The sequence below is a fragment of the Dryobates pubescens genome, chromosome 24 (assembly GCF_014839835.1).
Source record: "Dryobates pubescens isolate bDryPub1 chromosome 24, bDryPub1.pri, whole genome shotgun sequence".
NCBI classification, from domain to species: domain Eukaryota; kingdom Metazoa; phylum Chordata; class Aves; order Piciformes; family Picidae; genus Dryobates; species Dryobates pubescens.
Genome location: NC_071635.1, coordinates 4,232,835 through 4,377,013, shown reverse-complemented (window position 1 = coordinate 4,377,013; position 144,179 = coordinate 4,232,835). Strand labels below are relative to the sequence as shown.

The following is a 144,179-nucleotide window of genomic DNA, read 5'->3' as shown; positions in this document are numbered from 1 at the left end:
AAAAGCCAGAAAGACTGGAAACACATGTATTGACAAAAGCCAAAATGAGGATGAGTGAAGAGGAGAACATTATACAGCAGGGAAAAATTGCTGGTCTTCATTTTCAGTTTGGAGACCTGATTTTTAAACTTTTTCTGTGGAAACACGACCCTGAGGTTGCACATATGCGATCTGTGCCGTTTTAGTGACCCAAGGAACACCAATTTCATCAAGCAGGAAGGTAGAGGTATCTGTAGTAGATACTGTGACCTCCAAGCCACTTGGCACACAGTGCAGTCTACTGCTTCCTGGACTGTGATTGATGGTTGCACATGCTGCTTTTTGATTTGTGCCCAGTCTAATTTATGTACCAACCAACCTGTCCTTTTTTTTTACCAAGGTACTTCTTAACTTGTGTATTGGCCTTGAAAAATTAAAAAGCCTATTAAATAGTTTAAATAATTTAAATAGAGCAAACCAAAGGGCCAGAACTTCCTCTAATCCTACTGAAATGAGAATAAAATACCCAAGTAAAGGACATTTCAGCTCCCCAGCATTTCATCCTGACAAGGTTCTAGTGCACAATGATAAAATTTTCCATTCTCAATTATTAAAATCCACTTAAGCAGCAATTCATAAGCATTATGAACCGCTTACCTACTTCTAATCATTTGTTTCCAAGAGCATGTTATAAGAATTCAGTATTGAAGGAAATGTAGCCAATTCTGATTGGTTTTTAATTCATATTTTTAAAGGCAGGATTGAAGTCTTTTTCTTATTGACATTGTTAGTGTGGCTGCCTCTGTTTTGATTTAGAGTTATTGTTCAGTGTAGCTGAGAGAGTGAACTGAGACACTGACAGTGTGGGAGTGTGTCTCAGAGACAGAGATATCAAGTGAGCTATTTGAGCTGGTTATCAATTGTTAATTGTCTACTGATCCTTAAACTAGATACCTAAACTGAAAAGACCACTATCAGCAACAGATGCAAATTATATGGATCCTGTAGGTGTGCAGGCCCTACAATATAAGTGGGATACTAAATTTTTCATGCCTAGTTGAGCTTTCATATCTAGGCAGTTCTCTTAGTGTGTGCCTCCAAAGCCAGTGTCGTTCTAAATTCACTTGTAACTAGAACATTTGAAGTGAAACTCCATGAACAGCTGCATATCGACCAATTTTCCATATTTACTGATGGATCTGCTGTGTTAAATAAATTTCCTCTAGAATAGACCAGTACAAAAACTCGACTTACTCAGTGTTTACTGGGAGAACAATCTCTGTGCTTTTAGATGTCTCTCTGTAACCACCTGCCTGTTGGATTTTAAAATTTTTAGCCTGACAGTTTGAATGTTGTGGTGAGTTTAGAGCTTGTTGCTGGTACTTCTCCATCCACCATTTTTTCTGACAGCATTTGACTTCCCAGGAGGTGGTTTAGACTTTTCAAATGGTAGAAAGAAACAAAATAAATAGATCCCATCTGATATTGTTCTCTCCCAGAAACAGCAATTGCAAGCCCAAAAGCTGAAAATGTTTTGTCTTTGGAGGTTCTGTGACTGTTCAGTGTCAAATGCCAGAGCATGAGACTTGTACAAGCTGAACAGTCATTTGGGATGTCCTCCAGCACCCAGACCAGCACTGCTTGCCTTGTCTCTATGGGGGTAGCAACAGAAGTTTTCTTTGGTTGCAGCTGAATGAAATAGCTGCAAATCTTCAAGAAACTTGCAAATCAGCCATAATGTCACAATTTTGTTATTGTTGCTTGTGGTGATATGGATTGGGATAGGGATACAGACTGGGCACCTGGAGAGTTCTGTCAGATCGGGGCTTTAAGGTGAAGTGAAGCATATCTGGAGGGGGCTTCTTGGCAATAATTAGGTGGCGGTCCCTGCAGTGTGTGGAGCACAGAAACCATTGTTTAGAAATGCCAAAACCACCTTCACTTTAGCTATCCCCTCAGAGGCATCTACAGCAAAACTTCCCAAGTAACAGTGAAAACCATTGAGAATCCCAGTGAACTGAAGAGCTGGAGATCTTGTAGGTCTTCTCCCTAATCTGGAAGTTCTGGGTGCCATTTCAGCTATGCTATCGCTAATACTCCAAGGCAATACAACACTGTTGTCATTCATGAAGGTCACCAGAACTGTTGTGGCTAAGGTTGTTATTGTTTGGAAAAGGACTCCTTTGTGTTTTATATTATACAGATCCTGTAGTTAATGACCAATCTCTTCAGAATGTCACCTGTTTGTGTGCTTGTGTTGGAAGTTCATAGTGCCAGCCTGGAGCAGCCTTTAGTTTATGTCCATCTATGCTTCCTATGACTACTGTGGATGCCAGAGGGGAGAATTACTGCTGGAAACACACTACATGATGCTGTTTGGTGACAGGTTATACTATTCCCCTTTAAATGAGCCCTTTTTTTATTTTTTTTTAATTTTATTTCAAATTAAAAAGAAATGTTTGGCCATTTGTACATCAGATTTTTTTAATTATTTGGGTTTTGGATGGAACTGGAACTGGGTGGAGTAAACCAGTAGACTGAGTCTCCATATCAGACAGCAATGAGTGGACCACTTCCCACCCTTGGACATAATTTTGTGGCTGCAAAGGGTGGTGGCTATTCCTGAGATGATGACATCAAATTATATGTCCAAACATTTTGCACTGACACCTTGCCTGTCAAAGTGTCTGTCACATGAGAGCCAAAATGGTTTGCAATACACAGCTGATGACAGAAAGTTAAATCTGTGATCCTGCTGTGTGCAGCACTGCTTTTTGTCAAAGCTGCCCTTCCTCACAGTACATGAAAACTCAATACAAATAAATAAGGACATAGCATTCCCTGAATGACAACTTGATGACTAAAGCAGCAACGTAAAACCATGAGGATTTCTTTTGGCTGGCTTTGGGTGTTTTGATTTAGTTTGTTTGTTTGGGGTTTTTTGTTGGGTTTTTTACTAGGTAAATTTCATGGGGTTTTTATTGTGTGTTTTGGGGGTTTGTTTGGTTTGGTTTGGGTGGGGCTATTTGTTTATTTTTTTGCTTGTTTTGAGAAGCCCTGGGTGAAACACTTGCAGCACATCTTCCACAACCCTGGTGGTCACTTTTTCTGAGGCTTGGGTATACACGTATTCAGCACTCTGGAAGTTAGTAGCTGACATCCCTTAACTAGAGCTTTATGTTGCCAATGTGTTCAGTACTCAATACACTAACATACAAAATAATCAGTTTATCCTTCTTAATATCATCAAGTTCTATTCCTAGTATCATCTTTCTTTTTCTGTTTCAAAGTGTAGTTCTTGCTTAATGAAGAACATCTTCTGTAATATGTGATGTTATTCAGTGCCTGAGATTGCAAATGCTAGCCTCATCTTTGTTCTGTATTGTCTTTTCTACTCTTGCATAATGGGACTGCAGCAATTTCACCCATTTCCTTATTATTTTTTGATCCAGGCTATCCACAAGTCCCCTTTCGGAGACAAAACTCAATAGGATAATTAGAGGCATTTAGCTAGTAAGGGGTAGTGGCATTTCTGCTCCAGTTGCATGTTTTGTCTTACTGAATCAGCTGTATTTTAGCTTTGCTCAAGACGTGCTTGAATCCTTTGAGAATAAACCAGAACTCACACAATATTACCTCCTGTCTATGTTGTTATTCCTAGAAGAGTGCTGAGGAGAAATTTCACCAAAACCAAGAGCAATACTCTAATGTTCTGTTCCTGATTACATCCTCTTTCATGCTTCCACAAAGAACATCCTTTATGGGGTACCAAATAGTGCCTTGATTTGGTTTACACCTCTTAAGCATTGTCTCATTGTCTGCAGCTTGATGCTTGATGTCCCACAGGAGAGTTTCCATTGACTGTTTCTGGCTGTGTATCTGTGCCTGGTTTATCATTCTGTAACACTGGTATTTAATCGATGTGTGACTTTGCAGCCTCTTCTCTTTTTAAGTGATAGAATTTGTGAAATCAGGTAAGCTCTTCTTGTCTGTCTCCTAGCTATTTGTATCTTTGGTTGGAAGCAGGACCCTCAATATGAAAATTCCTTATCTGTCCTGCAAGGGGGATTCTTCTGGGTGTAGGGTTCATTGTTTTCTTGAACTTCACTGAAAAGCAGTAGTTGCTATCTAAGGTGTCCCTTCTTTAAGTGTCAGCTTTCCAAACTTTTCCTCTATGCAGTCTGCACTGTCCATTCTCTTATGGGTTTGTTTTGGTTTTCCCTTTATCTCTAACTGTTAATGAGAATATTGAACTCCTTCCCTCACCATAATGGGAAAATACTTCTTGCCTACTGGGATTTTTAAAAATCAGACATTTTCCACAAGCTTTAAACTGATGCCCCTGTGATTTATACTAGTTTAAGACCCCCTTAAAACATGGTGGTAGTCTGCTCTTATCAACTAAAGCTGCAAAACTGTTTCTTTTGAAGGGGGATAAGTGCCAATCTGCTAATTGCCTTCTCTTCTCCTTTGATCTTTCAGACCAATTTTTCTTAACATTGCAAGACTTCTCTGAAATCAGAAATGAAAGGAGGCATCTTCTAATCAGTCTTAATGCTCTGCATAATTGTTTTTCCCCAAAGAAGCCAGTTCATAACTCAGATGAGCAAATGTGTTTAAAAACATCATCTGGGACATCAAAACAAAGCAGCTGGATGTCAGCTTCTAGTTTTCTTTCAAAGGCAAAACTTATGAAATTAAGGGAGACTTCAGGAAGTATGTTTAGGTACATATCAGAGATTTTGTAGCCCATTATGTTGTGCATCCTGTTCTGCTTCCACCCTGGTGGTGAGGATATGGGCCATTGATGGGTTCCACTAAGACCCTGTTGACCTCCCTTCCTCATAGGAGTATGAAATAAAATGGCCTTGCAAAGTTGCTGAGAGATGCACTTCCCATCATTCATCTGAAGAGACACTGAATCAACAGAATGAAGATCTCAGGGCTACTTCTCTGCAAACAGCTACGCCCTTCAGAATGATACCTTTGTCCTTCAGTGTTCATTCAAGTGCTTTTGGAAAGTGATAGCCTGAGCACTAAAATAGCACAGAGCATCCTAGTCCTCCAGAGTGGGGAAAAATACACATTTAACATCAAATGATACAGTATTGTTTTCTTATCCTTTTGCATTTTGTGTTAAAATCACTATTTTGTTTAATTATTTTTATTGATAAAGCTATTCCATCTCTGGCTGCATTTTTATTGATAAAGCTATTCCTTCTCTGGCTGCATCATTGTTTTAATTGCTTATGCTCTGGTTTCTGTGTTCCATGTAAAATTTAATCCTAGGCATGTGCAACTGCCTTCCCAACTGCATAACACACAGGTCAGATGTCATCAGGTATTGCAAATAGAAGCATGACAGGTTACATCTCAGAAGGTGATCCTGTTAAATCTCTGTCTGGTCCAAGACCAGACACTGAATTTCATCTACAGTTTGTTGTCCAGCTGACTGTGGTTGAAAGCTTTTTAATCTGTCACTTACCGCAAATCCCAAGTTATAACTGCAAACAGGACAGAAACTAAGACAGTCTTTCATGAATGCCCCTTCTTGTAGGTGAAAGGCTATTTTGGGTTCAATGTTTTGCAACCTAATGAGAGGTAACACAGCTTACAGCATGTCTTCTCTAGAAACAAGGACTGCAAGCTTGACAGGTAAATATTTGTTTTGCACAATTCCTGAGTGATGGGCAATGAATGTTCCATATGCAGCAGAGCAAAACTGGGTGCAACTTCCTTTCTAAATAATTATCATGTCTTTTAACAGACTCTAGTTATCCAGTGCAGTAACAGTTTCCACTCAGTAGGTATTGCTGAGTGATAAGTAACAATGATGTTCTTGTACCATCATGTCACCTATGTATTGTACCCATGAAATCAATATTAGATGGAATAGGAAACACTTCAGGCACAGCACTTGGCAGTTTATTGTGTGGAATTGGAGATACCAGTTTGACATTTCTATGAAATATAAAAAGGAGCACTACTGAGATTGGAGATGTGCAGTGGGGAGTGCACCTGCTGTACATCAGCCAGGCAGGGATTTGATACTGTGCAGATTCACGTACTTCTCACGCTGGGCCCTTACACTGAGCATTCTCAAATATTAAGTGTTAACAACAGTAAGTCATCACCAAAAAGTCTCACAGAATGGCTTGGGCTGGAAGGGATTGCTACAGATCATGCAGTCCAACCCCCCTGCAATAGGCATCCTCCATTTTATAGAGCTTTTGATACCTAGTATATGGAACAGGAGATGCAAGATGATGGTAGGTTGCAAATTCTGCTTGCAGAACGACTTTCCAGAAAGGCTGTGCTTTTTGTGAGTGTTTCAGTGTAAGTTAGTGGCTTAGAAATATAACTCTGACTGATGATGTAATTTGGGGATGGAGTTTAATTTAACTGTCCTGGCTGCTTCTTTTGTTCTTACTGGGTTAGTTTTTCATTAATCTTGCTGACATTTAGTTGAAGACGAATCTGTTAATCAGAGTAGGTTTCCTTGCCCTCTTTTGCACCAGATAATGCACTAGACATGCGCGCCATGGCCAGTGTTGGGGGAAAGCTTGAAGGGGCAGATCAGAGGAGCAAGAGCAACATTCAGCTTAGAAAATGGAAGTGGTGGGAAATGTTAAAGGTCACTGGTGGCTGTTGATTTGATAGAGAAAGAAAATAAACTTTTAATCTGTGAGTCTCTGGAACCTGTTTTGAGGGCAGGAATGAGAAGGAAGGGTATTAAGTGGTGAGGAGACAAAGTCACTTTGATCCATACAGTCTGGCAGCAGGCAGACTACTTAAAGAGAAGAGGGCTAAAATACATACAACTTCTTTCTCCACATAACTGCAAATAGAGCACACAGCACTACCTTACACAGCTCCCTGTAGCAGCACTTCCAAGCTGGCTGCTGACCTTCCTTCACAGCAGTTCTACAACTAGTGGAAACAGTGATGGAAGCCCTTTTGAAATCTTCTGTTTAGACACAATGGCATGAAAGGGTTTCTTGATAGATGTGGATTTTTGCTGTTACCTTGACTGTTGTGTGAATTACTGACCCTTGCAGCTTTCTGCCGCTTCACGGTGGCACTGATCACAAAACTACAATGCTAGAAAAGATCCTCTTAGCTTCTTGACCTCTGCTGTTGCTGTTAGAGCTCCTTTCATTGACTTGTCATTAGAGGCAGTTTAGAGGTGCCTCCTTTTTGTCTGCTGAACATTACCTTGGAAATACCTGCATTCCAGACAGTCCTCTATGCCTGGGATTGAACTGGCAGGACTCCAGTAAGAGCAGCCAAATTGGGAGTTGTTTTCATTACTGAATGGGAAGAACAGGAGGAGAAGAGGGGTGGCTTTAGTGAGCAGGCAAAAATTACTGTGGCTTCTCATCACAGGTGATATGATACCTGGCTGGAATGATCCCAAAGTAGTGGAGAGCATAAATGTACAAAGGTGGATCGGTTTACTTATAAAGCAATACTGAACTGATTGAAAGAGTAGTTGTAGGCATTTTCCTGTGAGTTTTGAAGCAAAGAATCTGAGTGAATCTGAGACTCCTTTAGGAATAAGCATATTTTCATCAATGTAAGACATATCTTTGTTTCAAAAGGTGTTTGTGCTGTGGGTATGGTCTGCTGCCAGACTTGCCAACTAGCTCCTAAAACGCAACATACCTCTGGAGAGAAAATGTACAATGATAGAGCTTTGGTGCTGTAACTTTACAATAGTTAAAGGCATGCTTGAAAGTGAATTTATCCTGATGACACCTGTGGTGTCTTGGAGGAAAAAAACCCCCACCAACCAACCAAATAATAACAACCATTAACCAGTGACAGGATACATGAGGTAATGCTAAAAATGCATGAGCAGGAGGAATACAAGAAATCATCCAGTGAAATAGTATCAGGAAAACAGAGAGAGTATCAAAGTGGATGAGGAGTGTGTGATTATTTTATGTAAAGGACCAATGGAGAAAGAAATGTGACTCAGGGCATTGTGGAAATATTGATAAATTTCACAAGTTTGACCTGAAGTCAAACATCAATGGTATTTCTTTGACTCCTAGTGCTATTGTCACAATACCCATTGCAAACCTACTGTAAATATGAGGTCTGTTTTCTCTCATGCCATTCCATACTACCTCTGGGAAGTGCTCTCCAGAACTTTATTGCCTAAAAACTTTTGCAACTTGCAATTCCTCCATACTTCTTCAATGTGTCTGTTAGGTTTGTATATTTAGATATACTCACCAAAGTGTCGTGACTGCTGTCTCCAACTTCAGCACTGAGGACTACACTTCAGGGTGCTGCTTTCAGTAGAACAGGAAATGTGAGTCTTGAAGGAGAGGCACAGCCTTCCAGCCTCACATCAGGTGGTTCTTCCTTCAGTCTGGGCTTGTGCCAGGCAGATTGCTTCATCACTGGGTGAATGCTGTAACTTAAGACAAACACCTTTTCAGTCCAATATCAGTCAAACATTAAATGTTTTTGCTGTCTTTTTGCATTCTGTTTGCTTTGCTGGTCTGTCCGCTTCTGGTTTATGCCGGTCAGTACTGACTTGGTTTAAACCAAACTATCAGAAAACTGGTTTTTTCCTTCTTTTAAGCTATGCTTAAATAAATTCTGTGTAATCCTTTATTGAAGATGGTGCATTTATTCTGTGTAGTAAGAAAAAATGCTGTGCATGAAAAATCTAGATCTTTGTCCTGCACAGTGTAATCATAAATATACATAGATCGTAATATTAATTACAGAGAAAAACTGACACTGCCATCTATTGTTACAACCACTTGGTGTTTCGCCTCTTATAAATCCTGGCTTGCAGCACATGACAGTATTTCCTCTTTTCAACAGCTTGATCTGAAGTTTTCCAGGTATTTTTGCCTGCTGTGGCAAATGATGTTGCAATTCTGGCTACGATATGTAGGGTATGATGTCAGTAGATCATTATTCTGCAATGTTAAAGAACAAAAGGATCCATAAAGTTCTACAAGCTCTCTTCTGAAAAGGCAGAATTTGGTATATAGTAGAGGAATGGTTTATTGAAATATATATTTCAGAAACTTGACAAATCATTGCATGTTTTGTTCTGCCGTGTTAGGGTCTGGCAGCTAAATTCTGCTAAGATTGTGTGCTGTGTAGAGCACAGCCCAGCACTGCAGTCAGTAAGACTTTTTCCTGCAATATAATCTCCTGATAGGTAGAGGTGATTGTGGCACTGATTGTCTCTGGAACTGAGAACCCCAGGAATCAGTTTCTGCCTGTAAATGAAGACTGTGCTGTGGTGTGTACATACAAGGGAGCAAAATGATTCATCTTTTCTTTGGAACGTTACCATTCCTTTAACTACTTTTTGGTAGTGAAGCATGTCTGTTCTTAGGTGTCTACCTATTCCACTCTCCCACGAGTATGCTATGGAAAGTGACTGCAAGAAAATGCGGGAGTTCATGAAAACCAGCAGGAAGTCCAAAAGTAGGAGGAAAACTTGATGGCACTGAGATCTTTCCTTGTTATTTTCAGTGTCATTCATTTGCTGATACCTCGACACGATTAGTATCAGGAACCTAGTGCCAAAGGCTCTCTTCCAAATTGAGAAATGGAAAGGAAATGGAATGAGCATGTCACAGGGATTTGTCATAGTTTCTGAGGTAGGATTATCTTTCACAAGCTTTTGCTAAGGAAAATTTTCTTAATGGGATGTGCCCAAACATAATGGGTGATACTTAGTGATTGTTCTTCTCCCTGTCCTGCCACTGCTTCTACTACTGTTCCCTACAGGCTTGTGTGCTGGGTGACATTCCAAATCCCAACTAATCCGGTAAAATTGTTAAATACACAAAGAGCACGACTAAAGGCTTTTCTTTTATAGGCAGGGATTTGAGTGATGACTCTGTTCCAAAGTTTGTACATACACAGAACAGATGCTCAGAACAGGTTCATCTCCCTTAGAGTTTAGAGCATCCTCTAAATACTTGCTGTGAAAGTACAGGAATCGTATCCCAATGTGGTTTATCTGCAGAGAACAAAAGATAAACTACTACCAATAATCCATTCATAATGTTAGAGACTGCAAGTATAAGTGAAGTGCTGTATTTTAACTGCAGCTGAATTTTGGCACTGAAACAGTGCTAGAGATATTTTTTTTTCCCCCCCTCTCTTATCTTTGGAATTTGCAGATTGTGATGTGTTTGAACTACAAATATAGTGGGATGTTCTGTGAAACTCTGTATCTTGTGCTATTTGGGAGGTCATGCTGTTCCTTTTTCTCCTCCTGACCCAGAAATAAGGCTGGGAAGGAATACAAATGACAATTATGTCCAATAATCTCCAAGATGCTAAGAGGTAATGAGCTTGAAGGAGTTGGTCACATTCACTTATGCAAGCACTTCCCATGGCTAACCAGAGCTTATATATGTGTTTATCTGGTAAGATATTACAGTACAGGAACTGTATCATTCACCTCTCAATTTGCTTTGATTCTCTTTGCATTAAATACCATTTGATTTAAATAATATGGTTCAATGACTTAAGGAAATAGACATGATGCTGCAAGTCATTCAAGAGAAAACATGAACAGAAGTGGGAAGTCAGAAGTGTGTCTCAGTGGATGAATGTAACACAGGGCACATCTACACCAGCAGCAGAGGAACAAAAGCTGGTCTTGCATGGCAGCTGTATACAAGCAGGCTTCAGTCTGAAGCTGAGTCAGTTGCACTGGTAAGCTCATCCTGATGTCAGGATAATATCAAGTGGGGGAACTGACAAACTGACCTGTTCTGATTTGAACCCAGTGACTGCACAGGGAGAGCACCTTTCCTTAGACTACCTCCCTCCAGTGTCACAAGGAAAGAATGAATGCAGAAACCTTGGTTTTCCTCATCAGCCACATACCTAGATGAGACTATTGGGGTAAAACTGTGGCAGAGTCAAACTGAGGTTTTGAGGGGTTTTTATTTGTGCACTAAATATTGGAAACATTTGTACTTCCCTCCTAGTTAAATACTTAATACACCTACAGTGCTGAAGGCTTCCTCTCATCCCTAAACATGTCTTTTGTTTTGTAACTCTTGAGACAACAAATAACACTTGCATCAACCTGACCTTCAACAGGAGTTGAGACAGATTTTATTCAGCCTCTACACAGCTACCTAGTGTTTATTACATAATTAAATTGTGACTCACATTGTTAGCTAAATGGAACCAGCACCTGAAAACATATGTACACAATTATTTTTTCTTTTCTTTTCTTTTTTTTTTTTTTAAACTACCAAAATAATTGGAATTGTTCCTTGGAGTAGCATGTGGCTCTTTTGTATCCCTCTACTAGTACCCTATATTGTATTCTGTTGCACTATTGTATCCTATTGAACTTGATGGAATACGTTATGCAAATCCATGCCTGCTTCTTGTGTATCAGCAAGAGTGATCTCTGTAACGTAAGCACTACTGCAGTTACTGCTTCAAGTCTGGCACAGTCCACCCTTTGTGAGAGCAAAAGAGAGCATGCAGCTTTAACTGATAACTTAATAATGCAAAACAACTAAAAAGTGCTGATTTTAGTGACCTAATCAGCGGCTTCCAGTGACCAAAATCGGTCATGCTTGAGAGAATACTCTAATACATACATAGCAGTGGCTGAGGAGGGAGGAAATCAACTGAAATTCAAAGGCACAGTCCAAACTCTTGGGAAAATGCTGTGTTAGAGAGCAAGGAAAACCATACCACACCAGCTTGGTCCTGTGTTCAGTTTCTCAACACTGCCATTAGGGAGAGAAACACAAAGGTGCAAGAGCAGAGAGCAGGAGTCAGAGGAGAGATGCCAGGCAGTCCCCCATGGCAGTGCAGCAAAGAGGAAGAGTTATCCTGGGAAAATGGGCGAGGCAAAGATAGGGTTGTGCAAAGCACCAGAGCTGCAATAATCATTGGTCAGGGTAAGCCTACTTGATTTCAGCTGAACAGTGCCTCAAGGAAGGAGACAGGGCACATTGTACATTCACAGCTGAGCTGAAACACAGCTTGAGCTCTGTGAGGGCCATCACTGGGGTTATATGATGGCAGGGAAGAGAATTAGTGTTTTTCATGTACATGTGAACATGGCACCTGGGGACATGGTTTAGTGGCCATGGTGGTGTTGGGTTGGCGGTTGGACTCAATAATCTTGGAGGTCTCTTCCAACCAAAACAACTCTCTGATTCTATGATTTGTTGTGTTGTGTCACAGATACTTCAGGAGCTCCTGTCTTTGCCAGGTATTCACATGATGTCTGAATTCTCTAATCTGGCTAGGACATGTAAAACACTGTAATTGTTTTAGCACATTAATATTTAGACTTGATCAAACACTCTGTTACATTCTTGTAGTTGCCATCACTGATGTCACAGTGAGAAAATCTGCAAAGGAGTTAGATTGTCATGCACCTCCCTACAAACTTATGCCTGTTATGTGTGAGGTGAGATCACATCCAGGTACAGAGGTCTGTATGTGTTCCTCAACCTGGAATGGGGATGAGGCGTGAATACATCCTTTCCTGTTCCCCTGCAGTGATCTAGGTTCCATGTAATCTATGTACCTCAAGGATAAGTGGGAGCTGAGAGCTATAGCACATGTCATTGATACCACATCAGCCTTGCTGCCTAGACTGCTACAGAGGGTTAGTGATGTGAAGGTATTGCTTTTGTCTTGCCACTGAACTGTTGTACTCTCCACTTCTCACCTGCGTTCTTTCTATCCCATACAGCCCTGTCCTATATATTCCTCATCCCTGCAGATAGGAAAGAGATGGTATGGCAAAAACACTGGACTGAGGTCAAGACTGAAGTAGAACAAAACACTCCTGTAGCAATAATTCTCAAAGCCACTCATAAGCCATTTGTAGGGAGGATATACTTCATGAGGGACTTCATCACTCACCTTGAAGCCTTTCTTACCTTCCCAGGACAGCATGCCTTGTTTTCTGATGTTTTACAAAATAAAAAGTACAGTGCCAGAATTTATGCTAATAAAACTCTAAGTTGTATTGTCAAAGCGAACGTGGAGGTCACAATGCTGAGAAGGGCTAAACACTCAGAAATCAGCTGAATTGCATTCATATGCTTACACCAAACAAAATGCAGGGCAAATTTTGATATCCTGTAATTGTGTTCTTAGTCTGAACTCTTCAGAGCTGTCTTAGATGATGAACAAGGCGTTGTGTTCAACAAATACATTTGTTGCAAATTCTTTTCCTCCCAGCTCATTAACTGCTGTCAACAACTGTGATGACAAGTTTGATTCACACCCACCCAAAAATAGTGGGAAAAGGGTAGCTGCATTAAAAAAAAAAAAAAAAAAAAGGTCTGCTAAACCTGATGCCCCATGTGAATCAGATACTGTCATTTGCAACAGTCATCAAGTCTGCTGTACACAGAGGCTTCCTAGGCTTGTGACAAAGGGTTGCGGAAATCAGTCTCCCTTGCTTTGCTTTAGGGAGGTTCACCTGCCTGGTTCACTGAGCAGATGGAGAATCAAGGAGACCCTTCACACTGAACACAAATAGCACATTTGTTGTTGTTTTGCTGAGTATTTATCAGTAAGGTAGCCTAATAAGCACAAACCTTTTAAGAGTATGCAAATCCTATTGGGATGTAAATTAAGTGCTTGTGAGGAAAAATTGACTTTCTTTCTGTTTGTGTGTTACCTATTTCCATGCCTATTAGAGAAAACTTATTGTGGCTTCAGAGTCTCATTTCCCAATGAAGTAATGTTCCTGAGAGGAAAAAACTCTTTGGCATTCACGTTGTACCACTGTCCTCTCTCTGTAGAAGCTATTTCCTTGAGCACAAACCAGGGCTTGCACTTAATGTGAAATGACATGAATTGCCTATGCTGGGTGTATGTTATAAACAGCTCCAAGGTCCCACAGATCACTCAGTTATGTGGAACTTGCTGGGCTGCCACAGAATCAAATCAATTGAGTGCAGTTCTAATATTAAAAGTTGGTCAGTGGTCTTGATAATACCATTATCAAATGGAAACTCTCTGGGGAAAGGCATTGAAATCGTTTCCTCAGGAGTGGGTTTATATTCCCACAGAAAGTGACAGCCTCTGAATTTAGGTTCCCATAACCTATTTGAGGCCATAACCAGCCTATTATGGATATAGCTACCCTCACTACTGTCTTTCTGCTTCCACACACTGTATGATTCTACCCCTTGGAAAAAAGTCAGACCTGAATATTTGGGGAACTGAGGTCAGGATGCCAAGTAACTTCAGAGTGTCTGCATTTGTATTTCTGCACACAGGCATTTGTGCACATACACAGAGGGGCTTCTATGCAGATGCCTGTCATTCTTCTGCAGTTTCTTGCAGTAGGCTGTAGATGATGCTGACTCTCAACAGCCTGAAGAATGTCCCAGCAACACGCATTCCCTCCCAGACACTCAGAGTGGGCTTCCACAGGAATGTCTGCAGTCCTCCCCTGCTGCTTTATCTTTCTGAGAATACAGAATGCCTCTATTGGAGATTACTCAGAGAATTAGGGAGAGTTTTTCTTTTATAGAGGCAGTCACTATATTTTAAAAACTTGGTAGTTTTTTTAAGACCCAGAACTTATAGGCTGATTGTTGGCTTTGACAGACTTAAAATAATTCATTTCTAGTAGCTGTAACTGCCAGAAACAGCTGCCCACTGCAGCAAGTGGGCTGGAGGCATTTGTTTTAACATCAAAACTTTTCAAAAGAAAGAGAGAGAGAGAGAAAACTGAACTTACTGAGTGCAATAGGAGTAAAGCTTTAATGCTATTCACTAATATCTGTTTATAAAAGATTTCTTCTCTTTACTAAAACAAATGTCACCTATGATGGAGTTTGAGCCAATTGTTTAGTTTCTCTGCATACAGAATGAGTAGGTGTCCTGGAAAGCAGCTCTCCACCCCTGTCCAGACTGGAGCAAATGAACTCAGAAAAATGTGTGTAGGCCACATGGCCATCTGAGGATTTGGGCTTAGCTTTCTCAGTCCTATATTTCTCTGTTATCTGTATTCTGATAAAATGTTCTTCTGTCAGCATGATGAAATGTTCTGAACAATTGATTTAATCATGCATTTATTAGATTCTATTTGCCTCTTGAGGACTGGAGAATTAAGAAATCATGGTGATAAGCACAGCAGGAGAGCATAGGTGGATAAACAGGGCAGAAATCTAGGTATTCCAGCCTGCTCCCCTGGGAACAACTTCCCTCAGCAGTCTGTACATATCCAGTCCTGTAAGAAGTGTAAAGGTCCATTAGGACATCTGCCTATTAGCATACATTCCTGTGGTGAGGGAGAGCAGCTTGTTTCTGCAGCTGTACAGTTACTGTGTTGTTGGAAATAACCTTTGCTGTCATCCTAGCTGTCATTGTCTCATGGGACTGGTGACATCTGTCCTCTTCTTTCATTTATTAACCCACTTAGCAAACTTATGTCCCCTGACTGGGATTGCCTGTTCCCTAAAAACTACCTGAAGAAAGAAGTACAGAAAATATCAGTGATGTTCCTCAGCATGGTGTTTGGGGACCCTGTATAGTTACACAAGGACCCAGCAGTGTCATATACTAAATTGTAGCTTCTCTTGGGCTGTTCATATTCTGATACTCCACAGCATTTTCAGACAAGGGCCAAGGCTTAGCTGGGTTCAGACACAGCTCCTTGGTTAAACTAATTTTGATGGCAGCAAAGATACTCTGGAAAGCAGATACCTGCCTTTGCTTACTAGGGCACTGTCTGCAAACCCCTACGCTTTGGTTTCCAGGTCACCCAGGTTAGGTGCTTGCCTGAGAGCACTGCTGCTTCTGTCATCTTATGTGTCTAGAGAGTCGTTGGCTTGTTTGTTTTGCTCAGAGGTCACACCACAAAATAGGTAACAAGGTTGGATTACAACACAAAGTGGTGATGCTTGCAGGGTGTGCATCCAGTATCCAGACTCTGCAAGGCCTCCTAAATTCCCTCATCTAGATGGTGTCATAGGAAAGGAATGACATCCCTCAAAGATGGCACATCTCACCAAAACAAATTAGCAGCTGTTTAATGCAGCATATGTAAATGACTAAGAGATCTTCCAAGGAAGATTTAACCTGGATGCTTTTTCCTTTTGGAATAAAGCTGCTGGAAGTGCCAGAAATTTTGTACATGCTCTGTGGGTGTGCTCAGGTGTGCAGCAGACTGAGATGCAGACCATCAAGTCATGGGTGGGGTATCAGGAAGAAGACTGTTGACATTGGCAGATGTCAGAGCAGAAGGCAATGGGTCATAAAGCAGCATGAGAGAGAACAGGGACAAATCTCTGTCCACCTAAGAATACAGACTGATTTATGTACATGTGGGAGAATGGTAAAAGGAGCTAATGTGGTGACATGATCAGCATGAGTGTTACAAAATGTGTAACAATCCATCTCAAAAGCACTGTTATGTAGGAGGGAAAATGCTGACCTGCAGATATACCCCAGGGAATAGTCAGTCATTATTCCTGAAGCTACCACTAGTAAAGGCAGATTAGATCCTAAACTGCTAAGAAAAAGACATGAAAATATAGGGAAGCTATTTTTGTGTACTCTTTTCCTTTAGATTTGGTTATTTTAGATCTTTTTATCTTGTTGTTTCCAGAAGGAAGAACATATGACTGTTGTTAATCTCTAGTAACACTGCTGAACATATGCCAGTTTATCCCTTATTTAAAACAGGTTGGAACAGAAACCTCAAACATTTATAAGTTCTTTTTGAAGTCTGACCTGTCACTCTAACTTACACATAAAGAGCCTGTGCCTGTTTTCTCAAATGCATGCACATTCTTCAGAAATTATTTTTGCCATCCAGAAATGGATCCATAAGAGCTTCAGAAATTGCGTTTGCAGTCATAACTAAAATTGTCTTCATTTAGCAGCTTTGCTACTTTTTACCCCTCTTTCTTTCCTAGTGAAGAAACAAATAGTATAATCTTTCTTTTTAGGTGCCTTCAATACCTAAATGTGCCATTTCCCAGATTAACTGGAGGGGTGACCATGGTTATATAATTCTAGACATGTGATGAACCCCATGGACTGAATGATGTATTCATAGTCTTGCAGATCCCAGGATTTTCCTTACCACAATGTTTGTGCACAATTTTGAATCGTAGAAGGCATAGTTCTGTCAGCTTATCAGCACTGTTGGAAAACTGGCTTTTTATTTTTAAATGCATGACTTGGGCTGCTGATGTAGAAGGCATGGATTTAGCTGCCCTACCCTGCTTTAAAGTTTCAGTTCTGATATCAAATTGCTTCTTTTTGTCTCCCTGTATGTAGCCAAATATGGATGGAGAATTCTCACTGAGTAGGCTGGCATGGTACAAAGTTACAAATGTCAATATCACAAATATTCTACACCCCCCTGCTATATAAAAGAAAGCTTTTTTTGTGGGAATAAGTAATTCTCTTTTACAGCCTCTTTCTTGGAATGCTCTAAGATATTCCGTAATCAAGAAATAATGAAGCAAGTCAAAACATTTGAGAGTTACAGTAGTCTTGTAGTAAATTTTTGCTCTTCTAAGGAGTAAGGATAATTAACTTCAAAGGAATATAGAATGAGGTTCTGGCTCACTTGTACACTGCTTAGGTAAGATAGGTGTGTCCTTAAAACTAGTTTTGAATGATAGTGAAGCTCAAGAGAGAAAGAATACAAGAGAAAATCTTATTAGAGTTCTTTGCCTTAATTGCTTTTAGGTAGCTTGCTGCATATGTTGAGTAGCTGTTAAAACGAGTTTCGCCATATTTAGAACAAACAGCGCTCAGTGGCCTCGTTACAGACCAGTGCAACACCTAAGAGCATGGGCCGGCTTCTGGAGCAAGACGAAGCACAATCCTCTGCATTTCAAAATGATACTTTCAGAACAGCTTAGATGTCTGTCAGTACATCATTTCTACATGTAAAGAGGAAGAAAAAGAAAACTACCGGCGTGGTGAGCAAGTCTGTATATCCTCACGGTTTGCTTTGTGCCCGCTCCTGAGGCAGGCTGCTCAGGCTTGCACTGTTGTCATAGATAACCCGATAAGCACACGCAGACTCCTTGGCAATAAGATGTCCTTTCAGTATCCATACACTCCTAAAAGACACAGCCAATCCAGCACTCCAGGTGTAATTTCACATAGGGCTTTCTGCACTTCATCGTCTTTTGCACCTTCCCTCCCCCAAGGGAAGTGCTGCCAGTGTGACTTTGAGCAGTGTGACAACTCTTGTTAAAGACTGAACACAGCCCTCACAGGCTGCAGTGTTTGCAGTGGCTAATATTTCAACCCATCAAAGCTATCACTGACAGTGAATAGTTAGAACAAGTTCTCATAGGCCTCAGCCACTTTTTATATTACACGTATTTTTGCCATATTTATAATTTCATAATGCTATTGTCAATATAACAGCTTCAGAAAAAGCCAGGTCAGGTAGTTGTCTGGGTCCCTCTGAAAGTTAACTTGATGGAAAAAAAAGAGAAAGAAATCCTAAATGAATGATTTTTGTGGTGTTTTGTTGGTGTTTTGTCTTTGGGTGTATATATGAATAAGGAAGAACTGCTTGTAAAGCTAGACTGAGCTGATACTCTTTCAGAAGTGTCACTTCAGAAGATGCAATGCAAAATTGAGTCCTCACATATTGGTTTTCATTATGACATTTGATACAAACCCTGTAACTTATATGATCATAGAGCTATGGAATGGTTTAGGTTGGAAGGGTTCTCCGAAGGTCATGTAGTCCAACCCCTCTGCAGTCAGCAGGGACATCCTCCACTAGCTCAGGTTGCTCAGAGCCTTGTCAAGCTTGACCTTGAAGATCTCCAGGAATGAGGCCTCAACTACTTCCCTGGGCAACCTCTTCCAGTGTTGCACTATCCTCATGGTAAAGAACTTGGTTTTCACATCCAATCTAAATTCTCCTTTCTCTGATTTGAAACCATTGCCCCTCATCTTATCACTGTAGACCTTTGGAAACAGCCCCTCTGCAGCCTTCAGGTACTGGAAAGATGCTATTAGGTCTCCCTGGATCCATCTCTTCTCCACGCTGAACAACCCCAGCTCCCTCAGCCTGTCCTTGTAGCAGAGGTGCTCCAGCCCCTTGATCATTTTTGTAGCCTTCCTCTGGACCTGCTCCATCAGGTCCATGTCCTTCCTCTGTTGAGGACTCCAGAGCTGGACATAGCACTCCAGGTGAGGTCTCACTAAAGCAGAGCAGAAGGACAGAATCACCCCTCTCAATCTGCTGGGCATGCTACTTTTGATGCAGCCCAGGATGCTGAACAATGACTAGAAACTTCAAGTTCAATTGATGTTCATTAAACAGTTAAATAGAAAAGGAAACAAGGTTTGGATATTCTTTCCATTATTTGAATAATGTTTTATCACTTTTTCAGTCCTGCATTAAATATTTTATGTATCCCTTGAAAGTGAAAAGTCATGAGAATCTGAACGTTATCTGCTTAAAAAATAAAGCTCAGTATGCTAATATCATCTGACACGCAGGAAACATTTCATTAACATCTCAAATGGAGGCTAGGTTTTGGAGGTTAATTGGAAGCCTAGGTTGTCATTTGTATTGGAGAACTGAGACCCTAGCATGCAGGCTCTTCTACGTGGAGAGACATGGTCCCAGCCTTCACGTTCCTCCCATCTAATTAGAAATGATGTATGAGCATGACACATTATAGGTGGGAAAGATGAGATTGAGGATAAGAGTAATTGCCAGTGTGATCGAGTTAGGTTACCCTGTGCACTGGGCAAGAGGCTGTAATTATCAGAGCTATTAGCAAGTACAGGCCTGAGGAGCATCAACCCACCACCCACGATGCAGGGCTGTGCGGAACACCTGCCAGATGACCAAGGCAGAACTGATTGCTCTTCCAAGGTTCCTGCTGCTCCAGGCTGGAAATGTTACACTGTTGAGCAGTAGCTCTGATGGTTTGTCAGAACTGGCACTCAGAGACCTGAAGTGGGACTCCTGCTGTGCAGCTATGAATGAAGCAAGTCTGTCAAGAGGAAGGAAGAGTACTTTAGAGATCATGAGGTTAGACCTTCCAACTCCAGAGAATTAGAGGGAAAAATATTACTTTGTAATTACACTTCCATAGTTCAGGAATGCCCATATCCATTAAGCCTTGCTTTGACATATTTACATTTTTTCATCTCATTGTTTATATGAACTCTAAATCAGTAGATGTAAGTTGATGGAGCTGTCTCCTGTGAAATTATTATTCAGTTCCACTTACTTCTACTTCATTAGTGGTGGTGAACAGAATGTTTCTAGATGAGCCCAAGAAAGTGGGACCGGCTCCCTAACAGGAAGACTACTGCAGCATGCCTATGATAGGTCTCTAGACATTTGTCTTGCTTGTAAGATGAGGTTTGGTCAGTACATCCTAAATGTGCACCAGAAGTAGTGACTCTGAGAAAGAAAATGGTGAGCAGTCTTAGAGAGCACCGAGACTCTATTTAGGTAGCCCTACAGTGAACATGAAAGGAGAACATTCTATGAAAAGCAAAAGGCAAAAAAGGGATTTGTTTGCTATCTGCTGATCATCAAACGTCTGCAGTCCTCAGATAATATCCTATGGAGGCTGTTATCTTTGTAGTGTTCCCCATGTCCTGTTTTACAGTCTTTACTGAGATCTGCACTGTTATCTTCTGTCTTTGCTATATGTAGCCTCGAGAACTCCTGCCGAAATTCAGTCAGAGAAACTGACATTTTTACATGACTGATTGATTTTTCCCAGACTTTGTTCAGTGGATTCCACAGACACCTTCACCTCTCAAATGCTTCCAGGCTGATACAAACAGGGGCTCCTTTGTGTTGTAGCTGCCAAAGATTAAGTTATGAGGCAGGACTGGAAAGCACCTTCCACTGTTGGAGTGGAGTTCACTAAGGCATCTTCTGAACTAGTGATAACTGCTAGTTTGGGACATAGTTGTGGTGACTTGCGATATTCATTGCCGCTGTAATCACACAATTGGTCACGTATTAAAATGCAAATGCAGTGAGTAATTGCTCAGGTGAAAGAGAGATGGTATCTTACAGATGGAGAGGCATGAAGCTGTAAGTCTTCCAATGCCTCTCATCAGCATAAATCCTTACAGAACTTCAAACCTAAGACAATTGCGACTCGTGGAGGACCTCTAGAGAGCAAAAGTATTATGTTGTCATTCCTCTAGAGAGAAAATGAGTTGTGTCTTAGTCTCCTGTGTTTCTACAGTAGATAGAACAGTGAGGCAGGTTGCACAGTACTGTCATGATAAGAAATCCAGAGGGGTTGAAGATTTTTTTATATTTACATAAAAGTTGAACCTCCTTGTCTAAACCTGATTCATACAAAATTGTTTTCAAATTATTGAAGTGTCTGAGCATGTAAATAACCTCTTTCCTTAATCTGTGATTACCCATGAATTTGAATCTGGACAACTTGCACTGGTACTTGGAATTTGTCTTCACGTGTGGCTGACAGTTACACTCTCATAAGTAAATGCCCGAAGATTTCAGTTGAATTACAGCTTGCATTAACTGCTATCACCTAAGTGAACCTACCAGTCTTCACTGCTGTTGCAGCCTTGGGGTGCAGGAAGAGTGCATCTTTGCAGGACAACCAGGGATACTATTGGCTGCATTGCAAACATGACTAAGAATATGTTTAAGGATAAGGACTTTCTCAGTCTTTAAGATGCTTTTTTCAACTCCTTCATTGTCTGTTTTGTTTGTTTGTTTCTTTGTTATGAAGTGAATGATATGTTCAACCTCTCAATTTACATGTTCTCATAAGATTTAAAAAGTGAACTTTGCAGTCAGTCACAGTTTACAACTGACTTTTTGTCTGAAAAGCTACAAAGTCCTAAGCAACCTCAGTAGTCTTGCAATAAGTTGTCTGAACAGCTAACAAATAGCATAGAGGACTATGAAACTTTTGTGTAAAACTACCTCTAGATGTGACAATGGTTTGGTTTTATTGTGCTTTTTTTTCCTCCCTCCTCTTGCACATTTCAAAACTGGAAAATGATTGGAAAATGAGTGAGAACAAGGGTAGGAGCAGTAGTTATATATGGTGAGTTGCTACAGGGTAGTTCTCTTTTGAAAAATAAGTAGAGTAATATTCATGTATCATCTTTGTGGTCATTTACCTTTACTGTGTGAAATGAGAACTTTGCTGGAACACTGAGGCTTGTAGGCTGTGTGATTAGAAGTGTTTTGTTCACTGATCTACCACATGGCTCACTGAGAGGAATCATAAGACAGCCAATAAGCACGGAGGAAACATCACCTGTGAAAGTTTAGAGATTTATTCATCCAAGTTGTCCAAGCAAGCCTCGTTGTGTCCCTGCAGCTGCCCTGGTACAGAAAGGGTGCATTGAAAGGTGAGCGCCTCCAGAATTGACAGGCTGCCAACTGACACCCTCTGGTGGGAAGAGTCAGTATCGTCTTCATTTTCTTGGGGTTTTGAGATGGTTCTATTTTATTCTGTCGTTCTTAACAAGGAGTCAAAAATACACTTTCTGTTGAACTGACTGCAGATGAGTATTTGCCACAGTTCCTCACGAACAGCGTCCTGTGCAATCAGACATCTGCAATATCTGTGCCCATACAGTCCTATAGTTAGGCTGTGGCAGTTTTATTCAGAGATATGAGAGCTTGCTTTGTTGTGGTTTGATGAAAATTGTTTGTGCTAATACTTTGGATTATTGATAACCAGATTAAATATTAAGGCTTAATCTTGTAAGGACTTTATAAAAAGGCTTTAACACTGTAGGTTAACCTGTCTTGGACCATCTCTTATTGAGACATCAAAGAACCATCACTTATTTGCTTGCCCGTAAAATTAAGGCCCTCAAATCCAGACTAAAATTCACCAAAAGTCCTTATGAAAAATCTAGTATTTCCCCTAACAACACCTGCCTGAAGTATCAGATAAGGATCCATGTACTGAAGATATCTCCATAGTTAAACTGTAATTAGTGCTACTGGACAGAAAAAGATTTGGAACTGAAAGATACATTTTCCCTGGGTAAGTAAGAATTTGGGGGTTTATTCACATCCTGCTGTAGATCCCCTTAAGGCTAAATTAGCCTGTGTGGGGTTTTTTGTTGTTTATTTGGTTGGGTTGGGTTTTTGGTGTTGGTTTTGTTGCCTTTTTTTTCTCCAGGAGCTGGGTGTCTTTCAGCATTCACTCTAGATGGAGAGCTAGTGTGAGCATTTTGCTATGATGTTGCAGCCAGGCAGATCTGTGAATGGACAGTAGTTTATGAATAAGAAGGTAGTGATTCCTCTTGGCTTTGCACTCCACTGAACCTTTGAATCTGAGGAAATGAACAAAATCACAGAGCCTTATTTTAATTTATTTGGCTCAGCTGCAAAATAAGTCTGTTTATTTGACTTCAGTCAAATTAATCCAAATATTGAAAGTGCACAAGATGAAAAAGCCCTGCTGGAAACAAGGAAAACTATGCTTTGTTCCCTCGTAAATTGATTAGAAGTTGGCTTTCCCATTAAAAAATAAATCCTTTGAGAGATGTTTTCATCAAGAACTGTTGTTTTCCTTGATGCTTTCTAGGACATTTTGTGCAGAACCTTCAGGTCTTTCTGCACCTATTTACAAGATAAATCACATAGTGGAAAGGCTGCAGGCGTTTTTGTATCTCTGTTAGCATTTTGAAATGCCATGTAGCTGCAGCTACAGAGCAGCTCCACATAATTCATTCAAAGAGAAAAGAGCCAAAAAGTAAAACATCTTCAAATGAAAACTTTTCCTGTTTCAAGATTTTTTTCTAGTTTGAATATTTTCTATTCAGCCTCTCCTATTATTTGTGTGCTTTGATAGCTCTTCCACCTGAAGATGTCAGTATTTTACAGTTGTTGAACTAAACCCCAGTGAAATAGATAATGTGTAAATTATTAGAGTCTTGAAAAGTATTGTCAAAATAAATGCCTAATACTCTTCAATATGCTCTTGAGAGAATTCTACAAGTATTTAAATGATTCCTCTTTGATTGCACTTCCTATATTCTTTCTCTAATTTTCTTCTTTTATTTTGCTGTAGATGATTGTGTTAAGCTTTGAAAAGCAGAAATAAGGATTATTTAGCACCTGCAAATATCTTTGATGATCTGAAATTATATAAAAGCTAAAGAACCTAGAGGCATGAGAAAGAAATCTGGGTGGCTGCTGTCAAATGCTTTATGAAAGCTGTCAGGTTCTAGAGGATAATCAACTACCGAGTAGCTTGTCCCTTTGCTAAGGCATCTCATGGTAAAACTGAGCATTCAGATTGATGTAGAAACCACAGAGAAAAGACAATATAGAATTCCCTCCTTTAATCTTTGTTTCAAAGGAAATAACTTTTCATTCAGTAATCTAAATCTTTCTATTTGTGATGCAGGGTACAAATGCTGTAACTTCCATTCTGGGACAGCCAGTCTTTAAAAAGAAAAAGAAATCCTTGTAATTTGGCATTGTAGCTGACATGACTGCTCAGATTTACAGAAGTGACAATGACAGAATAATCATGGCCGAGTCCTTGGGCGTTCCTGCTACGCTGGAGGAGGGGTGCAGGTTTTGGATTTAGCATGCAGGCTCTGTTTTGCAAACATTGCTGTTTCTGAAGAGATTGTGTCAGTAAGTGGAGCAGTAAGTCGTCACTAAGCAAGTCGTCAGTAACCATGTCATCCCTTTGTCATATCCACTTAGCTACAACGTTCTCAGGAGATAACCACTGAAGTGAGCATCATCACTTTCATTTCATCAGTGGAAAAACTGAAAATTAACGGTGAAGTCACTGGAGCAGGATTTTATATGAGAGTTCAGATATATTTATCCCCTTCTTCTTCAAAGTTCAGCAGTTTTCCCTTCTTATGACAAAGATATGAAAAGGAATTAGCCGATTTATATTTCTCCCCCACCCCATACTAGGTGGGTACAGCTGCTCCAGTTGTACCAGAAGTGGCCGGCAGAGGGCGCTCCAGAAACATGGCTGCTCATAATTCAGTTCTGTCTCTCTTCCAGAACAGTAAAGCTTTTGAAAGTGAAAATTACAATATTAATTTATTAACTATAGGTTTGTGGTTTACTTACTATGCACCAAACTACAGGTTTTCTGCAAAATTATTTATCTCTTAAATACACAATATTTTCTATTAACAAAGGCTGCTGTCTTGTTTGTCATTATTATTGCCATGATAAACATTATAAAAATACTCTTATCCCTACTCTTATCCCTACACTTTACTAGCTGAGCTTTGAAGCAAATGCCAAACTTAGCGGAAGACCTTCAGCATATTTCTATTAGAAGAAATTTATATTTGTTGACCAAAAGAAACTTCTTTTAAGTGGGGAAAAATGGTATAAATGTCATTGAGGCTGAGTCATGTAAAGCTCAAGAGTGTGCTGCATGTTTTATCATGTTATTCTCTTCTCTTTGGTCAGTGTTCATAGATTCATGGATTCATAGAACAGTTTAGGATGGAAGGGACCTTAAAGGTGATCTAGTTCCAACCCCCCTGCCATAGACAGGGACACCTTGTGCTAGATCAGTCACTTAAGAACTCATCCAACCTGGCCTCGAATACCTCCAGGGACAGGGCATCCATGATCTCCCTGAGCAACCTGTTCCAGTCTTGTGGTACCCTCACTGTAAAGAATTTCTTCCTAATCCTCCACTCTAAATCTGCCCTCCTCAAACTTCTTTCCCTCTCATCCTATCACTACAAGCTCATGTAAGAAGTCCCCTCCTATCTTTGGAAGGCCACTCTAAAGTCTCCCTAAAGCCTTCTTTTCTCCAGGTTGAGTCATAGACTTGATTGCCCACTTTTGAGTGCCTTGTATGTGTCATTTTTCCAGGCAATGATGTGGGAGAAGAAAACATCTTTAGGAAAGGGGACCAAAGGAAAAAAAAAGAAAGAAAGAAAGAAAGAAAGAAAGAAAGAAAGAAAGAAAGAAAGAAAGAAAGAAAGAAAGAAAGAAAGAAAGAAAGAAAGAAAGAAAGAAAGAAAGAAAGAAAGAAAGAAAGAAAGAAAGAAAAAGAAAAAAAAAAGGAAAAGATGTGGGTGGCAATTAAAATACTTGGCAGCTGCTTCCTGGCCTTAGATGATAGGTTTTGATTTCTTTACTTGCTCATGGTAATTAGCTCCATATAGCTGCCTTCATATACAGTTGACTGGAAAACCTGAGTGCCCAGTGTTGAACTGTTTGAAAGAAGAAAATCCTGAATCAGGAGGAAAAGCTGAAATGTACAGCATTTTTTGTAACTCTCAAATCCCTCATAGTATTTTGTTTCACTTGATGAAATCCTTGGGAATCTCAGCAGTTAATGGGGCTGTACAGATCCAGTCTGGTAGATCTGGGTAGTGTTGTGGTAGGAATTGTTTCTTAAACTAAGCTTGCAAAATATCAACTCAGAGGTTAATGTCGTCTTATGTAGAAGATATCAGCAGCTTTAATAAAGGCCATTGAGGGTTGCTGCTTTCTTTGGATTCTTTTCACTTTTAAGCTTTATTATCCAGGCAGGAAAGCTTAGCTTTTATGTGCCAAATGTTTTTTCAAAAAAAGCAAAACCACCACCAACCAAAAAACTACAATCAGCCTCTCATGATAAGAGTAGAAGTTTACTTCATTGGACTTGCCTGAACTTCCCTTTCATAGTGCAGCCAAACCCAGTTTACACAAGCTGTCAGACAGCTTTCACCCAGATCTCCATCTATAGTCAATAACAGAACTGTGCTCTCTGCAAGCCCCTGAGCTTTCTAAATGTTTCCTTCTGCTGTTTGCCACCCAGCAATATGTTTTCCCTCACTGTAGGTGCATTGTGTTTCAGAAAAAAATATTCTGACTTATTAATTGTGTGGAGTGGAGTTTCACCCACTCTCTGTGTCAGATTACTGTAAGTGACAGCCAAAATAACAGTGAAAAGCAAGAGATTTAGAAAGACAGCTCACTTCTGAATTCGCATCAGGAGGGAATGTTCTATCTATTCCTAAAAGAAAGAGAGCCTTCAGAGGCTATCTTTGGCTTCTCAGCATGAGAAACTGACAGCTTTAAAGCCTAGGCAGATATTGGAGGGGTTACCACAAAGACATGTGGTTTTGTCATTACAAGAGGTATGGAGAACTCAACACTGCAATCAGAGAAGATTGTGGATGTTATTTAAAGCTATCATTTATCTAGCACCCAAAAACATGTGAGGTGTTTCTCAGAGTAAGAAAGAAGTCTGTGGCCATATAGATTAAATATGGTTATTCATATACATATGTGCAGGAATCTTACCTAAGCATAACAGTATCTCTAAAGAAAAAAGTCATTACTTTTATTTATATATATATATATATATTTGTCAGCATTCAGTGTTTAGGCTGCAGAGAGATCTCCTGGGACAATAAAAACTCATAAATGTCACTGCTATGGAATGGCTTTAATTTACCAGCTCCTTTGATCCTAACACACAGGATCTGCTTATGAATATTATTGTTTCTCACACCATTCATTTGTTTTCTCCCTGCTCCCCATCTGGCCTGATGTAGTTCCATCCATTTTGTTTTTCTGGCTTGAGAGTTGTTTTGTGAATGCCAGTGGCACACGCTACAGCCTTTGATCTTTCCCTAACTCCCTTCCCCTACTACCTCAGTGCCTAATGGAGAAGCACTAAGTCTGGAGATAGCATCACTTGTACAGTCAGGCATGCCTGGCAGAGTGTGACTAGCAAAGCTCATTGAGAATTTGTTTTATCAAATCTGAGGTATGAGGTTAGTCCTGGATAGTCAGCAAAGACTGTGTAAATGCACCATCCCAGAACATCCCCAAGCCCTAATCAGAGAAAGGATTGCTCTCAAACAAGTCGAGAAGTTTGGGGAAAAAAGTCAGATTCACCTCTTTTTGCATGTCTACTGCTTTCAGTCCCTCCTTCACTGCTGGTCATGAGTTCCCTCACGACTTACATGAAGTTTTCCATTCTTACTTAAAACCTCCAAATCCTGATTTTGCATAAGGAACAAACCTTGGTAAAATAGTCTGCTTAATCCATAGGCTGAGGTGGAAAAGGCACCTAGTTGATCTGGGAAGCCTTCCTCGCACCAAGCCCAAAGACAGGACAGGAGACAGGATTAGCCAGGCTTCTCAGTGGAGAAAAAAGATGATGATGTGCTAGAACAAAAATGTAACCAGTTAACAGCATGTTGTCCTGGGAACCTGGTTACATTATTCTCGGAGCACACACTGTATACAATACAAAAATAAATTTTAAAAGTAAGAAAACATTTCTGTTGTGATTGAAATTGTGCAAAATTGGCCTGAAATACTGATTTTTAATTGTTAATGTTAGGAATAATCCTCTTGGCAAAGCATTCCTCACACAATAGATATCTGTATGGAGTAGGTCATACGGAAGTGTATACAGGGCTGTACAAGTCATCTCCAAGAGACATTTGGTTTATGAATACAAGGAAATTCAAAACACTGATTGAAACATCTGGATGCAGTGCTTTTAACTGACTCTTCGCAGGAAGGCACAAACAAGAATTGTATATATTCTGGTTTTAGACCTGTTTGCAGACAAGAATAAGACTGCTAAGATCTGAAGACTCATGCACATTCCTGTCAGTATTTGCTGTGCTGAGGTGGAACAGCAGTTAGCAGAGCTGAACACCTTGCTGTCAGTCAAAGCTACATTAGTCTATTCAGCAGTCTGCTGAAATGGTCCTTTTTGTTTTTTCTTCAGAGTGTTTTAGAAATGTTCTTTCTATCCAGCAGAGCCATTTGAAAATCTCTTTGGCATGGTATGCATTATTTCTTCCTTGTGATAGGTGAAATTAAGGAGGTCTTTTGAAGTACTCAGTATGAAGAGCATTAATGCAATAGTCAGAGGCTTCAACCCAGAAAGATTTGTTATTGGACAAAGGATGTGTGCAGTCAGCTCTCCCACACGAGGACTTGCCTCTTCTGTCCAGGATCTGCCTTCTGGAGAAGTAAGCCTGTCAAATTCAAACACTGTTGCTTGCCCAGCAATTTGCTGTGTCTGGCTGAGGTGGAAAAAGTTCTTCACAGTTACCATAAAATAATCTCTTTAATCAGAGAGGCAAATTGACAATAGCATCAAATGTGCTCAGTGTGAAATAACAGCTGAGACAAATCCAATACTTTAAAATACTCTTTTGTGAAAGGGCTAAAGTATGTGCATGAGAGCTTGGAATGGTTTTATTCTCTTCTGCAACGGCCTCAGACCCAAGACAGATCAGCTTTTTCAGATGGCCATGTGGTGCTCAATAAGTGGGCACATATGAAAGCAGGTCATATACCCCAAGAAGGAATGGTGTCTCATAATAATGAAAGATAATAAACTCTTGTCTTTGTTCTGCACGATCCATTCCAACTGAAAGACAGGTTGGTGGAGACTGTGAAGGTGAGATGAATTCTCATTACTGCATTGGCAGCAATTGGCATTTTCATTGGCACAGAGATTTTTATGCTTATGAGAAATGTTAAAGATCTTAACTCTGCTGTGCATTCATTGCAATAGAGTTTTGTATTCCAATATGCTTGAAGAATTTTAAAGAGGACTTTTTTCAAGAAGTAAATTTTTTTGCAAAGAAGTAGTTATAGGAGTAGGAAAGAAAGAAAAGCCAGGACTCTGAAGTCATAAATTAAAGAGCTTGACTTAAATCCTTGACTCACTCTGTCTTCTATTTTGTGTGGCATTGTACAGCTTCACCAGCTTTTTCCAGGATGGGCTGCTTGCCTGAGGGGTATATGTGTATAGATATATATAAAATCAACTCATTTCCAATCAGGCAGATCCTCCTGAGAGTATTCAATGTGATTTGAAACAAAACAGAGAGGTTCGAAGACTGGAGAAAAACCATGGATGCCAAACAAGTGCCTAATTCCATGAGAGACCTAGAGATGGAAGGCTGTTGTGAAGACAAGCATTACTTGCTATCACTGAATGAACTGTTTAATCACCTTTGAACAGCAGGACTTAGGTTCACCTCTTCTTGGCATGTCTTCCTTACTTCATTCCCAGCTGACTGGCCTATTTTGTAGGCATCTGCAGAGAGTCTGTCAGGGAGTTCAGCGTGGGGCTATGTAGAAGTTGGGTATTGCAGAACTCACTCATGCAAATCTTCAGCTCCTGTGTGACTGAAATGAACTATCTGGAGTAGCTCATCCAGGCTGGGGATACAATATGAGTGTCCAGAGAACTAAATCCTACTGCCTCTTAATTCTTCTGTGCAGTCTTGCTCATAGTTTGTACAGTTGTTAAGGGGAAAAAAAATCAAATTATAATCTTGGCATGGGTTGGTTGGGTTTTGTTTTGGTGTTTTACACTGTGCAGCATGTAGAAAAAATAACCCACCAAAAAAAGAGAACACCTTTGAAGAACTATTTTCCTATTTCCTGGCCAATATTTAACCCAGTCTTCTTTGAAAATTGTATTTGAAAAATACCATTTTTGCTTAATAACTTCTACAGTTCCTTTCTTCCAGAGAAGAAATTGTCTGTGTGTAGATCACATTTATACATGTCTGTGTCTTTTGAAAAACAATTCTGTTTGCTTCTGTATTCTTCAGCTGTCCTTCTTTGTCTCATGCTGGTAGCACTGCACACCTTCATTTTGATCAGTGCAGAGAAGGAAGGGCAGCTGGTATAGCTAACCATTAAAAACAGCCAATAAAGGCAAACCAAAGAAGGCTTGAGCATATGAGCTGCCTTTTGAACCTCTTGCATTTCTGGGCTCTGATTAAAAAAGATACCCACTGAAGCGAATAGGGCTGATTCTACTCATCTCGTTGGGGTTTGTACTGGACTTGAGTATCTGCTCTTACATTAACCAGCAGAAAAAAAGGAAGCTGTGTTTTTTAAAGGGCTGCCAGCAGATGTCTCACACATTTTCTCACCAAAAGGTAGATTAATGATTTAACTGCCTTTGATCAAACTGTCCCAAGTAAGTGAAAGTTGATGAAATGTTTTTTCATGATGTTAGGGGCAAATCATCAGCATCAACTCTTTTGAGCCCTTTTCTGAGAGACAGGTTTACATAGTAATCAAACCAGAACCAAATTTCAGGGGTTCTTTCAGTGTTTTCATGCTCAATATGAACTTAATTTACCTAGAAAAGTCTAACTCCTCACATTAAAATTAATTTATATTTCAGGCTTCCTCATTTTTTATTTATCCTTCCGCCCTTCACACTGCTCATGCAAAGGGACACTAAAGTGGCCTGGAAATTGCAATTTGTCACAAAAGTAAAGAGTTTGGCAGAGCACTGTTGATGCAAATGGGGCTGGCTGTGCTCTTCCATAATAACTGCTTACATTAATTATTCCTTCTACTATCAAAGGAGCATTCTGGATTACACTGGATTTTACGCCGTTTGGTATTATACGGAAATTGCTGCTAAAAGCCTCAGAGATGCTGCTCTGCTGTGCTACATCAGCCATTTTCACAGGCTCAGTGCTAATGCTGTATGCCTGAAGTCTCTGCAGACTGCCAGCTACATTTACATAGCCATAGAGCCAGGGAGAGATTAACAAAAATGCACATAGTCCCTGAAACATTCTTAATAGCCTGATGAGTCTGATTTCAGAGATGGAGTGCAGAAGTAACAGCAGACCAAAAAAGAAAGTAGAAGTGCTGTATGTGTTCACTTGAGATACAAGACTGATTATACAAAACTAAGAGAGGTACTTCTACTTTCTAGAGAAGCAAAAGAGATCTGTCTCCAGAAAGGGAAAAGCTGTTGAGGTGATTTTGTGCAGTTGCAGGAGAGTGGCAGAGGAGTTATTTTGCATTCAGACCCAATGAGCTCCTGTATATCTGGAAAAAACCCCAAGCTGTGCAACAGAATCCAGCTGCCCTTGTTCAGGGAATGCTGGTGACATGATAACAATGATTACTCTGAATATGTTACATTTGCTTATTATTCACTGTGAAGGGGGAAAATAAAGCCCCAGAAGGCTGAGGTGCAGGTTTTAAACAGGCAGAGAGAGGCTTTGCAAGGCATTTCACCACTAATTAATTTTACCCTTCCTATTTTGTACTTCCCAAGTTGAGTCCAACGTTTCTAAAAATGAGAAAGTTAAGGTCTGGATCAGGACCAACATAGAAGGGAAAGAAAAGCATGTGCAACAAATAGAACATGAGAATGCAAGTCCGTTGTTTTGCTTGTTTATTATGTGCCCTTCTGTCTGCTCATGTGTTTATTTACACTGTAAATTCTGTATGGTGAGCTTGAGAAGTAACGATCTGACCTGATGCAGGCATGTAGAAGGTGACTGGAGTCCAGGCCATCATTCTCTGCCTAGCACACTTGTCCTCCTAAATCAAGAACAGTGTAAAAAGTTCACAGAATCCAGCAGCAGCAGTAAGGGAAACTGTAATGCACTGTACTTCAAATTCTTTTTTTTTCACATCCTTTGTAGGACAGCACTATGTGGTGATGTCTTCTACGTAAATGTGAGCAGTGCAAGGCTGTAGCTATTTCCCTAATGACAGATGCTGAGATGTGGACTCCTTGGTGTCAGTTAAACTCAAGAAAAGCAAGTAGCGAGTACTTAAGAAGTGGCCTAATATGGCCCTTAGAATTTTATTCTGCTTTCATAGGGGTTATAGATTTGCATTTTGTGGTTTGGCCTCTAAGCTGTTCCTAATGTGCTAGAAGAGCTGCTCTCCCTATCCCCACCCCACCCTTTGTGGCATGAGAACTATGCTTGTGGTGCAGACACAGAACGTTTTGTGTCCAGCATGATTTCTGATAAATTACCTCCAGGAGAAGTCATTTGTCATAAATGTAGCCTCAGGTTTACATGCATGAAGGCAAATATTTGCCTCTCATTTCCGCTACTGCTTTGCTGCTCTGCTTTCCATCCCCAAAAGCAGGGCCAGATCTCCAGGCATGTGCTCTTGCTTATGACTCTGCTTGCAGTTGCACGTTTATTTGGGCTTCAGTGAGGCTGAAATGTTTGGTCTCGAGTAACTTAAATCACTGACAAAGGAAATAACCTTGAACCACTGAAATGTATTGGAATGCTTGCTAACTTTTGAAAAAATGTGCTGAAATTGCCAGATTTAAGAAAGGGATTATTATAGCAATAAGCAGGATAGCAGCAGAATGATCCACAGGCACCATTGTGTCTCCACGACCTCCATGTCCCTGGGGAAGGGTTTGCCAGTTCTTGGCTGGCTGGCATATTTTGTAGGTAATCAGGCAGTTGGATTTATGGGCAGTGTTTGATTACATTTCAATTCATGCAGCCTCTATGTCTTAACGCACTTCTTTTCCTGAGCATGTGGTTGTACTGCTCAGAAATTGCTGCTCTCAGAAAACCCAGAAAAACTTCCTCCAAGAAGGGAGTGTAGCAGCGGTGCGCTTGGCCCTTTTTTCAGAGTCAGCCTGGAGAGAATTGAAGCTACTTCAGCTGATGTAATTTCTTGTTTGGCTCAGCCTTTGCACCAGTGCACTAGGAAAAAGCAAGCAATTGTCATCCAGTTGTAAAACCAGATCGTTTAAGGTTAGATTTGGCCTTGTGAAAGACCACTTCCAAATAACACCCCCCTAAACCAACCAAGCTGTCAATGACTTGTGTGACATCTTCCAACTCTCCCCCAGTACAGAGTGCACCAGTGCAATATTTTGCTGGTGACTGTAAGCTAGCTCTGCTTGACAGGGTCTTGTATTGTATGTGTCACAGCTGGAAGTGCTATCCCTTCTTCCATGACCTTCCTGCCCAGATGGCTGAGCCTGGCTCCGGTAGGTGCCAGCAGCAGGCACACAGCTCCTAGCTGGGTCTGAAGTCAGACAGAACCAAATCAGACAGGCTCACTGCAGACTTAGGAGATGTATGCAGTCTAGGTTATAAATTAAAAGCAATTCAACAGTTCTGTCAAGCAGAATTGCACTTCTGCTAATGATCCTTTATTATCTTCTGAAAAGAGATGAGGCTCTGATAGAGTCTAATTAGGGGAACAGGAAATCTAATTTCTGAATGCCTTCTTCACTGTTTCTGCACAGATGTTTTCTAGGGCGGTTTCCAGGTAACTACTGAAATCATGCTATAACTGTTGGATAATGATGACATATATTCTTTAAATCTTCATTGTTCATATAGCACTAAGGGCTTACACTATGCTGTACTACACAAATGTGATTACAAAATACAGGATGGGAAGAGATGAAGTCATATCCCTTACAAAAGATAAACAAGCTTAGAATTTGTCTTTAAAATGAGTAGAGCTTTTGTCTTTACCTTTCACATCTTTCCAGAGGCAGAATTTTGTTTTAACAATGTACTTATTGAAGTATTGTGTCTAAGGCTAATCCAATAAGGCAAACTTCCTCTCTATTACAAATTCTTGCACTTTCAACTGCAATTCAACATCTTCTACCTCCCTTTGTTTGCAATCCATCATGGAAAAGATTTTACTGAGTGAAATGGAAAGGAAACAATCAGAATAAAGTCACATTCATTAAAAAAGTGCACTGAAGGTTCATGACAAGATCCTTAAAGGCACAAATACTGTTAGGCTGATGACACCATGAATTTAGCATAGTATCATAAGCATCTGTTTGGCTGTTTCCTCTGTAGGCTTTATATTATCTGTGGGCATTTTAAATTATAAAATGTAATTTAAAAGTCTTCAACACTCCAATTGTGATCTGAAAAGACACTTTCCCTTCTCAGTTTTCCTAGACTCTTTTGTTGCAATCTCCATAGAATTTGTTACTTCGAAATAACCATCAACTTATAGCGATTTGAAAAATCCTTAAATGAAACAGGTTTTGGGGAAAATCAAGGTACTGTACTTCAAGATGCTGCATAAAGAGAGGGAGAAGAACTGTGGGTTCAGGGGTTTGTTCCATTTTTATCTATTACAGCCTTTATTTTTCAGTTGTAGATACAGTAACTCTGTATATATGTATATATATGTATATGGTGAGGAGTGGGGAAGTTGTAGGTCAGAGAATCATAGAATGGATTAGTTTGGAAGGGACCTCAGAAATCATCTACTCCAACTACCTTGCCAGGGGTAGGGATCCCTCTCAGCTAGGCTTGGCTGCTCAAGGCCTCATTCAACTTGACCTTGAACACCCTGAGGGAGAGGGCATCTGCAACCTCCCTGGGCAGCCTATTCCAGAGTCTCACCACCCTCATGCTGAAGTAATTCCTGAGATTCAGTCTAAGCCTGTAGTTGCTTCATTCAGTTGCCTTTACTATTAATTCTGCTTAAATTCTGCTCTTGGAGTCCTCCATTTCGGTCTGTCGAGGAGATGGATCTGCTAAAATATCTCCTATCTATTGGCAATCCTCCTGTGTATGTCAGAATTAAAACTAACATTACTTTGAATGCACTGGAGCATCTGTAGGGCACTTCAGAAGTGTTTAAAAATACCTGTGTTGCTACAAAAGTTAGCATGCCTGAATTCTGCTTAATTTTTATAATTAGTCAAACTCCAGGTATTAATTAACATTTATTAACTAAATGCAGTTTTATCTTTAGTAACTGTATTTTCCTCAAGTCTGGAACAGCAATCTTGACATTAGTGCCAAACATTAAGCAAAGAATACATTTTCTTGGATTGTTTGGATGAAACAAAGTCACATAAAGCTTTAGATCTGTTCTGTGTATTTTCTTATATTTAGAATGATACTAAGTGGTAGGATTAATAAAATTGAGCATCTGGACATTTTTTGTTCATTTTACATTGTCCAAGGCAACCAAAATACAAGCTTGTTTTAAAAGTTATTTGCAAAAGTTAAAGGCAGCTGAAATATTATAAAGGTTTTAAAATGTGATATCCAGACTAACAAAGCTGAAAGATGTTTCTGCTGCACGTGATCATGCTTAAGCTTGTCACAGTGTCACAGTCAGACAAGAAATGGCTTTACTGACTCTTACCTAAATGCTACAATTGATGTATTTCTATAATTCTAGGGGCTAGTCATTGAAGAATTAACTGAAGCCTGAAAAACAAGAATGAACGAAGTGGAAACACACAGGAGGGTGTCCCTGCCCATGGTAGGGGGTTTGGAGTGAGAATGTCTTCAAGGTCCCTTCCAACATAAACCATTCTATGAATCTATGAATGTGAAGTCCAGGCTTTGAGGACATCCTAGTTCAGGTATGTGGAGCTAGCCCTGTCAGGTGTCATCTTGCCAGTCAATAAATTTAGCAGTGAGGAGGTACTGCCAAGCAGTAGACAGTGCTGCCATTTACCTCACCTCTTAACAATGGAGTCATCCTTTTATGTTTTTCAAGTCTCACATTACAAACTGTGACAAGTTTGAAAACTGAAACAAAACTCTATAACAACTGAGGCTCACTAACTGGAATTAGCATGGGGAGCACTGACATTTAAGCCAAATAAAACTATTTGATCTATGTTGATTCACGAGCTTGTCATCAACTAATACAGAAAGCTGCAGTGACTGTGAATCATAGGAGGCTGTGTGTTGCATTGCACAACTACCTTAAGGATTGTCTCCATATCAAAATGTAAAAGAGATGAAAGAAAGGGAAATGTGAGAAGGTAGCAACAATAATATGTTTAGGACATACAATACTGCTGCTTTTCAAAAGTCATCAAGGAAAGTGGAGATGTTTTGGTGGTACCCAAATCATCAACACAGTTGTAGCTAACGGAAGGTTTTCTACATGCTGATATAGACAGCTAAGGAAACAGTCCACTCAGCTCTTCAGCATGCTGCAGGTTTCCAAAATCTGTGCCAGCAATGGCCACGTTGCTGCCACACACAGGAGAAGGTTGTTTGAAGTGTCTCGCTCACTCTTCATGACTCTCAGCATTCCTCACAAACTTTATCTCTCATGATCCTGAAACATGACCTTTTCTGGCTTACATCCTTTAAATTACAGCCACAAAGGTACAAAAGCTATGATTTCAGGTGCAAAGCTATAAAAGGAAATTAAATCTCCATGTCCTATTGCCAACTTTCAGGTGTAAACCCATGAAAGGGAATTTAATGTCCATTTCCTATTGCAAGCATTGCCAATAGCTTTCTCAAATGGGCATTATAACATGCACAAACTTTGTTCCAGCCCCAAAATTAAGGCTATTTTTCCCCGAGAATTTGATGCAGTAAAAAAATAGGGAGAGCTTGAAAGATGGAAAGGATATCATAGGAAGAAATGAGACACAAGGCTGCCTGCTGGACAGCTGGTATTCACAGAAGAATCCATGATTTGAAATGATTTGCAGAGGTTTCTAGAAGAAGATGAAATTCCCACTAAATGTTCTTTCTTTAAAAATTAATTTGGAAGGATTGACTTATTCTCTTTTTTTGTTAGGGTGGGTGGGGTGGAGATGTGATGCCATCATACTTGCTGAGTTTTCTTCAGTCAGTGGTTTTGTGGGTGTTTGACTTTTTGCACCATTGTTTGGCGAAGGAAATATTTTTCAGCCTTGCCTCTTAAGCTCTTCACATTTCTGTTAGCTGTGGGATCAAGCTGGACAAATTCAACTCTGCTGGACTTATGAGCAAATATGCAGCTCTCAATTAATTGTTGAATCTTCAGTTCTTTGGGTCAGCTCTTTTGCCTAATCTCTTTTTGAGGCTTTTAATACTACCATTCCCTGGAGAATGACAGGAATTCATGCAGGATTTATTGGCATCAGCCAGCTGGTGCTGCCTGATGCTAATGCTGTGATCTGTCAATCGCAGGTAAAGTAATTGGACAAACTGTGTCACGCTTTGGATGGGTTACTTAGGGGCTGTCCATAAATGTAAAAATCAAATATTATGATTTCTTAATTGTTTGATTATTTGATTTTTTTAGTATGTGATTCAATTTGATTTTTGAGAAGAGGTGCAGCTCTCTAAACAGACCTGGTTTTATTTTCTGCGGCCAAAGAGGTATTAGTTCACACTAAGTATAGCCAGATGTAGCGGCCGCTGCCAAGAGTGTTCTGACGTTACATTCAGGGCTTCTCACAAAGATCGTGCTAAAAATGTCAGTGATAATCTTGGATGTATTTTTCCATATCAAACAATATAAAACATCTGTGTGAAAGGAATTCTGTGCCATTATTGACAAAGCTGAATTTGTGCTACGGGAACTGTACTGAACACTCGTACTTGAAAGTGGTTTCTGATAATTTGTGAAGTGCTGCAGGACTTTTTTGCGCTGAAGATGTAATATTCCATGGTAAGAAGTGAAGTGTATTTCAGATGAGGAACAAGAACTATATACAAATATACACAGTCTTAATGGCTTTTAATGAGGATATGATAAAGCACTCAAAGTAACTTCCCTGAGCACTGAAGTCTTGCACAAATGAGTTTTATAGTGTTTCATGTTTCCAGAGCCACATGGGAAACAGGGTTAAAATTGTGGTCCCATGGACAATTTATGTTATCAAACAGTAGTTTTTAATTCTAAATCTTTTGTCTGTGTACTAGAAAACTCACAGGAATGCTGCAGAAGGATCTGAGTGGCCCAGCTTGGGATCACTTGTTCTGAAAGAAAAATAGCCAGTGTTTCTTGGAGTGTTTGTTCACTCCCATACTGTTTAGCAATAGGACAAGGGGGAATGGTTTTAAGCTGAGGGAGAGTAGGTTTAAACTGCATCTTAAGAAGAAGTTCTTCAGTACGAGGGGGTGACACTCTGCCCAGGGAGGTTGTGGATGCCTCCTCCCTGGAGGTGTTTAAGGCCAGATTGGAAGAGGCCTTGAGCAGCTGAGTCTAATTGAGAGGCATCCCTGCCCATGCCGTTTCATGTCTACACAAAAGCATCACAGAAGCTGAAAATTTTGGTTTTGTTTTGTTTCATCTCCATATAAAGAATAACTTAGAGCTCTCTGGGCATGTCTAGCTCCTGAAAGGAAATCTTTCCTTGCATCATCTTCTTGATTCCTTTTACTGAATCAAGGCTAGAATTGTTTGACTCTCCTGTCCGTTTCTTTTGTTGTATTGTGGAGACTTCTCCCAGCAAGAGATCTGTTTCATATAGATTATGGATACAGACAGAAAGCTAAAGTTTCTAAACGGCATTTCTAACAGGTAAAGTATGAAGGATGTGCTTTTTCTGCACAGAGTTCTGTCATATACTTTTTAAAATGAAGATTTTGAAGACTATGTGAAAGCAAAGCTGTGCAAAGAAATGGCTTCTCTCTTCGTTTTTGGGTGGCAGTTTCCCCACTGAATTTTCTAGTAGTGTGAATTCTAAGGTATGTTTGATATGGTATAGCTCTGGGACGTGAAAGAGGGAGAGGGCTAGAAAGAGATCAAGAAAAAAGAATGCTGAAAAGGTAGGGGCTCAAAGCTTGAAAAAAGAAGTAGAACTCTGATTTGTTTCTTCTTGAAGTATTTAAAAAAGGGCCATTTAGTTAAATGGTACATTAAGGGCTCCTCGGCTTATTCGACAGGAGAGATCTCATTAAGCCAAACAAATTGTTCCTAAAAGCTCTGTGCATGAGAACAGAAGTCTCAAGATACAACTGCAGTAGCTTATATTTGTATTAAGTATATTAAATATATGAAAGATGTTTTTAATGGATTGGTGTAATGCTTAAAAGCTATCCATTAGAAATAAGTAATATTTAAAAGAAAAATATATCAAGATCAGAGTGTTCCCTGCTGTATCACACTTTCAAATAGCCTGGGTTAAAGCCAATTCCTTAAGTGGCACCAAGCAAAAGTTCTAAGTGCAGTAAGTACCACTCCTGCCTACCCAAAAATCGAATGAGATGGAAATCTTTAAGCTCTCTGTAAAGTTATTGGTAAGTAAGGCCATTCTGAGATGACAATGTGAGTTTGGGGTCTGAGAGACCTGGATCGGTTGCTTGTCCAAATTCCTGTGAGGATAGGCTATATTTTTGTGGTCTTCTGCAGAGATGCAAGTTTACTCCCTCCAGGCTTAGCCCAGAAGTATGGGATCTTGGTCTTGCTGTGATTACTACAAGTAATTATATGAACCTGGCATTCCACTGTGTGCTCTCTGGGGATGGAAATCTGGGGAAGTCTGTAATTCCCAGTCTGGAAGTGTTTTGTGTCTGGCTAGTTTATAACTCAAAAAGACTGAACTCAGCTTCATCTGCAGGAGAAGTTGTAAGCACTTAGCTTCTCTCTGTGCCTTGTTTTCTATGTATTACTATTAAGGATAATTATCCTTTCCTGCTGCTATATTTTACAGATGAGCACATTAGTTGTGAGGTACAGGGGAAGGGAAACCATAAACATCCACTTATTAATTGCTAAAACACATCAAAGGAGATTATGCAGAATATATATGCATTTCTAAAAGCCTGGGGTTTGTAATTAATTCATCTAATCTGTTAACAAAATAGAACTCATTTATTATTTATTACAGTTTTGAAACATCTCTATTTAGTGATTTATAAACATGAAGGATGCCAGTTTGAAAATACAATTAAAAAATGTTCCTGTGTTCTTTGAGGTGCAGTAATACAGATGCTTACACGATGGTAGAAGAGCAGCTACATGTACTGCAGGGACATTTTTAACTGCTAGACCTACTCTTACTGCTGGCAGTGGGAACAGGTATTCATTCTAAAAGCATCTACAGTATGCCAAATTTATGTAGATGAATGCAAAACCAGTTTTATATTTAGCCTATAAAAAAACCACTGGTTTTGATTCTGCTTACAAGACCTGGCCTATAGATTACACACTTCTTAGTACTGAAGCCACAACTTTTGTGTTTCATTCAGCAGCAAGTACTCTGCTTGAGGCTGAAGTTGCCACCAACAAGTGAAAAACTTCAAAAGGCATTTAGGGTGGAAAGAGTATCTGCATTTTCTGCTAAACTTGATCTTCAATCTTTTCTGTAGATTGATTTGTATTGCTGTAGATTGCACAGGCTTGCCAAGCATGGCTTTAAAGTAAGTAATACTCTAAAAGACTGTGTTGCTAGGCTATGAAGGGACTTGCTGCTAATTCTCTTTTCTTACTTTGCTGTCAGTCACCTACAAGTTAGTAACAACTTCCAATATTAAAACTCATTCTGGGAAATGTAACTACTCTTTCTCTACAACTCTTTCTACTATCCTGTCTCTTCCAGCAGCAAGTCTGAACTCCAGCATAAAATTAAATGATTTGTTAGAGGTTCTTCCTCCTCTGTGTTTGTGAGATTATAGACAAAAACTCCTGTAAAACTGTAGTTCTGGCCAGAGAATCAAGCAGAATGGAAGAAAAAAATCCATTTGTCATAGCATGTTTTGCTGATGCATGTTTTGATTTTCTCTCAACTTTCAGCATTATCTTTGCTTTCAGAAATGTCAGTTCCATTAATCTCTTCTTAACAAGTGAACTAAGAGAAAGCTTTTTCAGCCATACCCTGCCTATTTAAAACAGCATGGCTAGGTCAGCAAGAACTCATTTACAATTTACACTAGCCAACTGGCTGCACTGAGCTGGAAGGATCCAAAATTATAGGAAGGGATGGTGGATATCATCATCTTCAGTGGTGTGCATCTCCTCTTATTGTCAAGTATTGCAGAAAATACTTGACACTTTGACCCATCAGATTTAACAAGTTATCAAAATCAGTCTTTTCCAAGACTTGCAGTATTTGTCTACATTTTTGCATGCCAATGTGCACACTCTAGGCTGCACATGCACACAGCATGATGTAACTGCAACATGATATCTATCAGACAGTTGTGCAAGAGTGGTTTTGGCCTGTATGAGTTTGGATGAACTTCTAAACATTGACATGTTTACATAGTCTGACCAAAAGTGTTGGAAGTGGAAGAGCTTGCTGTTATGCCGCAGAAAAAGCAGGACAAAGCTGTAATGAAGATTTCCATTTCTTCCTCTCAGGTTTAATCGCCTTCTGAAGTTTCACCTTTGATTCTCAAATATTCCACTCTGTCTCTTCCTGAAACTGACTGTATTTTTGTTTTGCCTGAAAGTCCAGAGTGAAGGCCATTCAGATGTTCCTGAATCTGATTAAACTGAGGGGTAAAAAAAAAAATCTCTATAGCAAAGTAAAATATATATGTATATAATTTATATGCATTCATATTTATAGAGGGTGACTTCTTTTCAAACGTTCCTACAGCCAAAACCACTGGAAGTTGAAACTTGAAATATGGCTGGAAAATTGCTCTCACCAAGAAGAAAGGCTTTTGAATTCTCTAGAGAAAATTGGTTTTTATTGGACTGAGTTATGAGCATTTCCAGTTGAATATTGGCAATGCACTGGGTTTTGCAGGAGCTTTTCAAATGAGCTTATAAATTGAGCAGATAAGGATGGTTCATGCTAGCAGTTGGTCCGAACAGCTCCTTAGAGGAACTTCTTTACTCAGGAAAAGTTTCATTACTCCAACAAGCCCTGGCACATGGACATGAATGGAGAGCATTTAGTCTAGTTGTGGTCAAGCTTTAGGTTGACAGCAATCAGCTATTTAATTCTTAAACACGACTTTCCCCCTCCATTATAGTTATTTAGAGTATATTTAGTAGAAAATGTTAACTACCAGGTTTTAGAGCTCAATATGCTACCTAAATCCAGCTAAGTCCTTAAACCAGCCATGAGATGTTGTTGGTACATGTTGTTGGCAGTGTCCTTGATCTCTCTGGTTTCCATCTCTATAAGATTCTAGCTTTTATGGCCTCTAGTTCTTTCTTTGCTGAAGGTCAGAAATATGTTGCAGGAGCTAAAAGGTAAGTTTTTGCCTGCTCTGTTAGGGGTGTTTGCCTCTGACTGCAGGAAACTGGCTTATGACTGCACAACCATCCCTAAAGAGCAGGCAAAGACCTCTGAGTCTTGTTGCAGACTTGAGGATTCCTTTCTAGTGCTCGGTCCTTAAAACCTTTTCTTCACAAGCATAAGGGTTGTCTTTCAAAGAGAACAATATCTAACTCTTCACAATCTGAATAAGGAGAGGGGAAAAAAAGTCATTTGAAGCTAAGTACACACAAGAACAGACCAGAAACTGCTACTCCTGCGGGATAGGGTTAAAAATGAACATCCTCTGCTTCTTCTTCCCAGATAAATAGGAATCAGAGCTTTCTTCAAACTAAAAGCTTGTTTGTTTGTTCGTTTGTTTTGTTGTTGTTTTGTTGTGGATTTTGGGTTGCTTTGTTTTGGGGTTTTTGTTGTTGTTTGTTTTGGTTTGGGTTTTTTGCTTCCCAGCACAGAAACCAATCTTTAATTATTTTATAAATTACAAGAAAAATTCATGCTGACAGCTGTCAGTTCTCTCTTGAACTACAGACATCACCAATTCCTTTTTTCTCCACTGCACCAGCATAGCTGTTTTCATACTGTTTTGTCAATTCTTCAGCCTTAAATCCTGTATAAACACTCACCAGGATACAGCAAACACAACCCAGTGAGAATCAGTTTTGCACATTTTTCTCTTCCTTGTTTAGACTTTGATTTAAAAACATTTAGTTAAATCCTGATCCTAATACAGTCATGGGTAAAATTCTCCAGTGTCAAGGGAATTTCTTCTAGCTACCACATTAGCACTAGAAGACAAGATTATTCAGGTGCCAGTAATGAAACAAGAGAAATTAAACTTTCTCCTTCAATTATAGTAACAGGTTACTAGTTGGTATAAATAATTGAGAAGTGTTGATTATTACTCACTAGGGTTTCTTGGCTTCAAGAGGAAAAATAATTATGTGTTAGAAGGAGCTTAAATGTATTTATTATTTTTTCCCCAAATTCAAAACGCCCAAGTAGATGGAAAGAGATGACTTGTAGTTCTTTGACAAGTAGATATTCTGTTATTCTAGAAGGTTCACAGGAACAACAAACTTTAACAAGTACCACCTTGAATTTGACAAATCTTTCCTGAAAGTCATTATTATCTGCCAATTTCTATAGCAGTCAAATACACCCACCATCAAGCACCTTCTGTTCCACATGAACTTATTCTGTCTGATGAAGGCAGAATACCTTCAATCAAAGGAGATCTTCAGATAGTTTTCCAAAGCAGAATGCAACTCCAAGAAAACAAGAAGTAATATATTCTGATTTTTAACTCCTGAATAGTTTTCTGCTTAAATTAATAACAGAGAAGTTAGGATAAATGATCTAAAGCATCTGTTTAAGCTATGCTGAGTGCTAATGACATTGGGAGAAGAAAGGAGCCAGTGAAATGCCTGTTATAGCATAGAATCATAGAATGGTTGGGGTTGGAAGGGACCTCCAAAGGTCACCTAGTCCAACACCCTTGCAGGCATCAGGGACATTCTTCACTATATCAGGTTGCTCACAGCCTTGTCCCTCCTAATCTTGAGTATCTCTAAGTATGGGAACTCAACTACCTCCCTTGGCACCCTCATGGTGCAGAACTTCTTCCTCACATCCAATCTAAATCTGCTCTTCCCTCATTTCAAACCATTGCCCCTTGTCCTGTCACTGCAGCCCTTTGGAAACAGTCCCTCTGCAGCCTTCTTGTAAGGCCCCCTTCAGGTACTGGAAGGTCACTAGTTGTTTGCTAAAGAAAAGTGACTAGTGTAGTAGGGTGTTATGAGTTGCAAAAACATTATGAAATAGCAAAATTCATAACGTCAACTAAATTTCAATTCCTCTACAATGGTAAAGGAAGACATGATTTAAGGAGACCTCAGCTTTGCCACAGTGTCCTAATGCTACTCCAGTTAAGACATAGAAAAATGTCTCATTCACATTAACTTTCTTTGTGGGGATTTACTTCTTTGGCATCTGGTGTAAGCTGGTGTCTCTGAAGTGTTGTGCAGGAGTACTCCAGTATTGTTGCCCAAGGTTGTGTTTGCATTATCCTACACACTGAGGTTGTATCTCCAGCCTGCCATGACTGTCTTCAGACCTGGAGGCTCAGATTTCTTTCTCAGGGAAATGAAACTGTGTGTAGACTGGCAAGGGAAGGAAAGTGCACTCTGAGCCTTGCTTCAGCATGGAATTGGGATGCAGACTACATCTGGATCTCAACTAAGAGTTTGGAGAGCACATCTGAGTCCCATTTTTTATACTGAAATGCTTCATTTTCATATTTCATTAAACAATTTTGTTCAGTTGTTTGTTTTAAAATTGTCCTTCACTGTAAATACCTGGAAGCAAAATGTTTTAGATTACTCTGTTGGTTAATAAAAAAGGAACATTTCAGTCCTTTGCTGAACTAAAGAGTAAAGCCCTATGTTCACTTGGAGCTTTCCTTCCTGCAGACAGATACTGACCCTCACTGCATGCATGGGATTTTAGCCCTGTAGGACAATATTTTCAGATCCCAAAGTTCAAACACAGATCCCAGCTTGTTAAAAATACAGATTTCTTCACATTCTAGGGATGACTAGAGCTGTGAAACTCAGCTACCTGTTCAATGTATTTTTTTGCATTCCTGTTTGTTTCTTTAGTGTGCTTTGGTAATTCGCTGGTAACGTGTAAATACAGCCCCTGGTGTAGTTCCCTTCAACAGCAGTAAGGAGTGGTCTGACCACTAATGTCAACCTTGCAGTCAGATTTGCTTTTGAAACTTTAATATCAACTGCATTACACTCATGTTGTTTCAAATGCTCCAGAAATAGACTTTAAAGAGCACTGAAATATGCAGATGCTTTTTAGCAAGTGGAAGAGTTCAACTGATCTTGCAAATTTTACTAAGCACAAGCACTTTATTTTGGTTCTAACCTGAAGTCCTTTCTGGTTTTCTGAACAGAAATGAAGCGTGAGTTGCACAAGATGTCTATGTATTGAGAGATCATCATTCTTAAAGATACAGTGCCCCTAGTCAGTCCCATACTCATTTCTTCAACTCTGGACTAAAATTCTCTGTGGACTTTGGTGAGGAGGTGTTTTTCTTTTGTCCTTCTCACAGGTCTCTATAAATGAGAAGTGAGATCATTCTGGCTGCATTAAATACAGACCAAACATTTAGATGCTGGCCTGAAAAAGACATAAAAAAGCAGCACTCCAGTAATTTTTCAGGCTAAATCTATCATGATGATCAAAATAGATAATCAGAGCAGAACTGAGCAGGCTTTGTGAGGAACACCAGTTGGTCGTATGCCAAGAAATGACTTCGCAATAGCAGCAGGAGTTGGCACACTGATAACATTGTGATTCTGCCATCCTCCAGGGTTCTTAAAACATGGAATTTGAGGTCCTGTCAAACAAACAACTTTAGAGGGGTTCTAAGGAATTCTCTACTGGAGAATTCATTCCATGATGACATCTGCACAGTGGTTTGTGAGCTGCAGAAAAAACATGCTCTAAAAAATGTCTCCAGAATTTTGTTGATTTCATCCCTGTTACCATTCAGAAAGAATAGTTCTGCATCTATCACTGTTAAGAGAACTAGAAATCAGGGAATGCTATCCAGGCACTGTATTTCTCTTGGATTACGTCCAGCACCTTCCATGATTTGCACCTTGTTTCCTCATGAATAGTTTAGTATCAGTCTCTTCAGAGTGTTGGGTTCTTTTCTCTTTTGATGTTCTTGCTCTTTAATACAACATGTTTATCAAAACCATCAAGCTGCTGCTCTAATACCAGAAACATTTGGTGAATAAACTGCAAACAGAAATAATTATACTACCAAAAAAAATGTGCTGCCTGATTTGTGCCTGCACATTACCAGGAAAGTGTCAGGTCTTGACTGCTGAGTTTTATTTGGAGTGAAATAGCAGTAAAACTACAGGCCAAAAATCAGGATTGCATTTCCCACAGGTATCAGCTAACAAAAAGATGATGCTGAATCTATAAACAACCCAGAGCGCAGGGGGGAAATGGGAAATTGTGGAGGAATTGCAGTGTCCCCTTCTCAATAAATATGAGTTCCTGGACAGTCACAGTCCCTTACAAAGCAAACACTTTCGTGTTTGTTACTTACACAAAGGTTTGAGAAGCCTAAGACTCTCAGTCTGTGTGGTTTTCCTGTAGCTGCATTTTCCTCTCTGTCTTCAGCAAATTGCTGCAGTTCCCTGTGAGACTGATTCATTTTCTCCCACTGGTTCATAACTATATGTGTCAAAGGATTTGCAGGTGAACAAATGAGCTTCCTAAATAATAAGGCTGCCATACAAGTCGTTTTCTGATCTCCCACTTTATCATCTGCAGAGTCTGTCATTACAGTATTTCACTTGTTTAGGAACCATTTATCAGCAAAGTGCTCACAATAAAGTGCTCATAATAATGTTGGTTTGGGGTTTTAGTGGGGTTTTTTGGGTTTGTTTTTGGGGTGGCTTTTGTTTGTGTGGTTGGGGATTTTTTGTTGTTGGGTTTTTTTGTGGTTTGTTTGGTTTTTTTTACAACAGCATAGCAAAAAACACACTGGGGGGAAAAAAGTGAATTATGGTTTAAAACACTGGGAGGAACAATTTTGCTGGTGCATCAAACCCTACACTAGCAGCTTTTTGGGCCAGCTGGCTGTTGTGTTCCTTCAGAATCACCCTCTCTACAGGTATAAGCAAAAGACAGGTTGTGACTCGCAAAATTTGATTCCTCTGGCCTATTCCTCTATGTTCAGAAAACAAACTGAAACAGAAACTGGCATGCTGAGGCCAGAAAACTAGAGTGGAAAATTGTTCAGAAGAGACCTGTGCTGCTGGAACACCAGGTGTATTTGTGTGCTCTGCAGATGCTTTTAACCATGAGAGCTTCTGCCAAATGCCTAAATCAAAGGAAAGGAGAAGCATGACCCCTGTTGCATAATGTTTCAGGTGCACTGTATTCACCCACCCAGCTGTATGAATTAGCAGACACTTGCAAAATTGTTTATGAGCTGCAGAGCAAACAAATCAGATCAGTCATCTTCCTGCTGTAATCCAAATTCAAACCTATAGGATGTTTTTTTCCCCTTTATTCACTAACAAAGAGTTTTATCCTGTTTACTTCTTTTGTTACTACGACCTCCTCTTTAATGTTTTTGAGGGGTTTTCCTGAAGTTATGAAAGCAAATGGCACAATCATCCTCATTTCTCTACTGCCTCAATTGTTCATTTGGCCTCCCCTAAATCCCAAATGTACTCTGCTGCTGATGCCAAAGTCAGGCAAAGTCACTGTAAAATCTATGAAGGCTCTTCTTTGTGATCTCAGTCACAAGTTTCTTTCAACCACTCTGTTGTTTCCTGTTACGGCTGTTGATAAATTCTAGATGTTCTTCCCTAGGTTTCTGTTACTGTGATCTAACAAAGCTTGTGTTTGAGGGTCAGTTTGTCTTTATATTTTATTACCTCTTTTGACTAAAAAGACTCACTCTTTTGCCCTCTTTTTTAAGGCCTACAAAGCATTCTCAATACAAATGAGTCTGCACATAGAACAACATTTTTGGTCTGTAGCACAGAGTGCTATGGGTGGCAAAAAGAGAAAGGCTGACTGGCAGAGTTCTTTTCTTCTAAATCTTTCTTTTATTCATGGCTTGCTCTTCGTGTTGTTCTGCAGTCATTATTTCTGTGGCAGTCTAGACTAGCTGTAAAGCATCTCAGTGGAAACAATCCTTTTTCAAGTCCAACAGCAAAGTTCACAAAGTAGCCTTGAGAGAACCCTCTGTGTACTTCTGGGCTTTGCAAATACTCTCTTAAACATAACATAAAATAGACTTCCAGCTCTATTTTCTCTACTTTTTATGTCCTTGGAGTATCCATTCAGCTCTTCAGTGCATGCCTTAAAACTACCACAAGACACCATACTGCAACATCTTTGGCTCTCTGCACCAACCATTAGAGGCATAAAGCACTGCAAGGTGTGAGCCATGCTTCTGTCTGGAGATATGTTTCACAGAATGACTTGATCTGGAAGGGACCTAAAAGATCATCTGTTGCCAATCCCCCACACCTCCTACTAGCCCGGGTTGCTCAAAGCCTCATCTAGCCTGGTCTTAAACACTTCCAGGGATGAGGCATCCACAGCTTCTCTGGGCAGCCTGTTTCAGATGCTCAGCCTTTTAGGTTCAGGCATAGTCTCTTTCCTGCCACTGTTTCTACACCATCTCCTACACACAAGCTGACTTTGTCTGTGTCTCCTGCACCCTGCCTGCCTCCCCTCCTCTCCCACTCAGTGCAGAGAAAGTACAGTCAGAGTGACATGCCATGACCAAAGCAGCCTTCAGAGCCCAGCACTGACCTGTGGTCACTCCAGGTCTTATTGTGCTCATCACAGATTAGTGAAGCATTGTCAAGGCAATTCAGTTAGTTGTGGGTGGGCAGGCTTGGTGGCTTGATGCTTCTGTCAAAAATAAGCTGTATTGGTATTTCAGGGTGCACTTGAAGTCTCATGGAAGCCCTACTGGTAGTCTACCCATATTGTATTGCCACACTTTGGGCTGCATCCTAATTTGGAGTATTTCTTGGTGTCTTTCCTGAGGACATAGCATACATTGAAATGATTAGGCAGATATCTTCAGACCAGAGGGTCAATGTGCCACCCCTGTGGCTGCCCTCTGCTATCAGGTCTGGTACTCTTGACACTATAACTAATCCATGCTCCCTTGAAGCAAATATGCACAAAAGAACTTTGGAATGTTGATACTTAGAAGCACTTTAGGTAAAAATTGCTTGGAGGAGCAACGGGGGAGGTTGTAAAATTCTTCCATTAATGGTAAAAATACTTCTGAATGCACAAAAAACCTAGAAAAGAACCATGACCTTTTTTTTTTTTCTCTCCTGTGAGGAAACTAACAATTGCTCCTGAAAAATATTAGTTAGTTTGGCTACAAAAGAACAGAGATAATTCTAGATAAATGTTTAGCTGATGATGAAGGCACACAGTCAGTTCTAAGTATGCATTGCAGAGCGTGAATTCTCCTAGACCAGTCCCTGGGGTGACTGCTTCTGAGGGTACCATTGCTGTTCATGCTGTACATTGAAGAGATTCATACCCAGCTATGTGGCTTCTGAAGCTAAATATTCAAAAGTCCAAATCAATGAGAGGCTTTCCATATGAAGCATATAAAATCATGCCTGATTGATATTAAACTCTTATTTGATATGTTTTCTCATTTTACTGGAAACCCCTTTCTAGGTGATGATGACGGGCAGAGTTCTGTTGAACATTCATTAAAGATGAAGGTGTCATGCAGAGACTCAGCAGCAGGCAAATGCAGCCAGACAGAAGTCTGAATAAATCAGTATGGTAAGCAAAGGGGAAAGGGAAGTTTCATGTACTGAGATATCAGCTTCTAGATCTCCTTATTCCTTTCACAAACCCTTATTCATGGTTAGGGCAAAATAATTTTGAGGTTTAATATACCGTTACTGCTAACACGTGTCATTAAAACACATGCATAGCCAATCTGGGTCAAATAGAGGCTTCGCCCTGTGCTGCTTCTGTTCATTGTCTCTGTGCACCCTCAATATTGCAAGGATTATGTCTCAAAGAAGCTGAGGGATTGAGCTGATATTGAATTTTGTCACATGGTAGTAGCACTATTATTAGAAACGAAAGCCAGTATGTGCTGCAAGACTGGGCCAAGAAATAAGGCATGAGGCGTTCTGACAGCCAATCTTGTTTCTCCTCTCTTATAGTTGCAGGACATAGACTAAAAACTGTCCAGAGCCAGAGTTTCTGGCAGTGGAAAGTGCAGAAATTTTGCATGCTGCCTTCTTTAGAGAGTTAAACAGAATACTAGCACTTCAGAATTCTTCATGAGGAAAGGTCTTTAGTGTTTTAAATATGAAAATGTTTTCTTCTAACAGTGCATACATTTCAGCTTTGTTCTGCTTCCTCCTGAAACACAAAGATGAAGCCCATGTGTTTTCACAGTTTTGACTTCAGTAGGTCTGCATATTCAAATAAGACATGCCTCCAGTGCTGTTTTCCCAACAAGCTGTATGAACTGAACTTTCCTTTTCAGATGGTTTAACCCAGCCCTATGACGTGCTGTGTTTTTCCTTTCTGTTTATCTAAATATGAATGAACTTTTATATACCACAACATTTTCCTGCTGTAGACATTGGGTCCAGGTTTTCTATGAAGAGGCCAAAGTCCATTTTCACTTGTGGAGACCAGGCAAGTTTGCAGAGCTGGGTTTTCTACCAGGGAGGTCAAAACCTCTCTGATGAACAGCCTCATCCCAAGAGGGAGGTTGGCCATCCATCAGCATGAAAGATGCAAGAGACATGAAGAAATTGCTCTGGTCTTGGACCACAGGCATAGAAATATGACATCTGCATCTACATTTCCTTACAGAATTCCAGGCCAGATCTGGTCAGTCTTTGTGCAAATTCCACCCCAAGGCACCTAGAAGCAGGGGGATAATTTGGCTCTCAGCCTTTCCTTTTTCTGACTCTTACACAGAGCTATGTGTATCTTTGGCTCTCATCTCTGTTCCCTGTAGACCAGGCATCAGCCAGCTGGAAGCACAAGTCAAAACTATAACATAACTCAGCTAGCAGAGTTTTTATATTGTTGTTAAGCAGCTGTCCAAATTCCTTGTGAGAGTTATTCAGAAGAAGCCTTTCTCTTGGGTTGTAATGCCAATTTTCAAGCAGGTTCATCATCTCACATCTTTATGTAAGAGTAGATTTATTTTGAAATGATACTGAATTCTTCATATTTGAGGAGGATTTGGGTCCATCGTTGCAGGGTTGTAAATAAGAAGCAAATCTGGGTCATTGTGTGCCATGTGATGTTTTATTTGGTAGATATTTGCCCAAAAGTTACAAGTCCTATAAAAAGAGCACTTCATACCACTGCAAAATGTTAATTGTCCTTTACAATGATGTAAGGGTTTTTTCCTTCTCTATAAGGAAAGGAACTTATCCAAGAAATATTCATTCAGGGAAACAGTGGAATACTGTCTGATAATTATGTTTCCTTTGTTACTTAGTGCTTTAATCTCCAGGATATCTCCCTGTTATTGTTAGCTGCCAGGCAGCACTCTAAACAAGTAACTGAATAGAGGAAAGAGAATGTTAAAAAAACCAAATCACCAGACCAAACCAGTCAGTTTCATGGAGAATAGGAAATGTCTTCCTAATAAATTAATGAGGTTTTCATTATAACTCTGCTTCTTTTCCTCTTTCTTCCTCACCCTCATTTAGTTTCTCACTGGTCAAGGCTAGAATAGTAGCCTCACATGTATGCAAAAGTGTGCTTTGAAAGTTAAAACTCAAAACTGAAAATCATACAGCTTGTATGAGGCTGTCTTAGGTGGAGAGAACATGAAGTTCAAAGGAATATGAAGAAAGCAATGTGATGTGGAAGTGGTTTTGGATTAGGATCATAGGATCACACAATATATCAGATTGATGGAAGAGAACTCATACCTGAAGAGATTGGTTGATTATATTTAAAGCAAACTATAAACTGAGGTTGCTGCTAAATGATTCTGAGAAAATCCTGGACAAGTGAGTTGTGTTTAGAGTTTCACATATATAGCTATCTTCAAACAGGAAACTTAGAAGTAGGAATGTTGATTTCCTAATGGGTATCCAAAGAAATAAGTCAAAACATTACCCACCAGTTAAGTATCTTGGTTTTCTTTTTCCCAGAGAAGAAAAACAGGTGTTTGCTGGCAAGGATTCAAATCTGAATCCTTTTACTTTTAACAAAATATGACCCTATTTCTAATTGAAGTAGGTGTGTGCAGCACACAGGGCCCACAGCAGGGCACAGAATCCTCAGCAGAAGAGAGCACAGCAAGGTTTCTGGCTGGCGAAACTGGGACTGGGTTCACCCTACAAACCAGCACCCCAGTAGCATCAACTGTCAGATATTTCAGGTGTTCTCTCTGGAACACCATGCCCTGTGATGCCAAGGAAATTGCTAGCTTTTATTCTGTGTGCCAAAATATTCACCTCCTTCACTTTGTCTTCTTTCTAGTTGCCAAGAAAGTCATTGGTTCTAAGCTAAAGTTACAGCATCTGGTTTGTAAAATATCTAGAAACCTCCTGTCATGCCAAAGCATTTTAAAAGAGCATCTTACCCCTTCTGCAGGGCCTCAGCACAGTGCTGCACTAAGGATGGCTTCTCAGTCTGAACTTCAACCCTTCCTCTGTATTATCTGAGATGGTCACTATTAGAGAAAACAAGAGGGATTGCTATCTGTGGGGGTTAGTTCCATTTTTTACATTTAGGATAACCTAGGCAAGGGTCTTTTCTCTCATGGTGATAATTTATAACAGCACAGTCAGGAAGGAGGAGGTCATAAAACACAGAAAAGGCCAAAACCACCACAGAAGGACAGGTGACCTGCCAATATGGGACAGCCAAGGTAGTTGGAGTTACTGCAAGGGTGTCTCCACTTTGAAGTGGAAAATACACAGTAAGTACTCACAGAGACATTCTTAAAAGGAGCTGGTTAAGTTGGTTACTCTCCAAAAGCAGAACCTACCATATATATATATATATATATATATATATATATATGAGTATCAGAGCTGGTGTTCTTCTCAATGATAAACATTGCTGGGTAGGTTTCACCTTTGTGACTGTTTTGAAAACAAACCAAAAAACACCCCCTATTAAAGTGTGCACAAATGTTTAGTGTTGTGACATGTGGGAGCCACTAAAATTAGCTGCACAGCTTGAGGAAAGTAGGCCTCTAGAGCAAAATCTTTTTAAACTTAAAAGAAAACATACTGTGTATTTTTAGCAAGGAAGAGAAGCACTTTTTGCAAGGTCTGCTCTTCCCCACTTTGCTGCTCTGTGTGTGTGTGTTTTGGTGAAGTTTTTTTATACTTTGGTGTTTGCCAGGAGTCAAAACATTAGCTAGTATAAATAATGTAATTCTATGAACTGCTGTCTCTTACACCCACTGAGAAGCTGGTCCATTTTTTGAAGATATATATCTGGGCATGTTAAAGTGACTAATCTTTCCAAAATGTTCTGTTCAACTGTTGCCCACCCTTCTGCTTCTCTGCTGCAGATTTGCACTTCTGAGCCTTGTTTGCACTTTATTTCATAATAATAAATAAACTGAGCGTGCAAATCCACTCTATCTTCCTGACCTATTCCAGCTGCAGACTTCCCTTATTGCTTACCCCTTTTTGAGCTATGATTTAATTATTGGGTTTAAAAAAAAAAAAAAATCATGTCCCTCTTGCTATCCAGTTTCCAGCTGCAAATTCCCAATGTTATATTCAAGATTTTCACCATATGTTTAAAATAAAGATCATCCTTTCCCACCCCTTTTGAGAGCAAATCACTTCAATCCAACCAGTTAGGATGTGGGGAATTAAATACCTAAAAGGCACAGAGGGGAAATGGCAGCATTCACAAAGATTCTCCAGTTCTTTCTCTCAAGCAGTGCTGCCTCACTGCAGCTGAGCGTGGTATGATCTTAGTCCCTTAGGGCTGTGCTTTCAGCAGTCAGGATTCATGGGATGCTAGCCCTTTTCCTTCCACATGTGCACATAGAAAGGAGATTATTTTATCTCTTCAATCTTGCTATATAGTCATTAGCAACTTGTCTGAAGAAATACAAAGAGGACATTTCTTGGCATGCAATGCTTTTCCATGTTTAAAAAGTGAAAAATCTGCACTACTCAAAGAACTGGAAACAAAGATAACATTTTTGGAGGCATTGAAAAACCACATGTATGGCTGATGTCACTGGGAGATATGGTTAGTGGCTGCTTGTTTGAAATGAAGCCTCCCAGATCTAGGATGGCTAAACTATTGACTTCATATACCAGAGCTCCTTCAGCTGTGTTTTGCACTCCTGAGAGCCATCAGATGGAAGGAATCCAGGAGTGAAGGGTGAGACCAGACCCTGACAGCCAAACCTTTCTCTTGCAGAATGGTACAGGCTTGTCCAGGATGGTAGTAGCTTAGCGGTTGTGGTGGGATTGTGAGCTCTAGGTGAGTGGTTGGACTTGACCTCAAAGGTGTCTTCCAATCTCAACAGTTCTATGATTCTATGGTCAGCCAAATCACAAGCTATCTGTGGGCCATGTCACCTCAGCAGTGCCTTTGATTTCCTGACTGCCATTGCTAGCAATTTAAATTATCTGGGCAGCTCAATGGCTCGCACAGGAACTGGCTACTGGCATACGTGGCAAACCTGTGGTGTGCTCCAGAGTCTAGCTTTTCACACCAGTATCACAAGATGTCTCAGCCCACAAACATTGGAACAGACACTTCAGGCTGTTAGGCACTGAGTGGTAGAAGGAACTGAGGGTGAGAGAGGATCAGCATCTTTGTCTTCAGGTGTGTGCGTTACTATTATCAGAATCACTGGCCTATTGCTTTTGGTGCCATCCTTCCCTTCACATCTCCATTTCTGTATCTGTTCAGTGTCAGCAGGTAGCAGCCCTCCCTCAGCATTCCACCTGGCCTTTCCATGCATGAGTTCAGAGTCCATAACAGAGAACACACCAGTTAATGGACTCAGATAATATTTAAGGCTCAGAAACAGGAGTCTCAAAAGACTGGACACCCTATGCATCAGCAGTGGCAGAAACAATAAGCTTAATGCTGGTGCAGCCCTTGATTAAATGAAATAAAACCTTTTCTTATTGCACTGTTAGAAAGATACATCCTGCCTTTCCTTCAGAATGGATCTGTTGTCCTCCAGCAAATGCCAGATGCAGGAGATCTGGTCCTGTATCAAACAATCTGCCCCTGCTGAATTGCTGTCAAGAGCCACCTGCAGTATTTGCTGTCTTGACAATTCTTGGACTCTTGGCAAACTTTGTCTCTTTCCCAGTTGCACCTGGGGTGATGGAATAGAATCCCTCAGGTCTGTGCCAGAACCTATAACTGGAGAAGAACGAACTATTACCTAGGGCTACAGACTAGCAATACATGGCACGAGCTGCTGTTGCAGTCATGATCCACAGAGATGATTTTGTTTCAAACTGAATTGTTTGGAAAGGCTCTCTTGGAAAGGGCCACACACCTTTGAAACTCACTTCCCATTGCTGAGTGACAGCTGGCTGAGTTTGTTAACCCCTCATCAAATTTTGACTCCTAGTTACAGGCTGTGAAGATTATCTGAGATTCTGGAAATGCTCTCAAAAGTGCAGATGTTTCAAATACAATTAGGTCAATACTGTGAGTGACTCACTGGCAGTGGATGCACAAAGCATATTTTCAAGAGCTTGTCAAAGGTATCTGGGGGGGAACAGGCTATATTTGCAGCTACAAAGAAATAATGGACTTAGCAGGGCGCCAGTATATTTACTTCATAGCAAGTAATCTCTGGAAAAGCCTAATCTTTGCATGCTATAAAGTAGAAAAGAGCTACTGTTTATTTACAACACAATATTCTCCTGCAGAGCTCAAAGATATATTCTTGAAATAGTATTTCCCTGGGTTTGGGAAATGAGGACTTGAAAATCATTTCAAAGATTAAAAATATTTAACTCAGTCCTTTTATAGTAGGCAAAAGTCTTCCAAGTCTTTGTAGTTATATCAATGTGTAATTTGGACCAAGAATAACACGTTAGTATTTCATAAAACACTAATTAACAAGAAAAAGAGGGCAGGAGATGTGGATTGTTTGGAGAAAAAATTACCTTTTATATCTCCCTAGCCTTCCTCTGCAGTCTCAAATGATGAAAGAGCAAATTCACCCCTGGTGTAAAACCAGTGATTTGAATGAGGCTAAATTGGAAGTGAGGAGAATGGAAGGGATGAATTAGTCTTTCTTAGCTGAAGGAAACTGATAAATTACGTTTGTGTCAAACAGATGAAAATAGTTTGCTGAGGTTTTAAATGTATTTACTTAGCAACTGTAATGACTAAAAGTCTTCTTCCAAACTACTGACATGAACTCCTCTGGGTGACTCTATGTATGTCAGGGAAAGTCTATCACTTGAATCGTTTACCTTGGCCCTCTCAGGCTGTTGCTGGGCTAACAGAAAGCAGACTGTCAAACAAGACTCACACAAATGTCACAGGCTGCAAGTTCAAATCCTCTGTTGAATTCTTAGGGTACCTCTTAGCTGTGGGTTGAATTTGGTGCTAAGTGTACATGGTGAGTGCACGTAAACCCCATCTGAGCAGCATAACTAGGAGCAAAATTTGATCCAGTTTGATATTTAGCTAGGGAACAGAATGATATTCTTCATCTCCTGTTAAACAGGAGGCATCAGGTTTGGTCTGCATCTTAGTAAAGCAGTGAAAAATTGGTATCATCTGAGAATCTGGTCCAAAGAAAGCTAAAAGATTGAAAAGTACCACAGACAGCTCTGATACTACAGCTGTAACGTGGTGCAGTCACATGTGAATTTGAGTCAGTCAGTTCCCCTGGAAGAGGTAACAGCCCAGCTCATTTCAGATTACAGATATTCCTCTCTATATAATCCCTAATCTGCTTGTGGGGTGTTGTGGGGATTTTAGGTAACACAGCAGCAAACTGTGGTAACAGTAGCATAGCATCACCTGCTGCTTTGCCAACAAAAAGTACACATCAGTAAATCCTTCCCACTTGGGGATTGCCTGGAATAGGACACTTTGCCTTTGATTTTTCATGTCTTTTTGAATGAAATGCAGGAACTTCACAGATTGGTCACTGTCATACCAAACCCCTGAGCAGCAATTATGACCCTCATTAGCAGGTATGCAATTGCCAAAAATAACATTAAATAAAGAGCTGGTTGGCAGGGAGGAGATTTGCTTTCTCTGGGTGCAGAGTGATGTTTTTTCCCTTGAAGCTCTAGAAAGGGGAAACCATTTCACTTTTATTGAAATAAGTGGCAGTTCCCCATTCAAGCCATTGTGCCTGAGATTATACTGTGTCTTGATGAGATCTGACAAAGGTTGGTTATTTTAATCTCCATGCTATAGGGGTGTTGTCTCAGTGAGTGTAGTCTTATAAAAGGGAGGGCCTCATTTCCTGGGTTAACCTGGTGAAATAGCTCAGGGTATCACAGGGGAGAGCACAATTCAACATGTGAAAGACTGTCAGAAGGGACCACTAATCCTCCTCAAGTTAATGGTTAGGTGTTATTAAAGGTCAGTGGGATGATGACCCTTGAGAACCACAGAGGTCTGTCTTGCACAGTGTGAAGTGTTCAGTCCTCTTTATAGACCTGTTCCCTTAACCTGTGGAATAAAAGTATCCTTTACATTTTGGTGGAAGCAGAATTGATTTTGTATCATGAAAAAGAGAGTACACAGTAAATTCTGAGTCACCAGAGGGTAGTTTGGGGAGTATCAAAGTTACGTGTTAGCCTCCTACAATACTTAGTATGCAAACTTAAAATTCTACTGACATCTTTGAGCTTTCTGCCAGTGTCATTCACTTTTGTTTAAAAATTGAAATAATCAGAAAATAATTCACCATTTGCCAGAACCCTAGCTAAAGCAATATTTTGCAGCTAAAGCAATACATTCCAGCCTGCACAGTAAGCAGGCTGTTTGAAAGCAGGACAAGAGAGTTTCAAAGCCAAGGAGAAGTCCCAGGAAAATAGCTGCCTTTTGACTCCTGCCAGGGACTCCATCCATCAACAGTGTCAAAATGGATAAAAATAGTGCATCTTTCCATTTAAGTTCTGTACGGGGGAGGTAAACCAAGGGAACAGCAACTGTGTCACAGTTTAAAGCAGTTCTGACCACTGGAGGGCTCCTGGATTTTTCTGGCTGCTTGGAGGCTGGACTGTGCTTTTCTTCTGTGATTCCGATTCAGAGGAGACCTTCGGATAGAGCTGTGAACAATGGTGAAGTAACCTCCTGTTGTGTAGAGCAAGCAACAAGGAAAATGGAGCACTTCTCTTCAGCTCAATAGTGTTAAAACTCCCTCTATCTGCAATCAAAAACTAGCTTTGAAAAGCATGAAGATTCCTGCTCTCTCCTCCTTTCTTCAGCTCTAATATCACTACACTGAACCTCTGCAGCCTGCAGTGGAAAGATGTTTAAAGCATGGAAAAACCTGGCTGCCTTGGTGTAGGGGATCAGCGATTACACCAGTGACCTATTCTAACTCCAGCCCTTCTCTTCACTAAGAATCTGAACATCACCTGCACCTCTGCTTCCACACACCTGTAGGGATGGCTCAGCCAGCATGAGGAAGGGCGTTTGGTCTGTGCAACCTTTGTTGTCATACAAACAGAGCCAGCCCTGAATGTGTGTTTCCATTCATTACCGACAAAGATTAGAACTGAATCCTTGGCTCCACAGGGAATAACTATGTATGAAGTATGTATTAGCACAGTGACATATAAATTAAATTCAGCATTTTGGAAATGGGATCTGAAGTAAAATTCTTGGAGCAGAGGATTTTCAAGAACTTTTGGCTCCCCTCCCCTTTCCTAGTTAGGGCACTTAACATAATGAGTCCTTGTGTGTGATGGTGGCTGGAGCAGATTTGTGCAGGCACAGCAAAAGAACATAGCTGTGTGGCAGGAATCCTTGGGGCTGCTGCTCTACAACTCCTGGGAAACTGCAGTGATACTAATATTTATTACTGAATATAGTAATATTACTGAAAGGATGGTCAGGGATAGGAATGGGATGCCCAGGGAGGTGGTGGAGTCACCATCCCTGGAGGTGTTCAAGAAAGAAATGTGTGGACATGACACTTTGGAAGATGGTTTAATGGCCATGGTAGTCTTAGGTTGATAGTTGGACTTCATGATCTTAGAGGGTCTTTCCAACCAATATGATTCTATGACTGCTTTAGAAGTCCTTTCATGCCACATCTTTTAAGGAAAAGGGTCAAGAACTGAACTGAAGACTCTGAGCAAAAACATGGCACGTATGCTGCTAATGAGTTGCTAGTTAGGTGACTGGATCTAATTAAAAAAGAAGCACCCACAGGATTATCAGAGAGTCTCAGAACAGCTTTAGTGATGGAAACTATTGAATATTGGAATAATACACATTTCCTAAATCTGCTCGAGACAGGCTTCTCTTATGAGAGATTTGCATTGCCAGCCCCTAGGAGCTCCAGCTGCAGATCAGGATCGGTTACACAATGTAGAGACTTCAAAGAGAAAGATACTTATAAAGAATTGTACTGTCCAGTTAGGAGAGGATTAAATTTGAAGTTGAGGATGAAGAACTGGTGAGACAATACTGCCTGCTCTGAGAAATCATTGGGCAAAGACACAGCAGAAATTCTATTACCAGAGGCTGTCTAAAACAACCTGCAGAGGCTTTCCCCTCACTGCTGATTTATCTTCTCTTCATCCTTACTGAATCTGCTAACTCCAAGATCTTAGCACTGACTGGGTGTTGTACATAACCAGGATGTTTGTTTAAGCTCTTTATCTTATTGTGGGTTCTTTTGCTAGCATTTCACTAGGGGCTTGTCATTTGAAATTCCTCCGCAGCTTCCCGAAAGGCAAAGAGAAGGATGCAATGCATTCTGCAGTTTATGTCCTTGCTTGAAAGTAATCAGGAAGATTATTTTAACAGCATCTTCCTCTGCCGAAGCTGTGCTGGTTAGAGGATGACTGTACATGCTCTCTATGTTCTCTCATCCCTCAGGATGTTATTATTTTTAATGTTATAAATATCAGAATAATGACTCAATGGCCTATGAGGTTTTCTTAAGCATTCTAAAGCACAGTGTGGTCGGAAGCTTCTTTGAACTTACCACTTCACTGATTTTTAAAAATATACCAAAGCTGACATTCACTCTTAAAAGCATCAGAAAAATACCATAGATTTAGCTGCTAAAAATCACAAGATCTAATCTTACACAGAGATCTCAATCTTGCTCCCTGTGGATGGCAAAATGACCGGCTCACAGAACCTCTCTTGATAGAGGAAACAGACAAACATCTTCGTTACTTCTCTGATCTCATTTTCCACAATAGGCACCAATTTTTCTTTCCTCATATGTTCATTTCATCTGCTTTTCAGATCACCCAGTTTCTGAATTGTGAGGATATTTGTGTAGAAACACAAAAGGACTTGTTCCTGCAAGGAGAGGATCTAAGGGTAGATGTATAGAAGGATCAGTGCACCTGAGAGCTGTCCAGTTCCCACTTAGGCCATCAAGTCCTAAAATACACTAAAATACTTCTGTTTTCTGCTGCAGTGCTCTAAAAGCATCCAAAACTTTATCTGACACTTTGTACATTAACACTGCATTTCAAAACAAGTCTGCAAATGGCTCTGTCTTGACAGCAAATTGCCTGAGCTTCCACATGATGCTGGGACCAGTCTTTTTTTCAGTGGTGCCCAGCAACAGGACAAGAAGTAACAGGCACAAACTTGAACACAGGAAGTTCCTTCTAAAATATGAGGAGGAACTTCCTTATTTTGAGGGTGGCAGAGCACTGGAACAGCCTGCCCAGAGAGGCAGTGGAGTCCCCATCTCTGGAGTCATTGAAAATTCACCTGGACATTGTCTTGTGCAACCTGCTCTGGGTGAACCTGCTCTGACAGGTAGGTTAGACTACATAATCTCCAGAGGTCCCTTCCAACTCCTGCCATTCTGTGATCTGCATGTTTTCTCTGAAAAGTTTGATCCAGTAGATGCAGGCTGCACAAGGCAGACACTGTATTTTATGTCAAAGTGCCTGCTTAACATCAGTTATACACTGGAAGGACTGGCACATGAGTCTTTCCCCTACTAACTGAAATCCCAAACTGTTCTGTAGTCTCAAAGTGGAAATTCAGCAGGAACCTACTGATGAGTTCTTAGCCTGGTAGGGTAAAGAGTTTATCATCAAATTCAAGTGATTTTTCCAGCATCTGAGTAAAAGCTCTGACAACTGTTTAAAGATAAAACCAGGCACTCATCCTCTGCACTTTAACAGAAAGGTCAAGACCCTTTACCATTTTTGAAGGGAAAATACAAAACTTGCCTCAGCAAGTGCTTTCAAGGCTGGTAAACTCAAATGTCAGCCTACTCTAAGCCTCCTACAATTATTACAAGGGAAACCCCCTTAAGTTACCACTTTTGGTGTCTTGATAGCTGATATGGTGGTGACCTTCAGCAGCCTTTACTTCTGTGCACTGAACAGAAGGAAATACAAGAAATCAGTTAAGGACTCTGAGCTCCTTTCTGAGCTTGCCTACAATCCAAGTGTTGCAGCAATGGGACCTGAATTCCCTAAACCCCTAACAATCTTTATTATATTTCAAGACACTTTATCAAACCAGACCAAAAGTGGATGGTTACAGGGGGGTCTCCTGTCTGGGACTATTGCTTCTGCTTTTCTGAAAACTCTGAAAAATCTCTCTTCCCTCTCAGCTCTCTTAAGACAGAAAAAAACAAATTATAACTCTCTTTTGTAAATGTTGGCATTGTAATAAAACTGATCTTTGATCTCTGTGGGTTTTTTCAAAAGCAAGAAAAAAAACTAGATTTGGAAGGAAGGAATTTGTTCAGTAAGACAATGGAAACCCAGGACTTCTAGGTCTTTGAGAAAAGGTATTCTTCTGTGGGGACTGTTAAAGGTTTCTCCTTGAAAACTCACTCCAGGAAAGAAGGAACAGACTGAGATAATGTGACCTAGACAAATAAGCATACACTCTATTTCAGTAAAAGGGAATGACCCCTGCACAGTGGTAAAAGGACTTCCATGCTAAAGCTATTTTGAGCATCCCAGGGATATGTTAAGTGAGGGCTGCAGCAGCAATAGCAAGGTCTGGGTAGAGTGGTTCCTGTAAGCTCATTCTGTAACTCTGAGAAATCACTTACCTCCTCTTGGATTTTCTCTCTTGTCAGTGATCTGTGTGTGGGGGAAACACCGAAGCATAATGAGTCTTCATTCATAATTATTAGCAAAGCACTTTCTAGCCCCTGACCTGAAGCAGTTACAATTATAAGGGATCAAGACTGGAGGACTTTCTCTTTTTTCAGTTTGCAGTGTCCTGCTATTGAAGGAATAAAGACAGAATGTACTTTAAATGAGGCAAAAGTGATGCTGTGTACAAACCTGTGTGAATTCAGTCCTTATGTGAGCTACGTTTTGAGAGCTCAAGCTGATCATTAGTTTTTTATTTGGGTCTGAGACTTGTGTGGTGAAAAGAGGGAACAGGAAGCACCTCAGAAGTGAGTTGCAGAGCTGAATGCCAAGAGCATTTGGAAGAGCTGCATGCTGTGTTATTAATCATACACAGGGAATAAGGAGTGAATCAGCAGTGGGTGGTGCCTTGGGGTTAGGAAAGTGGTGTCACCTGTTAGGCTTGCAGCCACTACATTTCAGCACAATTTCTTCTGGTTTCCATAAACACCCCACGATGTCGAAACTCCACTTTGTGTTGCTGATGGATATAGTGAAATTGAATCTGAACTCTGTGACTTTACCCATTTGGCAGAGGAACCACTTTAACTATAGAGGAAGTGTCAGTAGGAAATTGTGAAGTATTTATTTGAGTCTGTACTGTAAGAGCGTTTCCTGAACCACAGCTGTAGGGACAGGCCCAGGGTATGCACTGGTGAGAGGGAAATGGAGTTCTCCTCTTGGAAATAAATTAATTGAATGCCTATGAAACAAGAGAATTCCTCTTGTTATATGATTCCCATTCCAGTTCTCCTCTTGCTCTGGGTCATTTACTATTGCTGCCGTGCTTTATTGAAAAGGGTTTTTACACAGGGAAAAGTTTAAATTAAAGTAAAAAATTCAGGTAGGAGAGCACAATCTTACAATATTTATACTGAATGTGAAGTGAATGGACTATAATGAGAGTAAATAATAAAAGAAAGTTACATAATTCCTGAGAGAACTGCTCTAAACAGTAAATGTTAAACACGTAGATCTGTGGTGTAAAGGAATGTACCAAGAAATTGGAGGCTGGAAGCAACTTCAAGAGATCATTTAGTCCATTCCCTTTCCCACCCCTAGTCTGATGTCATCTTCATAAACATGTGCTCTGTCCCACCATACAAGTCCATCACTGGAAGTACTGAATAGCAGCAGAGCCAGTGCTGGTTCCTTTGGAGCTTACTGATAATAAATTTTTTATTACAGTCCTCTGCAAAATTTTCTAACAGCCTCTCCACCACCACCCTGTATTAGCTCTCTAGTTCAGGTTCCTTTTACCTGTTCACAAGAATACCACTGCAAAAAAATGGTGAAAGCTTTTGCAAGTTGTCCTCTTTCTACAGGACTCATTACTTCACTCGATCAGTAAATTGAATTGGCTTGGCAAGATTTCTCCCTAACAAATTCATGCTGGCCTTTATTCATTTCCTTCTCCTGGCTACAGTCCCTGGTTAACCATTCTGAGATTTGGGGTTCTTTTTCCTGATAAAGTGTGCCATTCATTTTCACTTGAAGGTTGTGCTTGTTTCTCCTCTTATTTATGCCTGTCTTAAACAGCACTGGTTTTTATTTGCATCAGTGTAGAGGAAAAAGAAAATGTAGAGCTCTGTCTGTGCTCTGACAAAAGTGTTGGGTGGCCTTACAAAGCTTTTACATGTAAAAGAAAGAGTAACAGAATTGAGAATGGAGTCTGATATGATGTGGATCTGAAAGCTTTCTACAGGAGAAAATGCATCTTCTGTCTAGCAGGACACTACAGAATTAAAAATACAAGAAGACTGGCATCTCATGTAGAAGTTAGAGTTTTGTGGTCCACAGAACTGGCTCATCAGTCCTGAATAGCAGCTTCCCTCACCTAACCAATTTCTGAAGGGCATCCACCACAACCACATCCAAATCAGAGATGGTACAGAGTGTTTGAGATCTAATATCTTAATAGTCCATTCTTATTTGCTATCAGTACCAGCTAAATACACTCCCCCAACCCCCACCCTCCACACTCCCCCCCCCCCCCCCCCCCCCCCCACCTTCACTCCACTTTAATTTACTGGTTTTTATTCTGTGGTCCTTGTGTTTTGTTTGCTTGTCCCTGGCAGAAGTGTTGTGGCACCACCATCCCCTAGAGCATGACTTTGTAGTTGCAGATATGCTGCTGTTTACTGATCCAACCTTAGGCTTTAGAAAAGTGGACTTTTTTCTTCATGGAAATGATACAGTGAAATGTGTATCATCACCTCTCCAAAATCTGTGCAGTTTGATGTGTTTTGCTCATATAAAGAAGATTTGATGAAGATAGTCTTCAAATACAGCAGCTGGTTTATAAGGTTAACAGGCATATTATCAGTGACTTGCTCCCTGAGCTAGAAAGGAGAAACACAAAATCAAATGGCTTCTTCAGCGAGATGTTGTGTTGTGCCTGTGATGTGAGCCTCCCTTTGGAGATATAAAGATTCAGAATTTGCTTATTTTATGGCCTCTGTAATCACAAAGGAAACTGCTACTTGTTTATGTGCTGCTTCCTATTGCCAGGTAGGCAGTTTCTTCTCAGCTCAGAACGAAAGAACTTCTTGTTCTTTCTGTTGCGGTGGCACAGTTCCCACATGCTCATTTGCATTCCTAGATATTCATTATAATGTACAAAACAAAGAAGATTTCTGTTTTGCAAGGCTAGTTTTCATAATAGAAAGGAAAAGAGCCAAAGCTGTCAAAATGTGTCCTTTTTGCAACCTCCCACAGTTGTGCCAATGGAAAAAATGATAACTGAAAACCCATAGAGGAGATAATAATGAGGAATCAGAACTTCTTGTAATAGTTAACATTTTTATGAGGAACCAGATACAAAATATATAATTTTATATATTCTGAGTCATTTCTCAGGGACTTAATCAGGGGGAAAAAAGGGGGAAAAAAAAAAAGAGAATGCAGAGCTGTAGCATAAATGTAATGATGATATGGACAATGAATCTGTGTTAGTGAGCAGCCTGAGAGATTTGGGGGTATTGTTCCTGCATATGCACATCCTGCAGAAATCATCCTGTGCTTTACTGTATCCCCTGATCTACACTGCTGCCTTTGGCCAGTTGTTCAGACTCTCCATGACTAGATTGCTAGCCCTGGAGTGGAATGTTTGCTATTCTGTAGCCTACTCAATCTGACCACAGATGAAGTCACCCCCAGGCAGCCATATGCTGTTCATCATGGAAATTACAGCCACTAAGTTTGGTTCTCCTCTCACCTGTTTGCAATGGCTTAGAATTTTACAGCCAGAGACTTTCCTGCTGGGGTTTATTTATCCGAGAATCACACACACAGTAACCAAGGGTGTAGATTTATTGCATGTAATTAGCATGTATTAAAATCTTAGGTGCACATTCTTGTCACACTGTGACATGCGCAGTGCTCCAGAGAGGTGTTCTCAACCCATGTTCACGCCATGTGCAGGCGATGCTGGGCTGTGACCGCGTGCCACAGCTTGCTGCCTGCTGCACCGATTTCTTCTGGAAATTAGGAGTTAGTCTTCCCCAGGAGCAACACTTAGCTGAGATGTTTTGCTCACAAAAACTGATCAGTAATTTTCAGGGAGTGAGGTCAGAGGTCACTGCAGAACTTCCATTGTTCTACCCACTAAGTTTGGAGATAGGTTTCTAAACGGGTCTTTCCAGGACCGATTTTTAACTGACAGGCCTTTTCTTTTCCTCAGGACAGTTTTAATTAACTGTCTTGCTCAAGTAATTGCATTTGAGCCTAAGAAACCTGCACTGTACCTGGTAAGCCAGACTCCAAAAGCAAACAACCCGCTTTCCCCAGTGAGGTGCTTGTTTTCAAAGCTAACTTCACACAGACCTCCCCAGAGCTGGCAGTACAGGATGTCTGTGCTGGGCACTCACCACGGTGGCTTTTCTTAGACCACTCCTTCACTTCTTTCAATGTAGGGATTATAGCATATAATGTTCTCCTTTCCCCATCTTTACCTTTCTGTATGTCAGGGCTTTCCACTCCTGTGCAGGGGGCCAGCATTCATGGGCAGCACTGGACTTACTGCCCAGGTCCATACTGCTTGTGCCTTGAGCACCTCCCTGCCATGTGTTGGAGGTGGCGGGCTGTGAGGAGTCCAGAGGGATCCCTCCAAAGGGAAGGGAGCTGCTGACAGCTCAGGAGCCATCTGGCCTGCATCTCACTCTGAGAACACTCACCAGTGATCCTCTGGGACTGGATGTTGCCAGGCATGGGAACAAGGCACACTGCTTCCCTGGGAGGCTGTCAGACCAACTGTCCTTCCATAACTGTCTTGCCCTGTAATCAGGTCTGCTGTCTTGATTCTGCCTCTCTGCTCAGCTCTGTGGAGATGACCAGACATAGGTCCCTCTCCATTCTCTACTTATTTTCCATCTCTGATCTCTTGCTAAACCTATCAGTTTGTAATGTGTAACCTAGGCACTGGTGCTGGGCAGCACATAAAAGATGCATGTTGAACTGTAACAGTTATAAATGCATATTTGTCTGGAATCTCCTTCCTTCATGCTCTGCAGAGGAAATTGAAATAATACAGATACTAAAATACATCTTGCACAGAAGGGTAGCTAACCAGTGATTATTTTTTTTCCCCTAAGTGAATCTTTCTTCCCTTCCTAAGTAACTGCATCATCTGCAGGCTGCCTCTCTTCAGTCCAGAGATTGCTGTATTTCAAGGATGAGTGAGGAAATCTCTTTATATAGTCTGTGAATTATTTGGTCATGTTCTGCCAAACCCAGCCTGGCAGAAGGCAGGACTTTTCTCTCTCCATTTTGTATGAATCCCTACCTAAGCTATGGAGGATACTTTGGTGTAACACAAATATTTACAATGCTATCAAGAATATTCCCTTTCTTTCCCCCTCCATTCATCTCCACTCTGCAAACACACTGGATTGTGTAGAGAGACTGGAAGCAGTTATCCAGGACATTGTTTAGTTCAGTCACTCAAGCTTTGCTTTCAGTGCTGACTTTTAATGAGAGAGATTCTCCTAGCAGGTGTCTTGTCTAAGTACTAAACACAAATACTGGAGAAAACCCCAAAGCTTGAAAGACAACTTTTTGTTATTATTTATGTAGCCTGTTGTTCTTGCTAGCACACATACTAGTATGTGCCACAGCTGGATAACATAAGAAATGGAAGCAATTTGACCTGACAGTTCTCAAATGAAACACTCTTCCAACATATTCAGTAGCCCTAAGCTCTTGCTCTCTCCTTGTAAAAGAGTCCAGTTATCTCCCAGCTAATGAGGTCTCACCCAGTGGCACCAGTATTACACCATAAGTGGCTTTATAGAGGAGAATTCCATAAAAGAAATCCAGCTGGGTAACAGAACTTGGTACCTTTATAGGCATTGAATTCTACCCCTTAGGGGTTCTTTCCTTTATTGGATTTTATGGGTTTGGCAGCCTTTAAATCTGTTGATGTAATTTCTGTCTTCCAGAAATGCTAATGAAACCTGGTCCCAATAAACAAATACAATGACAAGAAAGACCTTCCAGATTAACTACTCAAGCAGTGTGATTGTTTAAGTGTGGGTTAAGGAGAAGAGACAGTCACCAGGCAAAGTGACATTCTCTGCCATGATTTGAAAGCAAACATTGAGTCATTGCTGACAAAGTCGGCCAGTGACACAAAGACTTGTGGAATGGAAAATAGTGATGGGGACAGGGCAGTCATCTGGTGCTCTCTGGGAGCTGGATCCATGGTGTAAAGTATGACTACATACTGTCAGATCCCTAGCTGCTCATCTGGCACCAAAACCCATCAGTCAGTGATTTCAATGAGGGCTTACCCTAAATTCTTTTAAAGAGTAGTAAGTAGACATCTGGAGGTAATTTGATTCCATAGCTATCACCACTCCCCCCTAACCCTAACACACACGCCCCCACTCCCCCCCCTCCCCCCCCATTTTATTTCAGTTTGGTTGTATGTCAAACCCTTGTGTTCCCTTTGTATGGAGGGTTTTCAGGTAAAGAGCTGAGTGTGCTAATTAGTATGAGGTGAACTCACTTTTCACTGCCTTCCCTGCTCTGCCTCTGGAGTTAGGAGACCAGGAGTGTGCTAACTCTCCCCCACGGTCACAGACCTGGCATGAAAAGGCTGGGGAAGCAAACCCAAAACTTCCACATTTCAACCAAATGTGGGCAGCCACAATGATTGACTTCCTGCCAGCGGTTTGCCAATTTCCTTAATTCTGATGTGGGGAGACCAACTTCCTCAGCAGTCTTACTCCAGATCTCTGCTTCTGCTGCCAGTCCACTCTGTACCTAGTCCAGCAGTACGATTGGGACCATTTACATCTAGCTGGAAATTATGTACATAAGTCATGCAGTTCAGGAGATGAGGTGAAATGTATGTCTGTGCTAAACTCTGCAAATTGGCTCTGAGAGGAACTATTGACTGTTGCTGGTTGGAGTTGGAGCTTGAGTTTATAACTCTTTTTCCCTGTACAATTTTATTATAGGATACTTCCAATGCCTTACTGTATTCCTGTGTTTGGTTTTTTCCACAGTAAACACATAGTTGAATCTGTGAGAAGCTCACTCTGCTCTCCACAGGTCCCTTCCATCCTTAACTATTCTAATTCTGGGTCAGCTTCCAAAAGCTGCATTTGTTTATTATTTAAAAAAGCAGACATTTAGGCACATTAGATTTCTTCAGAGTGTTTCTACCTGCATTTCTGAGGTAGAGATTCCCACAGCTGGCTCACTCCCAGGGTTTACTCTGCAGCATGACCTGTTTGAAACTATATCAGTGTCAAATGAAAGAGTATTTGAGAACACTTCTGACACTGAAAATTTCTCTTGATATCACATATTCTGTCATCTACAGTTGAGGAAGGATTATAATCTACAGCCATTCTCTTTTAAAGTCACCAGCCTTGTAAAGTCTCACAAAACTTTGAAATCTGCATTTTTCTCCTGCATTGTGTTTGCTCTGTTCTTCATTTTTCCTTCCCCGCCACCACTGAACACACAAATGGTAGTTTTTCTTCCTGATTCCTCATGGCACATTCTGATGATGATGCTTCTTGCCTCTAGTAATAAAGGAAAGGTTGGTTAATATAAGTGATGTAATGATGTTTTTAACTGAATACTGTCTCAGAAAGGGAAGTAAATCTTTCTAGTGAAATGTCCTTCCTACAGAAATACCCAAGCTGGATTGTGTCTCAAATATCTGTCTTAAAAGCAGTTCAGCTGTTTGACTTGTGAACCAGAAAATAGCTAAGGCTGTAAGGAACATGATTTCATCAAAGTTCCATAATATGGACAACAAAAACACCTTAGCAAAAATCTCATTTAAAAATCTGAGCAAGGACATCCTGTGAAGACCAGGGCAAATCCTCTGAGCAAGGTTTCATAAATAGAATAGAATAGAATAGAATAGAATAGATATTCCTCATAGGAAACACAGAAATGTCTCTTGCCTTGCTCATTGCTTCTGGCAATGCCTTCCTCCAAATCCTGAACTTTTAGTTCAATATCTGACTGTCAGATATTTTGGGGCAACATGTTGGCACGAACAGTTTATTTTTGTCTGATGAACTGTTAAGGATGAGTACTTAACAGGGATGATTTGGAAGAGAAACAAATGCACTTTACAAAATATCAGTTTATATTTGAGTTTCCAAGTCTGTCAAAGAACTTGCAGAAGAGATTCTTAGTCTAAGTAAAAAAAAATAACAGAAACCATTTTATTTGGTAAAGGTGATTCAAACAAATACCATTTTTTGCTCCTCTTCTGGCATATTTTCACTTGGGACTCTGCTGCACCCATGAATGCAGAGCTGATAAAACAAACCTGGATATATGAATCTGACATTTTTGTGCTTGAACTTCCTTGTCAGAGCAGGAGGAACATGAAGCTTGTCATCTTTTCTAATGCAAACAATGTCATTGTGAGACTGTAGCAAATTGCTGCTACCTCACGCAGTCAGTATTTGAGCCAAAATCACTTTCCTGTGCTCGTGCTGTTGACTTTGAATTATTATTTACTCTTTTGAAAATCTCCTGGGGGTTAGGCTGGATTGCTCCAAATCCAAGCAAATCCAATTTGCTAAGACAAAGTAAAAAACTTAATAGCTGAATAGTGTGGTTTGCTTTTTCTTCACTGTCTTGCCACTGTGAACGTTCCAGAAATATTCCTGCCATTGACTTCCTCTCTCTCTCCTTGTTTTTAAAACCATTACTCAAAACACATCCCATTTTTGCCACTGCACGAATCTGAATGCCTGTGGATTTGCTGTGTGGTGAAAATGCACAATGGTAATTCAGTATTGAAATAATGGAGCCTTTCGTATTGGTCATAACAGCAAGCCATTCTGTTTGGATGGAAACTTGACATTAGCTTCAGCTTTGTCTCTGACAGTCTTGCCACATATTTTGCCCTACAGACCAGACAACATGTCTTGTGCTCAAATTGCTCAATAAAAACCTGGGATGATACTGGGTTTGGTGCACCAGAGGCAGGATATTGTTACAAAGTGAACAAATTGCTGTATCTGTCTGCAAAGGCAGGATGCCTTGTGGTTTGCTGTTAAATATTTAAAAACTTGGCTTCTTCCAACATGCTACATCAAGGCTTTACTCACCACCTAGGTGCTTCGTTTTGGCAAGGACCACTAGCTGATGGGGCACAGTCCTTGGGCCCCTAGGAAGTAAGAGCAGCCTAGATTCTTGAGGGAAGGAGAATTCCAAAGCAATTGTGAAGTTGTTAGCTAAATCAACATGTGGTGTGCCCACTGAAGAAATGCTCTTTGCTTTTTCATACTAGTATTGCAATGTATTTCTTGAAGTCAATACTTACTTGAAGTCACTAGTCTGTATGTGGGCTGTTAGACTTCCCAAAAAGTTCAGAGTAAAGCAATTCCCATTGGAAGCACTGAAGAATGTGCACTTGGTAAAAACATAATACCAACCACACCACACCATTTTGTGTAAATCAGGCAAAAAGCAAGAATAAAACTGTAAAGAGGAGAATGTAGAAGGAGGTAGATTAAACATCCTTGTTTATTCTTACCCCCGGTTCCTCCCACTGAATTGATGTTTCCTGGCCAAGACTGAATATCTAACATTCATTTCCTCTCCAGAATTACTGCATACCCTGCTCCTGAAGTAAAACAAAATTCCTTTGAATAGGTACACATGTCCTGAACCTTCTCCAGTAGGGAAGGATACCAGTAAAGAGCTGTAGCACTGTTACTGCTCACAAAACAGGCAGCTGCTATAAAGTTGGACACTGGAGCCAGAGATGATTTATTAAACTGGCATGTAGGTCAAATCACATTTTTAATGGGAGGTTTCCATGGCTGTATGTGGATCAGAGCCTTCTCTGTTTCTGAGGCAGATTTTCTTCTGATTTCAGCTGTGCTTAATGATTCTTAAGTGTCCTAAGGCTCTTGGTCTGAATATTTCTGAATATTTCAACTAAGGCAGAAATTCTGTAGGTGGATCGTGAATTATTGCTGCTCAAAGGGAAATATCCCCTTCTCTCACCACTGTACACCCCTCCTCTTTACCTTGCACTGTCACATTCATCCCATTTGACCAGAACTAGCCTAAGAAAAGGTGGGACCATGCAGCAGTGTCAAAGCCACCCTCTATGGTGGCAGTAGTTCAGACTGCCTCAGCGGTGTCAGAGACCTTGCTTAAATGCCTTTAAGTAGAACCACCAAACACTTCAAGCAATTTGGCTTTGTATCAGTTGCATAAACTCAACCCTTCCCTTTCCTCTTCTCTTTAAAACAGAGGAACAATCTGGACAAGCTTTCTGTTTGACTCAATATTGTCCATGCTTTGCCCTCAGCTTTTTACCACCCAGACAAATGGCAAATCTCAAAGAAGTGACACCCATTCTGCTTTCTTCCTCTCTTCCTGCCTTTTAGCAAAGACTGCTGCATGCAAAGTGGCAAAGCTCAGGTCTGAATGGAAAAGCCTCCACCCATCTGTGCTGAGCAGGAGGGGTGGCTTGAGATCTGCTTGCAGGTTCACTGTCATTTTCAAAAGATTAGTTGGGGCTGACAATCTGCTTTGACTCACAGCAATGAATGCTGGCAGCTTTCTGGGTAATGTTTCACTGGAGAATCAACTTCAGGGGAAGAGACCTGCCTGGCTGACATTCCTGTCAGCTGGGGTTTCGTACCCACTTTGTTTTAGGGAACTTGCATCTCACGATAGGAGGCTCTTTTACTGAGCAGTTTGTTGACTTTAATAAGGAACACATTTCCAGTGCAGGTTCCTGTTATTTTTATGAGTTCATTAACCCAGTCATTTAATTACCAGGGTTCTTCTGGAATCTTTCAGAATAATTCAAAGCTTCCCTAACAGTTTGAAGATACCAGGATTTTCCCTTTTGTTTGAAGGGGTGTTGTATTGCTGATGATCTGATGGAGATGGGCGACCTACAAAGTGTGAAGAAACAGACTGGAGAGAAGGCAGGGCTCGGAGAACACAAAACAGAGCACAGAGAGGCTGGGACACACAGAAAATGGTGTTTGATGAGAAGCATCTTGATAGACTTAGAAGCAGCAAAAGTTTAGGCCAGCTATGAAAGTATTGCATATATGAGTAACTGCAGAGACTGCACCCCAAACGGGCCCAAGGAGATGGATGTGGTTTGTGACTCTCACAGATCCATAGCTGTAGTTCAGAAGTGCAACACAGGTTTTACTGGAGGTTTCCCATTACAATAAAAAAGCTTTTCAGTTGTGGTGAGTGTGCAAAGAGCAGTTAAGGCTCAAGTTGTATTTCCAGTTAGACTTGGTGACTGGAAGAGTGAGCACAGAGGAGTGAAAAATGTCACGTTCAGAATCAAAGAGTCAAGCTCTAAAACCCTGAGAGGTTTTTGACACTTGGAAATTGTGGGCCACTTTTGGGACTGTTTTGAAAGGTTCCCTCAGCTCTGCAGCGTCACTTTCTATCGCTTGTACACAGTTATGGTACAAGCAAGCTATTTCTTGCTCCAACCACTGCTGTGAAATGATTCTGTTTGCCCTGTGAGGTAATTCCATGTAAGTCATCCCAAGCAATCTGTACTTTTCAGGCACTTCAGTAGCTGCTAACCCTGGAGACTAAAAGCTATCATTATTCACAGAATAAAATCAGCGTAATAACCAGCATGGTCCTTCATATTTCCTTGCTTTACTATAGTGTTGATTCACAGGGAGTACCTAATATTGTTTCCAATTTCATTCCTTACATACCCTCTTAGAATGACAACAAGCAGAATACTTACACTTTGTCATAAGCCCTCCAGGAATTACATTTACATCTGTCAAATGATTTTACATATACTGGAAGTAGCACTTGAAATAATGTTACATTATAGTCAGCAGCCATAACTGGGTGCCACCCAAAAAGGTCAGTAAAAGCATGTTAGGCTCATTTAAATGCATTTTATTGTGAGACTTGCTTTAAGAAGTGAAAGAAATCTATTGCACACAGACATTATGCTTCACAATTGAGTCTATACAGTGTCTAGAACAGGCGGTGAATTCCAAAGGGCCAATATTAGGAAGCAGTGTGAAAAGCAGACATTATAACTTACATTAGTTATCAACATGCATTTTAAAAGATATATCAGGTTTGTATCTTAGTGGTACAAATGGAACAGCATTTTCTGCCACTGTAAACATGACTATATTGCTTAGGAAGTCTTAAACATATGAATCTGCTTCCCTTACTGTTTTGTAAGCACATCTTACATATGTGGATGGACTTTATATGATATATATCCCTATAATTCAAATAATAAATACTTCTGGGGCTAAGTGAGGCCCTGTTTAATAACAAAGTGGACCACATATAATCTTCTTAGACTCTTCCCTTAACACTATAGTTAAGAACTTTAATTTGAGCTAAGGAGTCAGTGAAGCGCTAAAGCTAAAGTGAGAAATTATCCAGCTTCTTAGCAAGAGCAAACAAGGACAACAACAAGTCATTTACTCTTCAGTGTAAGCAAATCTCAGCAAATCTATTACTGTAGTGAGCATTTTCAAAGGTTGCTAAAGAATACTTTGAAGTAGGAGAGAGACACAGAAATGTGAAAAACTGTAACATCTCACATACATTTTTGTCAGGAGCAAGCCCATCTGCTATCTCTTTACAGGACAGTTCTGAAGGATTTCTGTGCTACTGAAAATAAAGTGCAAAAAAACCCAACCAAACAAAAAGCTAAAGTAAATGATGGTCTGGAGAATCCTCTTGAAAAGAATGTTTTATAAATGATTTGAAGTGAGATCTGTAGGCTTGGTGGTTTTCCCAGAAAATTATGTACTTTGTGAGCTGCTTTAATTTTTTCGCTCAGCTTGGCATTTTTTCAAGAGTATTTCTGTATGCAGGTGCTAATCCAGTCTATAGCTGTAACATGGGACAGAAAACTGAGGGCATTATGCTGCTTTTTAAAAGTAAGGAAATGGTACATCTACCCAAAAGCAGTATGAAATTTTTAGTCTTTAGAAAAGTAAACATCACCGTGGTTAGCAAAATAAGTATTAGCGTGATTAATAAGTATCTCTTCATGGAGAGGAGATAGAAAACTGATTTTCTCAGAAACCTCAACTAACAAGCAAGATCAGATCATTCTAATATTTGGAATTATTAACATAGGTTCCTATTTTGGACTGCATCCTCCTGCTGTGGTAAACTCTAGACACAGAAAGGGAGCTAAGGAAATAGGAATGACAAGAAATAAACCTATGCTGAATATCCTTCTGGATTCTGCTCAACTCAAAGGTGACCCTGACTCTTCCATAAAAGCATGGAAATTGCTTTAGGGTCATATTCTAGCTCACCCTGGAGGAATCTGTAGGCTTGGAGTTTTCAATTTAACTGGATAAACAGACATATTCACAGGCAGTCAACTACCTTTTGCACCTGCCAAAATATACTGGAAATCCTGTGACAGTAGGTTTTTTTGGCAAAAGTCAACATTTTGCTTCCAGACATGGCCAGACCTAATAGGAACTGAGGTGCAGAAAAATAGATTAAATAAATAAATAATAAGAAGAAAAAGACTATATGGGGTTTGAATCTGAGAATTTGCTTTTTTGATTGTTTAGACTGGTTTGTTGCTCATGTTGTCATTCCCAAGTGGCTTCTACTCCTCCATGCTTCAATCCAGACAGGCATAAAAGGCACAGTATGAAATGGACCTCTAGCTTGATATCAGAAAAGAGAAAAAAGGGGAAAAAAGAGAGAGGCTTTCAACAGCAATCATTGAAATCTAGTTTCTTTGAAAAATGCAGGAGTATAAATGTACAGAATGTCAAATGGTTGTTGTATGCCCATGGTTAGGAGACAATTGGGGGAAATTTCCTCACCAGGAAGGTTTGTGTCAGCCATATAAGGACAAAAGCTAGTGCAGCTCCAGTGAAGTTACACAGACGTAATTACAACAGTGTAATTTACCTAAGCTTTGAGTTTCAACTTTGTCCACCCAATTTTATTTCATTTCAGAATACTTCACCTCCTGTCCTGGCCCTTCCTCTCAGCAACCTGTTCACCACTAGACAGGTGTGCGCAGAAGCTGTCCTAAAAGTAGTCTAAAATGAAAAGTTAGAAGACATTTATGTGTCCTATCCTATTTAATCTTAGAAATGTTTCTTTATACAAAATCACATGTTTTGATTTGGTCTCCAGTTATTTTGTAGTTATCAAATGAATTAGGGGATGGAACACGAGGAGCTCTGGGCTTTGAAGCCAAGGTGTGCATAGATAGCTTTGTAGAAGATTCCAGCTTAGCTGTGGGTCTGATACAGAAAGCTTGTGCTGCAGCAGCGTGTTCTGGAATCTCCACAGCACAGCCATGGTTTGTGCTGTTACTGCTTTAGAGAATTAACTGTGAGATAAGGCATACAGGGCTTGAGGAAACTTTCTGGTGTTATGGTTTTAAGAGCAAGAACATTTGTGAGCACTCTTACATACACAATTCCAGAGCTGAATTGCTACAGTTTTTGTCTGGGTTTATTTTGGCACCAGTTTAAATGTTATGGTCTACAGCATTTGTTTATTTGCTTAGCTCATGTCCTGAATTTACAAAACAAACCTTCCCATTTCCATTCAGTCAGTTGCTTTTCTGAAAATCACCACCATTGTGGATTTGTGTAATAAGCTAACAATTAAAATCTCTGTGTTTGTATGGATTTTTTGTAATTCTTATAGCCACCCCAAGCCGCTGGGACGAGTAAATCTCACAGACTGAGATGCTGAGCATATAAACTCAGCCAGAACTTTGCACTGGAACATCCTAGGGTCTCTGCTGTAGTGAATTCCCTAAAAGGAGACAAAAATGATTTTACAATCCAAACCCCAAAAAAGATTTATTAAATATAAAAATAGGAAGTATTTTAAATAGGCCTTGAATATAAACTCAACAGGAAAAGAAGAAAAGATTAGTTTATACACAAGCCTCTCCCTGCCCACCAAGCCTTACTAGGCAGCCTTAGCTTGTGGACTGGATTTGAGTGGACTCCGAAACTTTCTGACTGGCAGCACTACACCACGTCCCTCAGAAGCTTCTCTATCACATATTTGCTTCCACTTGTGTCTCATTTACCTTGTGGTATGAACCTTATCTCCTTAAGCATGCTCCCACAGCCCACCTGAGTAAGGAGCCGTTTCTCCCTCACAGAAGAAACCACCTGATCTAGTCATTTCCTTAAGGAATGTAAGACAAGGGCAAATATAACGGAACAGTTGTTGGTTTGTTTGGAGTTTTTTAATCTTTGCCACACTGTATTTCATAGGAAGATGAAGTCTTTGTAAGCACAGACTAAAAGATTAAAGCTTAGAAATAATATCTCATTTTCCTGTCATGCAGAAATTGAGCTGCAAAAGTGTTGCCCTGTTCCCAGTTTTGCAAACGACTGCAGGGAAGCCTTGAGATGTTTGCTGAAAGCCTGAGACAAACAGTCACGTTACAGAATTACTGATTTCTGGTCGATACCATGCACCATCTTGTTCAAAAGATGATTGAAAGAGGACATCTTCTCTTTCTCTGGTATGACCATCACCTATTACTGCTTTTCTGGGGGCAGCTTGACTGGTTTCAAGCTCAATTACCTTCATAGAATGTCTCCAAAGGTGTACCTCAGGGAAAAGGAAAACTCTTTCCCGCTGTTTCCCAGGATGCAAACATCTATCTTGTGTGCTTTACTATATTCTGGATTATAATCTTGCAACTCAGATTTATTTTTTTTTTTCTTTATGATATGTGTAAAAAGAGCTGCTGTTAATTTTAATCTTTTCTTTACCACAATTTTATTCCTAATTTCTCCAGCAAAAGAGGCAAATATGACGGTATGGTTCTCATCACTGAAGTCAAGCTTGTGTCAGCCTTTCCATTATATAAACCCTTCTTTTGAAGAGTCTCAAATTCGGCTGTAAAAATTCAGTCTAGGCTGGGTACTGGCAGATGAAGGCTTTGCATGGGATGTGTTGCTCTTAATAAAAATATTTAAAACCTGCATGTGATTGCCTTTGTGTTTGTGAAGCCTTTGAAAGACCTGTCAAGCTACACTTAGAATGCTCTGTAGCTGCTTGCAAGATCAGTTTTCAGGGATGCTGAGAGTTTTTAGTTCTCAAATGGCTGCAATTGCTCAGGTTTGGATTTTCATTATTTTTCTGACATATTTTGTTCTCCTGGTTTTCATTTTTGCTGTGTTGATCCTCCTACAACAATTCAAAAAATACTTTCTTGCTTTTGGTAGTGTATTTGCATTAAGGAGGCACATTCATTTTGTATTCACTTCTGGTCCTATGCTATTCTGAAATAAAATAGTTCAGGGTTCTTTGTGTTGGATCATAAGTAGTGCTGTCCTAACTTTGAGAGTTAAATGCTACAAAGAAGTGGGACAGGAATAACTTTACTGACTCTTTATTTTTATGGTCAAGAGCTCTTACTCTGGTCTGATTTCCTGCCAGATTTTACCCAGTAATTCCTTCCCCAGAATCAGTCAGATGTGAAGGACAGGAGGGATACACCTCAAGGTGCTGACCTTGGGATCAAAAATCAGTTTAGGTCAGGAGTTGAGGGAGGTCATCTCTGTTGTCAGACAGAAAAATAACAGTGGTGATAATGTGCAAAGAAGGCAAAGATGGGGGAAGGTGCACTTCCCAGCAACAGGTGGTCACAGAGAGCCCTTGCTTAGAGAGTTACAAGGCAAAAATCACTGTATTCCTCTGTATGGGGGTTCTGCTTTGGATGGGTGATGGCAAGTCTGAAAAAGTTCTTAAAACATGACCTTTTTTTTTTTTTTAATCCCTGCTGTTGGTCTCTCCCTCTAAGCAGAGAGGTATTTTACACAGATAACCACTGAATCACTTGTAGAGGAAGGAAACAATCCATGAGATTAACCCTGCAGAGTGGGCAAAATGCCAGAGGAGCGTAGGTCACAATTCAATAAGCAGTTAAGCATATGCTGAAGTTTATCCCTTTCCACCAAAGGATTTACATGGGCTTAGCTTTAAGTATGTGCTTACATCCCATTGAAATCACATGATGAAGTGCTTTGGTGACTCAAAACTACAGTGGGACAACCAACAGATAGCATTTTGCCAGACCAGAAAATTATTGGTAGATTACAGGTTATGTATTTACTGTCCCCACATGATTCCCCTTCAGTTTTATCCTCTCTGCACCAGTAGAGCCATTGAGCTTTCATGTTATCATGAAATCAGATGTTAAGGGATAAAGCCTCACTTCTGCCTCGCAATACCTGAAGGGATCCTACAGGAAAGCTGAAGAGTGACTCTTCATGGGGGTGCCTATCAACAGGACAAGGAGGAATGGTTTGAAGATGAAGGAGAGTACAGTTAGACTGGATCTTAAGAAGAAGCTCTTCAGTATGAGGGTAGTGAGACTCTGGAATCAGTTGCCCAGGGAGACTGTGAATGCCTCCTCCCTGGGAGTGTTCAAGGCCAGGTTGGATGAGGTCTAGGGCAGCTGAGTCTAGCTGAGAGCAATCCCTGCCCATGGCAGGGAGGTTGGAGTAGATGATCTTTAACATCCCTTCCAACCTCAGCCATTCTGTGATCCTATTCTTTTTGCTTCAGTGCAATGCATCATGGTGCTAAGGAACATGGTTTAGCACCAGAGTTGATAGTTAGATAATGGTTAGACTCAATGATCTAAAAGGTCTTTTCCAACCAAAGCAATTCTGTGAGTCTAATTCTGCTATTTTCAGTCCTAAAGTTTTATATTTCTTTCTTTTGCTAATCCGCATTTTCTCCCTGGCAACCTCTCTGTGTTCTACTGTACTTCAAACAATTTGCCAACTAAAAGAGTGTTTGAGGCTGATTTAATTACATTAGCATGAGATGCCAATTAGATATTTGTAGGAAGATTTTGCTGGATGCTGTTTCTTGAATAGCTGAACAAGGCACATTTGCCAGCAGTTACTCAACTCCAGTCAGACTAACAATAACATAAACCATATCTCTTTCTGCATGTAGTCACTCCACTCGAAGAATAAATAGTGGATGCACTTTGGTTCAAATGGTCTCTTGTTTTAATCATTACAAAAGATAAACTCCTCAGAAATGTCCTCATTTAGATGTATTTTCCTTCATTTTTGGATGAAGCCTTGGCAGATTGACCATTTTTAGACATGAGAATTGGATAACTCAGAGAAAAGGACTGGAAGGCAGCTTCCTTAAATTCTCTCCCAGCTAGACTATTCACTCAGAAATAACATATCAAAAACTCTGTTTATTCAAGTTAGCCAGAGATAATGAGCAAGCCCAGCTCTTGCAAAGGCCAAGATTGTTACAGACTTCCCAGTTTACTTCCAGTTTTTATGCAATGAGTTTCAAGAATGGGATTGAAAGTTAGTTCTGACATCCACTCAGGCTGCCAAGTGATAATGTTCGAGTTGCAGTAGTGGCTTTTCTTCTAGTAATTCCCACTAAATCCCATTTACAATCCCAAGAGCTACAGAGTGCTCAGCAGTTTTAAAATATTCAATTTTTATTTAGGGGACAGGTTATGAAATGTGCAGCCTGTCTGCAGACACATGCAAAATCTTACCCCAAGCAATCATAATGATGCTGTTATTGAAGTCAGTGAAAGCAGCCTCTCAAAAATATCAATACAGTTCCAGTTTAAATATTGATATGGCTCTAAAATGAATTAGAGAGCATTTTGGTAACTACTATCAATCCTCTTGCAGCAGAAAACCAGAGGAAGACTAGTTAGTGCACTAGGTACTGTTGGTACTGTTACTATTTGGTCATGGAAAATTTACCTTTGGAATTCTACACTGAAAGAAGAAATTTGCAAAGGTACAAACCAGAGCAAGACAAGGTTATATAAATAACAAGGGCTTTTGTGGGTCTACTGGAGCTGTGGCAGTTGAAGTAAGAGTTTCTCATCTCTGATCTTTTGGCAATATCCTGCAAAGAGCCACACTATTGTATTGTATGCTCTGTTTCTATGGCAACCACAATATTTTTAGTAGTGCCTTTCAGCTGAAAATCTCAGTCCTTCTAACCAGCACTGACTGAGCTTCACAGCACCTGTGGGGCAGGTCAGGGCTCTACAAGTGGGAGTGATAAAGTAGGGAGAGCTAAATGAGTTCTCTAAATTCACAGATAACACTCTTTGTAGAGAGGAGTCCCAAACTCTTGTAGCTGCCCTTGTGGAGCACCTTTCCCCATGAACATGAACCAATGTGCAGTTCAGTAGAAGACTTCATGTGCTAAAAGCTGCATTTAAGTAGCAATGCCTTTTACTGCTAATCACTTGGGTTTATTTTTTTTATTAAGTGTGATAATAAGTTCAATGTTTGGATTTTTTTTCTCCCCTGACTATTCACTTCTGGTTACAGAAACATGAAAACAGAGGATGTCTTCTAATGAGAGAAAAGAAATCATTCAAGGTATGTTATTAGTGGATTGATCTACTCTCCTTTTACCTGCTTCTTAATCAGAATAACTTCATCTTTGTTGATAGTCTCTGTTTGCTTGTCAATTCTAGTTCTAATCCAATCTGTGTAATTAGTGCTTGCACAAAACCCTGTTTCTTGTGGTTCTTCCTTCCCTTTACACAATGCCTCATATTTTTGGTACAGCTAGGATGCGTCACAGCATACATGCCAGAACAGTCCCTCTTAATATGTACTTTGATATTTCTGTATGCTGTACATCATATAGACCAACCTGCTCACATGCTGTATGGCTGAGGAACCTATATTGATGTTCTCTGCTTTTACTGTTGGGGATACATTGATGTTTTAAACCAAATTCCTGCAATGCTACCTTAATTCTTTTCTTTTTATTTTTTTTTTCCTTAACAAGAGCTGCCTGAATTTTCTCCAAAGTAGGAGTGTCTGTACTATAGAAGTCATTTTATATGATTCCTGAAAAGCCCCCCCCCCCCCAAAAGTCCAACTACGTTGGCAGCTCAAGGAATGAAATGCATCCAAAACATAGCAAAAAAAGAAAAAGTTCTAACCCAGCATTTTGGCCAGAATCCAAGAAATCTGTTAGCTATTCTGCAGTGATATAGTGATCCTTCCAGCACTGACTTAAAAAAGAAAATTGAGAAGATGCTAAGGACTGGGAAAGTGATAATTTTATCTGGAATGTCACGGCCAAATTCAGAGGACGGCATGTAAGTGTCTGTAGAGGTAGAAAAAAGACCTGCTCTTCAAAATGACCTCATCCAGAAGAAATCCAACTGCCATATGTTCCTTTGGCCTGCATTTGATACTATAAAGATTCTAGGATATATGCAAGGAGGAGAGAGGGGTGGTTTCTGTGTTTTAGAGGAAGAAACTCATAATGAAGTAGCTGTATATCTCCACTTTGAGTTGTTTGTGCTAATTTTTAATCTGCTCCAGAGGCTTGCTGATGTAAAACACAACATTTTGAACAAGGAAAATGGACATATCCTACAGCAATTGTTTATTGTTCTCTCGCTGCCCACTGGAGACCGTTGTCTATGCAGATTGCAAAAACCAAGGCACGTTTGCCCTTCCCTAAACCTGCAAAGCAGAGGCAAAACAAATTAATGATCCCTCCATACTGGGAGATTTGGTACTAGTTTTTCCACTGATTTCATGATCACCTTTAATGAGTTACAGGAATATAATTTGTGATGTCATTTTTTTTCCTTTGGAGTATAAATTCAGCTACTATGAAAACAATGATAAGTGGAATGCAAATTCAGTTCCAAAATAGTTCTCTAATATGGGAGAGGCCCCTGTTCCCATACCCTTTTTAAAATGAAATGGCTTATTCAGAAGCAGTGCTGCCCAGGGCCTTCCACCCAAAACACATCAACACTTAATTAAGTCATGGTGCTGTCTGAGCAAAGAGGTGCAGCAATTCCAGTGGCTGACAGCTGAATGTACATGCATCAATTTCTCCTAGCTGAGGACCTGGTTTCATGATGCCCAGAGTTTGGCAGCAATTGGGCTTGATGGCCCTGTGCCCTTGGTGCTGTAGCTCACTGTGTGCCAACACAATCTAATCTGTCTGCAGGCTCTTTTTATGATATAGATGGGCTGATGGGGCTTAAAATCTCTATTGTCTTTTCTCCAACACTTCTCTAAGACAATTCAGAGCACAGCCTTTCGAACTCTCACAGTGAGGATGCCCCGGAACCTGAAGTCAAAAAACAAGTGCCAGGAGGAAAGCTAGGGATTGTCACCAAACCCTTTGTAACATGAAAATGCAGCCTGGGGCTGTATATGCTGGTTTGCTCTCTAAATGGGATTGTGCTTGAAGCTGCCTGCCAGTTCATCAGGGGAGTTTTTACACCACATTCTTTCACCGACGATAGCTGTCATTGTTGCTTTGAAAAACCAAATACAACCCATAATTAAAACACCATTCCTTATTTTATCTTAGGCTGTGCCAAGGTTTCTCTTAGTGTAGTCACTGAATGTTTTCTTTGCATTTACTGCTTCATTTCCATTGCCTCTTGTTAGTGGGTTTCCCCAAAGATTTTACATTGTAAGTAGAGATGAAATAATTCAATGTTTTCAACTTCATGTGATCAAAGGTAACTCACAAATTAAATCCACAGTTCTATCTGGTTTAGACTTCTGGACAGATGATGTTGGATGTTATGTCATAACGCCCACACAGCAAAGTTTAGATCAGCATCAGATCCAGCAGCATTCCTCTTGGCTGAAACAGCCTTCACAGGATGCTCCAGTGGCCAGAGGCTGTGGGCTTATAAAATTGCCCTGAGCTGCTGTCCTAAGGGCATGAGAAGCAATAAGGAGAGACCATAGTTCTATTGTACTATGTTTATACTATCCTAGCTGAGAGGAGCTTCGGAGTCTGTTAATAAATCATAATTTCAAACTTTACTTTTTGTTGGAGAAGAACAGGGAGTAAGAGGACAAATTATCTCTTTGTGTCCACAGTGATCATTTAAAAAGGGATGACAGAAGCATGTGGGAAGTCACTAAAAGTTTCTTCTATAAAGTGAAAGAAATGTCAGCGTATTTTCTATGTAGACTGCAAAGGACTGGTGGAAAAAAAGGACATAGGCACCTTGGTTGTGGTTATCTTGGAACAGGTTGTATAATGTTGTGAAGTAACTCCAATAGGTTAGGCCTAATGGCTTTTCTCATACTATGGCAGATGAAATGCTTTCTTTTCAAATGTCCCTGAAAGAAGAGATCTATTCTAATGTGATCCAGGAGCTGTGGGGCTAGAACAAGACATGGGCTGCCTGGGTTACATTCCTTCTCTGCATGAGTAGTCAGCTTCTGTGTTATTTAAAGGCAAATGGCAAAAAAAAAACACACAGAGGAGAAGGGAAGGGTCTCTTCTCTTTCACCATGAAGCAGATCATTTTCTCCAGGTGCTTTCTGCATGCCTGAGTCTGTTTTGCAAACTTGGGCATCTCACTTAAGGCCTGGGAGCTGCAGAGCTAGGTAACAAGCTTTGAGCTTTAAGCTTCTTTATGTTGTGCAGTTTTTTTCCCCTTATCTCTCCCCAGGCCATGTCCCTGTATTCTCATTTGGGGAAGTTATCAATCATAATTTCTTTAATGGTTGTGGTATTTCACTGAAAAAATGAATTCACAATATATGGGGTTTTCTGTACCTTGTTTTGGAATAGAAAAGCTGCAATGCTAACCTAATTCAGTACTTTTAAAAATAATCCCATCTTTATTGGATTTTTTAATAGGATTTCTACATGCATTCTCTTTCTCCTCAGAGAGTAAAAAATACTCTAAATTCTTGTCATTTGTTGCATAAAAGGTTCCTCTAAATCACTGTATCAGTTTGGATGAGCAATCAGATCTGCCCTTTGGATTCTCCTCTTGATGCCAATTCTCTTCTCACTCCTAGTAAAAGACACCACTGTGTTTCCTCAGCAATTGCAAATCACATTAATTGCAGACCATGTTAGAGCAGTGCAGTGACACACTATCTGCATCTGTGTTCTCCCTCCTGCACTCTCCCCCACACTTACCAGGAGGTCTGGAATGACAGAAATCCAGGGAGGAGTTCCTCAAATGCTGCTTTGCAAAGTGAGTAAGACCTTCGCATACTCAGCCTAATAATGCTTTGCATCACAGAACCCGTGTGGCATTCATGGCTGTACATGGGTGTACATGGTGTGCTTAGCTTCAGTAGTTCCTCTTCCTTCCAAAATGTCCTTTCTTTGCATATCAACAGGTAGAGACCCAAGCTTCCTCATTGTTCATGGGGAAATGAAACATGCTGATACTAAGTGACTGCTGTAAAGGCAAGAATTGTCAAGAATTCAATTCTTGTGGGGTTCTGCTCATGAGACTAATCGCCACCAAAACAGAAGACCCTTTTTTCCTCAGCCTTACTTTCAGGAGAAAGTGAGAATAGGTATTGCAGTGAGCAAGAAGCTGTCAGGAGCAAGGGGAGATTTGTGATTTATCTCCTCCAGAGGGATACAGGTTGCTAATGTTACTTAGAAGCACAGAGAGGTTTGACAGCTTGGCGATGGAGTTGTTACGTACAAGGGCCTCTGCACAGTGAAGTAAGAAAGGAGGAAATTTGAAGTGTACAGGAACAAATTATGTCAGGAGGGCAAGCCCCACAAACTACATGGAAGTTATTGCAGTTGAAAGGAGAATTTGCTGTTTCTGGATGGTGCCCAATGAACCTTCCCATTTCTCTCTCTGCTTGTTTCTGGAGATCTCATCGTTCCTGGTCTGAGACTCCCTTTCCAGCCGTTTCCTCGGTCTCTTTCCTTACGCATGCTTTGAAACATTAATCTGAGCCCACTTGTAGTTTCAAGCACACAGAATACAACCAACAGAACCACCTAGTCTTTTTTTCTTTTATTTTTTTTCCCCTCAAAAAAAGCCATGTGATCTCTATTGAGTGTGTTTAAAAAAAAAACAAAACCAAAAAAAGGACACTTGGCTGCTAAGTGCCTAAGACCCATGTTCCCAAATGGAAGAGAGGGTTCACAAAACACTGCTCAGGCAGTACCTCAGAATGATGCTGTAATTCCCTGGTTCTTCCAGAGTACTACAGCAACTCTCATAAAAAAGAAATTATCCTTCTTCAGAACATTTCCTCCAGGTCAGTGATCCCTGTGCTGCAGCCCACCCATGACAGACTGCAGACTCAAAAGGCATAGTGGAACCCACTGGGTCTTACATAGAGTATTAAATGTAGAGGAAAAGCAGGAGATTGTGGAGGTAATTCTTGACATCTATGAATTCAGCCTGTTCCACTTTTGCTTAGTCTTGAAAATGCAAGGCAATTAGTTGTGCTTCTAACAGAATCCCCAAACAGATTTTAACAAATGGCAGTACCAGCCAGTGCCACTAATTTATCTCTAGAGGCCCAGAAACCTCTGCAATTCTATATTCATTTACTAGTTCATTTGGCCAACTAAAAAGCTCTTGCTGCTTCCAGTAATTGAACTGTATCAACTCGACACTTCCTTTAATTGATCTGATTTTTCTCCTTATTCAGTCATTAAGCCTGTTTTTCTTTCAATCTTTGCCATAATACTTTCTTACCATCTGAAAATTTTCATGGCTCTTTTCTCTCATTAGCCACATATTTTCTATAAATATTGTCTGGTTCCCAAGTTGTGCTTTTAGTCCATTAATATAACTTCTTACTAGAGAAACTTGGCCATTTTTTGTCTTGCCGTTGGTTTTCACGCCCGCTCACCTTTGAGCATCAGAATGTGTGCCAAATTTGCTCTCTGTTCTTACATGATGCTGTTAATTACTTCCAATCATTATTTCATTACTCAGATATTTTTCTAAAAGGCAATCCCTAGATTTGTTCCATGTTTGGGGTGGTTTTGACAGTTATCTCTGTGAACAAAATTATTCACATGGTGACACTTTACTAGCTCACACTGTTGTAATATCCAGTGGCTCATCATCATGCTTGGAATGTGTACCAGAGCACAGAAGTGAATCCTAAACCCCAGCCCAGTTTTTCAGCCACATCCTTTCCATCAGCAGCACGGGCTAGAGACTCTGTAAAAGGAGAAAAGAAAGGAGAAGAAATATGACTGCTTTATAAAGCTAACAACTCCCTTTGCACTTTTTTTACATTCCTTTCTTTCTCACCTTTGCCAAATATGGTCTCCAAGCCCATGACTGTGTTTGGAAACACAGAAAGAGATCATGCTGAAATGATTTGGGTCTGCCAGAAATGACAATGAAGAACAAGACCAATGAATGTCCACTATTTACTTCTGCCTGTGTCATCCAGCTTTGCATCTATAAAGAGACAGAGGACAGCGCGACCTGCTCTGTTTTAATTAGGCAGGACTAGTCAGATTTTGTTATTTCTTGCTTTCCTTTTATTAAATCTTTTTTCTGACAGGTCTTTATCTCTTAGTGAGGGCATTGAGGCTGGTAGTAATTTTTTGTGATTCAAATACAGATTCTGTAATTTGCTTTTATTTCATGTTATTTTCTCCTGTACTGTAACACGTGAAAGGACCCGACCCATTTCTAACCCATCAGCAATAAGGTGGTAACCCTAAAGTGGGATTTCCACTTCTGCCAGAAACTGCATGTGCATTTTACGTGCCTCACACGAGTAGTGGGACTGTTTATGACAGAAATTTTTAGCATGTATGTAAGCATTTCAGCATCAGGGTCACAGTCAGTGTTTGGTAGAGGAGATCGTGCAGAACACAGCTTCTATTTCATTACACTCCCCTGCACTGTTAAGAGCCAGCACGGAGAAGGTGTTTCCAAATGCCTTGAGGCAGCACTCAGATGCTGTGAAAATCCTGATTATGCTGACAGACTTACCCCAGGGTTACATATGTACTGAATTATATGAACTTGCTACATTGCTGCAGATCAGAAATGTGTTTGCTGCTTCCCTCTTTGTGGATGGCACACTGAGGAGCTTACATTTGTGTATTATATTGCATGTGAGATGCAATAGCTTTCTTCCATGCCTGTAAGGATTTCCACAGAATTCCATGTACAGCATTTAAAACCTGTGTTAATGATGACTATAAAGTTGTTTGTCTTCATGGAATTAAGACATATCCATAATCCATTTGCCAGCTCAAATATGCTGAGGCAATAAAGCAAATTCTGCTCACATTACTCACCACAGTAATCCCCAAATAATTAGTTTGTCATAGGGGGTAATAGATCTGTGATGTGTCTCAATCATAAACCATATAATGCATGGGATTGCCATAAAACACTGCTGCTGCCTGAGAAATACAAAACCAGAAATCCAATTCCTTGAGGTCAGCAAGGAGCCAGCTTCAAACTTACCTGTTTTCATAACCTCTTGCACAGCTTTTCCACTTCCAGTGTAAGGAAAATCCAGTTCTACTCCTAAATCTCCCACTGGGTATGCTAGAAGAACCCCCTCAAGTGCATCCCCACCATTTGCCACTGCACAGCTCAGTCAGGAAAAAAAAAAAGGCAAAAAAGCAAAGCATTAGCAAAAACACTCCTGTTTTGTACAGAATTATATGTATCACAGTTTGTGTCACTACAGACAGCATCAGAAAGTAAATGACTGCTGGTAGCTCTGCTGCTCTGCGAGCAGATTTCTCTAAGACCTTAAGTGCATTCCTAGCTGTTCACTTCAAATTGCTTATTTGTTACTAATAAGCAGCTATTTCTATGCATTCTTGTTCTATCTCCCCCTTTACAAAGAGGGATATCAATGCTTGAAAACAGGAATATGGGTGGGGGTTTTTCCTCCAATTTTACCTTTTGGCTGACATTCTTCTGTCTTGGCATAAAAAGCTTCCCAGGGTGTAGCTCAGCCTGTGAAGTGTTGTACGTAGTGTTCACAGTGTTTAGGGAATGTTACATGCAAGGGAAATTTAGGGTTGGAAAATAAATCATCCTGAGTGGATTCCAAGAGCATTCAGCAAGTTGTGTGTGTGTGTGTGCGCGCTTGTGCTTGGCTTTTGCCTATGTGAATTTAGTTTTCACATCCAGAAACTGGTGCTCAATTACCATAGAAACAGCAATTTTCAGATGTACACTAAAATCAGTGCAGTACATGATATTACAGCCATTTGCATCAGTCTTCAGTTACATTTTCTTCCTGAAGAATTTCTAAAACAAATAAATATGTCCTTAAGCAAATCTTTACCATCAGTACAGTCACACACAAAAAAGGAGACAGATTGCTTGAAGCACAATATGTCATGCAGTAATTGCCAAAGGGCTAACCATATTAACAGAGAAAATACTGGTGCCAGTTTTACTTTAACTAGTTAAATTTTATTGAGTGCTACTGTCCCTAGCTGCTGCCCATAACTTTGTTGGATTACAAAACCATCTACAGTTTGAAACTGGTTTTATAGTTCATCCTTAGGGGTGAACAACTGGCAAAATAAAAATCGTTAAACAACACTTCAAATGCAAAATGTGGGAAAAGGATCATAAATAGAAAACATATTTGGGTTTCATAAAGCTGTGGTAATGACCTCACTGGGTTCTCCAAAATGCAAAATAATCTGGATCTAAGAGGCTACCCTGAGTGATATCAAAGTCAGTGGCATAACCTCCAATCTCTGTGAAATCCCATTGGGAATGTCATCTTTCTAGTCTATTGCGTTCCAGAGCCAATGATAAATTGGATTAGAGGGGTGGAGTGTATTCCAAAAACCAGGAATTTTCCTGTGCCTTGGAACTGAGCTATTCATGAGGTACAGTTACCTGTGACTTGGATAAACAAAGTGTGAGAAAACACTTTGGAATCTCAGTGCTAAATTACGTCGGACAAAAACCATTCAAGGTCACTTCCAACCCAAAATCTTGGTCACAGCTCCATGTCCCTAGTTCACAGCTTTCTGTACCACACAGTTCTTTTGGGTTTGCATTTCTTGCTTGCATTAGGCAAATTACAGGGTTCCAAATTGTTGACTAATGGCTCTTTACAAGGCATAGAAATGATTCAAAGAGAATTTGCAGCAGAAAATGTTTGGGGTCCTGTCGCTTCTAATTAAAAAAACCCAACCTGTAATTGTTTTCTTGCTGAACTAGTCTGACTTGCCAGTCAGCATAATCTGTTTGAATGACGTTAAGGGGCTACAGAGGATGAAAAGCAGAGACAGGTTCTCTGGTGCAAGCAATTACAAACTGGTTGCACTAGGGTATCTTGGCAGTTTTCAGGTGTCAGGGTGCATCTAAAGAGGCTTGGAGCAATCTAAATCAAATTAAGGTCATTTTAACTTCGACTGCAAGTGACCTCATGGGGAGTTTAATCCATTTTAGCATTCCCAGCTGTGACTAACTCTGACTGAATTTTCTTGTGTATCCCTAAGCAGACAGTGATACATTGTGTGATACATTGGAATTCTGTGGTTCAACAGGCTGTGGTAACCAACAGGGGAAGAGAAAGTCCTGTAGTTTGGAAATCACAGGAGTTACAGAGGAGTTAAACCTCCAGCAACTCTGTGTGAAGTGATGAGTCTCCACTGACAGTATAGCACTTGTTATTATGAGTCATATCCAGCCATGCACACTTCAATCCTTTTAACCTCCAAATTTTATGCAAGGGACTCTCTTTCTGGGTATTAGATTGTGCACTGGAAGCAGTAGACTTGGATCAAGGCTCTAGATCAAAGTCTGATCAGCACAACACCTTCCACTTGAGAGTTAATACAAACACAGTATAAGTCATAGAATATGGAAGGTAACCAAGTTTCCTGTTTCATGCCACCAAGCAGATCAGGTTCCTGTATCTGTGGAATTAGGGCCTGCAACCATGGGATATTTGCTTGGTGTATTTGAAATGAGCTATCTAAGAGAAGAACTGGAGATTTCATATTTATTGTTAATCTTTGAGAAAGGTCTGCTCTAACTAAGACATTAGTCTGCTTTACTGTAAGCCAAGACCTTGACATGAGTGTCTTCATCAGTACAGTTAGAACTAGACAAGGGGAAAACAGGAGGTGGTTGCAAGCAAGACCATCTGGAAGAGACATCCTAGGGTTTTGGCTCCAGGTTGCTGACATAACAAGCAATTGCATTTTTGAGTCACATTTACACTGTTGCCAAGCCAGTCCTTTATCAGTGGCAGTCTGTGTATTAAGCAAACACAGGCCTCTCTGCTTTTCAGTAAGCAGCTTGTGTGGTTCACCTGTACGCAGACCAGGATTGTTATGGATGAGTTTGAGCATCCAAATAATAATTAGAAAAACTCATTTTAATGTATACATTCTGCTAGTAAAATCAAAATATGTTCTGGGGCATGTGTGCATGCAAATAATCAATGCTTACAGTTTACCTCAGTCATAGCTCACCTAGGGAATTCCTTCTCTAATTGTTCTGAACTCAATATTTTGCTTCCATGTAAAATAGTCCATTTTTATCATTAATGCTGGCTATCACATTGGGGGTTTGCCTCTGATAAGTATTTCTATTAACAAAACTCCACAGAGAGGAGCACAAACAGAAGGTGAAACACAGCTAAATGCTGGGCTGATAGCTTTTACAGTCTTATCACCGTCTGAAAATTTACTTATGGACTCACACCTGAGTGTGAGAGAAGAAAGAAACATCACTTGGAATTATTTGTGGTAACAAATGGGGAGTGTGTTTTCTTGCTTTTTTTTCTTAACAAACAAGAACCTGAAAATACACTGCATTCAAACCTCAAAATTCAGAGGGTGTACAGGATCCAAAATGTATTAAAGAAAAATATTTGTTTAAATCCCATGAAAATTACAAGCCTGACCCATGATCTGAAGGCATAGAGCTTTGGCAATATTGTAACAGTCTGCAAATACATTCGTAAGTGTTTAGCTTAGAGACACTATTAGAAGGAATTTTCTGTAGTATTGAAAGAGGCCTTTTTACATCTTAAACCAAGAGGATTGGACTTCTAAGTATACATTTCCATACATTGCTTCTTGATTCTTGTCATTTCACACAGTTCTGCTGCACAAAACATAACTGATGATTGTAATTTACGGCAGCTCTAGTAGTGGATGTTTAGACCATACATACTGTTACTGTAGCCAAAAGTCTGAGGTTTTATGGTAGCAAGAATTATTGGTCATAGAGTGTGGATGAAAAACCCATGGAATAAAGAAAAAATGGACAGAAACAATTGGGGTTTTATCTATATGTTATATATGTGTGTTTTAAAAGGTATGTATGTATATACATATAGATTGACCTACCAGCAGCTGCATATTAGTTAAGATTTAAGAAGAGCTTTTGTCAAATACATACAGTTGAAGTCTATTCCCAGGGAAGAAACTTAACCTGTAAATCAAATAACTCAAGATTTTGTAGATTGATACCAAACCTGCTGACACTCGGTTGAGGAAATTACAGTTTCTCAGGGTTTTTTCCTCTGGTGCATGTGATGATAGTTTCTATTTCACAGCATTTCTAAGGCCTAGCACTGGGGAACAGGGAAAACAAAAGCAGTAACATTCCCCCTAAGCCACGGCAATTGTTTTAACAGCTGCAGAATCATGAGGCTACAGTGGCTTGTGCCATTCAAGGGCTTCGTACGCAGCTCACCGGGGAAGACCGTTTCCATGGGCTTCAGTGGGTTTCACTTCAGGCTTTTTTCTGGACTAACAGTTCAAATAAGTTCCTCCTATCTGTGGGCACTGTGCAATAGTGTGTCCCTAGTTGCACACTGCAAAGTAAATTATTTTTCTCCTGAGGCTGTGTTTGGGAAGCTCCTTGTGGTTGTCAGTATGCCTGCCTGCGTCTGCTGACACAAGAACACCTGTACAAAATACTTTCTCATCTGCAGCCTGTGGCACCACCTCAGATACTTATTGCAAACTCTAAAGAGAAGAACTAGGAGATGCCTGTTCTATCTGGTGAGTTCTGCTAAAAGAAAAGGAAGGGTTTGCTCTATAGAACACATAAAGGCATTTCTCAAAGTGTGCTTTTTGTGTACAGGGATAGGTATCTGCTTCCCCGTGCAACGTGCAACACCGCAAAACTCATTAGGCAGCATAAAAGTATTACTGTTCAGTGCAAAAAAGATTTGTCCCTGGTGGAGCTAAGCTTAATGATACTGTCAGTAGTACAGAGCTGGCAGTGAAGTATCTGCATGGGTAATTCATCCCAAACGGGAAGGCCAGGAGACAGGAGGTTTTCATTTCAATTACTCCCTATCTGCGGTGGAGGAAATGCTAACCCACCTGGGAGGGCAGCTTGGTTTTATTGCGGGGCTGTGTCTGTCTAAAGTCCTCTCACAGGAGCTGGCCAGTGTATAAATGAGGCTTGTCCAATGCTGCTTGCTTGGAAAGAGGATGAAGGAACGAGAAGTTAATGAGACTAGATAAGAACTGATCTGTGCTGAGGTTAGAGGGTAAGATAACAGCCCATGGTGATGAATCTCAAGTTTGTTTTTGTAGTAAAGGAAACCTTTCTCTCACCGATCTTCCTGAAATAGGATTTAAGTGTCCCCTTTCCCCACAGTTGCTTGTGGAGATGTTTCAAAAGGCTTGTGTGTAATTGAAAAGACAGCCTGATGCGAGCCATTAAACATGCCTGACAGGAATTTGGAGAGGGGGGTGGCACTGTTTGTGGAAGAGAGAATCAGTGGGGCTCCATCCATGAGCCTGGGACGGTGCTGGGGTTGTAATTAATCCAAGCAGCGATATGTGTGATATTACTAAAGCAGGAATCTCTAAAGGGGTCTCAGAAAATTCTTAATTTATTATGCTTTCAGCTGGGGAAGTAAACGATATGTTTTCATCAGTCCTGGCAATCAGCCAAGCCCAGCTGAAATCCTGTTTAAGGTTTGGAGCTATTCTAACTTTCCAAATGCTCACAGATTCCCGGAGGAAGCCACAGAAACCCCCTACCTGCAGAATTTAAGCTCATTGTTATTACTTACACTGTAATAGTGCCCTGAGGCTCTAATTTGCATGACATCCTCTTATACAGCATTTCAGCTGGAACTTATTGCCCTCTGTAGAATCCAAGAGGTCACATTTTATGCTTTTTAATTACTAATTGAACTTAATCAGCAATTTTGGATTGTCCTAGTGTTCAGAACACACTGCTGCCTACAGATTATGCATTTCTGTGTGATACAGTGTTAGACTGAACTTCATTCTGGCCAATTTCTGCAGGATGATTTCATGAATGTATTCTTTTTCCTCCTTACCTTTTGATTCCTGTGCAACACAGAACAGTATCAAATTCCGATTAGAAACACAGTACAGAAGTGATAGTGATTAACAGAGTAGTGACTCAGCTAGGCCATGATGGATACTCCATAATTATAACTTTCAAATCAAGTCTGGATGAATTTCCAAAACATTTGCGCACAGGCTGAGGGAGCTGGGGTTGTTCAGCCTGGAGATCAGAAGGCTCTGGGAAGACCTGAGTGGCCTTCCAGTAGCTGAAGAGGGCTACAAGAAGGCTGCAGAGGGACTGTTTGCAAAGGTCTGCAGTGATAAAACAGGGGCAATGGTTTGAAATGAGAGAAGAGTGGATTTAGATTGAATGTTAGAAACGAGTTCTGCACCATGAGGGTAGTGGAACACTGCAACAGATGGCCCAAGGAGGTAGTTGAGGCTCCACCCCTGGAGATATTCAAGGTCAGGCTCAACAAGGCTCTGAGCAACTGCTCTAATAGAGGATGTCCCTGCTGACTGCAGGTTGGTTGGACTAGGTGACCTTTGGAGGTCCCTTCCCACCCAAACAATTCTATCATTCTGTTTTCATACAAGCATGCATTCAGGGAATATATGACAAGAGGTTGTGTGTCCTGAAAAGAGCTGGGTTTAAGCTAAGTTTTTTATTAATTCACTTTATAATGACTTAATTAGAATATAGAACAATTTCAGGATGAGTAGACACTAAATAGACTTGAACTTTTCAGCAGTCTTCTCTTACAGTCTGGAAGAGTATCATGGTTATTCACAAAGGTCCAAATCTTGTGGGGAAGAGGTATACTGAGCTGTCACTCATTCTGTCATGCAGTACAAGCAAAAAGGATGCAGAGCAATCCAGCAGGTAGTGGGTTAAAAACAACTAGAAGATGGAATTTCTTGCAGTGCCTTAGCTGAGCTGTGACACTCACACCAAAGGTATGATCAAGAATATGAACAGGTTGGATATAAAACTGTATCATTTCCATTTCAATTATTGACTGTGAGACAGCTTCTAACTCAGGAAATCCCCAAACTGCTGGTTGCTGGAAGGAGCCCAGTTCTTAGACAAGAGGCATTTGTTGCTGGCTCTAGGTAGATAAGGAGCACACCAGGTCAGGCTTTATTGCTTTTTTCCAGTGCCCAGGGAAGGAATGCCAGTGGTGTTTCTCTGATCTGACTCCTTGGTTCTGCTCTTGAGTTTAGTCCTATTGTTTGGGTTATGAGCAGCTCCAGCTACTGAAATACTTAGATGACATTTATGATCTATTGCCTAACACTTTGCTACAGGAATGACATTCTAGCAGTTAATAATTCTGACCTAGAAACCAGCTAAACTAAATGGTATCATCACAGCTGAAGGAGTGAGGTGCTGGGATGGGTTTGGGTTGTGGGATTTGGGGGTGGGGGGGTGGTGCAGGGAAGACTGGATGTTTGGCAGCTTTGTTGTTGGGGGTTTTGTTCTTTTCTTCCTCTTTTTGCTTTTTCAGTTAAAAAAAATGTTTCCTGTGATGCCTCTGATCTCTTGGTGTCTTCTCCCTACTTTTATAGTTACTAATGTCAAGAGTTTGATGTTGAAATCAGCAAAGATCTCAGAAAACAACTGCAGTTGTTCTCGACAATACATCTGTCTCCATTTCATTCAGCAGCTTAATGTAGTCTGCCCCTCACCAGCCCACTGATAGACACCTCTTTGGCAGGAGTGTGGCAAGGTGATTGTTCCACCTACCCTTGAAAAGAAGGCCTAAGATAAGAAGTGGCAAGAAATGCAAGCATTTCACCCAAGTCCATTGCACCATATGCTCTCAGCTCAGAGAAAAGTCAAAAAAATCTCACTTGGAGAGTCTTGCTTTTGACTTTCTACCATTGTGCACTGAACTGAGGGTCAAGCCACAGAAGAGATGGTTTTGTCACACAAATCGTTGCAGCCCGTGATTGGGCCTGTGTATTCAAAAGATAACACTCTGCAGGGCTGCAAGACTTCAGTGAATTAGAGGTAATACTGTCTTCCTAATCCATGTAAATCCTCACCCGAGACACTGCTGCTCCATGTCCACCAACTCTATTAAAAGAATTGAGAAGTGGATGAAAGGAAGCACTGGGTCCAGTATTGTTCATATGAGTAATACATCCTGGGAACAAGAGCCCAGTGACTGTTCTAGCATACTTTTTTAGCACACTGTCTGAGAATTTGTTGCTTAATCTTTCCAGTAGATAAAAGTTCATCTGTCCCATTGTTCAGAAGACCCTTGTCTGTTCTATGCTCACTCTATCATAGCTGTAGAAACAGGTGCACTAATTTAACAAAAGAGATTATGTCAGTTGACTCAGAACTTTTCAGAGATTCACATAGGAAGCAAAGAACCCATCTGGTGTTTCAGACTTGCCAGACCAAAAGAAACCCATAAGCAAGAGAAAGTGTTTGATCAGTGTTAGGATATGGGAAGACAGGGGATTTCAGACTGGTGTGAAGAATGATGGCTGTGAGAGTGCAAGTCTAAAGGAAAGAAGAGTTATTATTGCTTTAAGCTTTTGAAAACTGCGCACTTTAGATTCCATGCAGGTGTTACTGGTTGGCAATATGCTCTCTTGGCACACTGAATGTAAACACAGGCAACTGCTTCTGCCTTGGCCTGCTCTTCAGTATTTTCTGTCACTGCATTTTCCTGTATTAGCCTAGAATTAATGCAAATCAACCCAGCTCCTCTGTTTTATATGATCTATGTGCCACAAAATGAGCACAACTCTGATAGTTCCAACAGGATCTTTATCATGTCATTTTCCACAGGCAGAGAAACCAATAACTATATATATATATATACATAAAATTAAACTAATTAATTAGTAGACTGTAATAACACTCCTTTGAATTCCTTGTGCTGTTACAGAAGACCTTCAGGATCTCCTAAAACATCAGCATACCTGTTGTCAGACCTTGTTGGGTGCCAGGCAGAAAGGGACCTGGGAGTACTGGTTGATAGTAAGCTGAACATGGGCCAGCAGTGTGCCCAGGTGGCCAAGAAGGCCAATGGCATCCTAGCCTGGATCAGGAACAGTGTGGCCAGCAGGAGTAGGGAGGTCATTCTGCCCCTGTACTCAGCACTGGTTAGGCCACACCTTGAGTCCTGTGTCCAGTTCTGGGCCCTTCAGTTCAGGAAAGATGTTGACTTGCTGGAATGTGTCCAGAGAAGGGCAACAAAGCTGGTGAGGGATTTGGAATACAACCCTATGAGGAGAGACTGAGGGAGCTGGGGTTGCTTAGCCTGGAGAAGAGGAGGCTCGGAGGAGACCTTCTTGCTGTCTACAACTACCTGAAGGGAGGTTGTACCCAGGTGGAGGCTGGTCTCTTCTCCCAGGCAACCAGCAATTTGTCCTGCACTGGGGCTTTGGTGGGATGCAGCACTATTATGTGCAATCCAATTGTTATTAGAAATGCTCTTTGAGGGGCAGTAGGGCATAAGAAGGACAGTGATGTAGGGATGAGAGAAATAAAACTTACATGCATCCATCTTTAGCTCCAAGTCTACTCATCCAATAGGCCATCTGGACCAGATGTGGAGGAGTTTTATATTTATAAATCTGTTTATAAGCTTTACTTGAATATTAGCATTCAGCTGAGCAATGCTGTTCAATGGGTATATCACAGACTGTCAAGCTGGAGCTGGAGGAGAGAAGAGTGCTCTATAAAACATGACACAGGGTGATATTGGCACTGTGCAGATAAAACGATTCAGTTAGCTCAGCGTGCAGCACTCTGCCTAGTATTAAACAGCAAGAGAAGAAAGCACATGGCAGTAGTGTACACTTAGAAGGGCAGAAATTGCAGTAAATTTGGGCTCATCACATGCCATGGCTGTTCCTCACAAGGAAGGGGAAATTTCCAGAAGCTCCCAAGCCACTATCTTCTGTAATAGGAGTACCAGCAGTTGCATAGCCTGAAAATTTTGAGGATTCCTAAGAGGTCAGCAATTGCTAAAATGTTTTGGGACAGGACAAAACTATAAATATCAAAGTAGGTGTGGGTTGTGTCAGAATATTTGTCACCATTTTGAGATACATCTGAAAGGTTGAAACTAATATTGACTGTATTTCCAAAAGAGCTAAGGACAAAAGGACTCCAAAAGAATTAAGAACTAACAGAAGTGTAACATCAGACTACAGAAAGGAGGAATGAAGACTGTGATAGGCATAACTGTGCAAAATCTTTCCCATTGCCCTCCAGCTGTGTGTAGGACAGTTGCTATAGGAAGCACTTATGAATGTGTGCAAACATAATTGTATGTGCTTGGTATAACCTCCCTTTTGGTCAGGCACAGCTGGTTGCACTATGGGACCTTCTGGAAATGCATGTAATTTGTTTTAATTGCCAATCATTATAAGGTAGAATGAAAATTTATTGCCAAATTAATCTCTGACATGACAATGTGTAAAGATCTGCATACGTGACCTGAAGCTCCTATTTGGTAGAGCAGCGAGTCATCCAAATGCCATTTCTAGTATTTAACATCTAAAGCATCCCCAGCCTTACAAGCACTTCATTAGCATTCTTCCTTCTGAAAGCCACCCACCATTCCAGGTTAAAAGCATCCCTCCCCTTTGAAGCTCTCATTAGAAAGGGAGAGCTTTGTTGCAGCTGTGCATCCCTAACCTTGACAGCAAATACTAGAGTTATGTTTTGCTGCAGTTGCAGCCTTTGACTGATCTGTATGTTCAGCTTTACTGTTGTGTAGGGGAAAAATGTCTTGTTTTGTGACTGCCAGGCAATTGGCAACCCTCTGCAGCTGGCTGTGCTATTATCCCTCATAAAGTAGAAAAGAATTTTTCTTTCCAAAGAGAAGATTTCTCTTCCACTGTAAAACTTTAGTCCCTCTGAAAAGACCCATCCTGCTTAAATAGTTTAGATTTATGCTGCGTTTTAAGGCCGTGCCTTGCCCCAGTTCTATTGCTCTGCCCTTTTTAACTGCACTAAGTTTTAAACAAGACAAGTGACCTTGTGTGTAAGATCTAGGAACAACTGAGAGTGTTTCTTTTGCAGTATTGTGGCAAGGAAACCATGTTGGAGATGATAGCTGCTCTGGCAAAGGGATTGTACCAACAGCAAGCCAAGGCTTTGAAGCAGTAGTATGCTGCTGGCTATGGCAGCCTCTAAATGTGTGCTGTAACCTATTCAGACTATTTGGCTCTTCAGAAACATAGTGAAGCCAGAATAATGTCCATGCCCTTGCTCACTGACATCCAAACTGAGGAATTAAAAAAGAAAATTTGAAGGAGATTTTGTATCTGAGTTTAAGGGCAGCCTTAACTGAAAACTAGTGGTGGTGGAGCAGAAACCCACCAAGAGTGCTTGTATTAATGCTGAGCCAAAGAGTCCCTATACCAGGGGTATTTCATGTGGACTTAAGCATGTTGATGATGGTATCAGAGATGTGGGTACACAGCCAAGTACAAACTATGACAGACCACCAGACAGGGTCTATCAAGCTTGTTCACTTTTCAGTTCCAAGAGGTGCCTGGGATGCTGTTCAGAAACACATCTAAGGGAGCTACTCCACTGCTCATGCAAAATAAATTTTCTTGTCCTCATCCTTGAGGAAGTAAAATTCTCTTTTGCCATTATGACTGCAAATGCAGATCTTTTGCTTCATAATTGGTGAAGTAGCATGGTAGCAGTACAGCCATGTACATGCTGTACATGCTGTACATGTACAGCAGTAGAGCAGTACAGTAGTATCATAGCCACTTCATGTGGAGAGAGGTTGTATCATCGTGTCACTGACAATGGTGTGACCCTTTTTTCAGTGAGGACTTTCCCTGGCCTCTGCTGCTAAAAAGTCCCCTGCTCCCCAGGAAGCACACTAGGCAGCCTATCATCCAGCTGCAGCTTCCAGAAGCAGGTTTTTCAGTAGCACTGTACAAATTTAAAGACTTGCTTCTGTTTCATTTGGGATTAGAATTCCTTTGTAACTGGGAAACTGGAGGGTCCTCCAGGAAGGTGACCACCAGTTCTTCTAAAGCTGTGCTGTTTCAGTCATTGCTGATATGAGAGGTGTATCTAAGGTCAAACCCTAAATTGCCAGGATGATTTTACTGGCATAAGTTGAGGGACTGCACATTTACATCACTGCAGGCAACTGAGATCAGAACCTGGACCTTTGCCTATGGACTACAGGGAATTGAGGAAAATGTGTTAAATATAGAATGAGTTAACAGCAAAAGTCTGGTTATGTCATCATCAAACGGGGAGTGAGCTGCGGGTGGAATCTGAATATGCACAAGTAGCACATCTGTAAATTTATGACCAGGTCCACCAGTGAAGGCAAAGGGAATGATGTAAGTCCCATGACTCACCAGGTTTTTAGTCATGTTTCTAACCCACTGTTTCCAGTGATGAGCCCCTGGCAAAAGCACAGCATCCACCTGGGGAGCAGAGTGCAGAGAAGTCCTCACCAGGAGGTGCACTGAGGACAGGGGTGTGCAATAACCAGCCAGGGGGAAAGGAAATGACAAGTTGTTTCCTGCTTTTGGAAAGATGAAGAATATCAATTGTGTGTGTAGGCCAGTCTGCTGTGCTCTTGCTGTAGGACTAGCTGGTAAGCTAAAAATAACAGTTCAAAAAACTATTCCTTAAGCAGATAAAGTTTTCTTGCCCTAGGCAGAAAGAGGGAGCAGTGGAATGCAGGTCCTCAACTTCAGCCTTCCTTCTTACTGACAGCTTTGACTTGAAGGTAAGGGGAAACGTAGTCTCCAGCTGTCAAGAACTGCCTTTCTGACACTGAACCAAGAGTTGGAAGAGCAGTTAGAATGTTATCATCTCTTCATTCCTACAAACTGTCTTCCCAAGACTTCATTTGCCACTATCATTCCTGCTTTACTTGAATTCAGTGTGAGATTCCTTCCTGGGATGTGTAATGACCTAAGGAATGAGAACCTTCATCCTCCCAGCCTTGCTGTGCTGCTCTCACTGGAGCTGTAAGCCAGTGTCCTGCACTGCAGGAGTGTCTCATTGATGCAGCAGCTTGAAGAAGGGGCTAGTTGGGGCCAAGAAAGATAATATATTATGTGCCATAATCCCTTTTGGCATTTTTATCTGCTTCCCCCAAATCAGTCAAAACAGTTTCTCTTGTCCCCCAAACCCCTTTATCTTCCCTATTCCCTGAACCTGACCCAATACAGTAGCAAGCTCGTGGCATGTAGGGAACGGGAGTGGAGCTGTGGCTCAGAGACACACCTCCCAGTCACACCTCCCAGGGCCATTCCTCAGAACCCCAGCTTGGAACAGAAAATCCTTCAATCAGGCCAGTCCTTGTCTGTGCTAGTACTGACTCTTTGCTCTCTACTGTGACCTGTTTAAGGAACAGTCTCGTTTAATGTTTGAGTTGCACTTCACTTCAGAAAGGTGTTCTTCTTGGGCTGCTATTTGTGTGTCAAACAGGCAAGTCTCAGAAATGGAAAGGTCAGATATCAGCCTGATCTGGAACAAGAAAGGGCAGGTTCAACAGGCCCTACCTTAAATGAAGGTAACTGCAGATGAGTCTCCAGTAGAAGCCATCCTCTGTACATGTTTGCATGCAGAGACTGAGTAACCAGTACTTAAAATATCTCATTTCCTAGTGGTATAATAAATACCATTGTAACTACTGTATATTTGAATTAATGTATTCACTGTACTCAAGTTTAAATACCTCTGAAGGTTCTGGATTTCTTTTCCCTAAGGGAAAACCACTTCCTCCAGCTTCACAACTTTCCTGCTTCTTTCCCTGAGCAGCCTGAATGGGCTGGAGAAAACATGCTGGCAACTCCTGAGTGTCCACAAATATTTTCTTAAGTGGAATATTAATAGTATGTTATCTTCCAAGCCTCTTCACTTAAAGGCCAGCAGAGCATTTGGCTGACATTTTCTTCCTCTTGCTTTTACAAAAGTGTGGGGGGGAAAGTTTCACCAGGTTCTTAAAGAAAGAAGGTTAAGTTTATAAACGTTTGACAGAGATTGCCCTCCAGTGTTGTCATCTGCAGTTGGATGGTGACCTACAGTGTGACTAGCAGGGCACTGCTGTGAGGAATATCAAGGATGATGTTTTCCTGATGTATATGTACTCTTTACTATTCAATCAATCCCAGTTCCAAGCTGGTTTTTAGATGATTCCATAGTTCTGCTTACTGAGGTTCATCATTTAGTGGGAATGATCTGCTTTTGATCTGATATTTAGTGTGATGCTCTAATGTCTGTCTGGGTCCTGGGTGCTGTTACAGCTTGTGTTCAAAGGGCATCATATTTTGTTTGGCATTTTGCAGTAGATGGGTTAAAGGCAAAATAGCACTGCTGATCCAATTTGTGTTTTACCATGTATGGGTTTGGGCTTATATAAACATTCTTTTGGTCTTGTAAATGTGGAGGAAAAGCAGGAGTAAAAAATGTGAATATAGAATTCTTTTGAAGGGCATGTCATTTTGGTATAAGAAAATTTAAGGGCTCCTTCAGTTTAAGGGTTTGGAGGGTTTTGGGGTCTTCTTTTGAGTTAACATGCTGTAAAGTTCCTCTAACTTCAGAATATGTTCTACCTCAGGAGTTAAACTTTGCAGGCTTTACAGTGCAGATGTAATTCTATCAATATCACTTTCCAGCCTGGACAAGCCCTTAGGTAGCACATTAAACTCACTAAATCTGCTTTTACATCCATTTTCTCCTTGCTGCAGCATTGCAAACTGCAGCACAATGCTTCGCTATTTCTGAACAGCTCTTTTTCAGATGAAATTTTAGAGTGAGGCCATTTCTGTTGCACAAAATCACTTAGACCTGACCCAAATTAAAGTTCCCTCAAGACAGATTTTTTTGGGTCCTGAACAAGGACACACAGTGCTTTTAGGAACTGACAGACATCTGGGCAGGCAAACCACAGACACTTGTATTAGACAGTGTTACTGAAGTGTGCGAGCCAACATTCGACGGCTAATACACACACTATGGCTATTGGTCAGGAAGCAGCTTCTAGGGTCAGAGCTATGCATTTAGTGCATGGAAACTTCTTACAAGCATCTGAAAGAAAAACTGGAACTCTGAGCGCCACTAAACTGGTTCTGATGTGGTAGTGCTGATGTAGATCACAGGCAGTGGGAGTTGGAGGATGTGGATCCTTCTGCTATTGACCTGCTTGCACATCAAGGGATATGGATTCCTGGAGATCCAAATCCCTGGAGATCTGGATCTTTGGAGACACTCAAGGTCAGGCTTGATGAGGCTCTGAGCCACTTGATCTAGTTGGGGATGTCCCTGCTCACTGCAGGGAGGTTGGACTACACAACCTTTAAAGGTCCCTTCCAACCCAGTGTATTCTCTGATTCTACGTTAGGAACATGTCACTAGAGCAGTTCCTCCATCTGTCCTGATTTTTCACAAGCACTGTTGGGCTCCAGGAGAAAGGAAGCCGCCCTTGCTCTCTGCACAAAACCTGCAGGATTTCCTTAGGGTAGCCAGGGAAGAGTTAATGCTTTATAAAATCTGCTTTGAGTAAAAGTTGTTCCTGTCATGATGACTCATGTTAGACAGGTCAGACCTGCACATTGACTCCAGTTGAGCCTAATCAGGCATGAATGTAGGTTTCTGCTCGCTTCAGTGTCGGTCGGGACCGGGGTGAAGTTGTGTTTTGCAACTGCAGCAGTCAGACTGCAACCCAAACTTTTGCCAGTGATGGTGCTTTGAAAAAGCGCATTCCTGGCCTTAGCCACAGCCTTACCAGATCTGGGGGGTTCGGGCTGATGGAACTGGTTTGTGGCTGAAAACAAATCCGGTGCACTCATACCTTCCAGATGTTTGTGGCGATGTTAGAAACGATCTTTCGGGGGAGCGGGGATAAAACTACCGCCTCTAGCTTTGGGAAGGAGCTGTGGGACTCCCCGGAGGGAAGGGCTGCCCTTTACAGCGGGAGGAGGGAGATAACAGCAGGCGCTGCCTCGGGGGGCGGGGGGGGGGTCGGCTCCGAAGTGCGGGAGGTAGCTGGAAGCTGCTGCTCGGGGCCGGGGGAGGGGGGGGCGGGGGGGGGTAAGGAGAGGAATTGAGGGGAATAGGGAGAGCGGGAGGAGGCCAGGAGGGGAAAGAAAAGTCTCCTAGGGGGCTGGCTGGGCAGGAGCTGGTTTTGCAGCGAGGCAGCAGGGTAAAGGCTGCCTCACAGGGCCGGGATGCCCCTGCCCCGCGGCGCCGGGAGCTGCCGGGGGGCCGGAGGGGGGGGAGAGGGGAGAGGAGGGGCGGGGAGGGGAGGGAAGGGAGCGGCCCGGCCCGGCAGCACTGGAGGGGGCGGGCGGAGGGCGCCGGGCGGGCCGGTGTGCGCGGAGGAGGAGGCGGCCCGTTTGGTCCCGGTCCGCTCCGGCCCGTCCCGCTGGGCGCGGCGCCGGGGCGCCCTGGCTCGCCCCGCCATGGGCAGCGGCCCCGGGACGGGCAGGCAGTGGCGCCCCGGCGCGGGGCCGGAGGCGGGCCGAGGATGCTGTGAACCCCGTTGGGGTCCTGCCCACCCGGCCGGCACCGGCTCCGGCACCGGCTCCAGCAGCAGCCTCGTGCGGGCCGGCTTCCGCCACCTCTCCCGCAGCAGCGGCTGAAGTTGCTGGAGTTGGGGGTGGCTGCGATGAGTCGGGCTCCTCCTCGCTCCCCCCCGCGGCGAGACCCCTGACGGCCCCTGCCCCCGCCTCAGAGGCTGTTTCGGTTTGTTTCGGGTCTTTTTGTTTTCTTTTTATTTCTCCTTTTCTCCTGGGTCTCGCCGCAGCCAAGGTGGATGGCCCGCGGTGGGCGCCGCTGGCCTCACCGCCTCTGCCAGGGGAAGATGGTGGCGGCGGGGGTGCTGGCCGGCCTCTCGCTGCTCAGCCTGCTCACCTACGGCTACCTGGCCTGGGACAGCCTCGGGCTCGGCCCCGCGCAGACGGAGGCGACGAGCACTGGGCTGGGAGAGGAGCCGGGGGCCGGCGGCCCCAGCTCCCAGCCTCACATCATCTTCATCCTGGCTGACGATCAGGGATTCCGAGACGTAGGGTACCACGGATCGGAGATCAGGACGCCCACTCTGGACAAGCTAGCTGCGGAAGGGGTTAAACTGGAGAACTACTATGTTCAGCCTATGTGCACACCATCCAGAAGCCAATTTATCACTGGAAAGTAAGTTTACTGCTACTTCATCATTCACCTCACCAGCTTAACCTCTGTCCCTGTCAAAAAGAGCAGGGGGTAAAACCTGTCCTGATCCACCTCAGGTTTATCCTGTGGGCACAGAGGTGCCGGTCTGGTTCACTTTAAAACCAAGAACAAAATGAATGAGTATGTTTGAAATAGTGAAACAAAACCTGGCGCTGGGCGTGCCAAGCAGGATTCAGCACCGCGGGCTGCCGCGGCAGCGTGCCGGAGGAGCTGTACATTTGCTGCATGACTAACATACGTGCCAGTCGTCAAGTACTGGTGCTGTTACTGGGAAGTGATCAGCTTTGGTTTTCCATGCCATTGCAGGAGGAGTCGGTGCTGGGGACCTGGAAGCACTGCCTCTTCTCCAGCATGCTCGTTGCAGCTGGCATGTTGAATCACGGCTCACAGTGAGCCTGGACTCGATGCAGGTTCTCTCTGAGGGTTATACTGAGCTTATGAGACGAGTCCCCAGTGTGGCCCATCTGGGTGAGTGCAGGGAATCCAGGCTCACTCTCAGGATCCTCTGAGCTGCCTTATCGCTCTTGTCATGACATGGTTGCCGCTTTGATTAGAAACTTTTCTCTAAGCCACTAAAATATTTGCCTCACCAAAATGGTAAAAACAGTGGGGTGGCATTGTGTGCTTTGCCATCTCTGGTAAATTGTGCTTTGTTGTAGCCTGCTCAGTTTAAAAGATACAGAGATGTGGTGCTGAGGGACATGATTTAGCACGAGGCTTGGTAGAGTTAGATAATGGTTGGACTCAATGATCTTAAAGGGCTTTTCAAAGCAAAATGAGTCTGTGATTCTAAGTAAATAACCAATTTTACCCAACTTAAGGACCTTCTTATGTGTAAAAGTTAATAAGGATTAAGGAGGGGATATGCATTTGAGCTGTAGGAACGGTTCCCAAGTAACTCCAAGTGGATACATTGACTCTTGCAACAAACGCGCCTTGTTTCTGTTTAGCTTTACTCACTTTGACAGGAACAGAGCAAAACAAAATGAGAGGGAAAAAGTTACTTAGTTTATTTTCTCCTTCCCTTAAGTATAAACAGGAACAAGGCAATGTTAATACTGCTGGTAAAAGAAACACATGTTTAAATAAAACAAGCAACTGGCCTGGTGTCTTGCATCTCCATATGGCTGAGCTGGAGATAATTCTGGGGCACACTCTAGTTCCCAGACCTACTGAACCAGGGAGACATGCCTGGAGAGCTGACATGTTATCCGGAGCAAGACTTCCCCACACAGGTTTTCAGTGTAGTGGGGTTTGTTTTTACTTTTTCTCTGTGTGGGCTCTTAGAAGAGCAGTTGTTTTGAGGCACCTTCTCACTCATTCACATAGTTGCCCCACAGCAAATGAAGCTTACAAGGGAAAGGTGTATCAGGCTAGTGTTGAATACCTCCTGGTTGTCTGTAAGCCATGCAGCAGTTGGAAGCAAGGATCTGGGCCAGCAGCGTGCAGCCAGCCAGCTTTCTGAGGACGGTGGTTTGGGAAACAGTGCTTTACAAAGGGAATGTCATGCTGCACAATAATGACTCACGCTGCAGCTGCAGGAATGGGACGACTGGGTTCCAGGGGAACCAGAGTGCTGCTTTGGCTCTGGGAGACTGCTGAGGATGTCTAACACGGAAAAGGATAAAAGTCAGGAATAACAACTCAATTTAATTGTTTTCATTCTTCATGAATATGGAGCAGTCTGTGTGTAAATGCACACTCACGGTAGAAGGTGGGCATGTTCTGAGGAGCCCTGCACTTTTCATCCCCCCCATCAGTTGGAAGTGGTTCTTCAAATCTTCCTACTTTGGTTTTGGAACGTTTTATAGGAAAAAAAGAAATTTGCTTATACTTCATTTTTATTTTCTTAGTCTGCTGGTCTTTTTTATTATTATTATTTCATGTTGTTCTACTTTGGTTAAAAGGAGCACCAGAGAGAAAGGACTGCCTCGCATGACTGAGAAATGAGGGAGGTGATGCTGAGGGGTTAATAAGCTTGGGTTGAGTATTAACAAGGCAGATCCAGAGGATACTATTCATTCTGCCTGGAGAGAAATGCTGGTGGTAACTACTTTTAGTGCTTTCTTAGCAGAAGCACCTTAATTAAAATGCCAGCACTCAGAAATTTCTAATCCAGGAGAAATGCTGCTGTTTCTTGAATCCAAAATGTGTGTTGGTTCAAGGCTAAAAGCCTGTTCATCCAGTGAAGGATCACCTGGATGCTCCGTGCTCCCAATGCACATACCTTGTTGAATGTGTTCCAAACATTACCTGATTGATCTGTGAAAAACAGAGGGACTTATGTAAACCAGGCTCATTAGGGAGCACTGACTCACCTTGCCAAGTTGAAGTGAGACTGCAAATGCTCCAAATTCTTCATAGGTCTCCAGACAGTCCCTCCAAGGCTTGTGCTAGTAAAGAGACCCTTCTTTTGGTAGCTGTCTCTGCTGATGAGTGAGCATGGGGCAGGGGGTTGGAGAGGTAGAGGTAGAATTAGCTCATTTTTCCTTTTCATGCTATACCACGGCGTACAGCTGGTGACCTGTCTTGCTGACCACTGTTTGCTTTCTCATGTCCTGCGCTTAAGGTTTTGGCCTGGTTTCATGTCTTGCTTTCCACCAGTATGACTTCTTTCCCCATTCACTCCATCAACAGCTCTTACTTTTAGGTTAATGGCAAGGCTGGCTTCCACAGCTTTTTATTTTGGGCTTTATTTATGGGTGTGGGGAGGGGGTTGCAGCTGAGCTGAACCTTGGGAAGGGAGAAGACAAGCGTGAGCCAGTGGGCTGAGTGCCACATGCGATGTGCTCTCCCAGCCGGCTGCGCTGGGGCCAAGGCAGGGAGGTGAGGAGGAGGCTCCTGGGAAGCAGCTCAGCCTCTGCTCCACAGCTGCATCACTGGGGTCACAGAAGTGACCTGGGCAAGGGACTTTGCTTTGGTTTGTCCTGCCCCTGGGACCTCCTCAGTTCTGCTACAGCTGGGTTCAAAACATAATCATCAGTGTTGATTTCTGCTGGTTTGAGCGAGGCAGTGAGCTGTGTGTACTCAAGAGGTTATTGACCTGCTGCTAAATTGTAGGGACTGTAGGCACGTGTGGCTTGCCTTTTTTTTTTTTTTGCCCTCCCTCCCAAATGATATGTGTGAGCATAAGTTGTCCTCCAGACCAATTGTATTGAGTGACAGACTATTTTTTGTTGTTTTCTCCTTGAAAGTAATAGGTATGCTTCAATAAACAACCCTTTTGGGCAGAGTGGCTCAGGATACCTGACTCTAAGCTGAAGCAAAACCTATTTTGCACAGGCACTGAGTTAGGTGAGAAGAAATGTGGGGGGGTGTGCACATCAGTCTTGCTGGAGTATCCTTAAGATACAGAGACACAAACACAGTACATAACACAGCAAAACAAAAAGACTATTTTTTAACACATCCATGAAAGAAATGAAAAAGAAACATATTTCTGTTGTTTGTGTTATTGCAATTTACAGAGAAAAACATAAAAGGTAGTGGCTCAGCCTTCAAGTCTTCATGAAAATGAGCTAAGAACACACAAGGATGCTGAGCCTGGTCCCAGCAGCAGGGTGGCCAAGCACTTCCTGAGAGAGCTTGTATCTGCTTCATGACCTTGGTGATTGCTCATTGCATGAATAATCTTGTAGGCCAGTTTGGTAGAATGGCTTAGAAGATTTTAATTTATGGAACAATAATAGGTCACATATTGTACTAGGAAACTGCAATTATTTGTGTGCAAAGTTTTCTGCACTGCATGTATGAGAGTGAATGGAGATGAGGTAGAGAAAGTGGGATTGATTTGTTATGGTCCCATGTGGAACTGCTTATTTAGATGATTTGTTAAGCTACACTATCAAGAAGAGTCATCTCCTTTTGAAATGAAGAATTACTGAAGCATAGGCAGCGTGTGAAGGTTTCCCAGAGTTCCTTAAGAAATTTTGAAAGGTGATGACCAGGAGGAGGAGTATTCCTTTGAGTTGGTGAGACAAAAAGGCTATAAGCTGAGATGAACATCTGCTGGGGTAGCTGGCCCATTGTGGTTGTATTTGCTGGAGCAGTACTTAATTTACTGAAGGAATTGTAGAAATAAGACAGCTAAGAACAGAAGGAATCTACTCATGCCATACATTTGCTCAGCATTATGTAGGCAGCAAACAACTGCTTCCTTCCTTGTCTAGGCTCCCAGTTTTCTGTTGACCATCAGGCTTATAACTTTAGGACCATTGCATGCACTGGAATCCCTTTGGGTCACAGGAGGGTTCCTGAACTATGCAAGAGAAGGGATCTACATCTAGAGCTACAGATCACCAAGGAATCTGAGCTCCCTTCTGCAGTGAGCATGTATGAGTCATGGAAGCTCTACACTAATCTCAAGAGCAATCTTTGCATGATGGATGGAATGTGGAGATAGAAGGTGTTGAGAAATATTGAAGGGCTGGGGAAATAAATCCTTTTGTTCCCTGGGATAAAATGAAATATTGATAATTAGCTCATCCAGAGCAGACAGAAATAGTTTGTACAGTCAGTAAGCACAATCGAAGTGTTACTCTAATAGGAGTATTTATGTCTGTTATTTAATTATAGGAATATTGCACATTTATAAATATATATAGCCCCTTAGTATGTATTCTCTGGTAGGCATCCCTGTGTAGCAGTACATTGTTCACCAGAAAAAAATTGCACTGTCTCAGCAAACTCAGAGTTATTTTGACAAAGAGAAACAGAATAAAGTTGGGAATTGAAAGCCCTGCAATTTGACTTGCAAGCAAGCAGACATACCTTGTCCAGACTTCACGGTGGAGCTTCTTTTCCCCTGCCTCCTGGGTGTGTAACGGTTCAAACTGCAGTTTCTGAGGAGGATCCAGTGCAGTGATGTGTGACTGGGATGTGATCTCCTATGCTCTGAGTTGCAAGGTCTCAGAGACTCGATGGGAATACTGGGAAATGTATGCAACACTCCACTATGTGCATTCCCTATTCTGTAGGTAACAAAACATGAAGGACTGCAGAATATCAGCCTTAAGTATCAAGACATGGATTGATACTTTTTCTGTCCTGAAGAGGCTTGGCAGGCATCAGTCCTGACTTTTATTTTGATCCATGTTTCCATTAGAAACCTGGATGGTTAAATAAAATGTTCTGATTAAACATGCCACCAAGACAGGAGGGACTGCCAGAATCAAGGGAGTGTAGTGACACTGAAAACCATCTTGACAAAATAGAGAAACAATCTGAAGGGGGGGGAAAAAAGGGCAGAATTAAAGTCAGCAGTGATAAATAGAAGATACTGTGCTGAGCAGGAACAACTTTCCAAGCAGAGGATGGTGCTCAACTGCTTAGACAGCATTTCTGCAGCAGAGTAGCTGGAACTAGTGAATCATGCACTGGATGTAAAGTCAACAATGTCATGCTGTTACAGAAAAGGCAAACATCGTACCAGTTTGTGTAAGCCTTGTAGATCTGTGAGGCTGCCCTTCTGCTCTGCAGCTGGAGCACTTGTGCCCAAACTTGGGCATTGCTCTCCAACAGCAGTGTGCAGAATTGGACAGTGTCCAGGTAAGGGTGATCAGATATCTCAGGATGATAATGTCGGAGAAAAGATCAGAAGAAGTGGAGTTGTTTAGTCTAAAGAAGAGAAAAATGAGAAGGGCCACGGTAAATCTTCATTGTTTTAAGAGCTGCACAGAGAGAAAGGGCATCATGTGCTTTCAGTGTTGTGGTGGATGGTACAAGAACTGAGGGGCTTGCTTGAGTGGAGCAAATACTTGAGGTTAGACAACAGGGAAAACTTTCAGTCGTAAAGATTGTGAAACACTGGAAGAGCTGGCTTTGGGAAACTGCTGAGTCTCTTCATTCACAGTCATTAGGAACAGACAAGAGAAATATGTCAGGAATGACCTAATGTAGTTGATTCTGTCTTGGGGAAAAAGGTTGAACTAAGAAAGCTTCTCTTCCAATTTGTACTCATCTGTGGCTCATTTGAAGAGCACATTAACTGCAGAAGACATTCTGAAGGAGTGTTCATAAAGGATTTTTAGATGCTAGAAATAATTTCAATGTCCATTCTCAGAGAAAGTCTGTGTGAAAGTTGCATTTCAGTTTCCTCCTAGAAATTCCTCATTTCCATATCCTCATTTTCTCTGAATTTTCTAGATTTCCCCCTCTAGGCCTTCATAACTCTTGCAGTATGTAATTATTTCTGCTGACTTCTTTCAGGACAATTTGTGGGACTGCTGCCAAAGATGTTGAGGTATCTTTTTCCATGCTCTTGTTATGTCTTTCACTTAGGATGACATTGTCCAGATAGATCTATGCAGCATACACAGAAAAAGAGTAAATAATTAAATGCAAGGCCTTCCTTTTCTGATTTTGTTATGCAGAAAATTAGATCCAGGTACTGAACTGCTCTATGCTCTTATGTTGTAAGAACTCTGTTCGTCTCAGTAGATTGAGAGAGCTGATTCTGCCACTTTGCTCTAATGAGACCTCACCTGGAGTACTGCATACGTGGACCTGATGGAGTGGGTCCAGAGGAGTACCACAAAAATGATCAGGGGGCTGCTGTGAGGACAAGCTGAGGAAGCTGGGGTTGTTCAGCCTGGAGAAGAGAAGGCTTTGGAGAGACCTTATAGTGGCCTTCCAGTACCTGCAGAGGGCTACAAGAAGGCTGCAGAGGGACTGTTTGCAAAGGCCTGCTGGGATAGGAGGAGGGGAAATGGTTTGAAATGAGAGAAGAGGACATTTGGATTGGATGTTAGGAACAAGTTCTGCACCATGAGGGTGGTGCAACACTGAAAAGGTTACCTAGGGAGGTGGTTGAAGCCCCATCTCTGGAGAAGGTCAGGCTAGAGAAGGCTCTGAGCAATCTGATCTAGTGGAGGATGTCCCTGCTGACTGCAGGGGGGTTGGACTAGATGAGCTTTGGAGGTCAGTTCCAACCCAAAACATTCTATCATTCTATGATTACTAAAGCATTTAGTTTGTATTATAAATTATCAAGAAAGATGAGGGGATGGAATTTAAGCTGTTTGGTTTAGGGAACTTGTGGTTATCTTTTAATATTCTTTTCTGTTCCACAACCTAATACAATAATTATTTCACATTTGGGAAGTGAGTTTTATTTTTTTCCCCCCTGGGGTTTTAGTGATTTCTGTGAACTCTTTTTTTGTATGGAAAGTTTTCAGTTTGTTGTGGAGTCTGGAATATAATCTGGTAATCTCTGATGTTTCATGTATACTAATGGGTAATATTTGACATAAGAGCAATTGCCTCTTCATGCTGCTATTCCTCATGCTCTCTTCCAGACCAATACAATTCCTTGGCAGTGTGAGGATCTCGCACTTCCCCATCAATGCCCAGCTGTAAATCTTTGAGATACCCTGTTTTCCTTTTCCTTTTCATTTTGCCTTCTTTTGTATTGATTCATAGTCAGATTTTCTATCCTGAGGTGAGTTTGCTTAGTTTTAGAATGTCTCCTTAAGAATAAATGAGGCAATTTCACCAGCCTTAATTCATTAGATGAATATAAATAGCACAAGGTAAATGAAGATTGTGCCTGTGTGAGTGAGTGAACCTGTGTGGGATGTGTTTGCTTCCTCTACATCAGTCATTTTGTAATAGCTGCCCAATTTATTAGTTTTCTTACTTAGAAGACAATAGATCTGGCTGGTGGCCTCAGCTTGTCTGTCAGTGTAAACTGCTAGGCTGAAATGCAATATGGAAAGGTCAGACAGGAATCAGGGTAACACTAATGGGTAGAAGTTTAAAATATTAATATAAAGGATGTTTTATCCATTGAGGTTGGGCTAAAATTACTTTTGACTTTTTGTGGTCTGTGCTGAAATTGAAAAATTTTAAATAGGGAACTTTATTGTGCCTGCTGGCTTATAATAAGAAGTTAAACATGTTTCATGAGGCTAGTTCAACTGCAATTGTAGTAGCATTCATTAACTGTGTCAGCTCTCACCTGCTTATTAGTTCAGGCTGTTATCACCATGTTATCAAGTTCTAGGCTGGGAGGAAAGGATGGCTGGAGCTAGAAAACAAATCTGGGATCACAGAATACATTTTAATAACTTTCAAATACAAAATGACCTTCCAAATGCATATATGGAGAGACTATATTAGATAAGAAGCATTACAGTAGACATTATTAATACCACAAGCATGCTGAGAGCCTTTATTTTCAACCTAGGGGCTGAAAGTCAATGGATAGGAACCAAAGCTACACCTTTTTTCCCTCAAACACCTGATGAATAAAGACATTTGTGCTACAACAGCTTTCTTACTGTCACAGCCCCTGGTGTTTGTAGGTGGGTGACTGAGATCCACAGATGAACAGCATTTTGCACACAGGCAGGGATGTGGAAGGAAGGGGAAAGGCTGCCAAAGTGGCACCAGGGGAAAAACCTGGTCCAGTGCCTTCTTTAAAAGCCATGTACTTAGTCAGAGAAATGTAACTGGTTATTAAGGTTTATAAGCCCAAGTATAGAAATGTTTATTCCAATATTTGGAAGCTTTAAATTGTATTAAAAACAGTATAAAAGAAGGTCCCACAAATCTTAACCTTGCTTAAAGTCACAATACTCAGCAGATGTGTAGAATCAGGTCTGAACTCCCTCCTCCTGCCCCACTTTGCTCGTGGCACTAAGTGACATATGCACAATTTATTAATGCTCTCAATTTCTCTTCCTCTTCATCAGTGTTTGTTGTATTTAATGGCACAGGGTGATGGCTACAGGCACTTTCCATGATGGACACTGCAAAACTGAATTTTCCCATTGCCGGCCATTCAAATATTCAAAAGGATCAAACATATATCTTCTAATAATTCAAAATACCTGATATTCAGCATTAAAAGTAAAGCAGTGTCCTCATTTCTCTATGATGTTTTAATCTGATTATAGAGACATGCAGGATTCTAGAAGCCAGAGCAACTTAGTTATTTTCCTTTTGGTTTTACTTCTTCAGCTTTTTGGAGGATGTTTTCATTCCAGTACACCCATTTATCAGAGTATTAGCTGTTTTCTAGATAAATCTCTTGTGCCCATTTCCAGACAGAGGCTTCCTCTTTATTTCTACATTTTAGAGAGGCTTTTTTCCTCTGATAGAGAATACTGAACCATTATGACATAATGTTATGTAATTTTTCTTAAGAGAGAGCACAAGTGGGTACCAAGGTATTTTTGTGGAGGCAATCTCTGTGATAATAAGCTCTCATAAGAAATGAAGTTCTCTTCTGTTTTGAAGAAGGAGAAAATTACACATTTGAAGAAGCAGTTTGAGGAAAATGTGAAGCTGGAGGGGGAGGAGAAAATTAGTCCTGGGGTAAAGGAGAGCAATGTAGTATCCTTAGACTAAATATACTCTAATAGATTTACTGTTACTTCTCAAATCGTGCCTCCCTGAATTGAACTTTGTCAAGGCAATGCTTGCCATCACATTTATATCCTTGGGTTCAGCTGGCATGTATCATAGCTCATCGAATCATGGAAAGCTGGGTTTGAGGGGACCTCTGGAGCTTGTCTCATTAGGCCTCCTGCCAACTTATATTACACAGAAGGGACACACTGACTTTATAAACACTCTCTTATTGTTTGCTTCCTCCTGGAAATAAGAAAATATTGCAAAATATCCAAGAAATTGGAGTCTAGACTGTTGTTAAGAAATCCCCTGGCTGTACTGGGTTACCAAGTTCGGTGTAAGAAAACTTGCATCAACAATTTCCAGTCATCTCTTAAAAACTGATTCTCTTCTTTGAATTTTTTTTTTTTTTTTCCCACTATGAACTTTGTTTGGTGAATTTGTTAATGACCACAGCATAATGGCAGCTTCTTCCTTAACTGTTTCATGGTCCAGTTTTAAGGAGCCCACAGAGAAAGCTGTTCTATGTTTGCTGATTTCTCTCAAAGCAGAGCTGTTGTCTTTTGTACTCGTACAAAATTTGTGCTGAAATTCATTCTGATTTGAATAGGAGGGTGAGAATTCCATCCTGTATACAGTGCAGGAGGAAGATAACATTGCTTGGTTCTTAACTCTGCAACTATACAATTTTGGCCCTCTTTCCACTGCAAAACCTTTAAGGCTTCTTTTAAGATTAAGAAGAATGAGCCTCTGTGATAGACCGAGGAATATTTGGCCGTCTTGGTAATAGTGGGTATATTTGCTGTAAGGGATGCAGTCATGTAATGATTAAGAGCTTAGGTAATACTGTTTGGCACTGTTACAGCCCTGTTGAGTCTTTACTCTGTCACAGATTTCATTTTATAATCTTTGGCAGTAATGTGCTTCCCACGGTGAAACTGCACGTAGCATCTCTCAGAGTGTTCGTTCGCTCTTGCTTTCAGTGTTCTCTGATTTTGCCACCTGAGACAATTCCATGGTTTAGCTGTTGGGTTTCCATTGTTACCAGCTTCTGGTTTTGTGTTCCTCATATCAATTTGAAATTTGAGGACTGCTTTATCTGGTAGTGATGAGGCTGTGATGACTCCTGCCAGGGCTAAGGTACCCAGAAGCAGCAGGCTTTTTAGCTTTCATTTTGAGGAGTCAACTATTTTCATAGACATTTTCAGTAGAAGTGCTTCTGCTTGCCATGAGCTCAGAGCTTTCTATATAGTTAATTTTAGTTCTCCCATGCCAAGCATTGGCTGTTTCCCACTGGGGAAATGTAGCTCAAGTACCATCTTAATGTCTTCTCAAGGCTCTTATCTGTGTTGCTACTAGATGCCAAGTGACTTTCTACAGCAGCCTTTTGATACTTTGCCTGCTGTTTCTAAATGTGACCTTGAAGTGCACTGGAGTTTAATAGTGTGGATTCTTGCTGTTATCTCCTACATTGCATTTGCAAACCGGGCATGATCTGTACCAGTAAGCTGATGGAATGGTTTTGTTTGCACAGAGGCAGCCTTTCTGTGCAAGTCCTCATAGTGCTTTTGAATCTGAAAAACTGTCCTGTCAAGATGATACTTCATTCTCTAGGTAACTGAGTCATACCTGCTCACTTCAGTAACAAAAACATGTATTTTGCTACCATTAACCATGGTGAGTCAGCTCTGGTAAGGCAAAATTAACTTTGTGGGCTCTTTTGCTTTGTTTGCTTAATAAACAAGTCACAGTTGGATATCACAAAATCACGGAAGGGTAGGGGCTGGAAGGGACCTCTGGGGATCATCTAGTTCAACCTTTCTGCTCAAGCAGGTTCCTCAAAGGGAAAAAAATCAGAGTAATGCATTTCTGTGTGAAATTATTTCATGCCATGGTTGTGTGTTTGGAGGGCTTTGGAGGTCATTTCTGCTCCTTAGAAAATTATTGATCTTCATACTCAAAGTATTTAGGGTTAGAAGCAGATACAGGAGAGAAAAAACATAAGCAGTCGATCAGATGCTTAGTCGATCGGGTCCTTACTGACCTTGGGATCATTTGCCCAGGTCCACGTGCTTGGAAGCTCTCCCTGCACGGTGAAGGTGCCCATCACACATGAGCAATGGTGAATAATCCCTGCCTTAGTTATAGTTGATCACAGTAGTAAATACACTTTAAAGGGTATCATAGGTAATACTCCTCACACAGCTCTGAAAATCTTTTAACACAGTTTCAGAGCCTGCTGTCAAAGGGATTTTCTAATCAATATTTGATTTTTGCCATATAGCTTTCTATCAGCACAGTACTTGAAAACTGGAAGAGAGGTGGTGTGCTGACAAGGAGAAGAGACTGTAGGACTCTAAAGAATGCTTGAAAAAGAAAACAAACCTAAGGCACTTGGAAACGATTCAGGGGGTTCTAATCAGATATGAGATGCTGCGTGATGTGATATGATCTATAGGCAGGATTCTTCACCTTTTAAGTTCACTCTTCTTTATGCAAACCAAACCATGCATCATTGACTTACTACAAGTCCTGGAATTTAGTTCTCTGCTACTGCCAGCTTGTCTCAGCAGCATAGGGAAATTTGTTACACTCTGGTTTGCAATCTGATAGGAGAAGAAGGTGTTTTCAGGAAAGCAGATGTTCTCTCTCCAGCTGCAGTCTCCTGGGTTCAGCCCCTCTTTGCCATGGCTGGCTTTGCTGGACCTGGCTGCTGCAGGCTCTGCCAGACTTTCAGTAGCAGGGAGAAAGTTGCTGTCGTAGTACTAAAGGAACAAATTAACACTGTGCTGCTCAGCCTGGTTCATCTCAGCTCTTCTCTGCAGATCCCATTGCTTTTGCTGCGCAGCAGAGTGGGCTGTGTTTAAGAGCATCTCAGATGGATGGACTAGCTTAGGCACAGCTCCTGCTCTGCAGATGGTTTCCTTTCTGGCTCCTGAGCTGAAGTTGGATGCTTCTGGCCTCTTAGGAATGGAGAAAACACACAGGTATTTGCTGCTTTGTCTCCATAGAGATACCTCTAGAAAAGAGGAATTTCAGAAATCTTAATTTCCTAGTCCACCCTACTTTAGGGAATGGTAACAAAAACATTATTAAAATATGTGGGAATAACTTGTTCCTAAAAATCTTCCCCCAAGATTTCCACACCGCCTCAGGCGGTTGTAGCTATTTCAGTCACAGAAGCTTTAAAATTGTCTAACTTCCCTTTTTCTTGCTGCAGTTTAAACCTGTAATCTCTTGATAATTCCCAAGTGAAGAACTTAACTTTGCTACAAAATGTGATAAATCTCCTGTATGTCTGAGGTCTGTTATCGTGTCTCTGCTCTTCCCTTCTCTAGCCTGAGTAAAATCAGTCCGCACAGATCTTGGTTTATACACCTCTGATGGCTCTTAATCTTCTCCTCTGGATTTTGTCAATATGGGCCTATTTGTTGTGAAAGGCAATGCCCAGAATAGGACGCAATGTTCCATCTGAAGTTTGACCAGTACTGCCTTGACATTTTCTTCTAAATCCAAGGGTTTCTAAAATATTTTCATTGTTGAGTAATTGGAAGGCAGGGCATGAACTCCTTTGCTGGCATGACTTCACCTCAGCAGAGAAGATCTGGCCAAAGCATCTGTGTCTCAGAGTGTGTGACTCTCTTACTGTTGATGGGTAGGAAATCTCACAGGAACAACAGATCTTGTACTATTTTTACCAGTTAAGCTGTGATCTGAAAATTAAACCAAGATGTGTTTGTTCCTGTCAGAACACCCACATTCTGGTGCAGTGCTGGTCAAAGTGCTCTCAAGCCACCCCAAACCACAGCAAAATCACAGCCAAATGTGAAGACTATACCTTCTCTGGTCTGAATGTTTGGGTATAAAGCAAATGCATTTCCTTTTCCTCTGACAGACCTGAAAAGTCTTTGTCAGCTGTTTCATTTCCTAACTTTAAACAAGATGTCATATGTTTTATTTAGCCAATCACTTTTACACAGCCCAATAGGACAATGCTTTCTTTTTATTTTTCCACAACCTTTTCTAGTCCTAAAACCCCCAGAAAAAGCAGACTTGCTTCTAACCTGAATGTTTAGGTTTTGAGTCTTGCGTCTTCCCTTTCACCCTGCTAAAATATTGTGCTGTGGGTAGCTAAATACCACTTAGGCTGTGTGTTGCAGTGGGGATTTGTTTGCCTGTGAGGAAATTAGTTGTTCCTGTTCATGGTGAGATACTAGAATGGGTTACTCAGGGAGGCTGTGGATGCCCACACTCTCGGAGTGCTCAGGGCCAGGTTGAATGAGGTCTTGGGTGGCTTGGTTTAGTGGAGGGTATCCCTGCATGTGGCATGGCAGGAGGGTTGAAACTGGGTGGTTTTGAAGGGTCCCTTCTGGCTCAAGCCGTTCTCTGAATCTATGAATCAAGATGTTGCTGACTCTTCCTGAAGCTGGGTAATTGGTAAGCCCCAGATCTTGTTTTTCTGGGAGAGGTTTGTGCAGTTGGTTTTTCCTCCTCAGAGCTTTACTTTTCAGTTTTTGGAAGTGAACTGCCTTCTGTTTAGTTCAATCTAGTCCTCTGCTTCAAGCTCATTTTCAATTTCAACTCTCCTCTTCAAGAGGCAATGCAGCAGTTCTACTGGAGCAAATTTGGTCTGCACAGGTAATGACATTCACTGTGTTTGAATTTCACCTTAAAATGTATTCATAATCCCTATGAAAATAGTCACTATAAACATAATTAACCCAATTAGTTATTCCTCACAGATGTATTTTAAGCCCATAGTTTAAATATGCTTATTCCAGATTCTTCAGAACTTGAAACTGAATTTGCTGAATATAATTAGGATTAGTTAAGGAAATCACACAGGCTTTTCATGACTTCTTCCTCAGCCTTGGGCTTTTGAACTCTTAGGTGTTGCTTAGTTTGTTTTTAAGGTGTTTCTGTTCTCCCTTTTCTGTGTTTCTGGTTCATCAAACAACATAATTATCTTGTGGTTTGGCATTACAATGTCAAATGAACCATGCCATTGCCAATGCATCCTCCTATGCAAGGGTATTACTGGGTGTCATCTGCAGGTATTAAATGCAGATAGGAATGGGTTCATTGTTCCATCATAATTTGTTTCTATATTTCTCTCAAGCCATGTTGTTGTCCTGATGGCGGCAGATTGAGTCTGGTACAAGCTGGGAAAGCAGGCTGTCCTGGTTTGAATCTTAATTGTTTGAATCTCAGGATTGCTCCATAGATGGGGCCGAACCTTGTGGCTCAGGATGAAGTTGCTTGAGCCTGGAGTGTTGCGTGGGGCCCAAGGGCACATCTCTTGGCCTTGTTGAAGGATATGCCATTGACCTCAGCCCATTGATCTAATCTAAGTCTCTCTGCAGAGAGAGCCTTCCTACCATGGAGCAGATCAACATTCCCACATAACTTGGTGTCATCTGCAAATTTACTGATGGTGCACTCTAAATCCTCATCAAGAGCACTGAAGTAACAACTGTGATGAGGAAGGTAGGAAAAATAATGGTTTACTAGATTGAAACCATCAATATTATATCACCAAGAAAAAAAAACCCATATGTTAGCAGTTTCTTCATTTAAAATGGCATTACTGGGGAGGGCAAGATCTGTGCTCAGCAGGTTTTGTTGTCTTTTATCTTTAACATTCATAAAACATCCTTGTGAAATGGTCAGAGTCTGTTCCCAGCACTGTAAATCAGTGCCACTCAGAATTTTCACAGGAGTGCTGAAGTGTTTAAACCTTGACTATTCAAAATAAGAGGTGCTAAAGAAGTACCCAGCCTTTAAGAAAGGCTTCCTGGAAGAAAACATCTATGTTCAAAAATGCATCTCTCCTAAAAAGAATTAGTGTTGTTTCTGTACAGTGCTGACAGAGCAGCCTGTAGAAGAGACGTCTGTTGGTCTTCTGAGTGCATTGCCTGACCTGCTCTTTGTAACGTGTAACTGCTGGATTAGAAGCTGTCATCCAAATGAAGATGATGGCAGAAGAGGTCTGGGTTTAAAATTATTTATACCAAGTGATGGTGTATGTAATTGGAAGTAGTTTTTGAAAGGACTATCTTGTGTCCAAGTTCAAAGGGAAAATAATGGAATGCTGAATGCCAAGGAAAGGTTCAGTATCTAGAGGAAGATTAGCAGGGGAGGCGTAAAAGTTTTCTTTTTCTCTACCACCATTCTTCTATGGAAAATTAATTTGCTGTCTCATTTGAACTTTCAGTCTGCTGGCAGGAGATCTACATGGCTATAGTGGTTGCCTTTAAAAAGCAAATGTACAAAGCCCTCACCCTTGTCTAGCCCAACTCCCTTGGCTTGCATTTGGGAAACTCTGAATTTAGCAAATGGAACAAGTGTGGTCTGAATCTCCTCTGTTTGGTAGCAGTTGATAAGTTGTGTTAAAACAGTGCTGCATACTTGGAATTAAATTCTGCACAGTTTTGAAGCAAACACTTGCAAATGTTACCACACTGCAGCAGTGCCTGAAACAGTTGGTGCTGGTACAACACCGGCCAGGCAGGAATGGAATTAAAACGTTTCCCCTCCACCGTCTGCCGTAGGCTTATCAGCTGCTAATGGCACACAGGAATGGTGTCTGGATTACACTGATCCAAACCAAAAATATTTTCCTGCACAAACAGATTTCTTTTCAAAGAAATCTTTCAGCAGTTTGGGCTTGAACGACTATCGTTTAATTGCAGTCAATCTATCTCACCCCCAAAACCTCCAAATCTGTTCTCCTTCACAGTTAATGGCATCAACTGCATTGACTCCAGGTTTACAGAGGTCCAGTGCAGACTGGTTAGTGAGTTCATACTGGAAAGTATTCAGATTCTAAGCCTAACTGAACTAGGCTCACAGCATAAATGGCCTTCATAGCCTTTAAAAGTATAATAAATTTTTTTATGCAAATAGCCCAAACACTGGAGACTTTGTATCATAAATTTCAATCATTTCTTTGAGGAGACCTTAGCAAAGGAAAGGGATCACATGGAACAAGCTCTAGAAATGTTTACTGTAAATATAAATCACTATAAACAAGGTCTTAGTCGTTCAAAAGTGTAATATTTTTTGACTTTATGATGTTTATTTCATTCTTTCTGCCAAAGCCAGCCCATAACTGCACTTCATCTCCCAGCCCTGTGTGGGGTGTATGGGTCACACTGAGTCAACCGATGTAACTCATGTGGGAAAATGTGCTTCATGTTTTCCTCCACATTCCCATTCTGTTGAGCAAGTTATGCTCAGTCAGCCTCAGGCACTAGGAATGCAACATGCTCAGCCCATGCCACTTCCTGTTGTGGGAGTGTCCTCTCCATGCCTACAGAAAGAAGGTAAAAAAGGTGATATACAAACAGGAGGCATTTACATTTTCAACACTCATCATGACTCTTCAGATGTTCAGGACAGCCTTAAAAAGCTGTTCAGGAATCACAGATGGAGTGTGATGTGCTGGTAATGTCATACGGGGCCACCTCTTGCACGGTGGAAACAGCAAACAAATGACCTTAGCCAGAGATAAAACTTCATCTGTCCCCAGAGCTGAAGTCCTGCCTAGCCAATTTACTACTTTTCTGAACTGTTAATGACTGCACTCTTCCTAGTATTTGGTGTACATTTCAGAAGCAGCATTCTTGCATTGGTGCATTTTACATTAATATATCTTGGTTTCCTTAGCTAGATGAATGTGAATGTAAGAGCTGGGGAAGCAGTTACTTACAAGATTTGATTTCATATACACAGTTTTGCCATGGTTCATGAAAAATATTTGACTTATTAAAATAGAAATGACTCATTAGACACAAAATGTCATTCCCTTAAAGCTAAAACTTGGTAGAGTGCTTACAAATAACAATGTGGATTTTCTTAGTTAAATGACTCTAAATGAGCCCAGACAGTCCCTTTAGGTAAGTGGTAGACACTTGAAGGCAGGTAATAGCAAAGAAATGCCCCCACAGAAATGCCACACCTGAATGCAGCTTCACTGCGTGGCCCCTGCTGTTTTCTGTCCCCTGCTGGGACTGAGGATTCTGATAGAAAAAAAAATGGACTGTTCTGAGTAGTTTGTGTGGTGCAAGCAGAGATTGGCATGCCAGAAGACATGAGAGTGAGAGAACAGATTGCTTCCCTTCACTGAAATAGTTGGTTTAACCTTTAAGAAAAAAACCCCAAAACCCTTCCACAGGCTGTGTGTGTTTGCTGATACCATTTGCTTCTAAATTGGCACCTCATCCGTTCAGTGTTTAAGGAAGTGAGGAAAGAAAGAAACCATGCCTTGATTTGTGTAGGTGGATGATAATGCAAGAGCCAGTGAGCAAGAGGACAACCTGTGACTGAGCCAAGATTGTGATTGTTCCTAGGAAGGAGGACCTGCTGCTGTCCTCATGCTGCCTGTTCTCATGCAGGGCAAGAGCAGTGCCAGCAGCAACGGTTTGCTCTTCAGTGATGTGGGTAAATGACAAAAGGGACAACAGAGGAAAGATGGGCCTGAATTCCTCTTCTTTCTGTCCTTTGCTATAACCTACCTCCCACCCTGGATTTGTGCTGGGAGTTTTAGAAAGCCATCTTCAGAGGGGTAAAGGATGAGAAACCCAGTATCTGTGATCGTAATTATGGACATCTGAGAAAGCCACTGAACCATGGAAACTGCAGATACTTCAGTCTTAAGCTGCAGCCCTCCATAGCAGCTTCTGTCAAAGGATTTCACACAGCTTTAGAGATATAAAACAGGTTGGCTTCACAGTGCACTGTGAGAGGAAGGGAACTGAATTAGTATTCTGGGCTGAAGAGCTGTGATGGGCAAATTCAATTTCCCTTATCTATGTGGCTTAGGATACTTCTGCTTTGCTCAAATCCATCATCTTTCTGAACTCACAGGTTACAGCTCAGGTGCTGGAGCAAGCAAAAGGGAATATGATTTTGGCTTTGCCATCTCAGACAACAGTCTGGGAAATTAGCTGAAATTATCATTGAGGCTAGGTTTCTGCTAGGACCATGGGTGGGGACCTTTGAGAGAGGGTGAAGAGAGTAAGATCTCCAGAGGATGCCACTTTCCTTAAAGAGTGGGAGTCCTATGGACTTCATTCTGCATCTCTTAGAATTGTTTTGGTTGGAAAAGAGCTCTAAGGTCAGTGAGTCCAACCACCAACCTAAGACTACCATGTCCACCAAACCACACCCCAAAGTGCTATGGAATTTTGAGACAAATCAAGAGGCTGCAGCTTTCCTGAATCCACAGTTTGCTTCTTCAGCTGACAGTTTATTTTATGATGGCAAACCACAACATGGAGGCAGAGTGTTTAATTTTTATGGTTTATTTTCCAGAAAATAAACTATCTGCAGGTAATAAAAGGCTATCAAATACTTTTTAAACAAGCAACTGAAAATGGCCATAATTGGGAAGAATTTTGAAGTAGGAGTTTTTGAGTCAGGAGAAGTGAAATTTTGTAAGCACATTCCCGAGGGAGTGAGTGGGAGAAATCATTCTTTCTGCTGAAAGCACAAAATAGTTTATCTGCTCTTGGAAGGTTTTATTAAAAGGCATAGTGTGCTTCACATGATTCCACCTGTTCATTTAAATCTATCTGTTCCATCTCTAGGCAAATCAAGAGCTCCAGAACAGTCACGCACTCACAATTTTCAACATTGTGAGGTTATTGGTTTGTTTCATTTCTCCTGTCTCAGAAGCACACCTTGGAAATTGCAGATTCCAGGAGAGAGTGAGACTTTTCTTTTTCTTTTTGTTTTGGTTTTTTTTTTTCCATCCCAAGAGAAGATGGGGGGGGAGGAGGGGGGGGGGGAATTAAAAAAAGAAAAAGGTTTTCTTTTCATCTAGAAAAGTTGAAAGAAAATCAGGTTGATGAGTAAAATACACTGCTGTTCATTTTGCTGGCTTCAGAATTCTGTTTCTTACCATCACAATATCTACAGCTATATTAGAGGTTGTGTAAATGTCAGAGCTGTGACCTCCTTGATCAAACTCCTGTTTTGCCATTTCTGTTTATGCCCTTCTGTCACAGCAGAGCTAGAAGTATTGTTCTCATTTTACTTCCTCTGAGATTTGAAGTGTGGCCCAACTGCTACTGATGCATGAGACAGAAAAACAAGAACTTCAGGTGGTGGTGGGCTCCAATTTTGGGATGCTTTTTTGCATAACTCTTAGACTCTTAACCTCTAACGTTAAAGAACCTAAATTTGAGACTGTGATCAGAATCAGGAACCTGAATGCAGGAGCCTGACCCTGTCCAGTGTCCCTTGTGAGTCCTATAGCTGTTAGAAGAATGAGTCTCCATTTCATCATTAAAGGGGCTGCACTGTTCTTTGACCTGGAGATTGAGTCTGCAGAGCAAGTTCAAGTTGTCACCTGCAATGTAGCTTGAGACCCTGTTCAGTGAACATGCTAGACAGCAACTGATAAGAGAGTGGGCTTCTTCAGGTCCCAGGCCACGGTGCTCATGATAAAGGCTGATGGGTCTGTCTCTTCTAAGCCATTTCCCAATTTACACTTTGGTAGTGTTGTTTCCACCAAAAGGTTGAGTTCACTTGATTTTCTAATTTATTCTTTTATTAATGTAAATATTATTTCAGCAGAAAGCTGAGCAGATTTAATTACTCTGACGTCTCAAAAGTGCTTTTAGGGGGCATGAGAAGTCTGTGCAGTGGAAAAGATAGCAGCATGAATGTCCACCCTGTCTACTGAAGATATTAGTAATGTGGGAAACCTTTAGAAGATACAGAGAGCTAACTAGGTAAGCTCAGGCAAAGTAGAGGCATTCATGCAGAAGAAAACTGTATAAACCAGATCAGAAGGTAATATTTGGACTTCTCATAGGTCAGTTTCTGAAGCTGATATTAGTAAGGAATGCCACTGACCCACTGAGGCTTTTATTCCAGCACATAAAATCCTTCAATATAGCTGCTGCATAGGATATTTATATGCACAGAAGGAATACTGAGGAGGGATTTTTCCTGAGCAAATCAAATAAAAAGGATGTTTGTTCGTAGGCAAGGGTTCTAAATCATAGTGAAGCTAATGTCTTAATTCTGAGTTCAACTGAGAAACAGTTGGAACATCTATTTCAGATCTGTACAGGGAATGGAGGTAATCTCAATAGGAGAGCAGGTATTTTCTTGTCAAATCAATCATACTAGCTTAGATTTTAAAACTGTAATTGACTGTCATCTCAAGCATGGGGTTTGGAATAGCCTCAGAACAGCCTGTGTATCACTCATCTATAATTCCAGGTGTGCAGGAAGAGACATCAACATATGCAGCCATGTTTGTATTTCCTGATGAAAATCAGCATTTACATTTATCCACACTGAAAGGGAAGATTTGCTTCCCTTGTTGCTTTTTAATTGTATGTTTGGGAGTGGCTAAGATAAGGTATGTAAAGAATGAGTTAATAGCTGTTTGAGCTTTACTGCTTCTGATCTATCAGAGTGCAATGATCTCCATGCAACCTTGGTATTAACATTACATGGAAATGTATTGTCGAGTTGACTTGCAGCATTGGCAACCAACAGAATCACTGTTATGGGGGGGTTGTTGGGATTTTATTGACAGACAGCCATTGACAGTGAATTTCTCAGAGCATATAAGATACCATTTCAAAGAGACAAATGTGAATCAGTCAATGGGTTAGAGAAACAGAGTTCAAAGAGACAGAGTTCATAAAATATGTATGTACTGTTATGAAAATAAAGGGGAAAGGGAGCTTATGTAACACACCAGAGAACTGAAGAGCCAGCATAAAACTTTCTTTCATAGAACACAACTGAACCTGACTTTCACATTTCAGGAGGAAGTATGTTCAAGCCATGCTTTTTCTGCAACTGACCCAGTATGCCATTTCCAAAGAGAAGAATCCACTTCTTTGCTGTTCTGTTGTCCCTAAGCCAATGCATCATTTCTGAGCTATGCTCATTGTGATCAAGTGCAGAAAACTAGTTTCCCACAAGACTTTTTTGGGGGTGCATAATAATGCATTCTGTAAATGAATAATGGGCAGGAGGGAAGCAACATCAGAAAATTTACTGGACAATTTAAACTTGAATGTGGTTAAAAAACTCCACCCCAAACCTCCCAAACTCCCACCGATATCCCCAAAGCAGGAAAAACATTACCTTAAAAGCCTGAGAAGTAATTACGTTGTCTGTGAGCTAGCTCATGGTGTCCTTTACACTGTTATTACATATTGTCATGTCTAGATTAGATGCTTCTCAAATTTGATTGTAGCTAAGTAGCTATTTGTTTCTCAGATACTACACTTATATAACAATACCTTCTCTACTGGTTTGATGTCATCGGGTGATGTTAATAACTGGATCAAGCCATAATGAAATCACTGAGTTCCACTCTGATTCTAATGTGGTTTTGTGGATATTTCATCTTTCTCTTCCTTCTTTCATCTCCTTTCTTCCTAATATGGTACAGCAGTCACCGTTCCTACAAGGAGAGATTGATGCAGTTAACTCAAATGACCCTGTTAGTTAAATAGATTATATCAGAGAGATAAAAGAAACTTCATTTTCCCATGGCAGAGCCAAAAAGTGTGTTTAGCTCAGACTCTCAGCTTGCCAAGAAATGTGAGCTCGGGCTTTACAGATCCTTTGCTGCTATCCCATTTTGTTCCTGCTGACTCTTCACGCACCTCTAGTGCTTTGATTTTGAGCATGCATGCATAAATCTGCTTTGGAGAAGCAGATGCTTGATTTTAGCACAAATCAAAGCTAGTTAGTCCTGCAGTTGCTAGACCACTACTCATAAAAAACTCAGCATAAAATGAACCTTGGAGGAATTTTACCAGGTTACCAGAATTCCGAATGTATTGTGTGCTGAGTATTGAAGTCAGCTGAGACAGTTGTTGAAGAACTGATGCAGTTAGGCAGCTTGGTTAAGTTTCAGGCTCGCATTCACATACCAAGATGAAAATGTGTTTTATATTGTGCACCCACCCTTGTGAAAAACCTGCTAATTGATGCTTCATAAGCTCTCAGCATTTGCAAACTTGGCAATGACTTAGTAAGCTCAAGTTGTATATACCAAAGACATGCAGGACAGGAATTTTCAGGTTTGGATAATGTAGATGGATAAAAATACATAGAGAAAACTGTCAAGACACAAACTTGATCTAGTTTGTAACTGCAAATCACTTAGGGTCACACATCCAACTGTGTTCTTGCTTTTTTCACCTTCCCTTGTGTGAGGCTGCCTTTTTGAGAGCTCTCATGTTTTCCACCTCTTTGGCACTGAATCTAATCAGGGACTTTTCTTACACCTCTGTGGAGCCTCAGGCTGAGACTGGGTGAGCAAGGCTCTTTCTACAATTATGCTTATGGGCTCCTTTCTTGACATGCTTCATTTCCCCCTTGCTCAGTGTGCCTCTATTTAAAACAGGAATCTTGATTTATCTGTTTTGTGGGACACTTGGGAGACTGTAGAGGAAAAGCTGTGTCAATGAGCTATATATTGTTACTACTAATAGGAAAATATAGGTAAGAATTCTGTTGCTGAGTTAGCTGACAGGCTCCCTGAAGGGTTTACAGCTTCTTCTGAGCTGCTTCCCTCAATACCACCCAACAGAGCTAAGGGAGAAGACAGATTGTAGTGAATGGAGAAGTCTTCCACAAACAGAAATGAGCAGATGTGATGTTCTGATACCCGGCGGTTTTATTAACATCCTCACGTTCTCCCAACAGAAGATCACTCTGCAGTATTGTCACAACTCATCAGCTCTGTGTGGTGTGGTACAGTTGTAATGCAGACAATACAGTGTCAGCAAATTGCTGTGCCTGTGCTCAGTTGTGCTGATCTTCTCTTCCTTTTACTCCCTTGGCTCCTGAAGAGGAAAGAAATACTTTGTCTTCTCATCCATGACAGATAGTAAGCATGCCTGATTCTTCTGCTTCTCCTTCTCTCTTTTCCCTTTGCAATCCTCACAATTCCTATATTCCTCTTCCCACACTGAGATGAATGTTGAAAATAACAAGAACAGACTCTAAATGATGATGCTTCATTTGTTTTCTCATTTTGATGTTATTGCTGTGGCTATTAACCACTGAAATCCATAATTTCACAACCTTGAAAGGACAGAAGTGACTTGGGAGCCACAAGTTATTTGCCACTGATGGAGTAATGTTCCAGGCAGTTAACTGCTCTTGAAAAGGAGTGATGGCTTGTGGTGGTACTGTTGTCTTTTTCCAAATGCTTGGCTCTCACAAGAAACCCTAAGGTTGAAGATCAAATATGTTGGAGCTGCGTTTCTCTGATGATGATAATTTTGGTTTGGAACCTCTGGGAAAACAGAGTATGACCTTTTAATTTCCCTTTTGCTAAAGGGGAAAAAAAGAGGTGGGGCAAAAAGACTACATCATTCCCATATTTAGTTGTGGGATATACAGTTCTACTGGGGCAACAAGATTACAAGTCCAAAGAGAGAACAATTTACTGACCTTCTGTGTCTAAACAATCATTTTGGACACTGTACATGTTTTCTTCTAAAATACCCCATGATACTACTCTAAGGGCCTAGCTGTCATAGTAGGCCTCCCCATGGACTCACAAGTGCCCATCTTAACACAGGTACCCATCTTCACAAATTCAGTTCTGTTACTATGTAAGATGTTATAGCAAATACTTTGTGTGTGCTTTGTCTGGTTTTAGCTGCAATTGCTATACATAGGAGAGATGTGGTTTCTAGATTTTTGTTTGACTTACAGTGGTTAGACACCTGTTTCCATTCAATCCCTATCTTGTACTCCATTTTATTTCCAGACCTGTTGCACTGTGGCCTCAGTTTTTATGAGGCTTTTGGACGCCCCCCCAGTGCAAACAGTAAAGCAAGATGTGGCTGAGGAGCAGTATAATGAGAAATTACTGATCGTTAGGAAGGATTAGTGTAGTGGTGACATCCAGGAGAGCCCTACTGGTTTGGCTGAGATGGATTTAGGAGGGAAATACAGAAGCATTTGTCCAAATCACTTCATTACTCAGTGGCATGGAGGCCTAGAAACAGACTTACTAATTCTAGCTTGTTCTCTTCAGTGGTGTAGGAGAACGAAGGGAAGGAAAAAGTGTAGCAGGATGGAGGGGAGGGAGAGGGGCTTCATAGTGCCCCACACCCTGGTATCTTGCGACCATCAAATGTATAGGCTACCATTAATCACCGAAGTGGAGAGCTTTCTGATTCCACTGCATAGCAGCTTTACATTTTTCCTGTCCTTTGCCTAATTTGGACGAAACACAAAGGCAGCATCTCAAATCCATTTGGTACAGAAGCAGGAAAGCAGCCTGATGAATTACCCAGCTGCCTTGACACAGAGGCAGCTGAATCTCAAAGGCAGTTTAGTATTCACACCTCTTAGAGGGAATGGGCTGTGGTGAGCTGGGCATGGTACATTCTGAAGTTGTTTTGTTTCTTTTGAGTTCCAGCACATGGAGCTTTTAAGAGAGAAAGAAATGATGACCGTAACACATACATAGAATAGACCAGGTTGGAATACATAGAATACATAGAATACATAGAATACATAGAATAAACCAGGTTGGAAGAGACCTTCAAGATCATCGCGTCCAACCCATCAACCAATCCAACCCACCTAAACAACTAAACCATGGCACCAAGCACCCCATCAGTCTCAATGTATAAGGATACATGGGAAAAGAGATCCATTTGTCTTCATACTTTTGCTTCACAGAAAGTTGAAAGTCTCACTTTGAACAGAGGCATTTTCCTTTCCTTTTAATGCCACATTATACAGCATGTAATGTCTCTGATGTGTTAGTTAAAAATTGTCACAGAAATGACTGACAGCCCCGACACATTGCTCCCCACTCCTTCCTTTGCTGCTAAAGCACACCTACATCTACATCTACTCAGATAATGGCAGCGAAAGCATTTCATTTCCATGTTGAACCTCCCCTGTGAATAAACACAGATGTTTCATTTCCCCATGTTGTCAATCAGGAACCTTTCATCTGGGACCCAGATTAATAAAATCCTACATTATCTTAATACATAATTTCCTTGGGAACTACACACAGTGCCTTCAGCACCAGCCATCTTCTCAGTCAAAAATGGACTTGTTTGTCATGGTCAGTTCTGACAAATGGATTTTAACTCAATATTTCTGAATTGGGAAGTAGAAAAGAAAAACCAGTAGTGGTAACAAGAGTCTGGATTTAATGAGGAAGTAGGATCTAGTTCAGCAATGGGTGACATAACTGCTGGTAATCATGGTAAATAAGTGCTGTGTTTTAGCAAATCCTGTTACAGACTGGCTTTAGGTGAAGCTCCTTTGTCCTGCTGGTGTTTTTTATCAGAAGATTAGAAAGCTCATTCTGAGCATTAGCTGAGTTGTACAATGGCCACAGCACCAGCTCTGCTCAAAGCAATAAGAAACAAAAAATGCTAAGAAACAAATATGAAAGTGTCAGAAGGACAGAAGAATTAGAGGTCAGTTGCAATGCTCAGGCTAAAAGCTATGCAGAACCCAGAAGAAAGTGTGTCTCTTGGCTCCCAGCCCTCCTTTTCAAGGCAAGGTTATTCCTTCTACTAATGATTCAGTGCTACTGTTGTTGCCAGTAAATGTCAGCCCAGAAGACTATCTATGGTCAAAATGCATTTTTTCCTCAGTCCAGATGAAGCTGGCTAACAGTTTATCAATTCATATACAACTGATGTGTCAGTAGTGTCAATTACAAAGGTCTAGAAATGTGTAATTAAGCTTTAAACTCTCAGCTGTATTGCATTGCTCTAGCTGTGTGATACATGGGAGATGGAGGATGAGATGATCATTTCCTTTGGATGCAATATTTATGTTTTACAGCAATGTTATCTGACCACGTTAAGTAGAACAAGTAGAACAAATGGCATCCGGGGGTGTATTAGAATGGGTGTAGTTAGTAGGTCAACAGAAGTTCTCCTCCCCCTCTACTCTGCCCTGGTGAGGCTGCATCTGGAATATTGTGTCCCATTCTCACCCCCTCAGTTCAAGAAGGGAACTGCTTGAAAGAGTCCAGCACAGAGCCACAAAGATGCCGAAAGCAGTGGTACTTCTGCCTGGTGAGAAAAGGCTGAGGGAGCTGGGGCTCTTGAGCTTGGAGAAGAGGAGCCTGAGGGGTGGCCTCACTCATGTTTATGAAGATGTGAAGGGCAGTGTCGGGAAGACAGACCCAGGCTCTGCTCAGTGATGTCCAATGATAGGAAAAGGGGAATGGGTGCAAACTGGAGCAGAGGGGATTCCATGTGAACAGAAGGAAAAACTTTTTCACTGTGAGGGTGACAGAGCCCTGGAGCAAGCTGCCCAGAGAAGCTGTGGGGTTGAACTGGATGTCTTTCGAGGTCCTTTCCAACCCCTACCACTCTGTGATTCTGTGGAATAGAATAGCAAAGTTGAGATGAACCAGAAGTAATCATCCCATGGTATTTCTTCATTAATCAGCATTCACAATGAATCTCTGCACTAGAAAAGAGTTTTTTTGTGTTCATTCAGGGACTCATTTTGATAACACTGAGCAAAGATTTATTTAAAAGACTGTTTGATTGAAACTAATGGACTTGATCCTTCTATTTACACAGCTACATATTGATGAAGGGGCTAGAATCTCTTCTCCCTCTAGTAGGTGCTTGGAGACAGCTGAGCTTCAGTAGGCTAATAGGTATATTCTAAATACTACAGAGAGCTTGTGGCCATTACCACTTGATTAGCATACTCTCAATAATAATTTATCTCTAATTTTAAATTAAAGAGCCTTAAAGACTAATCAGAGGTTCCAAAAGAAACTCAATGGCCTATGATATACTTAAACTCAGTGAAAGAAATGAAACTGTGACATTCTCCAATGTCACACTCAGAAATGGTATGTTTATGTCATTGTTCAGTGGTTAATAGAAAATTAGAGCCCTCACAGAATGCGGATATGTCCACATTCTCAAAGATGTCTCTGATACTCTGACTAATCCTGGATTTTTTTTTTCCAAAGCCATAATGGTCTTTAATTATAAAGCAATTATCTCACTGAAGTGATATCATATAAAGCCATGCTATGGTAGTTGTTAACCTGCACTTTACATTGTGTGGTTCTGTCCTCGGTCAGCCTTGCTGGCAATTCAAGGTCATTTTGTAGCATTCAGATTGATACAAAGTCTCAATACTGGATATATCAATAATACACGAGGACAATATGACTTCAGAAATAGTAAATGGTCAAAATGGGTGCTTTAATTAAAGTGTAAGGTAAGAGAATAGCTGTTTGGCTGCCACCTTAAGGACTGTTAACAAGAATGTCAATATTATAAAAGATGTCTTATCAAAGGCAAACATAGAATAAATCTTTCACATCCCTTAGGTGCATGCACTGAATAAATTCTTGTAGAAAGATGAACTCTTTTTCCTAAGCTGTTACAGAATTATGAGTTTCAACCTTGAGATCTTTAGCTGAAAAATATTTTACACATGTACACATGGCAAATTTTTTTTCATACTTATGGAGGAATTTCTGAGTTATTAGCAATTAATGCATTCTTTGGGGCAGAGTGCTTCAGTAAGACAAGTTGAGATGACTAGTCCAGGTCTGGTGTAGTTGAGGATGCCCCTGCTAACTGCAGGAATGGTTGGACTAGGTGACCTTCAGTGGTGCCTTCCAGCCTGGAGCATTCTGTGATTCTATGTTAACTGTATCTGGGATTGTATTGTCTCCTGCACAGCAGTGAGCACAGGTTAAAATAAGTCCACTTTTAGACATTTTCAATGCTCACAAGTTAGATTCTGTAGCAGAGAACAACCTTTAGAGATTCACAGATTGCATTGGGTTGGAAGGGACCCTCAAAGGTCATCTTGTCCAATGCTCCTGGAGTCAGCAGGGACACCTCCAACTAGATCAGGATGCCCTGGGCCACATCAAGTCTGATCTTGAATATCTCTAGGGATAGGGCCTCAACTACATCCCTGGGCAACTTGTTCCAGTATTTTATCACTCTCATTGTAAAGAGCTTCTTCCTCATGTCCAACTTAAATCTACCCTGCTCCAGTCTCAAGCTGTTGCCCCTCATCCTATTGCTACAAGCCCTTTAATATGTTTATGAGAGCTTCTCCTCCTGTCAGTGTAGCTCCAGCAAACTCTTGGACTCAGGGCAGTGTATTTCTTTTCCCTGTAACGTGTTGATTTGGTGCAATACCTGATGAGATCTACTTTTGCTGAGAGCCCAGAATTTGGTGGCAATGTCTGGATTTGTGATCAGCATGTGAAGCATTTATTCCAATTGTTTTCATGTCATTTACATGTAGACATGAAACAGGGAGCACTGGTTATGCAACCACACATTTCTTCCTCTCGCTTCCAAACAAGTAACACTCGGTGATAGAGCTGGAAACATCCTGCTCTGTTTCCACAGCTGCAGTGAACTGGGAGCAAAGAAAACAATAGCTGCACACACACATGTGTGTCCCAGCTGCTGCTGACTCCCACATTCTCCTTCATCCTTATTGTCCTCCCATTTCAGCAGATAAATTGTCTCAGTGACAGGAAAGGTTAGGAGAGGATATGCCACTAGTTGCAGAATGTTTGGTAAAAATTAGTGTATAAAATTACTAATTACAGCTTCATTTCTGGGGTGATTGAAAGTTGAAACTTCCGCTTCAGTTTCATGATATGACTTTTATGTCTCCCTACACTAACTGCCTCTTGCAACCCTGGGGAAATGCAGATCAAGGTTTCTCTTGCTTCACCCAACTTGGTTCCAGAGCAGCTGGTTTTCCTTTCAAGCCAGCAACTCTAGAAATTATTTTCTTCCTCACTGTTCACCAAGCTCTGCCTCACTCTTGGGATGCAAGCATCAGCTGGAGTTGAGAAGATAAGAGAGAGTAGAGCTAGTGCATACACCTGAGATGCAAAATGGGTCAGCATATAGAGGCACAAAGACAACATTTTCAGGCTTGATTCTCCAGCTTTTGAGCAGCAGGGTCTAACACTGCCAGAGCTTCTGAACCACCCCAGGGAGTTCACTGGAAGTCCCTCTGCTGCTTGCTGTTGATAACTGGTTTTGTTCACGTAATTCTGGGTGGCATTTCTAGGGTCTGGATGATAAAAATACATTGGCAGTATAAGCACTATAGTGGTGTAAAGACATTAGTCAAATAACCAAATGTCAGGGCTTGCATGAGATCAGAATTTCCAAATGATTTTGAGGTTGAGTTAATGCATCAAAACCTGAATGGCATTTGGTTAAACAAGGATACCTCAACTCCTGTAGGTTCCTGGAGAAAGGTAATTAAAAAAAAAAAAAAAAAAAAAAAAGAGGTCTGTGAATAAATCACTTTTCTCTTTTTTTCCTGTATTTGATGGAAGAGCCTCTGCTGATTCAAAACCACCAAAACCCCCCACTACCAACCTGCTAAAACTTGAAAGCAGGGCAAGATTCAGAACCTTTCCAGTGAAATGTTTGCAGTAGCACTGCCAGAGTGATAAAACTGTAAATAATTTCAGTTAGACTTTTTATGTAAGCACTCAGTTTAGAAGTGGATATTTTTCTGCTCTGATTTATAAGCACATAAAAATTCAAGGAGTAGAGCTGAAGATGAAATGAATGTTTGTGTATGTGTGTGTATGCCTGCGTGTGAAAACTTCACTTTGGTTAGATGTGAGCCAACACAGTGAAATGTTGTATTTGCTTCTCTGATCCATCTACCCACATAACTCCTCTTTCTCCTCACAATCTTCACTTTATGAGCTGGAAGGTACAGATGGTTAAATGATTGATCCATTGAGTTCTTTCTGGCATTCATTTAACATTGACAGCAGACTTGAGCAAAGACAATGCTCCGGAGGCCTGTCTCCTGTATCAGCCAGCCCCTTCTCCAACTTTCCTGTCTGATTCTAGCTTACAAATCCTTAGCAGATTCAGCATTAAACATTTTGATTTTATGGCAAATATTTCTGATACAAAATAATTTTTGTCATGCATTCATCTTGGTTGATGTCTGATCAGGAACTTTGCATCTATCTGCCATGCTATTCACCACCCTGTTTGGAAGGCTGGAAGCAGAAAAGCTTCTGGAGAACTGCTTCCCCTGTGAAGCATCTTAAAGAGCTGAAAACAACTTTGAAGTAAATAAACTTCTGCCCAAAGTAGCAGCTTTTTCAAATGATTAAGGTTTGTGGACTCCATGCTGAAGCATTTAAGGAAGTCTTTATTATCTCTCTTTTCTCTTGCTGGTCATTGAGCCCTGCTTCTAATGATTTCATAAAGCAATAGGACAAGGGAGAATGGTTTTAAGCTGAGGGAGGGTAGGTTTAGACTGAATCTTAGGAAGAATTTCTTCAGTATGAGAGTGGTGAGATGCTGGAACAGGTTGCCCAGGGAGGTTATGGCTGCCTCCTCCCTGGGAGTGTTCCAGGACAGGTTGGATGAGGCCTTGAGCAGCCAAGTCTAGTTGAGAGGTGTCCCTGCCCATAGCAGGGGAAATTGGAGTAGATGATCTCTGAGGTCCCTTCCAGCCTAGGCTATTCTTTGATTTGCTGGCTGAAAGTGGGGTATTGGGTTTTTTATCCCCCCAATATCTTGGTCTGTGGAGGACTGGCAACCTCCATGAAAAAATGTCACCAGTTTCAATATTTACTCCTGTGGAACAGCCATATTTCCAGCTCTTGTGTTATACCAACAGTTCCAGGTAAGATGTCAAAGACTGACCTTCAGCCTACCTAATAGACTGGTATCTACCTAGTGTATTTTACTATTTTTAACAAGGAAATGCATATTCAGCATTAATGACCCTATTAATGTTGTATGCATACCTGAGTGCTATCACTTTGTTTGCAGCTCCTTCTGACAAATGATTTTATTGTTGGTTTTTGGTGTTTTTTTTTTATTTAAAAGACTCTTTTTCTCAGTCCTAGGCTGGAGTTTATTATTTTAAACATGGAGACCATTTTTTCAACATCTCCTGAGCTATGTAAGCATAATAAAAATACATTTTCCACATATGCTAACTTGAACTGTGCTAGCAAAAGTTCCTGAAATTAGAAACTTCAAACTGTGCTTCTTTGTTAATCTTCACTGAGCCTTAAAAGAATCTCAGTTTGAAGACAATTAATGCAATATTTTACCATCCAAAAAGCTCAAAATCCATCGTTTTGTACATGCACATTACAAAATTAGAAACATCCTAGCTTCTTGCTCACTGTAGAACCCACCCTGAAGTTAAGCAGGGAAAATACTCAATAGAAAACTCCTTAGGGAAACTTTTTTCAGGAAAACTGGTTTGGCCTACATATGTTTATGACTGCAGAAGCACCACAGGGATAAGAGGCATGCCAGGAGAATCTCTCCTAACTGCACAGACCTTCAGTCTTGCTCTCTGCTTCAGGGGAATAGTAGTGAAAATGTGCAAAGATTACTGCCATTGATCCACTTCTCTCCTTGGGTTTTGCTCTCCAGATGAGAATTGGGAAACTAATTTAGCTTTACTGAGGACGTTAGAAAGGGAAAATTAAGCCTTCAAATGTTAATGCATTCCTCATGCTCAGGTCAAATTTACTGTAGTGTCCTTGTGGTGATTTACATCCACAAAGATTCTGGTACTTGAATGTACCGTCAGCCTGTAACGACTTAATGGTCTCTGCACCTTGAGAGTGAAGGTGGGAGTAATGTATAAGCCATTTATTTGTTTATTTATTTATTTTAAGAAACCTCTGAAATATTTCTCTTGGTATCCTAGAAGCGAAGGACTTATGAAGTCATCAAGATACTCCCACTGGGATAGGTTGCTTTCAAGTCCACTACAAACAAGTAAAGAAAGTGGTGCAACACTGAACTAGAATTACCAGCTGCCTTAGCTGGAACAGTGATCACAATGTTCTTACTGTGAATATCTGAACAGCTTCCACACTAATAGAACAGAAATCAAAGCAGAAAATGTGCAAAAAGCCAGCAGAAATTAATTTTCAGTGTGCATTTTAGTAGCTAAACATTTCAAATACATTTACTTAGTTCCTTGTTCTGTGAAGTTCAAATTGCAGGTGTCTTATAGATATACAGCCATGATCTAGAAACTTGGAGAAGGAGGGAGAAGGAGAGCAGAGTACATGTGTGTCAAGTATTCTCAAGCCATGAAGCCCTCTACTTGATACAGAACATTGCCTCTATCTGTTACCTTCATCTAAATACTGCCCATGAAGGTCAAAGTCTAAGAAAACAACAAGATTAGATTCTGCGGCCTGTCAGCATTTGCTTATATTTAACTGGTTCCTAGTGCTGTAATTATCATAATGAATTCCAGGCTCTCCATGCTCATAGCTTGCTTTCTGCATTTGGGATTAAGTTCAACCAATTTATACTCAAGAATTAGCTGCTCTTGTGGTAGAAAGCAAGGAAATCTATAGGATGCATTTCACAGACGTTTCATGGCAATGAGAGAGCCCATGAGTTTGTCTTCTAAAGAGCTCCCCTAAATCAGCATCCACCTCTCATTTCCTTTATGTTTTGCCTTGTTCCATTTTTCTTCTTTTGCCCACTCAACACAGTTTCAAAGCAGTCATGAGACACCTTTGCTATTGCCATTAGTGCCATTGACTTCTATGTAATCACTGTCACTGGCTCAGATGACTTTGTTTTCCAATAGATGACCTGCAAGACCTTTGAAAACCAAATAATTTCACTGAAAAAGTACTGTCAGCACATGATGGATCAGTTAGGAGGGCACAAGGCACAGAAAAGTGAGCATACCATAGTGAAGAATATTCTGATCATTAGAGGCTGATATTCATTGAAGCATTTCTACAGCTGGAATATTTTCACTTCAAACTGAATCTTCTGCAGGTCCCTTTTCAGTGGCCAGCTCTCTGTACGTGTGCATGTCTGCGTTCAGAAGCTATGCCAGGAATAGCACACACACACATATGGGAACCTCACCAAAGCCTCATGGAATTAGCAGCAGAGAACAGCAGGGCTGCTGCTGTTAGTGCATCGTAGCCAGCATACTGAATAAGCTGCTGAGGGGACTGTGTTGCTGTAGGCCACGTATTCCAAAGAAGCCTGTCTATAACTGAGGCTAATTCCTGATATTTGTTGCTTTGGAATTTGTCAGATTAACGGTAGGAATTTCATGCTTGGATACAGCATTGAAAAGCCCTAGCTGGGGAATCTGCATGTTGTTCATGAATTCTTTATGAGAATTAACTTTGTATGAATATCAAATTTTCTGTGTAGGCTTTGTCAAGAGGCAAATTGGTTTGCAGTGTGTCACAAATTGTGTTGCCTGTTCCCCCCCAGGCTCAGCTTCTGCATTGAGGAGAAGAGTGGAAGGATCACTATTACAGCAACACCATTTTAGAGAAAATCCTGACTTGCAGCACTGTTAGCTTACTGGGGGAGAAACTGGCTAGGACTGGGGACTGATCTTGAGATAGAGGAGTCTGTCAGAATTGTAGAAACAGAAGCTGTTTACTAAAAGCAGGGTGGGGACAGTTGGATCAAATATGGAGAATTTGCTGACAGATTTTTAACAAGGCAGAGGAAAGACAAGGGGAAGGAAACGAAATGTCTTGCGAACATAGTTCCCTGAGGGAGAGATGGAGTGAACTGCAGGAAGGGGCACTGCCATTAGTCACTGTGGTTTCCTTACCTGTTTTAAAAAGAGAATATTATACTGGAATGGTGGCAAAGATAGGGGGTGGAGGTGGGGGTGGGTGTATTTCTTTTGCCAAAGCAAAATGCTGAAGGTCCCAGAAGCCCATGGTTTTCAGGGTGTGCTTTAACTACCTCAGTATCTCCTGTGTCAGCACCAGCTTCTGAGTCCCAGGACAATTGGATGGCAGGCCTCCAGATCCACAAATTGGTAACAGAAACAGTGCTCTGAAAAAGTGCCAGGGAGACAAAGAAAAGCAGCAGCACTGCAGTGTACCAAGTACGGGCGAGTTTCAGGCAGAGGAGTACAACACCCAAAGCTTCTGCAAGAAATTAGTTAGGCTGGAGCTTCTGGTTCTGTGGAAACAAGTTCAAGAATGAAATGGGAGTTACACAAATATTACAGATTGGCAGGCGTTAAGGACATCTACAGTGCCTCCTAAGATCTTGGCCAGGAAGACATCATATAAAAGCAGACTTTAAGTTATTTATGGACAGGCAGAGCCTAATGGTTTTAATTTTCTAGATAGCTCAGGAGGCCAATCAGATTGGCAGTGCTGGCAGAATGTGTCAGGAAGTCCCAACTACTGCCACAAAATAATGAAAGCATGGTTTTGTGGAGGATTCATATTAGTGGTGGACTACACTCCTCTATTCATGACTGTGGATTTAATCTATTCTCACACTCGGGGAGAAGTCTTCTTTGGTTTACAATGTGCTGTTACAGTCTAATTTTTAGTGTAAAACTACTATAAATGGATTTGTCCTTGATTTTCGATACTCACTACTGCCCATGCTGAATTCCTTTTCTAATCATATGGAGGCCAAATGTGTTCTTTACACACTGGTACTGCACTGCAGAGTTTATTATCCTACCCTCTAAATATGCTGCTGTTACGTGCTCCAAGTCCAGTGTATTTATATGCCTTAGATATGTTTATCACTAGCAAGTTATGAGGCTTTGTAAAAACTGCATTTATCCACCGAATTTTCTATAATCATTGTTAAACAGGGACATGTAAAAGTTTTCTGTAGAGGGAAAAAAGGTACCTCAAAATAGCTGTGCTCCTGTATTTATAGCTTGGTTCATGGAGGGAAGCATTTCATGGAATAATCAGGCAAGAACAGATGACTGCTGAACAAGCGATCCTGGGATGAAATGATCTCTTCCTTTTGAATGATGGCTCACAAACCTCTTTCACTGAAACTCAGTCCTTGAGTTTTGGCCTGGGGTTTTGCCATCCACCCATGCTTATGCCCCTTACTCAGGAGATAAATGCTGCGACTGTAGGTGTTTGAGGAGAGAGTGGAGCAAGGCACCATCATGTGCCTGTTAATGACTGACTCAGTTGCTCTCACATGAGTAGTATCTTTGCTAAGTCCTAGCCCATATTGTAGAATCACGGAATGATTAGACTTGGAAGGGACCTTTAAAGGTCATCTAGTGTAACCCCTCTGCAGTCTGCAGTCTTCCACTAGAGAAGATTGCTCAGAGCCCCAAACAACCTCTGCTTTTTAGCCTCTGCTAAAGAAAGGCTGTCCCCATATTTCTTACATCACATGATGAAAGACTAGACATCAGACAGCTGGCTTTCAGTCTTGTGCATGCCATGAGAGCTGATCCCCAGTCACTGCTGTAGTGCTTGGTGATGCCAGCAAAACCATTGCAATTGTTCTGCTGTCCAGGGTTTGTATTGTACATGTGGATACCATAAAGGTCTGTGAAGCCACTAGCTTTAAAATGGTACTGCCCAAGCAATGGCTGACAGGCAGCACCTTGCCTCTGAGATGCTTTGACATTGCTTATGGCTACAAAGACATGAAAACATTTTAAATGGCAGAGAGAGGGGTGTGTGATGCTGCTGTGTGATGTAGCTGGTTCAGTGTGGTTCCCCACTGGCTGAAGGAGGTGGGGGAACTGCTCTTAACCACTTGTGACACAAAACAGATGCCACGCTCCTGTTTCAATAGGTTTAACAGCATGACATCCTTAGTTTTTGACATGTGCACTTTGAAATATTCCCAGAGAAATTTTCTGAATGCACAACTGCCCATGGAGGTGGTGGAGTCACCATCCCATGAGGTGTTCAAGAGGGGATTGGACATGGCACTTGGTGCCATGGTTTAGTCATGGGGTCTGTGGTGACAGGTTGGACTTGATGATCTTTGAGGTATCTTCCAACCTTGGTGATTCTGTGTGATTCTGTGAATATTTTCTGTCACAGTTGTGAGCATGAGTGCCCATGCATAAGGGCCTGAGCATTTCTTTCCTCATCCCCAGCCTGATGCCTGTCTCCTCCCTGCCTCCAGGTACCAGATACACACCGGCCTTCAGCACTCCATAATACGGCCAACTCAGCCCAACTGCTTACCTCTGGATAACGTCACACTACCTCAGAAGCTGAAGGAGGTAGGTTATTCCACGCACATGGTTGGCAAGTGGCATCTGGGCTTTTACCGCAGGGAGTGCATGCCCACACAGAGGGGGTTTGACACGTTCTTCGGCTCGCTGCTGGGCAGTGGTGACTATTACACACACTTCAAATGTGACAGCCCTGGCATCTGTGGCTACGACCTGTATGAGAACGACAACGCAGCCTGGGATCACGACAATGGCATCTACTCGACACAGATGTACACACAAAAAGTGCAGCAAATCTTAGCTTCTCATAACCCCAGGAAGCCTATTTTCCTCTATATTGCTTACCAAGCTGTTCACTCACCCCTCCAGGCACCAGGCAGGTATTTTGAACATTATAGATCGATAAACAACATCAACAGGCGGAGGTATGCTGCCATGCTGGCTTGTTTGGATGAAGCCATCCACAACGTAACCCTGGCTTTGAAGAAGTATGGTTACTATGACAACAGCATTATCATATATTCTTCAGACAACGGGGGGCAGCCAATGGCCGGAGGAAGTAACTGGCCTCTGCGAGGAAGCAAAGGGACCTACTGGGAAGGAGGTATCCGTGCTGTTGGGTTTGTCCATAGCCCTCTCCTGAAAAACAAAGGGTCTGTGTGTAAGGAGCTTGTGCACATCACAGACTGGTTCCCTACTTTGATCACGCTGGCAGAAGGGCAGATCGATGAAGATATCCAGCTGGATGGCTACGACATCTGGGAAACCATTAGTGAGGGCAGACGTTCTCCAAGGGTAGACATCTTACACAACATTGACCCCATTTACACCAAAGCCAAAAATGGGTCCTGGGCAGCTGGCTATGGGATCTGGAACACTGCCATTCAATCTGCCATCAGAGTGAATCACTGGAAACTACTGACGGGAAACCCGGGATACAGCGACTGGGTACCTCCCCAGGCCTTCAGCAATGCCGGCCCCAACCGCTGGCACAACGAGCGCGTTTCCTGGTCAGCTGGCAAAACCGTGTGGCTCTTCAACATAACTGCTGACCCCTACGAGCGAGTGGACCTCTCTGCCAGGTACCCAGAGGTAGTGAAGCAGTTGTTGCGGAGGCTTTCGCAGTTCAACAAGACTGCGGTTCCCGTTCGATACCCACCGAAGGACCCTCGGAGTAACCCCAAGCTGAACGGAGGAGTCTGGGGTCCATGGTTTAAGGAGGATGAAAAGAAAAAGAAATCAGATAAAAGTAAAGGTGCAAATAAGCAAAAGAAGACCAAGACCAAGACCAAGAAAAAGGCAAATCGGAAAAAAGGGCAATCGCTACATTGCCGGTCACGTCTTGCTGGTGGATAGACTCTCAGCATGCTCTTCTGCCAGGTCTAAGTCAGCCTGGCCCAACTGCCTTGAACTTCTGACAGGACATACTAGAAATGCTTGCTCTGCACTATGGACAAAAGTTGTCATCTTTTAGTGTTTTCTCTGATTTCACCAGCATGAGGTATCTCAACGGTCTACCTTCAGTCCACATGACAAACAGTCACCTCTGCAGGATGCATGGTGCTCACCCATCATAGCTACATTCCAGAGAACAACGCAGATAAACACCTGAGTTCAGTAAACTCTTTTTGGATGACAAACGGTGGCTCCTTGCCTAAATTAGTTGGAATATTTGAAGAGTGTGGAGATGTTAATGGCACATGTTCTCAAACTGGCAGAAAGGAAAAACAAAACATGAGAACCTCTGTAGGTCTCAAACCTATGACCTTTTTGATACAACACAGCAGAAGTGTGAAGTCATCGGAGTAACCTTTTAGAGAGGCTTGGAGAGGGGGCCATGATAGGAGGAAAGCTGCTCTGAACTAGTCTTTGTCTTACAGAAATCAGAAATATTTTGAAAGCTGGCTAGATGTGCTAAGTCCCCCCACTTGCAGTAAACCCAGAAGGCTGTTAGTGAACGCAGATGAACAACCAGCACACGCCATGTATAATTTATTATAGGCACAGACAAAAACACATCACCAAGGTGAATGTAATATTTAAACACTTCAAGATTCCAACAACATATAAAAAACATAATTTATTTTACAGCACAAGACTTATTTCTCTGCCATGAAAACTGGGTGATGCAAAGTACCCCTTTGGGTGCAAGGGTTGTTTGGGTTTCTCCCTTCTCCTCCCCCTTCTCCTCCCCCTTCTCCTCCCCCTTCTCTTCCCCCTTCTCTTCCCCCTTCTCTTCCCCCTTCTCTTCCCCCTTCTCTTCCCCCTTCTCTTCCCCCTTCCCTTCCCCCTTCCCTTCCCCCTTCCCTTCCCCCTTCCCTTCCCCCTTCCCTTCCCCCTTCCCTTCCCCCTTCCCTTCCCCCTTCCCTTCCCCCTTCCCTTCCCCCTTCCCTTCCCCCTTCCCTTCCCCCTTCCCTTCCCCCTTCTATATTAATTTTGTTTCCACTCTATCATTCAGAGTTTTATTTAACAGATCCATATCCTCAGAGTACTGTAAACCAAGAAGGTACTGTACACACTGCTAGAATGAGAAAGGAGAGTGATTCAGGTGCATCATTTCCTTATGTATTTGCCTCCAGTTGTTTTGAATGTAACAAAGTGATTATTTAATTTAGGAGTCACGTG

General features: G+C 41.2%; 1 protein-coding gene across 2 annotated transcripts; it reads left to right on the top strand.

The window, feature by feature from the left end:
• Window positions 1-35,994: 35,994 nt before the first annotated feature.
• ARSJ (arylsulfatase family member J) lies at window positions 35,995-143,712 on the top strand. Of its 2 annotated transcripts, XM_054172625.1 has the most exons (3): window positions 35,995-36,083; window positions 81,322-81,372; window positions 141,503-143,712. In XM_054172625.1, the coding sequence occupies exon 3, from the start codon at window positions 141,621-141,623 to the stop codon at window positions 142,908-142,910; it is 1,290 nt and encodes a 429-aa protein (XP_054028600.1). In that variant the 5' UTR covers window positions 35,995-36,083; window positions 81,322-81,372; window positions 141,503-141,620; the 3' UTR covers window positions 142,911-143,712. The 2 variants fall into 2 exon arrangements, with proteins under 2 accessions (XP_054028600.1, XP_009894293.2); XM_009895991.2 differs by lacking the exons at window positions 35,995-36,083; window positions 81,322-81,372 and adding an exon at window positions 104,361-105,182.
• Window positions 143,713-144,179: the final 467 nt, after the last annotated feature.

Excerpts from the sequence above, each read along its gene's own strand:
- ARSJ (XM_009895991.2), top strand. The coding sequence starts at position 104,806 with ATGGCCCGCGGTGGGCGCCGCTGGCCTCACCGCCTCTGCCAGGGGAAG. Across the intron at positions 105,183-141,502 it reads AGCCAATTTATCACTGGAAA|GTACCAGATACACACCGGCC; the intron begins GTAAGTTTACTG and ends CCCTGCCTCCAG.